Here is a 144179-nt window from a genome sequence, read left to right as displayed (position 1 = left end):
TATGATTGACTAAGAAGGACGTTCCTCATGTGTATTATTTTTTGTTTTATAGTCTAATCTTTGTCTGAAGAGGGGGCTTCAGGAATGGTTTCAGTTCTGGGTTAACAGAGTATGGGGGGGGGCATAGTTTTAGAGGTTCCTCCAGTCTTGGTCAGATCAAGTCTGGTCTGTGTGAATTTGAATTCTGTCCTACATTTTTCTCCTACCCTGTCCGGGACTCTCTGTTGTGCTCCCTGTCAGGGTGACCATTGGTGGTAGCTGGGCACCATCTAGTTCTTCTGGTCTCCGGCTGGTGGAGTCTCTGGTTCATTTGGTCCTTTAGTCCTTTAGGCTAACATTTTCCTTGTGTCTTTGGTTTTCTTCATTCTCCTTTGCTCCAAATGGGATGGGACCAATAGATGTATTTTAGATGGCTGTTCACAAGCTTTTAAGACCCCAGACTCTAATCACCAAAGTGGGATGTAGAACATTTTATTTATAAACTATGTTATGCCAGTTGACCTAGATATCCCCTGAAACTATGGTCTCCAACCCCCAGTTCCAGCTACTCAGTCCCTCAAAGTGTTTGGATGTGTCTAGGAAACTTCTTTGCTTTTGCTTTGGTCTCTCCTCATTTTTAAATAATGTATATGTTTCGAATATCATATATTCAAATCTTTGCCATTAGTAATTGGTGCACAAATTTGAATAATAATCATGTTAATTGGTCTTCCTTGTAGGTGTATGGATATTATCCTATCACTGACAGGGTTATACTTCAGGATAGATCTTGAAGTGTTCTTTCTGACAACGAGAATACAATGCTGTTCTTCAATTTGTCATTACCAGCATAGTAGACCATAATGTTGTCTGATTCAAAATAGCCAATACCTGTCCCTTTCAGGTGAACTTATGCAGTCTGAAATTGATCAAATATGCAATTAAGATGCATTGATAATTACTGGTGATTGGAATGCAAAAGTCGGAAACCAAGTAGGATCAGAAGTTGGAAAATAAGGCCTCGATGATAGAAAAGATGTAGGGATTGCATGATAAAATTTTCCAAGACCTACAACTTATTCTTTTGACTATGAATGCGACACCATTCATCTTCAATTTGTCATTCTTGGCATAGTACACCATACGATTGTCTGATTCAAAATGGTCAATACCAGTACATTTCAGTTCACTAATGCCTAGGATATTGATGTTTGTGCATTCCATTTCATTTTTGACGACTTCCAGTTTCCCTAGATTCATACTTCATACATTCCACATTCCAATTATTAATGGATATTTGCAGCTGATTCTTCTCATTTTGAGTTGAGACACATCAGCAAAAGAAGGTCTCAAACATCTAGGCCAATTAGCATAACAAAGGTAATAAGAAAACATTCTATATCCCACTTTGGTGAGAGGCGTCTGGGGTCTTAAATGCTAGCAAGGGGCCATCTAACATGCATCAATTGGTGTCAGCCCACTTGGAGCAAAGGAGAATGATGAACACCAAAGACATATGGTAAAGATGACCCCAAGAGACAGAAAGGGCCACATAAAACAGAGACTACATTAGCCTGAGACTGGAAGAACTAGGTGGTGCCTGGCTACCACCAATCACTGCCCTGACAGGGAACGCAACAGAGAATCCCTGATTGAGCAGGATAACAATGGGATACAGATCTCAAATTCTTGTAAAAAAGACCAGGCTTAATGGTCTGACTGAGACTAGAGGGACCCCAGAGGTCCCCGGACCCTTTGTTAGCCCAAGACTGGAACCATTCCCAAAGCCAACTCTTCAGACAGGGATTTGACTGGACTGTAAGATAGACAATGATACTGGTGAGGAGTGATCTTCTTGGCTTATGTAGACACATAAGACTATGTGGGCAATTCCTGTCTGGAGGCGAGATGAGAAGGAAGAGGGGGACAGAAGCTGGTTGAATAGACACGGGGAATACAGGGAGGAGAGGAGGAATGTGATGCCTCATTAGGGGGAGAGCAGCTAGGGTTACATAGCAAGGTTTGTATAACTTTTTGTATGAGAGACTGACTTGATTTGTAAACTTTCACTTAAAGGACAATAAATAAATAAATAAATAAATAGAAAAAATGTAAAATGCTTGGAATTGTGCCTGGCAGAATGCCTCTGGTAGTAATTATATTTCATTAAACATTTAGTTTCACCAAAAAAAATAAAAAAGATCCTGAAAGCTTGACTACATCTGCATCATTAAGGATGACTCTACTTTGAGGGGGAAGCTGTTTCCTAGTCATATTTTGAATGCCTTCCAACTTGAGGGGCTCATCTTCCAGCACTAAGAAAAAAAGAACGTTTCAAGATCTATCCTGAAGTACAATGCTCTCAGTGATAGGATTATATCCATAAGCCTACAAGGAAGACCAGTTAAAATGACTATTATTAAAATTTACAGACCAACCACTCAGGCCAAAGATGAAGAAACTGAAGATTATTACCAACTTCTGCAGCCTGAAATTGATCAAACATACAATCAAGATGCACTGATAATAATTGATAGTTGGAATGCAGAAGTTGGAAACAAAGAAGGATTGGTAGTTAGAAAATATGGCTTGGTGATAGAAATGAAGCTAGAGACCACATGATAGACTTTTGCAAGACCAAAGACCTCTTCATTTCAAATACCTTTACTCACTAACATAAACAGTGACTATATACGTGGACCTTGCCAGATGGAATACACAGGAATCAAATTTATTACATCTGTGGAAAGAGACGATGGAAAAGCTCAATATCATCAGTCAGAACAATGCCAGGGGCCAATTGTGGAATAGACCATCTATTGCTTTTCTGTAAGTTCACGCTGAAGTAGAAGAAAATTAGAATAAGTCCACAAGAGCCAAAGTATGACATTGAATATATCCCACCTGAATTTAGAGACTTTCTCAACAACAGATTTGATGAATTGAACACTAATGACTGAAAACCAGATGAATTGTGGAATGACATCAAGGACATCATATATGCAGAAAGCAAGAAGGTCATTAAAAAGAGAGGAAAGAAAGAAAAGACCAAAATGGATATCAGAAGAGACTCTGAAAGTTGCTCTTGAACATTGAGTCTCTAAAGCAAACAAAAGAAATGATGAAGTAAAACAGCTGAACAGAAGATTTTAAACGTTGGCTCAAAAAGACAAAAGAAAGTATTATAATGAAATGTGCAAAGACCTGGAGTTAGAAACCCAAAAGGGGGGAATACACTTGGCATTTCTCAAGCTGAAAGAACTGAAGAGAAAATCCAAGCCTCAAGTTACAATATTGAAGGATTCTACAGGGAAAATATTAAACAACGTAGGAAGCATCAAAAGGAGATGGAAGGAATACACATAGTTACTGTCCCAGAAATAATTGGTGAACATTCAACCATTTCAGGAGGTAGCACATGATCGAGAACCAATGGTATTGAAGAAGGAAGTTCAAGCTGTACTGAAGGTATTGGTGAAAAACAAGGCCCAGGAATTGACAGACTACTGACTGAGATGGTTCAACAAATGGATGCAGAGCTGGAAGCACTCACTAGTCTATGCCAAGAAATTTTGAAGACAGCTACCTGACCAACCGCCTGGAAGAGATCCATATTTGTATCCATTCCAAAGAAAGGTGACCCAACAGAATGTGGAAATTATTGAACAATATCATTAATGTCACATACAAATAAAATTTTGCTGAAGATAATTCAAAAGTGGTTGCAGCAGTACATCAACAGGGAACTGTCAGAAATTCAAGCTCAACTCAGAAGAGGACGTGGAACAAGGGATACCACTTCTGATACCAAATGGATCATGGCTGAAAGCAAAGAATGCTAGAAAGTGTTTACCTATGTTTTATTGACTATACAAAGGCATTTGACTGTGTGGATCATAAGAAATTATGAATAACATTGTGAAGAATGGGTATTCCAGAACACCTAATTGTACAGGTTAACATAGATCAAGAGGCAGTCGTTCAAACAGAACAAGAGGATACTGCATGGTTTAAAGTCAAGAAAGGTGTGCGTCAGGATTGAATCCTTTCACCATACTTATTCAATCTGTATGCTGAGCAAATAATCCAAGAAGCTGAACTACATGAAGAAGAACAAGGCATCAGGTTTGGAGGAAGACTCATTAACAACCTATATTTTGCAGATGACACAATCTTGCTTGCTGAAAGTGAAGAGGATTTGAAGCACTTACGGATGAAGATGAAAGACCACAGCTTTTAGTATGGATTACACCTCAACATAAAGAAAACAAAAATTCTCACAACTGACCAATAAGCAACATCGTGATAAATGGAGAAAATATCCAAGTTGTCAAGGATTTTATTTTACTTGGATAAAGAATCAATGCCCCTGGAAACAGCAGTCAAGAAATCAAAGGATGCATTGCGTTGGGCAAATCTGCTGCAAAAGACCTCTTTAAAGATAAAGTGTTCAAAAGCAAAGCTGTCTGTCACTTTGAGGACTAAGGTGCGCCTGACCCAAGCCATGGTGTTTTCAATCACCTCATAAGTGTGTGAAAGCTGGATGATGAATAAGGAAGACCGAAGAAGAATTGATGCCTTTGAATTATAGTGTTGGTGAAGAATATTGAATATGTTATGGACCGCCAAAGAATGAACAAATCTGTCTTGGAAGAAGTATAGTCAGAATGTTCATTAGAAGCAAGGATGCCAAGAGTTCATCTCACATATTTTAGACATGTTATCAGGAGGGACCAGTCCCTGGAGAAGGACCTCATGCTTGGTAGAGCAGATGGTCAGGGAAAAAGAGGAGGACTCTCAGTGAAATGGATTGACACAGTGGCTGCAACAATAGGCTCAAGAATAACAATGATTGTGAGTATGGCACAGGACCAGGCAGTGTTTCATTCTTTGTACATAAGGTTGCTATGAGTTAGAACCAACTTCACAGCACCTAACAACAACAACATGACCTATTCATTGGAAATACTTTTTTTTTAACACCCTAAAAGGCAACTATACAAGAGGACCTTACCAGATCATGTGTGGAAAGAGACAATGGAGAAGCTCAATATCATCAGTTGGAAAAAAGTCAGGGGCCAACTGCAGAACAGACCATTAATTGCTCATATGGAGCCCAAGCTGAAGCTGAAGAAAATTAAGACAAGTTCATGAGAGCCAAAATACAACCTTGAGTATATCCCATCTGAATTTGCAGACCATCTCAAGAATAGATTTCATACATTGAACACTAATTACCAAAGACCAGACAAGTTGTGGGATGACATCCAGGACATCATACATGAAGAAAGCAAAAAGGTCATTAGAAAGACAGGGAAGAAAGAAAAGACAAAAATGGATGTCAGAAGAGACTCTGAAAGTTGCTCTTGAATGTAGAGTAGCTAAAGTGAATAGAAGAAATGAAGAAGTAAAAGAGCTGAACAGAAGATTTCAAAGGGTGGCTTGAGAAGGCATTGTAAAATATTATAATGAAATGTACAAAGACCCAGAGTTAGAAAACCAAAAGGGAAGAACACGCTTGACGTTCCTCACGCTGAAAAAACTGAATAAAAAATTCAAACCTTGAGTTGCAATATTGAAGGATTCTTTGAGAAAAATATTGAACGACGTAGGAAGCATCAAAAGAAGATGGAAGTAATACACAGTCATTAGACCAAAAAGAATATGTTCAACGTTCAACCATTTCAGGAGGTAGTTTACGATCAAGAACTGATAGTATTGAAGGAAGAAGTCCAAGCTGCACTGAAGGCATTGGCGAAAAACAAGGCTCCAGGAACTGGCGGACTACAAATTGAGATGTTTCAACAAATGATGCAATGCTGGAAGTCCCCACTTATCTATGGAATTTGGAAGGCAGCTACCTGGCCAACCGAAGGGAAGAGATCCATATTTTTACCCATTCCAAACAAAGGTGATCCAACAGAATACAGAAATTATCGAACAATATCATCGATATCACAGGCAAATAAAACTTTGCTGAAGATAATTAAAAAATGGTTGTAGCAGTACAGCGACAGGGAACTGTCAGAAATTCAAGCCCGATTCAGAAGAGGACATGGAATTAGGGATATCGTTTCTAATGTCAGATGGATCTTGGCTGAAAGCAGAGAATACAGAAAAGATGTTTACGTGTGTTTTATTGACTATGCAAAGGCATCTGGCTATGTGGATCATAGGAAATTATGGATAACATTGTGAAGAATCGGCATTCCAGAACACTTAATTTTGTTTGTGTGGAACCTGTACATAGACTAAGAGGCAGTTGTTCAAACAGAACAAGGGGATACTGCATGGTTTAAAATCAGGTGTGCATCAGGGTTGTATCCTTTCACCGTACTTACTCAATCTGTATGCTGAGCAAATAATCTAAGAAGCTGGACTATATGAGGAAGAACACAGCATCAGGATTGGAGAAAAACTCATTAAAAATCTGTGATATCCATATAAATAAAATGAAAGACAAAAACCACATGATCTTATCAATTGATGCAGAAAAGGCATTTGACAAAGTCCAACACCCATTTATGATAAAAACTCTCGGCAAAATAGGAGTTGAAGGAAAATTCCTCAACATAATAAAGGGCATCTATACAAAGCCAACAGCCAACATCACTCTAAATGGAGAGAGCCTGAAAGCATTTCCCTTGAGAACGGGAACCAGACAAAGATGTCCTTTATCACCGCTCTTATTCAACATTGTGCTAGAGGTCCTAGCCAGAGCAATTAGGCTAGACAAAGAAATAAAGGGCATCCGGATTGGCAAGGAGGAAGTAAAATTATCTCTATTTGCAGATGACATGATCTTATACACAGAAAACCCTAAGGAATCCTCCAGAAAACTACTGAAACTAATAGAAGAGTTTGCCAGAGTCTCAGGTTATAAGATAAACATACAAAAATCACTTGGATTCCTCTACATCAACAAAAAGAACATCGAAGAGGAAATCACCAAATCAATACCATTCACAGTAGCCTCCAAGAAGATAAAATACTTAGGAATAAATCTTACCAAAGATGTAAAAGACCTCTACAAAGAAAACTACAAAGTACTAGTGCAAGAAACTAAAAGGGACCTACATAAGTGGAAAAACATACCTTGCTCATGGATAGGAAGACTTAACATAGTAAAAATGTCTATTCTACCAAAAGTCATCTATAGATACAATGCACTTCTGATCCAAATTCCAATGACATTTTTTAATGTGATGGAGAAACAAATCACCAACTTCATTTGGAAGGGAAAGAAGCCCCGGATAAGTAAAGCATTACTGAAAAAGAAGAAGAAAGTGGGAGGCCTCACTCTACCTGATTTTAGAACATATTTTATAGCCACAGTAGTCAAAACAGCCTGGTACTGGTACAACAACAGGCACATAGACCAATGGAACAGAATTGAGAACCCAGATATAAATCCATCCACATATGAGCAGCTGATATTTGATAAAGGCCCAGTCTCAGTTAATTGGGGAAAAGATAGTATTTTTAACAAATGGTGCTGGCATAACTGGATATCCATTTGCAAAAAAATGAAACAGGACCCATACCTCACACCATGCACAAAAACTAACTCCAAGTGGATCAAAGACCTAAACATAAAGACTAAAACGATAAAGATCATGGAAGAAAAAATAGGGACAACCTTAGAAGCCCCAATAAAAGGCATAAACAGAATACAAAACATTACCAAAAATGACGAAGAGAAACCAGATAACTGGGAGCTCCTAAAAATCAAACACCTATGCTCATCTAAAGACTTCACCAAAAGAGTAAAAAGACCACCTACAGACTGGGAAAGAATTTTCAGCTATGCCATCTCCGACTGGCGCCTGATCTCTAAAATCTATATGATTCTGTTAAAGCTCAACCACAAAAAGACAAACAACCCAATCAAAAAGTGGGCAAAGGATATGAACACGCACTTCACTAAAGAAGATATTCAGGCAGCTAACAGATACATGAGAAAATGCCCTCGATCATTAGCCATTAGAGAAATGCAAATTAAAACTACGATGAGATTCCATCTCACTCCAACAAGGCTGGCATTAATCCAAAAAGTGCAAAATAATAAATGTTGGAGAGGCTGCAGAGAGATTGGAACTCTTATACACTGCTGGTGGGAATGTAAAATGGTACAACCACTTTGGAAATCTATCTGGCGTTTTCTTAAAAAGTTAGAAATAGAACTACCATACAACCCAGAAATCCCACTCCTTGGAATATATCCTAGAGAAATAAGAGCCTTTACATGAACAGATATATGCACACCCATGCTTATTGCAGCTCTGTTTACAATAGCAAAAAGCTGGAAGCAACCAAGGTGTCCATCAATGGATGAATGGTTAAATAAATTGTGGTATATTCACACAATGGAATACTACACATCGATAAAGAACAGTGACGAATCTGTGAAACATTTCATGACATGGAGGAACCTGGAAGACATTATGCTGAGTGAAATTAGTCAGAGGCAAAAGGACAAATATTGTATAAGACCACTATTATAAGATCTTGAGAAATAATATAAACTGAGAAGAACACATACTTTTGTGGTTACGAGTGGGTGGGGGGGTGGGAGAGGGTTATTTACTGATTAGTTAGTAGATAAGAACTACTTTAGGTGAAGGGAAGGACAATACTCAATACACGGAAGGTCAGCTCAACTGGACTGGACCAAAAGCAAAGAAGTTTCCGGGATAAACTGAATGCTTCAAAGGTCAGTGGAGCAAGGGCGGGGGTTTGGGGACTATGGCTTAATGGGACTTCTAAGTCAATTGGCAAAATAATTCTATTATGAAAACATTCTGCATCCCACTTTGAAATGTGGCGTCTGGGGTCTTAAATGCTAACAAGTGGCCATCTAAGATGCATCAGTTGGTCTCAACCCACCTGGATCAAAGGAGAATGAAGAACACCAAGGTCACACGATAACTATGAGCCCAAGAGACAGAAAGGGCCACATGAACCACAGACTTATATCATCCTGAGACCAGAAGAACTAGATGGTGCCCGGCCACAACTGATGACTGCCCTGACAGGGAGCACAACAGAGAACCCCTGAGGGAGCAGGAGATCAGTGGGACGCAGACCCCAAATTCTCGTAAAAAGACCAGACTTAATGGTCTGACTGAGACTAGAGGAATCCCGGTGCTCATGGTCCCCAAAGCTTCTATTGGCCCAGGACAGGAACCATTCCCGAAGACAACTCATCAGACATGGAAGGGACTGGACAATGGGTTGGAGAGAGATGCTGACGAAGAGTGAGCTACTTGTATCAGGTGGATACTTGAGACTGTGTTAGCATCTCCTGTCAGGAGGGGAGATAGGAGGGTAGAGGGTTAGAAACTGGCAAAATTGTCACGAAAAGAGAGACTGGAATATAAGCTTATATGTGACAGACTGACTTGATTTGTACACTTTCACTTAAAGCACGATAAAAATTATTATAAAAAAAAATCTGTGATATGCAGGTGACACAACCTTGCTTGGTGAAAGTGAAGAAGACTTGAAGCACTTACTGATGAAGATCAAAGACCACAGCCTTCAGTGTGGATTACACCTCAACATAAAGAAAAAAATCATCACAACCAGACCAATGAGCAACATCATGATAAACGGAGAAAATACTGAAGTTGTCAGGGATTTCATTTTACTTGGATCCACAATCAATGCCCATGGAAGCAGCAGTCAGGAAAACAAACGATGTATTGCATTGGGCAAATCTGCTGCAAAAGACCTCTTTAAAGTGTTCAAAAGCAAAGATGTCACTTTGAGGACTAAGGTGTGCCTGACCCAAGCCACGGTATTTTCAGTCACCTCATAGGCATGGGAAAACTGGGCAAAGAATGAGGAAGATTGGAGAAGAACTGATGTCTTTCAACTGTGATGTGTTGGGAAGAATAGTGAATGTACCATGGACTGCCAGAACGAACAAGTCTGTCTGGGAAGAAGTACAGCCAGAATGATCCTTAGAAGCAAGGATGGCGAGACTTCGTTTCATATACTTTGGATGTGTTATCAGGAGGGGACAATCCCTGGAGACGGACACCATGCTTGTTAAAGTGGAGGGTGAGTGAAAAATAGGAAGACCCTTGATGAGATGGATTGATACAGTGGCTGCCACAATGGGCTCAAACATAGCAAGGATTGTGAGGGTGGCACAGGGCTGAGCAGTCTTTCGTCCCATTGTACATAGGGTTGCTTTGAATTGGAACAGATCTCATGGCATCTAACAACAACATACATCATGTGTCCAATAACATAAATTTATACTTATTTTTATGCATTTGTAATTTTAAATCACATAGGACATGACATGGAAAACCCAGGTGTACAGAGTAGAACTGCTCCGTAGGGTTTTCAGAAGTAAATCACCAGGCTTGTCTTCCAAGGCATTTCTGGGTGGGACTGAACTACTAACCTTTCAGGTAGTAGTCAAGTGCTTCACCATTTGTGCCACCCACAGAGTCAGAATTGACTTGGCAGCAACTAACACCACCACCAACGTAACACATACCAAAAATACCATAAAACCAGACCTTATATTCGCTTATGAAATTACCTTTGCTGGAGACCTTTTTTTCTGTTTACAGCTTCCAGTTACTGTCCTTTCGCTTCTTTCCTGAACATGCTCATAGCCCTGGCCGTGCTCACAGCCCTATCTAGGTATGTGTGTGACCTTCTAGATTCCAGAATATCTCAGAGCTTTCCATTTCCTAATCCTTTTTAAGTTTTTGTTTAGCCTTCCCACAGTGAGGTGTTAAGCTCCATTCTCTGCACTTTCATTCCCTTCCCACTCTATGTCACTATCTGAATTTTTACAACAAGAACTGTTACTTCTGTAATTTATTTCTAAGACCTAGTAGTAATTGGATTTGGAAAACTGGGGAAGTGAGGAGTCCAGGATGACTATCAGGTATGTTATCTGGATGGTGAGGTATTAAGTAGTGCACTTCATCAGGATAGGGAATTCAGAAAGAAGACATCATGAGGGTATATGCAAATTTGAATTTGCCCGAAGGATGCTATGTAGAAGTGTGGTAAGCTATTGGCTCTTAAAATTTATTCTCAGGAAAGATGGCTAAGCTTTGGAGATAGACTTGGAAAGCATCCTATTTTTCTTCTTCATTTTTAAATTTCCCAACAGACAATAATTGATAGTACATTTTTTTTGCTCTACTCACTTCTCAACCCATCATGTCAATGCCTTTTAGATTCTCTGCTTCTGGACCTCGTGGTTTTATTTGCAGACTTCTAAAATAGTTTTCCTTTCTGCCATCTCTTTCCTCTCTTTAATCTTTGATTTCTTAAAGCAGAAAGATGATCATACTATTCCCTGGCTCAAAGACTTTTATGGATTTCCATTACCTTGTTAATAAAATGCAGAACTATGACATCTAATCCAACCTACCTAATACTTTCGTGTTTTATGGATGAGACTGAGGCCCAGAAAGTAAAGCGCCTGCTTGTTTAGCATCACACTCCTTAAGTCTTTTAACTCACTTCCATCTCCACTTTATTCTTACTCTTCTCAGTTTCAATCATTATTTTTATAACATGTTACGACTTTCTGTGAGCTTCTTGAGGACAGGGACACTCCCCCCCCCCTTTTTTTTTCCTTTAGTAGCATCTAGTACACGCCTGGCACCCCACATTATTTCTTGCACTTCTTTGCTTCTATGCCTTTGTCGACTATTCCCCCTCTGCCTTTATAACCCTGCTCCCATCCTTCAGAACTTAAATTTCAAGAGCTCTACAAACTTTACCCTTTTCCATCCAATCAGGATTGAACCCTGGCTCCTCTGTGCCTTTATTGCATCTCGTACTACCTTTATGATTACATCGAGCCATGTGTTTTCCATATACATCATCTCTGTTACTACACAGTACATGCTTTGCTGGAACACTATATTCTTTGTACATTCCACAAAACCTAAAAAAAAAAAAAAGCCTTATAGTAAATAAACATGTCTGTGAAATTTAAATATTAATTCAATAATCATAGGAGATATCAAAATTAGTTAATAGCAGACTTTTAACAGATGATTAATTACAAATGTGAATTTTTACTTATTTTTAAACCCATTTCTATTTTTGGTCAAAAAATTTACATATATGTAGCCTGTATCAATTACCAGAAATTAAAAAATAATAGTTCTCATGAATTTTGCCACTAGAAAAAAAATGAATAGGCCTTTCGTTTTCAGACAGCATACACTATACAAATTAATCATTTGCAGTACTTTAGTTACCATTTTTGTCATCATAGATGACAAGATAAACATAGTAATGGAGAAATCTTCACACTTTAATATAAGAAATTCTTTTTTTTTTTTTAATTATTTTGCGTATTTAGAAGCTGCCAACAATTGATTAAATGGTAGTATTGAAGAAGTAGCTTCAAACCACTGGAGTTCACGGGCGGCATTGACAGTGAAATAAATCATACTTGCTGTGAACATTCCAGGGACTTGTACAAACTCATGCTCATTAGGAAAACCAAAACTAGACAGAAAAAAAAAAAAAAGTAGGGGTGCGCTGGAATTATCTAGTTAATAAGTTCAATACCAGAATAGCACAGCATGTTTACACACAGGAAATTTAAAGACAGATAACTAGCATTAGCATAAGGTAGGACTTCCCAGTTGTTAGGGGATAAGTGTGATATCAGAATGAAAACCCATTAAGATATGGAGGAAATTTAAAATTTCTCTACATTTTCTAATATAACTTCTCTGATACACAATAATTAAGTTGGGTTCACTAAATTTTTGAGATTATAGCACTAACACAGTTCTTATTGAGTTCTGACTGAACACCTCCCACACTGATTTTTCCAATATCTGAAAAGGTTCTAATTAACACTGTTAACACATTTCTTACAGTGATAAAATTTTCCTACTGTGAATTTTGTTTGAATAAAAGACTAGAACTTTTCTTACATTATAGCAAAGATAGGAATGTTTTTCCATTGTTAAGTAAAATTTTGTTGACATGGAAGGCTTTCCCACAATTTGCAGCTCCCTCCTCAGAATTTTTCTTTAGTAATGTTTTCTGCCCTCTGAATTAGACTTCCATAATGAAAATTAATGTTTTCTCCCCAGCGTGTTTTTTAAATGTAATACAAGAGTTGAGCATTGATTAAAGTCTTTTTCATAATCATCAATATCATTCATAGTATTTTTTTCCCAGTATGGTGTCTGGTACTGAATAAAATTGGTGTATACATTAAAGGTGTTCCCATGCTTATCACATTTATACTGCCATACCCAGAATGGATTTTCTCATGATTAATAAAATCAGACAGTTGGCTAAAACTTCTGCTACAGTGAACACACTAGTAAAGTGTCTCTCCAGTGTGGATACTCTTGTGTTCAGTAAGATCCGTGCAAGCGCTGAAGCCTTTTTCACATATATCACATTTATATGGCTTCTGAGAGGTGTGGATTCTTCGATGGTTAAAAAGATCAGAGCGTGGACTAAAGCTTTTGCCACACTGATCACATGTATATAGTTTCTTACCAGTGTGGATTCTCTGATGTAGGATAAGAGCTGAGCACTGACTGAAAGCCTTCCCACACACATTGCTCTCTCTAAAGGCTTAGGAGAAGATCCTTTCTTGCCTTTTCCTAGCTTCTGGTGGTTCCTAGCAATCTTTGGCATTCCTTGGCTTGTATATGTATCACTCTATTCTCTGTCTCCATCTTCACATGGCCATCTTCCCTCTGTGTCTCCTCTTTTCACAAGGATACCACTCATTAGATTAGAAAATACCCTCCCCCAGTATGACCTCATGTTAACTTGACTGATAACATTTTCAAAGACCGTGTTTCTAACAAGGTCACTATCTTAGTTTCCTAGGGCTGTGATAACAAAATACCACAAGGGGAATGGCCTTAAAGAAGGAAAATCTATTTTTCACAGTTCTGGAGACTAAAATGTGGAATTGAAGGCATCGGTGGGGCTATGCTATCTCTGTATCAGCTCTAGGGGAAGCTCCTTCCTTGTCTCCTTCAGTTTCTGGTAGCCCTGGGCATTTCCTGGTGTTCCTTGCCTTATAGACAGATCCTCACATGCTCTCTTCCCCCTGTGTCTGTCCTCTTTTATAAGGTGCTACTCAGAAGAGATTGGGACTAGGACTCACCCTATTCCAGTATGACTGCATTAAGTGGTAACATCTGCAAAGAAAATTCCTATTTCCCCAAATAAGGTCACGTTTAGCAGTGCAGGGGTTAGGACTTCAACTTATCTTTTCTGGGGACACAATTCAGTCCATGACAGTCACATTCACAGGTACACCTGTCTATCTGCATTGCACATGCAGACAGACTGTAACCTCAATCTTTCAGGTAGCCATAGGACTGCTAGGAATGAGGCACATACACACACTGGCATCGACCATTCCATGGATGCTAGGTTCATCTGCGATACAGCTGGACGAAGGAGATACTTATACAGCGCTGGCAAAGTGAAAGCCACAATTATTATTTATAGAAAGCAAATAGTAAACAATAACACCAGACCCTTAAAGGGGAACCACTTACCCTTCACCCAAATTGCCCTCGTCCATTTTTATGTCACTGGGCCCGTGTGTCATGGTTCAAGTCAAAAGCTGTGTTCATATCATTGCTGCCTGTGGTTACCACTATGCTGCCCAGGGGACTGAACGGCTCCCAAGACTTCTGCTCTGCTGCTGGGCCTCACTGGCCCTTGCCTTCCTGACGGGAAGATCCCTGCACAGAATCTCCTGAGCCTCTGACCCTGTGTCCTTCAAGGTCTCTGCCACTGGCTCCCACCATGCTATCCAGGCCCATGTGGTTCCTCTCTTGCTGCTACCTACCTAGGCCTGTGCTGCCCAGGGAGGGAGGCATGTGACAGGGGGCACACTCAGGTCTTTGCCCTGCCTGGGCAAATGTTACAGCTCTTTAGCAGCAGGCAAACCTTCTACACGGAGGCTTTCCACCAGTGACCCGCACAGAGAAGTTCCCAGCTCTTTCTCTGTGGGCCAGCAAGCCTAGCACAGCTGTCCCTCTCTCAGTGGGTTGACCATCACACCGCCACTCTGTCTCTCCACTGACCAACCAGCCCACCATCTGTCTTCAGTGTTACAATCCTCACTTCTAGGTATAGGAGCTTCTAATCGCAGGGACCCCCGGGTCCAAAGGATGTGCTCTTCTTGTTGGTAGTGAGGTACCTGGAACCTCTGTGAGACTCTCCCTTACATAAACCTAACGGGATGGCAAAACTACCAATCCCCTAAGTGGACTGCAAGGAGATCATTCCTATTGGATGGATTTTCAAACCTCTATTTCTATAGTTGTTCAGCTGCTAACCAAAAGGTTGACAGTTTGAATCTATCAGCCACTCCTTGGAAATCATATGGGAAAGTTCTACTCTGTCCTATAGTGTTGCTATGAGTCAGAATCGACTCAACAGCAACGGGTTTTTTGTTGTTGTTATTTGCATAGTAAATTTGCCAGTCCCTTGCAAGATTGTGGCCCAGCTAACAATTTTGTGGGAGTTACAAGATCATGGCTAGAAAGGCCATATAAGAGATTCATTGCACTGCAGACACCAACATATCTTTTGGGGGGACACAATTCAATCCATAACATATCGGAATAAAGGGACAGGCAGGAGGCAAGGAGATCGATTAGGAAGATATTACAAGAGAGTCAATAAAGAAAGACCTGAGAGATGCTTTGATTTGTGACTCTGGTGAACAGAGGTTACACATCATTTAAAATCATGTTAGAATTTTGTTTCCAAACAAATCATTTTGTATTCCTTTGACAAAAAAAGGAAAGACCTGAATTGAGACAGTGGAAAGGAAAAGAAGACAAATCTGAGCTATAGCTGAAGATGATTCAATAGAACCAGAGTTAAACCATATGCTGGTCCTGAAATTTCTAGCGTAGTTACAACAATGTGAGGCCAAAAAGGCAAGTTTTGAGACCTGGTGGCACAGTGAGAAATTGAGAAATTCCAAGAGGTTAGAGGTTATTCTCCAGATGCCGGGACAAAGGTCAGACCTCATTTTGAGTAAAGATAATTCCTCACTGCACATCCTGCAAAAAGAACAACAAAACCTTTCTCAAACTTAATATGTCCTCTTATAAGAAGCCATCAACAAAATGAAAATATTCCAATGTTTGATCATACCTTCTTCCTAAGGGAGGAGAAAGCTGAAATCCATCACTATTCTCCCATAATTTCCTTTTCAGAATGCAGTTTTGAAGGGATTTTTCAAAACAAGCCACAGGCCTAGCAACTAGCCAATCAGTATGTAAAGACAAAAACTCAAGGATACAAAATCTAGTCATATTTGTTTATCTGTGTTCAAGTGACTCAATTTCCTATTTAAAGGTAAAACCCCTTGAACATCTTTGCCACCACCACACCACCAACCCCATCACTTTTTTTCTGTTCCCCATTCTAAATTCTTTCACTTAATATGAACATCAGCTCTCTGAACAGTGGAGTGTTTCCTTCTACTACAAGTGCTCACTGGGCTATGGCTGATACTTTCTGATTTTTTTTTTTTTCTTTAATGAACTCATAGTGCTTTTGTATGGGGGCATTTGTGATTCAGTGGTAGAATTTTTGCCTTCCATGTGGAAGAGCTGGGTTTCATTCTCGGCCAATACACCTCATGCGCAGCTACCACCCATCAGCTATGATGCTGAGCAGGATTCAATGAGTTTCCAGACTAAGATAGACCAGGAAGAAAGGCCTGGTGACCTACTTCCAAAAATTAGCCTTTGAAAACCCTATGGATCACAATGGTCTGATCTGTCCCTGATCATGTCTATAGTGCATGGGGATGCCATAATTCAGAGGCCAACTCGACAGCAATTTCTGTTATAGCAGCATTAGATAAGTAAAACAGAGTGGCACTCCCAGTAGAGTATAAGGTCCAGAAGGACATTAACAAGTGTTTTTCTGGCAAGAAAAAAAAAATTTATTGTTTAACTAGTTCATTCAAGTCACTCGGCTAGGTCCTGGTTGGTGTCTCAGAGTGTGTTATGGATTAAATTGTGTCCCCCCAAAATGTGTATCAACTTGCCTAGGCCATGATTCCCAGTATTGTATGTTTGTCCACCATTTTGCGATCTGATGTGATTTTCCTATGTGTTGTAAACCCTAATCTCTGCCTGTGGTTAACGAGGCAAGATTAGGTTAAATTAAAGAGGATTGGGGTGGGATACCACACCCTTACTCAAGTCACAGCCCTGATTTGATGTAAGGGGCAGTTTCCCTGGAGTGTGGCCCAAATCACCTTTTATCTTAAAAGAGATAAAAGGAGCAAGGAGGGAGCAGAGAGGGACCTCATATCACAAAGCAACTGTAGCACCTGGAGCAGAGCCTGTCCTTTGGACCCAGGTCCCTGCACTGAGATACTCCTAAACCAGGGGAAGATTGATGCCAAGACCTTTCCCAGAGCCAACAGAGAGAGAAAGCCTTCTCTTGGAGCTGGAACCCTGAATTTGGACTTCTAGCCTCCTAGACTGTGAGAGAATAAATTGCTCTTTGTTAAAGCCATCCACTTGTGGTATTTCTGTTATAGCAGCACTAGATAACTAAAGCAGATTGGGACTCTAAGCAGAGTATAAGATCCAGAAGGACAAAAAAGAGCGGGATTTTAATCAATTTTAGCCTCTGCTATATCCCCAGCACCTAAAACAGTTCCAGTACATGTAGACATTCTGGACATAAGTGCTTAATAAACGGATCAGAATCCACATCTCTCTGACTCTGAAGCGTACACTCTTACCTACCACATTACAGTCTCCCAAACTAGTTTGATAATAAGAATCATCTGGATTATTTGTCAAAAATATAAATTCCTAGAATCCTCCCAAGGTATTCTGATTCAAGGCTTAGAAATGTGTGTTTTTAACAAGGACTCTAAATAATTCTTCTTGTTGTTATAGTTGCCATAGACTTGGTTCTGACTCATGGCAAACCCATGTGTGTCAAAGTAGCACTGTGTTTCATAGGATTTTGGGGGGTCAGTGAATCATTTTATATGACCTTTCTAGCCATGACCTTTCAACTCCCCCAAAATTGTGGCTGGGCCACAATTTTGCAATAGATGGGTAGATTGTTATGCAACTAGTGGTTTGAAAATCCACCCAATAGTAGTGACTGACTTGTGGTCAACTGAGGGGATTGGTTGCTTCATGGTCCTACTGGGAGGGCCATGTCTTAAAATTGACAAGGATTTTTCTGATATAAGGGCCAGTCCCACAGAGGTTCAGGGGAGACCTCACTACCATCAAAAAGAGTCTGGAGCAGAGCATATCCTTTGGACCTAGGGTCTCTGCACTGAGAAGCTCCTAGACCTAGAAGGTCTAGGAGACAGTGAGAAACGGCAGCAAGCATGGCAGAGCTGAGCTACAGAGAAATGGTGGCAGCAGGAGGAGCAGTGGAAACCATGAGACCAGCAGATGCTGCAGCGGGCTCGCGGGCCCACGGTGAGAAAATTGCATGCCTTTGGGCTGGAGGCTTGCTGGTGGAGCCAGGTGTCACTGGGCACTTTTGGTGAAGCTAAAAGAGCTGTAACACTTGCCCATGCAGACAGAGGCTTGAGTTGCCCTGCAGGGGTTACATGCCGCTCCTCACCTTGGGCAGCGTGACGGCAGCCACACGAGGTAGTATTGCAGCCTGGGTAGTATGGTGGAAGCTGATGGCACAGGCCTGGAAGGGCCCAGCAGCAGAGCAGAAGCCTTGGGAACCATGCAGGCCCCCGGGCAGCATGGTGGCAGCCAGAGGCATCAGTAACATGAACATAGCATCTGACCTAAACCAAAGAGCACCTGCCCAGAAACATAAAAATAGATACGGGTATCTTGGGGAGCCCTGGTGGTGCAGTGGTTAAGTACTTAGCTGCTAACTGAAATGTCAGCCATTCAAACCAAGGCAGCTCGAACCTACTGGCCACTCCGCAAGAGAAGGATGTGGCAGGCAGCTTCTCTAAAGATTTACAGCCTTGGCTGTGGGGACCATGGTCTCAGGGAACATCTAGCTCAACTGGCATAACAGAGTTTATAAAGAAAATGTTCTACATTCCACTTTGCTGAGTAGCATCTGGGATCTTAAAAGCCTGTGAGTGGACATCTAGGACACTCCACTGGTCTCGCCCCTTTGGGAACAAGGAAGAATGAAGAAATGTAAAGACACAAGGGAAAGGTTAGTCCAAAGGACTAATGTACCACATTTACCACGGCCTCCACCAGACTGAGCCCAGTACAATGAGATGGTGCCCGGCAACTGCCACTGACTGCTCTGACAAGGATCACAGTAGAGGGTCCCAGACAGAGCTGGAGAAAAATGTAGAACAAAATTCTGACTCAAAAAGAAAGACCAGACTTTCTGGCCTGACAGAGACTGGAGAAATCCTGAGAGTATGGACCCCAGACACACTTTCAGCTCAATAATGAGGCCACTCCTGAGGTTCACCCTTCAGCGAAAGATTGAGCAGACCCCGGGAACAAAACTAGACTAAAGGGGCGCACCAGCCCTGGGGCAGGGACTGGACAGTAGGAGGGAACAGGAAAGCTGGTAATAAGGAACCCAGGGTTGAGAAGGGTGCTGAAGTGTCATGGGGTTGTTAACCAAAGTCATAGAACAATGTGTGTACTAACTGTTTGATGAGAAACTAGTTTGTTCTGTAAACCTTCATCTAAAGTAAAAAAAGAAAAAAATTTACAGCCTTGGAAAACCTATGGGGCAGGTCTACTCTGTCCCATAGGGTCGCTGTGAGTTGGAATCCACTTGACAGCAATGACACTGGTTTTCTGGAAGCGTTCTCTCTTTGAGAATCTTTTCTTACTATTTACTGCTTGCTTCTATAAATAATAACAATGGCTTTCACTTTGCCAACACTGTGTAAGTGTCTCGTGTGTCCAGCTCTATCACAGATGAACCTAGCTCCCATGGAATGGTCAATGCCAATGTGTGTATGTGCCTCATTCCCAGCAGTCTTATGGCTGCCTGAAAGTTTGAGGCACAGCCTGTCTGTATGTGCAATGCAGAAAGACAGGAAGGCAGACAGTTTTATTCAGCTTCTTTAGCTGAGAATTTTTTTAAAAATAATTACTCTTACCCCATGCACTTAAAAGTCACTAATTAATCTTACATTGCATCTTTGTTCCAGTTACCCCTAAAGCACAACAGAATCCTAGTGAAGACCTTCATGCAGTGGCTGAGAGGATTAAAAGCTAGGGTGGGGACGCTGTCAAGTGATGTGTCATTGTAATTAACCTAGAAAAAGAGGAGAAAGGAAAAGCAATAGTAACAGCCTACTTGTAGCTTTCACTTTGCTCTATGCAACTTTCTATATGGATTACACCTCAATATAAACAAAAACCCACACAACTGGACCAATAAGCAACTTCATAAATGGAGAAAATACGAAGTTGCCAAGGGTTCATTTTACCTAGATCTACAATCAATGCCCATGGAAGCAGCAGACAAGAAATGAAATGACGTATGGCTTTGGGCACATCTACTGCAAAAGACTTCTTTAAAGTGACCAAAAGCAAAGATGTCACTTTGAAGATTAAGGTGTGCCTGACTCAGTTCATGGTATTTTCAATCACCTCATATAGATGTAAAAGCTGGACAATGAATAAGGAAGAAGACTGAAGAATAATTGACATATTTGAATTATGGTGTTGGTGAAGACTCCTGAATGTACCGTGGACCACCAGAAGAATGAACGAGTCTGTCTTGGAAGAAATACAGCCAGAGTGCTCCTTCGAAGAGAGGATGGTGAGACTTTGTCTCATGTACTTTGGACATGTTAGCAGGAGGGAGCAGTCCCTGGAGAAGGATGTCATGCTTGGTAAAGAAGAGGTTCAATGAAAAAGAGGAAGCCCCTCAAAGAGATGGATTGACACAGTGGCTGCAATAATGGGCTCAAGCATAGCAACGAGCTGACGATGGTGCAGGATGGAGCAGTGTTTCCTTCTGTTGTACACAGGGTCACCATGTGTCGGAACTGTCTCGATGGCACCTAACAACAACATCCATAATAAGTGCAAGAATGCACTTATGAGCAACCTCAAACATTTTCTTTGACATGGAAGAAAGATAAGCAACTTAGTAACTAAGGCCTTTTGTTTTCTGTCTTGGATGATACAAATAAGCATTGTCTTGTTCTCTTAATACATCTATTATCTATGTCTGAAAATACAACACTAAGTTGGTGACATCATGGTAACACTGAAAACCCCCATGGAGCACGGTTCTACTCTGACACACAAGCCGTCGCCATGAGTCAGGGTCCACTGCACAGCAACTGGCAGTGGTGGTAAAAATGGCCTCACCTCCACACATCTAGTTGTGTGAGATAACTAAAAGGCTTACACAATAAGGACAACAAGGAAGATTTTCCATTACTGCAGCTGAAAGTATTTTAGCTGATTTACCTTCTCTCTTTCAATTGTTCCAGTCCTAAACAGCAGGCCTCTCAATGTGACAAGGTTTTATAAGTTGGATGCAAAGATAATTTTGCAAATCCAAAATTTCCTCCTGTCTCTGTATGTTCAAGTTGCTCCTCCTATCAAAAACCCAGAAAAAAAACAAACCCAAATCCATTGCTGTTGAGTTGATTCTGACTCATGGTGATCCTATATTCAGAGTAGAACTGCCCCATAGGTTTCCAAGGAGCGCCTGGTGGATTCGAACTGGTGGACTTTTGGTTAGCAGCCACAGCTCTTAGCCACTATGCCACCAGGGTTTCCTCCCATCAAAAGGTGGGATCTATGTCCCCTTTCCTTGAATCTAATCCTTCTGCCAATAGAATGCAACAGAAGTGATACAATGCCAGTTCTGGTCCTAGGCCTTAGGAGAACTAGCATCTCTCTCCTTCGATATCTTGGAAGCCAGCCACCAGTTAACGAAGCCTGGACTAAGCAACAATCTTTATGGAAGCAGATCACCAGTTCTTTCTTCCATGGAGCCACTGCGTGGGTTTGATCCGCCAACCTTTCAGTTACCAGCCAAGCACTTAACCATTTCACCACCAGGTATCATTAATGAACTCTTAGAAATAATAAAAAATATATACTGTCTTAGTTTACTGCTGGTGCTGTAACAGAAATACCACAAGTGGATGACTTCAAAGAAATTTGTTTTCTCACAGTTGAGGAGGCTAGAAGTCTGAATTCAGGGCACTGGCTGTAGGGGAAGGCTCTCAGTCAGTTCTGAGGCAAGATCCTTGTTATTTCAGCTTCTGTAGCCCTGGAGTTCCTTGGTTCCTTGGTGGTCCCCATGTGGCATGTATCTTCACCCATTTGTGCTTCATTGTCTCCGTACCTATGCTGCCCCTTATAACTCAGAAGTGATTAGGTCTAGGACACACCCTACACTATAGGGCCTCATGAACATAACAAAGAAAAACTTATTTCCAAATGGGATTATATCCACAGGTATAGGGATTAGGATTCCAATATTTTAGGGGGACACAATTCAATCCATAACAAATACTAACACCCTGATAAAAAAAATGGCAAATGTTATTTCTCTGAAGAAATAAAAATGAGAGGGAAAACAATCTCAACTCCAAACTCATTAATTAAAAAAAAAAAGCAAATTAAAACAACATGATGCACGATTTTTTACTTTTTAAATGGTCTAAAGAAGACCTCAAATCTAAGACTTGATGCTAGCTAGGTTCCAATTAAAAAAAAAAAAAAAAAAGGAAAACTATTGAGAGTTCGAGTATGGAACTCATCTGCTTGAAAATATGCTCAAAATTTTGGTGTCCTTGGAGGTCCCTAGGAGTCGCAAGCAATAGGTTTGTTTTTGGTTTACTAATCTAAAGACTGGTGGTTTGAACCTGCCCAGCAGTGTCTCATAGAAGAGGCCTGGCAATCTGCTTCTGTAAAGATTACAGCCAAGAAAACCCTATAGAGCTTGGTTGTACTCTGTAACACAGGGGGTCACCATGAGATTGAATTGGCTCCACCACAAAGGGTTTGATTTTTGGTTTCAACAAAATTGTTTCGATTCTCCTGGAATCCCGATTTCTGGGTTCACGGAATTGGGGTGACCCACCCAGGCCATCCAACCCTAGTGTCATCTTGAATGTTGAAGGAACTGGTTCCCTGGAGTCACCTTCAGATCAAACAGTAGCCTAGTAAGCAGCTTCTTGGAGACCTTTTGGCCTTAGGCATTAGCTTCTTTTGGAAAATTACGTACAGCCAACTTCAAGAAGCAGGAACTCCAGGGTCTGAGTACACGCTGTTTTAGGATGTATGGCATGTCATTAGAAAAATAAAAACTCATTCAATCTGTATGCTGAGCAAATAATCCAAGAAGCTGGACTCTATGAAGAAGAATGGGGCATCAGTATTGAAGAAAGACTCATTAACAACCTGCGTTATGCAGATGACACAACCTTGCTTGCTGAAAGTGAAGAGGACTTGAAGCACTTACTGATGAAGATCGAAGACCTTCCTTTTGGACTGCACCTCAACATAAAGAAAACAAAAACCCTCACAACTGGACCAATGAGCAACATCATGATAAATGGAGAAAAGATTGAAGCTGTCAAGGATTTCATTGTACTTGGATCCACAACCAATGCCCATGGAAGCAGCGAGAAATCAAAAGACGCATTGCATTGGGCAAATCTGCTGCAAAAGACCTCTTTAAAATGTTAAAAAAGCAAAGGTGTCACCTTGAAGACTAAAGTTCACCTGACCCAAGTCATGGTGTTTTCAATTGCTTCATATGCATGTGAAAGCTGGACAGTGAATAAGGAAGACGGAAGAATTGACACCTTTGAATTATAGTGTTGGTGAAGAATACTGACTATACCACGGACTGCCGAAAGAAAGAACAAATCTGTCTTGGAAGAAGTACAATCAGAATACTCCTTGGAAGCAAGGACGGAGGGATTACATCTCATACACTTTGGACACGTTATCAGGAGGGATCAGACCCGTGAGAGGAACATCATGCTGGAGAAAGTCAGCAAAAAAGAGAATGAACTGACACAGTGGCTGCAACAATGGGCTCAAGCATAACAACCATTGTGAGGATGGTGCAAGATCGGGCAGTGTTTCCTTGTGTTGTACATAGGGTCCCTTTGAATCGGAACAGACTCAAGACACCTAACAACAACAAGGGCAGGCTCTTGGTGACTGTTTCTGTAACCTGCCCTGTGCTTTGATGCTATCTCTTCAGAAATTAACATAACAACCACTTATATAACCGGCTTTCATTGTCCCCTTTTCAGAGTGCCTTCCCTGTATGTTCAGATGATGCTGCCCAGTTCGAATTGTAACTGCTCACTTTATATTCTATTACACTAATTTTTGGTGTTTCTCTAAGCAATTTGGAAACCCTGGTGGCTTAGTGGTTAGGTGCTACGACTGCTAACGAAAGGGTCGGGAGTTCGAATCCGCCAGGCGCTCCCTTAAAACTCTATAGGGCAGTTCTACCTGTTCTGTAGGGTCACTATGAGTCGGAATCGACTCGACGGCATTGGGGTTGGTTTTTTGGTTTGGTCTAAGCATTTAGGTTTGTTTGTTCTTTTTTTTTTTTTTTTTTTTTACAGTTTTTGGCGTTCTCGGTTACAAGGTGCTTGATTTGGGGCAGTATCTACTGCAGTAAAATGGGGATAACATACCTACCGCATAGAGCTGTTGCAAGGCTCAACTGATAAGCATTGGAAAGCTCAATATAAATGATTAAATTTTTTTCAGCCCATTTCATCCACTTGTTAACTTTTGAGGAGATCCTGAAAAAGAATTGGAATTACAGGATATCTGAATACATTTGTGGAAATTGGGGGCAGAATAGTGGAAGAGTGACGTGGGGCCAAAAATGGAGAGCGGTGGTGGGCTGTAAGCCCGGGTAGGAAGCACACAAATCGGGGAGAGCGGCCCTCGCGACAGCCGCCTCTCACCTGAGAGAGAAGCCGGGCTCTCAGTTCAAGCCGCCACAGCCCGCGCTCTGCAAGAAAAGGGGAAGCCACGGCGTTGATCGGCCGACTGTGAGCAAGGGGCGGGCGGACCGGGGCTCGGGAGGGCGCCACAGCGTCGCGCGAGAGCGGAAGGTCGCGGCGCGCACTTCCGGTCTTTGTGGCTCCCTGCTCTGGGTCGGTGTCTCTCTCCCTGTCCACTCCAGGGCTTCGCGGTGAGGGCCCCGGGCCCCGAGGCGAGGGAGGACGGGGAGGTTGCGCTGCCGGGGCGGTGGGCGCAGGATGAAGGAGCCCCGCCCCTCGGTCTGCCGGCCCCAGGGTCGCGGCTCTTTGGGGACGCAGAGGACGCCGGCACTCAATTCCCTGGTTTTCTGCAGAAATCACAGTTATTCCCCACCCCCATGACTTTGCAAACGCGGTGGTGTAACCGGAGTTATAAAAATAGAAGGGTTAGTGTAGCGGAGCTGGTAAATTAGTCACACATTTGTGGCATAAATATTGTAGTCAGTCTCTCAGGTTAACCGTAACGTTAGGGTTTAATTTTACTAATCTGTCCTGCTGACAGGTTTAAGGGCACGCTCCAGTATTCCCCTATCCTCCAGTATTCCCCTATCCTAAAATCAGATCATGTTTGTTCTGTACCACAACATATCTACATAACTATTGCCATGTTTCACTTTTAAATTTTTGACTCGTGGTATCTTCTAGCTTTTTGAGGGCAAGGCTTCTTCTTTTTACTTGTTTTGGGTCTCTTTATGATACTTAATGTGTTTTGAATACGTGGTAAGCATTTAACAAATACTTGTTAATTCCTTCATACACTCATTTATTCCCTGGGCCGGAACTTTTGTATCCTAGGGCCTGGCAAAGGACAGAGCCCAGAGTTAAGTGCCTCAGTGCTGATTGAAGGAATTTACCGAATGCTAAATTTGATCAACTAGCAAATACTGGATAGTATTTTTATGTACATCACACGTTTTAATGTGAATTTTAAAAGTGTTTCATTACTACCTTAAATAAATGTCAACATCACTTGTCATAGAAAGTAGCTGAAAGTAAATGTTTAAAAAAAATCAGTATTATTAGTTTCTAGCTAGATACTGTTGCGTTCAGAAGTCTAGAGCCTATACTTTGTTTATTAAAAATAGAGTTCACGTGTTTACTACAGACTTTACACGCTAACACCCAAGATTTTTCCCCTTGATGAAATCAGGCTTGAAGGAGAATTGAAAAGAAAGTAGTTTTCTCACCGTGTGATTAATGTTAGCACTGTGTTCTTTTACTTCTAAAGTCATTTCTTATACCATTAGTGGTAGGAATTCCACAAAATGGGTGACGCTGAACAAGGCAACTGATTTTTATCAGTCAGAATTCAAATTTCTAATTTGATTATTGTTTATTTAGATACAGTCTGAAATCTGCTCCCTTTCAGTAAATTACTGGAGTGATTGATTTAATTTTTTATGAGTTCCTAGAAGTTTTTTTCACTGCTATAAATTAACAATGATTTTATATCCTCCAGGAAAGCCCTTGAAAGAAGAAATACTAAAGGAAACTCTGAAGCACAGAACCCAGTTGTAGCGAGCTTTTTGCTAACTGTTTCAGCCTAGAATGGCTGTGGAATCCAGAGCACTTGCAACCCTGGTAACTCAGGATCCTCAGGAACAAGAACTAATAGTAGTGAAAGTAGAAGAGGGCCTTTCCTGGGGTCAGAAATCTAAGCAGGATGGGAGTGCCCAGGCCTGCCAAGAAATGTTTCGCCAGCAATTCAGAAAGTTTTGCTACAAGGAGACCCCTGGGCCGCGGGAGGCTCTGGGGCGACTTCACGAGCTTTGCTATCGGTGGCTGATGCCAGAGTTGCACACAAAGGAGCAGATCCTGGAACTGCTGGTGTTGGAACAGTTCCTGAGCATCCTGCCTGAGGAGCTGCAGGTCTGGGTTCAGCAACAGAGTCCAAAAAGCGGCGAGGAAGCTGTGACCCTGTTGGAGGATTTGGAGAGAGAGTTCGATGATCCGAGGCAACAGGTGGGAACAGGGAGTTGTGATGTGTTATGGGAGAAAGAGTTTCCAGGCTGGAGCATGTGGTATCATCATAACAATAGGATTAAAATTTGTTGTTACTGAACCATAACCCTGAAGTGACTACTTAGGTTAGTATAAGTCTGTACCCTTAAATGGTTCTTTTTCCCCTGTCCCTCATCCCTGGAGGTGTCCTTATTGAACTCTTCTCTGAGATTTTTACTCAGCAGTTTACCAGGGATATTCTCACTAAGCTAACCATATCTTATTGACTTCAGGTTCCAGCTAGTCCACAGGGTGCAACAGTGCCGTGGAAGGATTTGACATGTCTTAGAGCATCCCAAGAGTCAACAGATGTCCAACTCCAGCCTTCAAAGACACAGCTGAAGTCCTGGGAACCTTGCCTGTCCCTCAGAAGTGGTGAGGAATAGAAACTCATCTGGGGATTTTCATTAATTAGGCCTCTGGTTTTGAGGTTGCAGGAGAAATTGCATTTCATAACCTTGCAGCATGTGAGTATCACCTTTATTATCCTGGACCAGAGGTGCTCACTTTATAGCTTTGTTTTCAGCAACCCTCATAAATTGCATTCAGCTTTCCTTTGTCAGTTTACCTTTCATTCTTTCACTTATTCATTCATTTCTTCATTTTACAGTTTACTAGAGTATTAATGTATGTTGGGACCTGTGCTAGGCACTGAATCCCTATCTTCAAGGAGCTTTCAGGTCTGGGTAGGGTAGCGGTTGAGCAGAAAAAGCATTGCAATGTAGTGTAGTAATTTAGAATAAAAGTAGGCACTAGGTAGTGGGGGCTCAGTGGTAGAATTCTTGCCTTCCGTTTGAGAGACCAGAGTTTGATTCATGGCCAGTGCACCTGAAGTGCAGCCACCACACACCCATCTGTCTGTGGAGGCTTGTGTATTGCAGTGATGCTGAAGAGAGTTCAGTAGAGCTTCCACACTGTAACATAGACTAGGAAGAAAGGCCTGGTGATCTTCTAACTAACCAGCGAAAACCATATGAATCACAGTGGTCTGATCCTGTTGTGCATGTGGTTGCCTTGAGTTACAGGGTGACTCGACAGCTGCTAACAACAGGTACTAAGGGAGCACATAAAAAGCACCAAACCCAACCTTAGATGTTCAAGGAACACTTCCTGCAGGGAGAGATAAGCACGCCAAGACCTATAGTATGAGTAGGAGAAAGCCAGGTAAATAGGGAGGAGGGCTGTCCCAAGCAGAGGCCACAAAACCCTGTGAGAGAATGCAGGCCATTCTGTGAACTGCAGGTAGTCCAGCTTGGCTTCAGTAGTGTATTAGTAAGGAAAGAGGGTGATAAATGAGCTAAAGAGGAAAACGGTATCCAGGTATTAAAAACTCAAATGTCATGCTAATTGGTTTGTGCGGTTTTCTGAGTGCTGTGCTGTGGGGCGCAATCAAAGAGTTTGAGGCAAGGGAGTGACATGATTAGATTTATGTTTTAGAACTTAGCTGCACAATAGAGAATGGATTTGAGGAAGGTAAGAGTAGAGTCCTGGAGTCCTGTTAGAGGCCTTTGCAATCCAGGAGGCCACAGTGAAGATCAAAGCTGACTCCTGTTCATCAGTATTACGTTTCTTAATTTTATTGAGTCTGATTATTAAAAGTAGAGGCTGAGGGAGAACAGTTTTTACTCTTGAGCCATCTGATTAATGGTGGTGCCATTCATGTACCTGGAGTCCCTGCATGGTGCAGACGGTTAAGCGCCGGACTACTAGCCAAAAGGTTGGTGGTTTGAACCCAACCAGAGGCACATTGGAAGACAAGCCTGGCTGGCAATCTGCTTCCAGAAAACCCTATGGAGCACAGTTCTCTGACATACATGGGGTCACCATGAGTCAGAATCAACTCTATGGCAATTAACAACAATTGATGTAAAAAGGAAAACATAAGAGGGAACAGATACATATGATGGTGTTGTTTAGTTTGGGACATTTTGATGCTTGTAAAATACAAATAAAATGCCCAGTTAGCAGTTGGATATGAGAGTCTAGAGTTCAGTAGAGAGGGCTGGGATAGAGTTGGGGACCTGGGGAGATAATAGCTTATAAGTAGCAATTGAAGTTTAGTGGGTAGTTTGTACAGTGAATTCGTGACAGCCCACAACAGAATCCTGAGGAACACTAATTGAGTGACTGGGCCTGGAGACTAAGAAGGTAACAGCCACAGAAATCAGGCCAGTATTGCTGGAAGAGAACATATTTAGCAGGAAGGTGAGGCTCTCCAAAAAATGCTACAGAGAGGCCAGCTAAATAAGATCTGGAAAGTAGCCATTGGATTAAGTAGCTGTGAAGCTAGTAACCTTGGTGAGAGCAGTATCAGTAGAAGTAAAGCAGAGTAAGGCAGAAACCAGATTGCAGAATGGGGATTAGTACAGACAACCCTTTGAAGAAGCTTTTCTATGAATGGGAGGGAGTATGGTTGTTTAAAGGAGATGTGTGGACAAGGAGCTTTACATGCCGATGAACAGGAGTCAGAGAAAGAGGTGAAAAATAGGAAAGAAGCAATTAGTAATTGATCAGCTGTCTCTCAGACTGGGAAAGGGTAAACGTCAAAGTGTAGATGGAGGCCTTAACATTAGAAAGGAGGAAGGACCCTAGTACAGCCAGTTAAAGAAAAGATATATGTAAACAATGACATCTTTGTTTTTCTCTGAAGTAGAGGCTGAATGCTGAGAGTGAGTAGAGAAATGTCAAATCTGTTTTTTGCTTTTTATCATTTCAGATTGTGAGAACAATGATTTGGCAACAAAGGAGGAAATTTCGGGACAAAAATCACAGAGACTTCCCCTGAAACCTTCATTTGGAGAAGTTAGTGAACATGAGAACCCTTTAGAGTGGCAGCAAGAAAGTACTACAGGGGAGAAATTAAGATCGCCTTCTCAAGCAGACAGTTTTAGTCAAGTGATCTTCACACAGGAATCTCTAGGAAAGAGAGACCATCATGATAATCCACAAAAAAGGTTAAGCCTAAGTACAAACTCTAAAACATATCAGAAAGTTCGTACAGAAGAGAGACCTTATAGATGTGATGTATGTGGGCACAGCTTCAAAAAGCATTCCTCTCTAACACAGCATCAGAGAATCCATACTGGAGAAAAGCCCTACAAGTGTAACCAGTGTGGGAAAGCCTTTAGTTTGAGGTCATATCTTATTATTCATCAGAGGATTCATAGTGGGGAGAAAGCATACGAATGCAGTGAATGTGGGAAAGCCTTCAATCAGAGTTCAGCCCTTATTAGACATCGGAAAATTCATACTGGTGAGAAAGCTTGTAAATGTAATGAATGTGGCAAAGCATTCAGTCAAAGTTCATATCTGATTATACATCAAAGAATTCACACTGGTGAGAAACCCTATGAATGTAATGAGTGTGGGAAAACCTTTAGCCAAAGCTCAAAGCTTATTAGACATCAGCGAATTCATACAGGAGAGAGACCTTATGAATGTAATGAATGTGGAAAAGCTTTCAGGCAGAGCTCAGAGCTGATTACCCATCAGAGGATACACAGTGGAGAGAAACCCTATGAATGTAATGAATGTGGAAAAGCCTTCAGTTTGAGCTCAAACCTCATCAGACATCAGAGAATTCATAGTGGAGAGGAACCTTATCAGTGCAATGAATGCGGCAAAGCCTTCAAAAGGCGCTCAGCCCTTACTCAGCATCAGAGAATCCACTCTGGGGATGAAGCTTATATATGTGGCGAGTGTGGAAAAGCTTTCAGGCACCGATCAGTCCTCATGCGCCATCAGAGAGTCCACATTGTAGAGTAACTTGTGAATACAATGACTGTTGTAAATATTTTTGTCAGATTCTTATCTTCGTTAGTCAAAAGTGTTTACTTTGGAGCAAAGTTCCATAAAGGTTGTAAACTAGTCTTCAATCAGTCTAACTTGATAATTGTAGCACTTCCCACTGCTAATGAAAGCTGACCCTTGAAAGCTTTTTCCGTGACGGATGAGAATGACAGATGGCAGAGCCATTTCAGCTTTTTTATTGCCATTAAGAATACTCAGAAAAAAAGAAAAAAGAATACTCAGGAAATAGGAATGTAACACTGAAACCTTGCTTTCCATGAGAACATCATGAAAAAGATCCAGTGACCCAGACGTTATCGTTGTATTGGATCATCCGTGTACCAAGGCTGAGATGATGTGGATAGTGTAAGGGACTTTTTATCACTGTCAGAATTGCAGAAAACATTTTACTACCCCAAATAAGGACAGTGACAGGGCAACAAGGAAGATGGGTTAACACGGTCTCATCAATTATTCGTTGAGTCCACAGCAGGTCAGAAATTAAGAGTGAGAAATAAAAATACAGGTTAATATAGTGTCTGTGCCAGGCACTAGGGATACAGTGGAAAATGAAATATACTGTACAGTCTAATGGAAGGGGCAGTCAAGCAGGCAAGAATGCTACAGTGTGATTAATGCTGTGACCTAAAGAAGTAGCAGCTGACCCAGCCTTGGATCAGGCAAGGTGTCTGGGTAAATGCCCTGATGGATGAGTAGGAGTTAGCCATGGAGTAGGCCAGGGAAGACTCTTCCCTACAAACAGAAGGAACAGCAAAGTCCAGGAAGAGAAAGTTTCACATCTGGAAAGTAAAAATATAAGGCCAGTTTGTGTGAAGTTCCCTTTGAAGTGGGGTTATATCTAAGAGAGAGAGGGATGGAGCCAGAATCTTTTAAGCAGTGCCTGTATCAAAATATGGGCCATTGGAGAAGTTTCTCTTAATTGACAAAACCCAGAACCCTTGGACTGTGACGTGGTGAGGAGCCTTGTCTTGGTCTTCTCTGACCTCAGGGAAGGGGTTAATACCTACATTCCTTGCCAAACCTGTAGGCTAGGCTAGAACTTAGATGGGGGGTGGGGAGGTGCTGACAGATCCAGGTAAAGAGGCTATTAAAGGTCTATGTCTCCCCTTCCCAGATATGACGGCTCCTTTGTTTCCTAAGACAGTATTAGAGTTGCTGTCAAGTTTCTCAGTTCCCAGGGCTCTGGGTCAGAAGCTGCTGTGGTTGTCATATCATTTGTTTATGGGGCTGTATCCCACAGTTCCTAATATACTCTTGGGCTCAGGTCCTCAAAATATGTTTGTCAGTTTCTCCTGGGGTTTATGAGTGATATTCTTCAGGCATTGCACATATGTTCAGTTTTGACTTAACATCACCAATACTTCATGTATCTCTTGTGAATTTTGTTAAAGACAGTGCTAAAGGAAAGTGACAGCAGAAGGTAATAGTCATGGTAATCCAGAGATTCTCCTCTGAGGGACCAGCAGGAAGGTGCTTCTCAGTGCAAGGCAAAATTATACGTTAGCCAACAGGAAGGCATGTTATTCAAAAGACCTAATACCTTGGAGGAATAGCGAAGACCTTACCAAAACCGAATCTGTATGGAAATCTTGAATCCTGATTATAGAGAAAGGAGAGCTGTCATGATGATAAAAAGGAACAGAGAAGTAATGCTCCTATTGGGAAACACGTAGATAGGCATCTGGGAAGCAGTGAGAATGGCAGGAGGGCTAAATGCCACTATTCGGAGAGAGAATGAAGAAAGAAAAGGACAGTAACATTTGGAAAAGATAGTAAAATGTAACAAAATATATGGTAGGAGCTACGCAACTCTTGATTTCCTCCTTTTCCAGAGCAAGACCCAAGGAAACTGGAAAGGGTAGGACAGACGTTAAGTAGGAATAACTTGTAGGTGCTGCCAAGTCATTTGTGACTCTTAACGCATACAACATAATGAAATACTGCCCAGTCCTGCATCATCTAAACAATCGTTGCTCAGTTTGAGCCCAGTGTTGCAGCCTCTGTTTCCATCTATCTCATTGAGGGTTTTCTTTTTTACTGACCCTGTATTTCACCAAGCATAATATCCTTTTCCAGTGACTGGTCCCTTCTAATAACATGTCCAAAGTACATGAGACGAAGTCTCCCCATCTATGTTTTTGAGGAGCATTCTGGCTGTACTTCCAAGACAGATTTGTTCATTCTAGCAGTCCGTGGTATATTCAATATTCTTTGTCAACGCCATAATTCAAAGCATCAATTCTTCAGTCTTCCTTATTCATTGCCCAGCTTTCCCATACATATGAGACAGTTGAAAATACCATGGCTTGAGTCAGGTGCACCTTAGTCCTCAAAATGACGTCTTTGCTTTTGAAGACTTTCAAGAGGTCTTATGCAGCAGATTTGCCCAGTGCAAAAAGAAATTTGATGATTCCGCTTCCAGGGGCATTAATTGTGGATCTAAGTAAAATGAAATCCTTGACAAATTTAATCTTTTCTCCATTTATTATGATGTTGCTTATCAGTCCAGTTGTGAGGATTTTTATGTTCTTTATGTTGAGTTGTAATCCATGCTGAAGGCTGTAGTCTTTGATCTTCATCAATAAGTGCTTCAAGCCCTCTTCATGTTCAGCAAGCAAGGTTGTGTCGTCTACATAATGCAGGTTGTTAATGAGTCTTCCTCCAATCCTGATGCTGCCTTCTTCTTCATACAGTCCAGCTTCTCGTAATATTTGCTCAGTTTACAGATTGAGTAATTATGGTGAAATGATACAACCCTGATGGCAGCCTTTTCTGATTTTAAACCATGTTGTTTTGTTCTGTTGGAACAATTGCCTCTTGGTCTACATTCAGATTCCACAGGAGCACAATTAAGTGTTAAGTATAGTTAAACTGAGAGATGAGTGGTGGAGTAAGAATAACAAAAGGGAAATAATCTTTATATAGAGAGTTCTGACATATATCAATAAGAAATGTAATAGGTACTGGCTAAGGGCTTTGTGTATATGTGTTAGTTGTTTCTACTTCAGCCCATATTTTGCAGATGAGAAAATGAAGGCTTGGGGTCATGACCTACTGGAGGTCAAACTTTGAACCCAGGCAGTAGGAATCCAGAGCCTTTCTGTGTAGTCACTTCTCCGTACTATCTCTCCATGAAGTCTGAACAGGAAAAAAATGGTGCTTAAATAGGGAAATCACAGAATAAATGCCAAAGGATGAGAAATAAATGTTCAGCCTCACTGGAATTAAACATTATACTAAAGTAACTGTTGAGATGGCACTTTTCCCCCTAAAACTGACAAAAGATTTAGGGAAACTGAAACTCTAATGCTACTGGTGAGAGGTGAATACATACTATCTCTGGCAATGAATACCAGAAGCCTTAAGCGTTGCCTTTTAACTTTGAAACTCTACCTGAAAATATATACTTCAGAAATCATCGTAAATGTACACAAAGTCTTAAAAGCTATTAAAAATGACATCATTTAATATTAAATGACAAAGTATTCATGATATATTGTTCAGTAAAAATATTACAAGATGGTATGTAAAATACAATCCCATGTCGAAATATATTTATGCATTAAAAGTACTGGAAATGCATAATCAAAATACGCTATAGTGGTTATCTCTGGGGGATAAGATCATAGGTGATTTAACTTTTGCTTTTCTGTATTTTCCAGTTTTTCTTTAATAAATATGTAATACTCAAGATTAGGGAAAAAAAAAAAGTTAAAAAGGGAATAAAGCCCAGGATAGTCAAGAAAATATAAGAAAGGTATTTGCTTTCCGTAAGATCTCTGTCCCATCAATGGACTCTGATCCTCAATTTCCTCATTGGTAAAGTGGCAGTGGCAGTCTCACCCATCTCACACGGTACACAAAAAAAGGCCTCTGCAAATTATAAATCCCTATATAAATATGTTGCATGAAAGAGATTTACGGTTGAGAAAAGCAGTAGTGTTGAAGTAGAGACGTTTGTTCTTGTTAGCCCTTTGCCATGAATTCTGCAGCCGTTAGCAAGGCATCTTACAACTTTGAACCATCAATTTGAAAGAGCTGAAGTAGATGATCTATTATGGTCAAAACTTCACCAGTCTATGCCATTATGAAATAGGGTATTGATATGAGATGGATGTCAAAGGTAATTGTTTTCTTCTTCACCAGCCTTGTGTGGAAGAAAAGCAATTCGTGGCTTTTCCTTCTGCTCAGGGCCCTCTTGTTTCTCTTGGTACAGAGGCAGTCCAGGGGATAAGAATGTTTGCCTTAAATGGATCTTGTACTGATTTAAAAAAGTAACGTGCAACTTAGTCAAGGTAGTTAATAAATAGCAGTTTCCTACATCTCCCCTTCTCCTTCCTCATTTCCATAGGCTGCAACTACCACTGTCCAACTGAGAGAACTGAATATTTAAAGCAAATCTGACATTTGGTCTCTCAAAACTCCGGTGCTTCTCTTGATTGAGCAACGGCATCCTCTGCACGTTGGCAGAGCAAGGGGAATTGCCAGTTAGACAAGCCTCCCATCCTGAGTTGGAGAGCATTTCTGTGATGTCAAGAGCAAGAATGAGCCCAATGGGCAGACCTTACTTAAACCCATCCAGCCCTTTGCTTTCTGATGGGCAGAACCACACAGTGCTGTTCAGTCACTTTATCATTCACACCTGCCTTGTTGGATATCACAGTGATCATCAAGCGGTCCAAAGATCCAAAGGGTCATGGGTTTTTTTCTTTAAATACATGTTTCTGTTGCAAACCTGCTGAGAGAAAAGGGAAAGGTTGTGGCAGTCTCCTAGGCTCTTGTCCACAGGGTCTTGAACTGGTTCAAACCAGTTCAGCCACGGCTGATGACGTGAAAGTGGAATAGACCCAAATTGTTGAAATTTCAGTGATCTAGATCATTAACCAGATTGGGAGAAATTAAAAGTTGAAGCCCTGAAATGGGAGACTCGGAAGAGGCATAGTTTATCCTTTCAAGAGCCTGATTTGTGAGACCGGGGTATTGCTAGGACTTTGGAGAGCGACACACATTCAAAGCAATGTGGTTGGCTGTCATCTTTGAGCAGGAAACCATTGTTACTGACTCTGCTCAAAATCTCAGGGGCAAGAGATTTGGTTGCTATACAATGCATATGAAGCCCTTGTTTTCTAAGAGGTAGATTCAGTTTCTAGCAGGACTTCAACCTGTAATTTTTCCCGTTCTGGATCACCCAAATTGTACCAATTCAGGTGTCTTCTGGTGTCACTTTGTCGGCCATGAGTAAATCGAGAAGAACCAGACCAAAGCCCTGCTTGCCCAGTCCAGGCCTAAGCTTGGTCCTTAGCAGTTAGTGCTGAGGATATCCATCTGGTGAGATATGGACCACTCCCAAATGGAAGGAAGAGTCCTAATTCTGGCAGATACATGATGCAGATGTGCTTAAAGAGGCTACTTCTTGTTCTCATTCCTATGATCTTTCAACCACAAAGCAGCCCCACATGCCCCCTCAATTTTGTGAGTTCAGCTGGTGCTACAACTCCAGAGACAGGCTGTCACAGTTTCCTGACCCTTTTTGGCCCAGAGAATAAAAGCTGAGAATACTAATTTCCTGATGTCTTCCCACAAATTCTTCACCATTCCCCTAGCACATCTCCAGTCATGTTACTACTGTGCACCCTTTTCCTGAATGAATAATTTCCAAGCAGAACTTTAAAACTCCAATTTTATTACAGTACATCTTGCATTACATTCTAATGCTAAACCAGCTGAAGTATATACTGAGTATAAATGTTAAAAGTCAGTTACCAATAATTATTTACCAAACAAGATTTCTACCAAAAATATTAGGATTGGAAAAAATATATTACTCAAAAAATGTTAAGAATATTTCTATGGATAGCATTGTGGGTGACTTATACTTTCTCATTTTCTATTTTATCAACATTTACAATAAATTTACAATTATGGAAAAAGTAATTATTAAATGATACTGTTTTTGTTGTCATTGAGTTGATTCTTATGATGACTCCAACTGTGCAAGGCAGAACTGCTTTGTAGGGTTTTCAAGGCTGTGACCTTTTGGAAGCAGATCGCCAGGACTGTCTTCTGAAGCACCTCTGAATGGATTTGAACCGACAAACTTTAGGTTAGTAGTCCAGTGCTTAACCGTTGGCACCCCCCAGGAACTCCACCTAACCCAAAACCATCTGATGGTCAGCTATAGGAAAAAGCAACTCACGATCCATTTGGAAGATGGTTTTAGGCTTCTGATTATCTGAGCTCAATGACAATCTCACAACCTCTGGACACAAAGACTGCCCCCCTCCCAATTTCCACCTCCCCTAATACCCATAACAGTTGTGATTACCAACTCTTTTTCAGTAGCGGCACTACTGGAAGGGAAATCAGGACATCTTAGAAAAGGAAACAGTTTTTTCTCCTAGGTATTAGTTGCTCTCCACAATTAATTTGAGGTTAATTAAAATTGCCAAGATAAAAATTAGGGAATTACAGTTTCAGGAATCTATGGGGGGTAATTTGATAAATATTTATTGTCCTCAAGTAACTTGGAGTCTATGAGCCTGATAATCTCATAGAAGGGAGTGGGGCAAGGGAATGTGGAATGGAAGCGCCTGGGAAGGCAGACCTCATCCTTGTATTCACTTGGCCTTCCCGTTCCCTGAGCTCCCAGGTCATGGGTCCCAAACACCTCCCAGCCCCCACTGTCCCTTTAGCCTCCAATATGTAGTCTTTCCTTGGTGTACACGTGCCTATTTCCATACGACACACCAGAGTCTTTCATCACACTAATTCTGAGTACACTAATTCTATGAGAACCAATTCCTGCCAGAGAGACGAACATTGAGAAAAGGACATCTCCAGATTCTCTTATCTTGATGACACTGTATGTACAATAACTTCTGCCTATAATGTTGTTCTCTTTCCTTCTCCCCTTGACCTGGCTAAACTCTACCCACCTTTTAGGTCTCAACTGAGATGTCATCGCATCGAGGAAGCCTGTAGTGGCCAACAGACCAGGTGTAAAAATGGTGGCGTGGGGCGTCTGACCTCCTCGTCTGACTTCACAAGAAGAATCATTATCAGCATCAGCAGTCCAAAGCTAATTCCTATGAGGTGGAGGTCTGACATACCTCCAACCTTTTTGCCAGTTCTGACACTACCTGTCCCTCTCATGGCACTCTACTTTTCTGCTGGTTTCAATAATTCATTGCAATGCCCACACAGAATTCAAAGACCATACTCACAGTTATGGGGTTTATTAGGGAAGTAATAGTACACAATTCAGGATCAGGAATGACTCAGAATACAGTTCTTCGATTAGGACAGCCTCTTAGCCATGTCCACAGGCGGGTCTCTCTCTGGCCTTCAGCCTCTCAGCTCTTTGGCCCCTAGGCCTGGCCTCTGCCCTGCTTAGGCAATTGTTACAAAGCACTTTAGCTCTGCCAGTAGGTGTCCAGGGGCACCATACTCTGCCAGCAAGCTTAGTCTGAAACTGAAACTGCCTTACTCCATGGCAAGGAAGCTCACTGTGCCATTTTGCACTCGTCTCCTGATTCTGCTGCTGCCACTTCCCTGCAGCTGCTTCTTGCTATCTTGTGCCATCTCTGGTGTTATAGCTCTCTCTGTCTCATGGGTCTAGGAGGTTCTCAGCACAGGGACCCCGGGTCCAAGAATGACACACTCCACTCACATTTCTTTTTCTTGGTGTAATGAGGTCCCCCATTTCTGACTCTGCAATGGCTCATTTTAAGCCTAGTGGAATGGCAAAACCGACCAATCCCCTTGTTAGTGTTCCATATACCTTATTTGCATGGTTCCACCCCACAAGTGTGCCATGCACCTTATTTGCATTATTAGGGAGCTGTACAATCCCCTTGGTGGGCCACACACCTTATTTGCATAAGCCTGTTGTCAAGTTGATTCTAACTCATAGCAACCCTATAGGACAGAGTAGAACTGCCCCATAGGGTTTCCAAGGAATGGCTGGTAGATTCGAACTGCTGACCTTTTGGTTAGCAGCCTAGAGCTTAACCATTCTGCCACTAGGGCTCCCTTATTTGCATAATCCCACCCATTCATTTGGTGGCAGTTACAAGATCATGGCAAGATAGGCCATATAAAAGTGATCCATCCCACTGCACTAGGTTAGGTACATCTACCATGTAATTCCATAGTATACTGGTTTTATCCTACCAAAGCATTTATCGCACTTTATTATAATTACATCTTTAATAAATGTATATCCCACTAGGCCTTAAGTCTGGGAAGACAATGACGAAGTCTATCCCCAATGCCTGCTACCCAGCAGGTACTCAAAAAATAAGCAGATTTCAATTAACCTCAACAGAAAACTCAGGGCTAAGGAGAGCACTGGTAAGGGGGAAGAATGAGCTACGATTTCTCAGATATTGTTAAACTGATTGAGAGCACAGTTCAACGTTTTACAACCTCAGTTCAGATAATTTAATAACTCTCAGCATGTACCTCTACCTGCCAAATGAACAAATGCTTCTGCCAGGCAGCAGTCCTTGCCATTAGAGGGATCACTTCTTGGTCCATCTTATATGGAGCTCTTTCATCATCTCTGCCCCAATCCTGGACTTGCTGCAAAACTGCCTGTCTTAGGCTGGGCTCTCTAGAGAAGCAAAACCAGTGAAGTATATATATAGAGAGAGGGAGAGAGACAGAGAGGGAGACACACAGAGAGAAATTGATTTACATCAAGGAAATGGCTCACACAGTTGTAGAGGCTGGAAAGTCCCAAGTCCATGAGTCAGACTGGAGGCTTCTTCTGACTCACATAGCTGCAGGGGCTGATGAACCCAAGATTGGCAGGTCAGATGACACGCTGCTGGCTCATAGGATGCAGAGGATGATGAATTCCAAGATCAGCATGTAAGCTGCCAGCTCAAGTCTCAAGAACCGGAGGTCCGATGACAAGCCAGATGAAGAATCCAGAGAGAGAAAAAGCCAGTGAACTTTTCCAGAAAGTCTACATATATGGGATGCAGGTCACACCCCCAAGGAAACGCCGTTTCAACCGATAGGCTGCTCATAGCAGATCTCATCATGGAGGTGGGTACATTATGTCAGATCTCATTATGGAGGTAATTAAATCATTGCATAGCTGCCAAAAAAAAAAAAAAAAAGCTGCCGAAGTACATCATAATTGCCAAACCACTGAGAATCATGGCCCAGCCACGTTGACATACAACCTTAACCATCACACTGCCCATCTCTCCTCCAGAAATTAGTTAGGCATCTAACCAACACCTACCATCCACTTCTGAAGAAGATCTGGTTGAAAATGCTATTCCATTTGTCACTTTGAGCAATTTCAACAAAGCATCTTTGTGTGAATAGCTTCTTACAATACTGAACGGGGCTGGAGGGACAAAAACCTTACTTCCAAAAAACTTTATTTTCTGTGGCATCTCAACACCAAAGTGAATTACTAGTGTTTAACAATAGTTAAACTCTGGTGTGAGTTCTATGATGTTGCATAAGGCCTGACTAATGCCTAAATGTTTTCCTACATTTGCTGCATTCATAAGGCTTCTCCCCAGTGTGGATCCTCTGGTGCTGAGTGAGGGCTGAGCTCTGATTGAAGGATTTTCCACATTCATAAGGTTTCTCTCCAGTGTGAATCCTTTGATGGTCAATAAGGATAGAGTTTCTACCAAAAGCCTTCCCACACTCATTACATTCATAGCCTTTATCTCCAGTATGAATTTTATTATGCTGAATAAGGGCTGATCTCCAGCTGAAGGCTTTCCCACATTCATAAGGTTTCTCTCCAATGTGAAATCTCCGATGCCTAATGAGCTCTGAGCTGCCCCTGAAAGCTTTTCCACATTCACAACATTCATACGCTTTTTCACCACTATGAATTCTCTTATGTCTAACAAGGTCTGAGCTCAAACTAAAGGCTTTGCCATATTCTTTACATGCATATGGTCTCTCACCAGTATGACTTCTCTGATGTCTAATCAGCTTTGGGTTCTGGAAGAAGGCTTTCCCACAATCAAAGCACTCACAGAGGTTTTCCTGTGAATTCTTTGTTGTGTAATAACATTTGAGTTTAGATTGAGATTTCTTTCACTTTGATTACATTCAAGAACAGTCTGTTCTGTGCAGATTTTCTTGTTGAAAGTTGCCAGACTAAATGTGCTTCCTGGGAAGGGAGCTGACTCAGTTTGTTGCTTGCAGCATTTCCTATTTGTTTCTCGAGGTTGTCTGGACTTCCCAAAGCTTCTTCAACTATCTGTCCCAAAAAAGTTTTCCCAGGTAGTCTTCCTGGGGATATCAAGGTCGGTAACGTAACACATTCAATAATTTCCTGATTTGCAGTCAACTTTCTGTCAGCCACCAACATGTATTCTAAAAATGTGAATAGAAAATGCAAGTGTTATTGCTCCTCATGTTGGAAGAAGGGAGAATGTTATAGCAGGAACAGAAAACAAATCAAAAGAAACAAGTACTTATTAGGAAGAAAACTTTTAAAACTAGCTTCAGTGAGAGACCAGAAAACTAGGAGAAGATGCATTTTTTTGGAAATAATGGAAAGGAAAAGAGGTGATGAGGAGTGATCATGGTACAGAAAGATGCCTAACAATCTTGAATCAGCGGTGCTTCTAGCAAAGTAGGAGAGCAGAAGCTATGATTAGGAAATGCTTTGGGGGTTAGTGTTGGAAAGAGGTAGGTGGGAGGGAACTAGAAAGCATTAAGGCAATTGCAGAGTCAGGCAGGTTCCAAATAGATCAAATGATTATAGGCAGAGTAAGACACTCAGAGGTTGAGAAAAGGAATATTGTGGGTTACTGCTCATTCTGGAATCATGTGGGAGTCTTATATGTTCACTTTTTATGTGTAAATGGTCAAAGGTGGCTGGAAACAATTTGCAGATGTGACTGCTTATAGTCAAACATTTTGGTTCACACATACCATGCCTCTCACTTCTAAATGTCTAGTAACTGACAAACCCACTGCCGGCAAGTCGATTCCGACTCAGAGCAACCCTGTAGGACAGAGTAGAACTGCCCTGTAGAGTTTTCAAGAAGCACTTGGCGGATTTGAACTGCCGACCTTTTGGTTAGTAGCCGTAGCACTTAACCACTACACAACAGGAGATTATTAGATGACAGTTGATATAACTTGAATTATTTTAAGGGGAGGTTACTCTAATCCTCCAAAAATCCCTCTCAACTTATTGTATGCAATTTACAGATCAGGAAACTGAGGCTCATCCTATACCGCCTATCTACGGCCACAGAATTAATAACAGGTAGAGTCAGGATTCAAAGATGTTTAACATCAAAGCTTGTACTCTTTCCACTATGTTATTGTCTTCTGTATTGGAAGAAGCAGGAGCCCTGGTGGTACAATGGTTAAGCACTAGACTGCTAACTGAATTTTCTCATAGTTAAGCTTCATGGGAAGTTAATAAGATTGCTTGGTGAAGATGAAATCAGAGAACGAATTAATAAGCCTGATGTGTCTGCTGCCCATAGGGATGATTTTGCCAATAACATAATCAAAGTCGTTTCGGTCATACAGCAACATCTTCGAAAGCCAGAACCTGCGTAAAGCATAAACCTGTCAGAGAAAGAAAACTGAAATATTTTTCCACTAAAATGAATGATAGAAAAGTGGTAAGACTGCACCCTGTCAGAGGTGGAAAACTTGCGAGACCTAGAAAACAAGGCAGTCCCGTTGCGTTTCGGTTCTCACAGGTTTCACTGTACTCGTTGGCATCTGTGACAACTATCAATTTACTGTCTCTCAGTTTCAGATCCACCCTTCATTGCCCCACCAGTGATCCTGGAACATTTCTCCCCTGCTGGCTGCCATGATGTAAGCTTTGTCAGTAGAGGAGGCTGGAAGACACAGGAGGAGGAAGGGGCTTCTCTTCCTGCTCTTAGCGTGCTCTGTTTGCTCTTGCAGAACCGGGAACACCCAGCAGTGTCACCCCAGTGCATTTCAGTGGCATCATCCCTGTGGAAGGCTCCCCAGAAAGTTTTATGCCATGAACCCCCCATAGGCAGCTTCTCAGTGAATTCTGCAGCACAGCTACCCACCCCTTGCTCCAGGTGAATAGCTCCCCCTGACACCCTAGAGAAAATCTTCCTAGCAAGTTCTACCAACATGGCCCCCCATCAAATATCTTCATCCCATGGGCCACGGCTGCACCCACTCCAACAAGATCTGGATTTTAGCCCTGGGTGTGGTGGGGTTGGGGGGAGGGTAGTGGCACACTCTTCCACATTTGTTCCTTCCTTGGGTGCTCTGCCTCAGCCCTAGAGACTCCCTGTACCTGTTATTCTTGTATCCGTTAGAGTTCTGTTTACACCTTAGTAGATAATTCTGTTACAGTTAATAATTCTTAAAATTAAACTTTCCCTGTTCAAGTAACTATGTGGCTTCCATCAACTGATCTCTACTGATACAGTATTCTTCTCCATCTTAGGGACTGCATTGCTAAAGGAACCATAATATTAAAAAACCTAAATATTGGTCATTGAATATTATGGATATAATTAGAGAATTCTATCAAAGGTCTTAATTCTTAATCTAAAGTTAGAAATTATTCTGGAATTTCAGATTCCAGGGAAAGCAAATGGAAGAACATGTCTAGGCAAGGGCCTTTCCACAGTTCTTAATGACAGCCATAAGAGACCACCCCTGCCTCTTCAAAGAAACAAAAAAGACCTAGAAAATGAACAATGCCACAGGTGATAGCCTTCATCTCCATCCTGCGTCCCAAATGGATTCTGCCTCCTTACCTCTCTCATGGAAAGCCTGGGACTCATGAGTTTCACCCTTGCACTGGTTTTCCAAGGGCTGGAGTTGGCTACTCAGAGACTTTAATGCTCCCATGGATGTCATTTCCTTCCAGATCATTTCCTGGCTATGAGCTGTATCCTAGGAGTAATCAAGTACCAGCACTATGATCCTAAGGATGTACAAGAGGAAAACCTCTAGAGAAACAGTGTAGGACAGGAGGAGTCAGAAACTTAGATGATTAGATAGAAAACACTAAGACTAAAAACTTTAGTGACTTGATCGCAATGAACGAATAATTCAAAAATTATAAACTTCATAGTAATTCTCCTCTGATAACCAAATTGATGCCCATTTATGATGGCTTCTCCATTAACCCACAATAAGTTAAAAATAAAAAACAAAATTACTTCTTACCTGTTGCCTTGGTTTGAGTTCTTTCTCCAGCTCCTCCAGCATAGTCATGGCTTTCTCTCCACTTGCCTGGTCATACGCTACCTCCTGAAATGGATGAAGGTCAACCAATTCTTTTTGGTATAGTGACTCTGTCTATTCCTTCCATCTTCTTTTGATGCTTCCTGCATCTTTTAATATTTTCCCCATATAATCCTTCAATTTTGAAACTCGAGGCTTGAATTTTTTCTTCAGTTCTTTCAGCTTCAGAAATGGTGAGTGTGTTCTTCCCTTTTGATTTCCTATCTCCAGCTCTTTGCACATGCCATTATAATACTTTACTTTGTCTCCTCAAGATGCCCTTTGAAATCTTCTGTTCAGCTCTTTTTCTTCATCATTTCTTTCTTTTGCTTTCACTACTCGACGTTCAACAGCAAGTTTCAGAGTCTCTTCTGACATCCGTTTTGGTCTTTTCTTTCTTTCCTGTCTTTTTAATGACTTCTTGCTTTCTTCATGTGTGATGTCCTTGATGTCATTCCACAACTCGTCTGGTCTTGGGTCTTTAGTGTTCAATGTGTCAAATCTTTTCTTCAGATGGTCTCTAAATTTAGGTGGGGTATACTCAAGGTCGTACTTTGGCTTTTGCGGACTTGTTCTAATTTTCTTCCGTTTCAACTTGAACTTGCATATGTGCAATTGATGGTCTGTTTCACAGTCAGCCCAAGATTTTGTTCTGACTGATGATATTGTTTTTCCATTCTCTTTCCACAGATGTAGTTGATTTGATTCCTGTGTATTCCATCTGGCGAGGTCCATGTGTAGAGTCGCCGTTTATGTTGGCAGAAAAAGGTATTTGCAATGAAGTTGTTGATCTTACAAAACTCTATCATGTGATCTCCAGCATCGTCTCTACCACCAAGGCCATATTTTCCAACCACCAATCCTTGTTTCCAACTTTCACATTCTAATCACCAGTAATTATCAATGCATCCTGACTGCATGTTTGATCAATTTCAGACTGCAGAAGTTGGTAATAGTCTTCAGTTTCTTCATCTTTGGCCTTAGGTGGTTGGTCTGTAAATTTTAATAATAGTCATTTTAACTTGTCTTCCTTGTAGGCATATGGATATTATCTTATCACTGACCACATTGTACTTCAGGATAGATCTTGAAATGTTCATTCCTCTTCATGTTGTCATTCCCAGCATAGTAGACCATAAGATTATTTGATTCAAGATAGCCAATACCAGTCCATTTCAGTTCATTAATGCTTAGGATATCAATGTTTTATGTTCCATTTCATTTTTGACAATTTCTTAGTTTTCCTAGATTCATACTTCATACATTCTACGTTATGATTATTAACGGATGTTTGCAGCTGTTTCTTCTCATTTTGAGTCATGTCACATCTGCAAATAAAGGTCCCAAAAGCTTGACTCCATCCAGGTCATTAAGGTCACCTCTACTTTGAGGCAGCTGCTCTTCCCTAGTTGTATTCTGAGTGCCTTCCAACCTGGGGGGCTCATCTTCCAGCACTATATTGGCCAATGTTCCGCTGCTATTCATAAGGTTTTCACTGGCTAATTCTTTGCAGAAGTACACTGTTGGGCCTTTCTTCCTTGTCTTAGTCTGGAAGCTCAGGTGAAATCTGTCCACCATGGGTGACCCTGCTGGTATTTGAATACTGCTGACATAGCTTCCAGCATGTCACAGCAACACATGTCCCCACAGTACAACAAACTGACAGATGTGTGGGGGATCTCCACTGTAATATTTATTATTTCCTTGCTTTAGGTTTAATTCACCCTTCTATTTCTGGTGTCTGAAGGTAAAAGGTTACCTCGCTTCCTTCTGAGCTTTCACTGGTAGCATCCTTAAAGTTCAGACTTTTAGTAACAGTCTGTTCAAGGTGATTTAGGCTTTCTTGATCATGCTTCTCAAAATTTTTCCAGCTTCTGCCCATTGCCCATTTCCAAAGCCACTCCCACATCTTTAGGTATTTAATACAGCAGCACTCTATTCTTGATACCAAAATCTCTATTAGTTTCTTGTGCTGCATAGTAAATTAGCACAAATATAGTGGTTTAAACCAACAGACATATATTATCTTACAGTTTCTGTAGGTCAGGAGTCTGGTCACAGAGTAGTTGGGTCCTCTTCTCAGGTCTCACAAGGCTACAACCAGGTCGGAGCTTGAAGCTCTCTTCCCTGCTTACATGGTTGCTGGTAGAACTAAGTAATTGTCAGAAACAAGTCATACTCAAGGGGAGAGAATTATAAAAGGGTGTGACTCATTAGGAGTGTCTGCCACAACTTACTTCTTGTATGTGCCCACTGATCTCCATCTTCATTGTCACTACTCCAATCCAAGCTACAATTACATGCTTAGACTATGGCCAAAGCCTCTTCACTGGCCTTCTCACATCTACATGGAGTTGGGATAATTAAAAAAAAAAAGCACGTCTGATTACCTCACTTTGTTGGTAAAAACGTTTTAATGGTTCCTCATTGCTCTTATGATTAAGTACAATGTCTTTAAAATTGCCTCCTTCTGGTAACTGCCTACCTCTCTAATTGCATTTCCAGCCAACCCCTCATTTGCTATGCTTCAGCCTTCTTCCTTTACCTTGACTTTGTCAACTCATTTTCTCTTTAGGACCTCATCATATGATAACCCCACTACTAAAACCATGTTTTCTCTACCCAACTCTTCACTTTTTAAGCCTCAATAAACACACCACTTCCTTCGGAATCTTTCCTTGATATCCACTCTGGAATAATTTAGATTCCCCACATATGTTTTTATGATACTCTGTATTCTTCCTCCCTGCACTTGCCATTGTTGCAATTAATTAATTAATTTTTTGATTTACTGTTTACCGTCTGACTTCCCATTAGAATGTAAGTCCCATGAGGGCATCTCTGTATCCATGGCATCTAGTACAGTTCCTGGTTTTCAGTGGACACTGTAAATATTTGATGAATGAATTAATCAGTGCATGTATTCCATGTGCTGTGAAGACCCATGGTGTACATGAGGACTTTCCATGGGGAATATATTCATGGGTTATTTTAAGGAAATAAATTTTCATATTCCTTAACTTTCATCTGTACTCTCTCCTAAAATTGATCTGTCTATAAATGAGCTCATGTTCACATTGGCCCTTCTTCCTCTTTATGAAGGGTCTTATTATTGTCCTGATATATCCCTGGAGTGTCAAACAAATGAAGAATTCAAAATATTGATTTGAGAGGGAATATCCTATAATGAAAATTCAAGTCACCTGTCTTGTCCTGTCTTATACATATTTCTGTTAAGGATGAAGCATTGTAATAAAAAATGGTGTGTTTTGCCCTATGTCAAGATGTTTTGAATTCAGAATAGCCAAATAGTATGGGTTGTTGTTAGGTGCCATTGAGTCATTTATGACTCATAGCAACACTGTGTGACAGAGTAGGACTGCCTCATAGGGTTTTCTTGGCTGTAACCTTTACAGAAGCACATTACCATGTCTTTCTCCCACCAAGCCACTGGATGGGTTTTAACCGCCAACTTTTCATTTAGCAGATAACCATTGTGCCACGAATTTTCATAAACTGAACATTCCTGTTACTAACGTTCAGATGAAAAAATAGTACATTAACAGTCCTCAGAAGTCCCCCTTGTGCTCTTTTCATGTCATTACCCTTCCACAGTCCTGAAAAGTAGCCACAACACTGAACTTCGATCATCATAAACAAGTTTAGACTGTTCTTGTATTTTATACTAACAGAAATTAGGATGTACTCTTTTGACTCCAGCTTCCTTTGTTTGACATCGTGAAATCCATCCACACTGTTGTGTATAGGCTGTTCATTCTCATTTATGGTAGTATTATATTGTGATTATACCAATATTTATTCATTCTAAGATGGACATATTGAGAGTGATAAATTCCACTGAGTCATGGTGTATAATCTTTTATAGATCTTGCCGAATAGGATTTGCTAGTATTTTATTGAGAATTATTGTGTCTATATTCATTAGAGATATTGGTTTAGCTTCCTTTTCCTGTGATGTCCCGTGATCTGTGATGTCTTTGTCTGGCATTGGTATCAGAGCAATACTGGCCTCCTCTATTTCCTGGAAGAGGCTATGAAGAATTGGTGCTATTTTTTAACTGAAAGAATTCACTACTGAAGCCATCAAGGCCTGTGCATTTCTGTGCTAAAAGATTAATTACTTATACATTTTCTTTGTTATACTTGCTGTTTATTCAGATTTTCTGTTCTTCAGTCTATTTTGGTATTTTGTATCTTTGTATGATTTATCCATATTGTCTAAGTTGTGACCATTACATGCTTTTAAATTTCTGTAGTGTTAGTAGTGATGTCTGTTCTTTCATTCCTGCTCTTGGTAACGTGTATCTACTCTTTCTTTTTCTTCTTGGTTGGTCTAGTAAAGGTTTGTCAATTTTGTTGTTCTTTTCAAAGAACGATATTTGGTTTCATTGATATTTCCTATTTTTTTTTTCCTTTTCTATTTCATTGATCACTACTGTAACGTTATCACTTATTTCCTACTGCTTGGGAGGGGGCTTAGTTTTCTTTCAAAAGTTTCTTAAGGTGGAAGCTTAGGTCATTATTTTGAAATTTTCTTCTTTTCTAATGTAGACATTCAAAAGCTATAAATTTTCCTCTAAGCCCTGCTTTAGCTACATCTCACCAATTTTTATGTTGCATTGGCATTTTCATTCAGTTTAAACTATTTTCTTATTTCCCTTGTGATTTCTTTTTGACCCACAGATTATTTAGATGTGTTGTTTGATTTCTAAATATTTGTAGATTTCCCAAACTTCTGTTGTTGATTTCTAATTTAATTCCATATCATCAGAGGATATACTTAGTATGATGTCAATCTTTTTAAATTTATTGAGGCTTGTTTTATGGCCTGGCTTATACTGTATCCTAGAGAATGTTTCATGTGCACTTGAATAGAATGTGCATTTTGATATTGTTTGGCGGCGTACACTACAAATGTCAATAAGGTCAAGTTGATTGATGGTATCGAGTTTTCTATATCCTTTCTAAATTTTCTATTTGGTTTTTCTAACCATTATGGAAAATGAGTTATTGAAATCTTCAGTTATTATTATTTCTACTTCAATTTTGTTTTTGTTTTCTGTATATCAGGGCTCTGTTGTTAGGTGTATATATGATTATAGTTGTTACATCTTAGTGATAAATTGATCCTTTATCATTATAAAATGTCCCTCTTTATCTATAGAAATACTTTTTGTCTTAAAGTCTACTTCGTCTGATATCAGTATAGCCATTCCAGCCTTCTTATGGTTATTGTTTACATGGTACATCTTTTTCTATGCTTTTGGTCTCAAACTATTTGTGTCTTTGAATCTTAAATGTGTATTTTAACAATAACACACAGTTGAATCATTTTATAAACCCAGTCTGATCATGTTTGCCTTTTGATTGGAGTATTTAATCCAATTATATAGTTAATATAATTATTGATGTGATTGGATTTATGTCTGCCATTTTTGTTCCTTGTTCTTTATATAGCTTATGTTCTTTTTCTTACTCTCTTTCTCCTTTATTGCTTTCTTTTGTAATAGATTTTTCAGAAGTAGATCACCAGGCCTTTCTTCCAAGGTACCTCTGGGTGGACTCAAACATCCAACCTTTGGGTTAGCAGCTGAGTGCATTAACCATTTCCACCACCCAGGGACTTCTCATTGATTGAAGACAAAGGAAATTACCTGATCTGAATTCAACCCCAACGGTCTTGGGGAATTCTGGCATTTCTTGGCACAAGGCTACTTACTTCTGCCAATGTGAACCTTGGGAATTCTGATTGCATTTGCTACTATTTAGCTTGTGAATCTGAATTTTCAGCACTGGCTCTGACTTAAAAAAAAAGTCAAAGTGACACACACTAACATGTCACAGATCATTCCATAATTTAGGTGCCCTATTAAAAAATAATAATAATAATAATAATTTTTTTATTTTTTTTTATTAAAATAAGGAGCCCTGCTGGTGCAGTGATTAAGAGGTCAGGCTATCAACCAAAATGTTGGCAGTCTGAATCCACCAGCTGCTCCTTGGAAACCCAATGGGGCAGTTCTACCTTGTCCTATGGGGTCACTATGATTTGGAATCAACTTGATGGCAGTCGGTTTGGTTTTGGTTTATTCAAAATAAAGAGCAGCAGTTTCCTTGTTAACAATTATTTTATCAAAAGGAAAGTTAAACTTTTTATATGGCTTCACAATTTGGATCTATTTTCCCTTTTCACCCAAAATTCAAGATTAATTTTTAGACTGAAATTCATTCTTTGTGCAGATCGCTTCAATAATCAAAGAACCAAAAGAAACTAACTTCCAATACAATAAAATACATAGCAAGCAAAAGCTCACATATAGGTCTTTATGTTCCTCTTTCTGTGGAAAAGGTCCATGTTTTCATCATATGCTCAAAGGGGTCTAATACCTCAAAAAGATTAAGAACCATGGCTCTAGAATCTATGCCTAAATCAGACATGTGTTAGTTTCCTGCAAGAGGAATGGAAATACAAAGCAGGTAGAATATTTGTAGGTAAAGGAATAATCTCTTTTGTAAGGATCAGCACAAAGCTGTTTCCTATGAGGTAGAGGTTAAAGATGTTCCAGATATCCAACTTTCTCAAACTGCTGTAACACTCCATCATCTCTAACATCAACTACTCCCCCTCCTCTTAGTACTCTCCCTCCGGTGTTTGGGTTCAGTAATTTCCTGCAATGTCTCACAGAGCTCACAAACCATACTTAGAGTTAAATGGTTTATTATGGAAGTCACAGGGAACAACTCGGGATTAGGAATGGCTCAGAAGTAACAGTTAACTCAGGGTACAGTCTTGATCCATACAGCTTCTCACCTTCTGCTGCTGGGCCCTGCTCAGGGCCTTGCTGCTGCCAGCCCTGCCTGTGGGCCTTTTTGGGCAAGCTTCACAGCTCTTAGTTCTGTGGGTCAGCAAGCCCTGTGTTGATTGTCAAGTAGATGAACATCCAGCTTTCCATCCACCCAGGGAATTAATTATTGAGCATTACTTATTTATAGAGCAGTGATTCTCAAAGTGTGGCCTCCATTAGGATTACCTGAGAACCTTTCAGAAAGGGAAATTCTCAGGCCCCTCTTAGAGACCTACTGAATCAGAATCTGAAGGTAAACCAAACCAAACCCTTTGCTCTTGAGTTGATTCCGACTCATAGGACAGAGTACAACTGCCCATAGAGTTTCCATGATCCTATAGGACAGAGTAGAACTGTCCCATAGAGTTTCCAAGGAGTGCCTGGTGGATTTGAACTGCCAACCTTTTGATTAGCAGCTGTAGCACTTAACCACTACACCAGCAAGGTTTCCACTCCAAAGGTAGGGCCCCACAAATCAGTATGTTAACAAGGCCTTCAGGTGATTCTGATGCACACCACTGTTCTAGGCGGAAAACAGGACACGAAAAAGGTTAGAATGAAAGTACGTCTGCGACTCGGATTTTTTTTTCTTTTTTAATGGGGGGTTGGGTTTAAAAAGATGATAAGTAATGAGAGATTCATGACAGTAGTCAGAAAAACTATCCTGCCCCACAGAGCTTCACCTCAGGACCCGGCAGATAAAGTAGCAAGGGCTCTATCACTGGCCAAGTTGCCACTTGCTAAGGAAATCCTGGTGGCCTAGTGGTTAAGAGGTATGGCTGCTAACCAAAAGGTCAGCAGTTTGAATCCACCAGGCGATGGTTGGAAACTCTGTGGGGGCAGTTCTACTGTGTCCTATAGGGTCGGTAAGAGTCGGAACCGACTCGACTGCAGCGAGGTTTTTTTTTTCTAAGGCTCTGGCGAGACCAACTACGCGGATTCTTAAGGGTTAATTCCTGGAGCCTTCACCTCCCTCACCACCATCCCCGAGCGTGCGCACTTGTAGAAGCCAAACCAGAAAACGAGCCCTAGAGCTCAGCAAACCTTCTAGGTCCTAGATAGAACAGGCAGGTGATGGCTGGCTCTCCAGCTGTGGTGCTTGACCTGGAGCCGGAGAACTCGTCGAGATGCAGGTATGTCGGCTCACCGAAGGCGGGGTACAGGGGTCGCTTCCCGGGCGGCTGCGCAGCGCAGCCGGGAGGCAGTTTGCGAATTCCTGAGTTTATGGAGAGTCGAGGCCGCCGGGGTCCCTCCTGAGCCGGGCTCCTGGACACGGCGGTCTGGCCGGTGGTTCTGTTGGTGCCTGGTCAGCCCTTGCTAGGCCTTGGGCACAACTGAACTAACACCAAAAGCCATGGGGGCGGGTGGACTCAGGGGGCGTGGAGGAATGCCCGCAGATCTGCCGACCATACCCGCGACGAGCAACCTGAGTTTGTAAGTGTCGGAGGTACGGAAGGAAGAAAAGAAAGAGGTCACGATGGTGGATCAGTTAGTGTCGTTTCTGTATGGGGAGGGCAGCGGTATTAACGGTAGGACAAAATTCTTAACGTTCCCTTCCCTGCCGTAACGTTCCATTTATGTGCTTATTTTGGTAGCATTTGTTGCAGTTATGTTTGAAGATCTCTAGACTTGGGATGGAGAATGTGTGTCCAGCAGGGATAATGCCTGACTCCTCGATGATGGGGGAGGAAACATACATTTTGAGAGAAAGGCACTTGGAGATTCAGTGAGGTTTTGTTTTCTCCTTCCCTTCTTTTATATGTGGAGAATGTTTCTGGTGGTCTAGTCTCAGAAATTGCATCTCCAGTCTCCTCCAGGTCTCAGACTCCTACGTGGATAAGAGCGATTTACTGAGGAAATGGTAATTCTACAGTTGATCCCTGAGGTGTCAAGTGTCCAGTTGCAGCCCATGGAGAGCCAGTTCAATTATGAATCTCGAGACCACCACCTTCTGTCAGGTGAGAAACAATGTATTATATCTTTCATAGTGGCTTCAGGTGAGGAGGTTCACTACCTTTGCTTATTCCTGTGTCCAAGTGCTAGTCATACTCATTGCCCACATTCACACTCTTCAGCAATACCATCTCTTTAATGATCCAAGATGAGTCATTCTGCTGTGAATTCTGGCAATCAGATCCTGACAGAGCCACCCCTCCTCTTTTAAGACCCCAGAGTCATCCATTTTTTCCCTTTAGTTGCCTTAGTCCCACTCTGTCAGTGTTTGGTATTTCCCTTTTAAGTCATCTTTAATTCTTCAAGTCATCTTTCTCATCTCTTATAGTGGTGTAGTTAAAAGTGTTGAAGTCTGACAACCTGGATTCAAATACTACCTTTATCACTTACTAGCTAGCTGCATGACCTAGGTTTCTTGAATTTTTTACTGTTCTGTTTCCCAACCCATAAACTCTATATAATAATTCATACCTTAGAGTTTATTTTGAGGATTGTGCCAATTACCTATTACTCCATAACAATGTACCCCAAACGTAGTAACCAAAAACAACAGGAATTTTAAAACCATTTTGTGTTCTCATGATTCTGTAGTTCATCAACTTGGGCAGGGTTCAGTTGGGCAGGTTTTTTCTCCTGGTCTTGTCTGGAATCACTCAGTCAGTCCAGCGGCTCAACTGGGGCTATAGTCTAACATGGTCTCAACCACATGTCTGGCTGTCTGCTGGCTATGTGTTTTTAGAATCTAGCTGAAATTTTTAACAGGGCAGCCAGGTTTCAAAAGTAGAGAGGTTGTAAGCCTTTCAGTACACAAGAACTTTTTCAAATCTATGTTAGTGTTCCATTTGCTCATGTTCCATTGAGCAAAGCAGGTCACATGACGAGCCCCAGAGTTATTATGGGAGATTACACAAGCATATGGATATCGGGAGGCAGGATTTACTGGAGATCATTACTACTGTAACATTTACTACATAACAAGCACTAAATGCAATCCTGTATGTAAAGCTCTGAGTACAGACATACCCAAACCCACTGCTGTCGAGTCAATTCTGACCCATAGCGACCCTATAGGACAGAGTAGAACTGCCCAGTAGTTTCCAAGGAGTGCCTGGTGGATTCGAACTGCCGACCTCTTGGTAAGCAGCCGTAGCACTTAACCACTGTGCCACCAGGGTGTCCGAGTACAGACATAAAAAAAAAAAAACAGACATAGCTTGTATAAATTCTTTATAGTCTCTGGGTGGGTTCTAGCCATCAACCTTGCTTAACCATTTTCACCACCCAAGGACTCCTTTACAAATAGTAGCCAATGTTATTTTTACTCTGGTAATTTTGATCCCGACTTTGTTAAGATGTTCTGTGGGGTCTCATATCCACATCATATTTTAATTATTGTTGGTTATTGTCTTCCCATTGCTGTTGTTTTGTTTGTGAAATTCACCTTTCTTTTTTCCTTTCTTTCACTCTAGATCTTCTGCTTCTTCTAGCTTTGGAGTGTCTTTATTTTCTTTAGTTCTCTCTTCTGCATTTGGAAGAGATGATTCAGTTCCCTCCTGCACTTAGAATTTAGCCTTCCTTAAGAGTCTGTTCGGAGGCATCTACTTCTCATTGTCCCTGAGAATGTTTGCAGTATTGGGCCTCCTCCTTGTAGTTTTGCATAAGTTAATACACAGACTGCATTCATTTGTCTCTGGGATTGTATGTAAAATAACACTTTTTGTTATAGAATAATTACAAATATACAATAGGCCATTTATAAAATACAGAAAAGCATGAAAAAAAAAAAATAACCTACAGTCCAACATCTAGAGATAGATGTGGGCATACGTTTTCATTCCTCTTGGGTGAATACTTAGAATTGCTGGGTCATATGCTAAGCGTGCGTTAACGTTGTGAAAAGCTACCAGAATTTTAAAAAATGGCTGTACCATTTTGCATTTCTATCAGCAGTGTATGAGAGTTTCACATCTACATCCTTGTCAACACCTGGTATTGTCAGCCTTTGTAATTTTAGCCATTCTGATGGGTATTTGGAGCTGTGGTTGTGCAGTGGTTAAGAGCTCGGCTGCTAACCAAAAGTTGGCAGTTCGAATCCACCAGCTGCTCCTTGGAAATCCTGTGGGGCAGTTCTACTCTGTCCTATAGGGTTGCTATGAGTAATGGGTATTTACCAGTATCCTCTTGTGGTTTAATTTGCATTTCCCTGATTACTAGTGATGTTGAACATTTTGTCATGTGCTTACTGACCGTTCATATAACTTTTTTGTGAACTGTCTCTCAGAGTTTTGTTCTTTTTATTGATTTTTGTCTTATTTTTGAGTTGTACAAATTCTTTATAAATTCTGGTTTCAAGCCCATTGTCATCCATATATGTTTTGTACATATTTTCTCCCGTAATTTGGCTTGACTCTTTTTTTCTTAGTAATATTTTTTGAGGAGCAGAAGTTTGTAATTTTGACAAGGTTTATTAGTTTATATGATTCAGGCTTTTGGTGTTCTATCTAAAATCCTTGCCTCCCTCCACACCATGAAGATGATCATCTATGCTTTCTTCTACAAGTTTTATCTGTAGGTTTATGTTACATTTCTAGTTAATTTTTGTGTATAGTATGAATGAAGAGTCATGGTTGGTTTTTGTCATTATCAATATCCAGTTTCAATACTTTTTGTTGAAAAGTCTGTCCTTTCCTTTCATCACTGAATTATATGGGCACCCTTGTCGAAGATCAGTTGTCCATATATCTTTGAATGTCTTTCTGGAGTCTGTTCTGTGCTATAAATGAATATATTTGTCCTTATGCCAATACCACACTGCTTTGATTGCTATAGTTTTATAATAAAACTTGAAATTAGATAGCGTAACTTCTCTAATTTTGTTCTTCTTTTTCAAAATTTAGGCTCAAGGTATAGACTCAAGGTTTAGAATCAATTGATGATTTCTACAAAAAAAGCCTGCTGGGATTTTGATTGGGTTTGCATTGAATCTATAGGTCAATTTGGGGGAGAATTACCATCTTAACAATTTTAAAACTTATTTATAAATGTGGTATATATTTCTTATTAGGTCTTTAATTTCTCAGCAACATTTTGTAGTTTTCATTATATAAATTATACACATATTTTGTTGAATTTATTTTTAAGTATTCTGTTTTTTTGGTTCAATTGAAAAAAATTTCAATTTCTGATTGTTCATTGGTAATACATAGAAATAGTTGGTTTTAGTATATTACTCTCATAAATTCACTTACAAGTATTAATAGCTTTTTTGAGATACCTTAGGATTTTCTATGTACATGATTGTGTAGTTTATAGTTTTACTTTTTTCTCTTTAATTTGTATGTCTCTGTTATTTTTTGTGCTTTATTATATTTACTGGAAATGTCAGTACAATGTTGAATAAACGTGGTTAGACTAGACATCCTTTCCTTGTTCCCATAGTTCTAGGGGAAAAGCATTCGGTACTTGACCATTAAGTGTGATGTTAGTCTAGATTTTTCTTAGCTTTTAATTGGAGTAGTTAGGTCAATTTACATGTAGCATAATAATTGATACATTTGGATGTAAATCTACCATCTTCTTATTTATATTAGTGTCTCTCCTATACATCTAGTGGGACCCTGGTTGAGAAAGGCTGCATTAGAGATTACAGTATACACATTTGACTTATTACAATTTATCTTAATTTAGTATTTCTTGAACAATGCAAGGGCTTTATGATATTTTAATTCTGTTTACCTCCCCCTCTTTTACTATTTTTCCGTGTATTTTAATTCCACATATATTTTAAACTCTACAACATATTTGTATTGCCTTAATCAGCTAGTACACTTTTAGATTTACCCACATACAGGTTGTCTCCAACTTATGACATATTTGAGTTATGATGAACTGCACTTACAATCGTCCTTTTTTTTGTACATCTGATCATTGGTAATATGTACTACATACAATGTTGCAGTGCAAGTATTTTGCTGATGTTATCATTCTCATGCCAACCCCCAAAGACAAAAATCGGATTTATAAATTTATAAAGGCAATAATCAAGAAAACTAAAAAAAAAAAAGTATTCGACATAAGTCAGTACTGACTTACAATGGAGTCTGGGAAGAGAACCCCATTGTAAGCTGGAGACTACCTCTACTTTTACTTTTTCCAGTGCTCTTCATTCCTACTTTACCTTGCTTCCATCTGGGATTTTTTTTTCTTCTTTTTAAATTCCCCTTAGTATTTTTTTTTTTTTCAGTGCTGGTAAGAACCTTTCTCTGTTTTTGTTTATCTGGAAATATCTTTATTTTGACTTTTCTAGAGGTATTTTCTCTTATTGTGGAATTCTAGGCTGACACATTTTTTTTCAGCATTTAAGGATGGCATTCTGTTCTTCTGGTTTCCATTGTTTCTATTGAAGTTAGTGGGTGAGAGATAAGACACTTTTGTGTTTCTGTACATCTTGCAAACAGAGGCACTGATTGTCTTTCTTCTGGACTATTTTTTCAAGAACAGTATATGGCCAGCAACCTTTGAATACATTGATAGTGTCTCCATTGAAGCAGAGAATAGGCATGTGTCATGGATTGAATTGTGTATGTCCCCCCAAAATACATGTCAACTTGGCTAGGTCATGATTCCCAGTATTGTATGATTGGCTACCATTTTGTCATCTGATATGATTTCCCTATTTGTTGTAAATCCTGTCACTATGATATAATGATTAGTGGCAGTTATATTGATGAGATCTACAAGATTAAATAGTATCTTAAGCCAGTCTCTTTTTTTTTTTATTAACTTTTATTGAGCTTCAAGTGAACGTTTACAAATCAAGTCAGATTGTCACATATAAGTTTATATACACTTTACTCCGTACTCCCACTTGCTCTCCCCCTAATGAGTCAGCGCTTCCAGTCTCTCCTTTCGTGACAATTTTGCCAGCTTCCAACTCACTCTATCCTCCCATCCCCCCTCCAGACAGGAGATGCCAACACAGTCTCAAGTGTCCACCTGATATAATTAGCTCACTCTTCATCAGCATCTCTCTCCTACCCACTGTCCAGTCCCTTTCATGTCTGATGAGTTGTCTTCGGGGATGGTTCCTGTCCTGTGCCAGCAGAAGGTTTGGGGACCATGACCGCCGGAATTCCTCTAGTCTCAGTCAGACCATTAAGTCTGGTCTTTTTATGAGAATTTGGGGTCTGCATCCCACTGATCTCCAACTCCTTCAGGGGTTCTCTGTTGTGCTCCCTGTCAGGGCAGTCATCGATTGTGGCCGGGCACCAACTAGTTCTTCTGGTCTCAGGATGATGTAGGTCTCTGGTTCATGTGGCCCTTTCTGTCTCTTGGGCTCTTAGTTATCGTGTGACCTTGGTGTTCTTCATTCTCCTTTGATCCAGGTGGGTTGAGACCAATTGGTGCATCTTAGATGGCCGCTTGTTAGCATTTAAGACCCCAGACGCCACATTTCAAAGTGGGATGCAGAATGTTTTCATAATAGAATTATTTTGCCAATTGACTTAGAAGTCCCCTTAAACCATGGTCCCCAAACCCCCGCCCTTGCTCCGCTGACCTTTGAAGCATTCAGTTTATCCTGGAAACTTCTTTGCTTTTGGTCCAGTCCAGTTGAGCTGACCTTCCATGTATTGAGTATTGTCCTTCCCTTCACTTAAATCAGTTCTTATCTACTAATTAATCAGTAAAAAACCCTCTCCCACCCTCCCTCCCTCCCCCCGCTCGTAACCACAAAAGTATGTGTTCTTCTCAGCTTATACTATTTCTCAAGATCTTGTAATAGTGGTCTTATACAATATTTGTCCTTTTGCCTCTGACTAATTTCACTCAGCATAATGCCTTCCAGGTTCCTCCATGTTATGAAATGTTTCACAGATTCGTCACTGTTCTTTATCGATGCGTAGTATTACATTGTGTGGATATACCACAATTTATTTAACCATTCATCCGTTGATGGACACCTTGGTTGCTTCCAGCTTTTTGCTATTGTAAACAGAGCTGCAATAAACATGGGTGTGCATATATCTGTTTGTGTGAAGGCTCTTGTTTCTCTAGGGTATATTCCGAGGAGTGGGATTTCTGGATTGTATGGTAGTTCTATTTCTAACTGTTTAAGATAACGCCAGATAGATTTCCAAAGTGGTTGTACCATTTTACATTCCCACCAGCAGTGTATAAGAGTTCCAATCTCTCCACAGCCTCTCCAACATTTATTATTTTGTGTTTTTTGGATTAATGCCAGCCTTGTTGGAGTGAGATGGAATCTCATCGTAGTTTTAATTTGCATTTCTCTAATGGCTAATGATCGAGAGCATTTTCTCATGTATCTGTTAGCTGCCTGAATATCTTCTTTAGTGAAGTGTGTGTTCATATCCTTTGCCCACTTCTTGATTGGGTTGTTTGTCTTTTTGTAGTTGAGTTTTGACAGAATCATATAGATTTTAGAGATCAGGCGCTGGTCAGAAATGTCATAGCTGAAAATTCTTTCCCAGTCTGTAGGTGGTCTTTTTACTCTTTTGGTGAAGTCTTTAGATGAGCATAGGTGTTTGATTTTTAGGAGCTCCCAGTTATCTGGTTTCTCTTCGTCGTTTTTGATAATGTTTTGTATTCTGTTTATGCCTTTTATTAGGGCTCCTAAGGTTGTCCCTGTTTTTTCTTCCATGATCTTTATCGTTTTAGTCTTTATGTTTAGGTCTTTGATCCACTTGGAGTTAGTTTTTGTGCATGGTGTGAGGTATGGGTCCTGTTTCATTTTTTTGCAAATGGATATCCAGTTATGCCAGCACCATTTGTTTAAAAGACTATCTTTTCCCCAATTATCTGACACTGGGCCTTTGTCAAATATCAGCTGCTCATATGTGGATGGATTTATGTCTGGGTTCTCAATTCTGTTCCATTGGTCTATGTGCCTGTTGTTGTACCAGTACCAGGCTGTTTTGACTACTGTGGCTGTATAATAGGTTCTGAAATCAGGTAGAGTGAGGCCTCCCACTTTCTTCTTCTTTTTCAGTAATGCTTTGCTTATCAGAGGCTTCTTTCCTTTCCATATGAAGTTGGTGATTTGTTTCTCTATCACCTTAAAAAATGACATTGGAATTTGGATCGGAAGTGCATTGTATGTATAGATGGCTTTTGGTAGAATAGACATTTTTACTATGTTAAGTCTTCCTATCCATGAGCAAGGTATGTTTTTCCACTTAAGTATGTCCTTTTTAATTTCTTGTAGTAGAGCTTTGTAGTTTTCTTTGTATAGGTCTTTTACATCCTTGGTAAGATTTATTCCTAAGTATTTTATCTTCTTGGGGGCTACTGTGAATGGTATTGATTTGGTGATTTCCTCTTCGATGTTCTTTTTGTTGATGTAGAGGAATCCAAGTGATTTTTGTATGTTTATCTTATAACCTGAGACTCTTCCAAACTCTTCTATTAGTTTCAGTAGTTTTCTGGAGGATTCCTTGGGGTTTTCTGCATATAAGATCATGTCATCTGCAAATAGAGATAATTTTACTTCCTCTTTGCCAGTCTGGATGCCCTTTATTTCTTTGTCTAGCCTAATTGCTCTGGCTAGGACTTCTAGCACAATGTTGAATAAGAGCGGTGATAAAGGACATCCTTGAAGCCAGTCTCTTTTGAGATATGAAAGAAGCCAGCAGAGAGACAGGGGGACCTCTTACCACCAAGAAAAGAGCACCAGGAGCAGGGTGCATCTTTTGGACCCGAGGTTCCTTTGCAGAGAAGCTCCTAATCCAGGGGAAGATTGATGACAAGGACCTTCCTCCAGAGTTGACAGAGAGAGAAAGTCTTCCCCTGGAGCTGATGCCCTGAATTTGGACTTGTAGCCTAGAAGACTGTAGGAGAATAAATTTGTCTTTGTTAAAGCCATCCACTTGTGGTATTTCTGTTAAAGCAGTACTAGATGACTAAGACAGCATGCTTAGTGCCCATAATAAAGATTTGGATCTACCAGGCTCAGGTTCCACTCCTGTAATCCAGCCCACTGTTATATGTGACCCTGTGGGAACTGGGGCACAGGAACCAGTACAAATGCTGATGTTCTGTCTACTGCTATTGCCGTGAATAACAAACTCTTCTTTGTCTCTCACCTAGGAGACTCTAGTCTTCTAGCAGCCATGAATTCATAGTAGGTTTTTTTTTTTTAACTTGTTAGTTTATAAGCAGGATAAAATCTCAGATTTTTCATAGTTCTTGACAGTTTTGGTGACAAAGATATGATGCTGAGAGAGATATGGCTTTCTGGAAGAGCAAGTATGAGGGCCTCAGAGACTGAATAATAGAATTTGAGGGGGAAATCCAAGGGAATTGGTAGTAAACATGTTGACCAAATTGTATGGTTAACTGGGCAGTAAATGTTTCTCTGTTGTCTGTTAATGAGGAGGAATTGGGGAAGTGGCTGCATGCCAAGTTCAAAAAGACAGCTGCCCAGATTGTTCCCTGGTTGTTGATAACATTCCTCCAAGGGACCTTCCTCGCCAATTCAGTGGTCAGCCTCAGGTTGACCTCATTGTAACCACTAGTATTAAGATTCATCCTGTGTGGACAGAAGGTTTCACTGCCTTTCAGACAATAGTTACAGAGACATGTGTCTACACTTAGCATGAAAAGGGGGAAATTTGTGATCACTATGGACAGAAACCAGGCGAATTGCTAGAATTTTGGCTGGCTTGCTTGGGGTGGGGTGCCTAATGCTTATTAAAGAACAATAGAAACAGCTAAGCTCTCTTAACTCCTCAGTGCCTCCTGCAGTCTATGATGCCAACCTTCGATCACTTGGAAATAACAATGAAAGGCCTGAGAGTTTTGCAGTGGGTTCAAGCTCTTTGTGATCTAGTGTTTGACACTATGAATTGTCATATAGAAATATATATCTCTTATTCCTTAATTCCCTGGTGGCATAGTAGTTAATAGCTACAGCTGCTAACCAAAAGGTCGGTAGTTCAAATCCACCAGGTGCTCCTTGGAAACCATATGGGACAGTTCTACCCTGTCCTGTAGGGTCGCTGTGAGTTGGAATCGACAGTAATGGGTTTGGTTTTTTTTTTTTTAATTCCTTAATTCAACAATATTATTTACTTTGGTATATTTATTTTTTAATGGATAATATATACAGATGATATGCAGTAAAAAGTTTATTCCTCATACCTCTGTCTGACTCCTGATTCTCTTCATATTTAATCACTGTTACCGTTTTTTGGGTATTCTTCCTAAAGGCATTCCTGTAACCCATTTCTGGGCAGAGCTAGGATGGCCCTTCATCTGGATGAGAACATAAGCCATAATTTTCATAGTAAAATTTCAGGTGTGCAACTTGATTATCTCTTTGGAAGCCTATGGATTTTTCCACTCAATAAAATCAGACAGTTATATGAAAGCTCAGTATTGAAGTGATTGCTATCTTTATGGACCAGGATCATTAATCTTTGTGTGTTTATTGTATAATATGTTTGGAACCCAGTAATGCTCTCTACTAGGTGTTAATAATCAATTTTTCTACCATTTCTAAAAACCGAGAGAAGATACATAGTAGTTGAAGAGTTTTGTTTTTCTTTTGGTCATTCATTCATTCATGCCTTTGGCCCAGCTAGTTGCGTATTGCTAGATAAAGCCCAGTCAATTTTTCTGTTTTCTAGATTCTTTCACACTTAACATTTTTATCGTATATATGTTAGTAAATTGCCTATGTATTAGCTTCTAACTGAGTCAGAGTTTCCTAATCACTGGTTAGTATGATCCATTACATGTTGATTCTTTCTAGTTTACCTCTCAGTGGGTAATTTTCACTGTTTTGGAGCACTCCCATATGGTGATAATATTTTATTGGAATAGCAGTATGTACTGATCTGTTTCACCTGAAACTTTCTCACAGTAGGAAGAACACATTTTATTTGGATTTTGTTTATTGTTCCAGATAGTGAGACTAAAACCAGGATTGGAGAGTCAACTTCAAAGGAGGAAATTTCAGCAAAAAGTGAACTATTGACTGAAGGTTCTGGCAACCCCAGAGAGGATATCCCCCAGGATTCTGAGTGCAGAGAATTCTATGAATTTGGGGTTAAATTAAATGAAAAAAATCAGAACCTTTTAAAAAGAAGACAACATAACTGTGATGAATGTGGGCAAAGGTTTGCTTGGAGTACAGGCCTTATTAGGCATCGAAGAACTCATTGGAAGAAACCCTATGAATGTGATAAGTGTGGAAAGACCTTTAGTGTAAGCTCAGCCTTGGTTCTGCATCAGAGAATTCATACTGGGGAGAAACTCTATCCTTGTAATTGGTGTATTAAAAGTTTCAGTCGGAGCTCAGATCTTATTAAACATCAAAGAGTCCACACTGGTGAAAAACCTTATAAATGCCATGAATGTGGTAAAGCCTTCAGTCAGAGCTCAGATCTTATTATACATCAGAGGATCCATACAGGAGAAAAACCCTATCAATGTAACCATTGTCGTAAAAGTTTTAGCCAGCGCTCAGACCTAGCTAAACACCAGAGGGTCCATACCGGAGAGAAGCCTTATACATGTAATCAGTGTAATAAACATTTTAGTCTGAATTCTGATGTTATAAAACATCAAAGAATTCACACTGGTGAAAAACCATATAAATGTCATGTTTGTGGAAAAGCCTTCAGTCAGAGCTCAGATCTTATTTTACATCAGAGAATCCACACTGGAGAGAAACCATATCCATGTAATCAGTGTAGTAAAAGTTTTAGTCAGAACTCAGACCTTATTAAACATCGAAGAATCCACACTGGAGAGAAACCCTATAAATGTAGTGAATGTGGAAAAGCTTTTAATCAGAGCTCAGTTCTTATTCTCCATCAAAGAATTCATACTGGAGAGAAACCCTATCGGTGTAATCAATGTAGCAAAACCTTCAGTAGGCTTTCGGATCTTATTAATCATCAACGAATTCACACTGGAGAGAAACCTTACCCATGTAGTCAGTGCAGTAAAATGTTTAGTCGAAGATCAGATCTTGTTAAACATCACAGGATTCATACAGGTGAGAAACCCTATGAATGTGATGAATGTGGGAAAACCTTTAGTCAGAGCTCAAACCTTATTCTACACCAGAGAATCCACACTGGAGAGAAACCCTATTCGTGTAGTGATTGTACTAAAAGTTTTAGTCGTCGTTCAGACCTTGTTAAACATCAAAGAATACACACTGGAGAGAAACCTTATACATGTAATCAGTGCAATAAAAGTTTTAGTCAAAGCTCAGACCTCACTAAACATCAGAGAGTACACTCTGGGGAAAAGCCCTATCCTTGTGATAGTTGTGAGAAAGCCTTCAGTCAGAGTTCTGACCTTATTCTTCATCAGAGAATTCACACTGGAGAAAAACCGTATCCATGCGCACAATGCAGCAAAAGCTTCAGTCAGAACTCAGACCTTACCAAACATCAGAGAATTCACACTGGTGAAAAACCGTATAAATGTACTGAGTGTGGGAAGGCTTTCAGTCAGTGCTCAGCTCTTTTCCTACATGAGAGAATCCACACTGGTGAGAAACCATAAACATGTGATCAGTGTGGCAAAAACGTTAGTCGACGCTCTGATCTTGTTAACCATCAAAGAATCCACACCACTGAGAAGCCACATAAATGTGATATGTGTGAAAAAGCCTTCAGCACTTGCATGGATCTTAATGAACACCAGAGAATCCATACTGGAGAGGCACTTTACCAATGTGTTCATTGCAGCAGAAGTTTTAGCCAGCTCTCTGATTTTATTAATCATGAAAAAGTCCATTCTGGGGTTGACAGTATAAATGTGATAAGCATGGGAAAACCTTTAATGTATACACCAATTTTGTTTAGTACCAGAGACACCTTTACTGGGAAAAAATTACTATGAATGATATTGATGATTATGAAAAAGACTTTAATCAATGCTCAACTCTTGTATTACACTAAAAAACAAAAAACACACTGGGGAGAAAACAGTAATTTTCATGATGAAAGTCTAATTCAGAAGGCAGACAACATTAACTGAAAATTGTGGGGAAACCTTCTATGTAAATAAACATCTTACACAATGTCAATAACAATGGAAAAAATTCCTATATTTGCTGTAATTATTATGTAAGAAAAGCTCTAGTCTTTCACTGAAACAAATTCACAATAGGAAAATTTTTATCATTGTAAGAAATGTGTAATAGTATTAATGCAGAACCTTAGATACTGGAAAAATCAGTGTGGGGAGGTATTCAGTCAGAACTCAATAGGAACTGTATTAGTGCTGTATAACCTCAAACCTTTAGTGAACCCAACTTAATTATTGTGTATCAGAGATGTTATATTAGAAAGTTTTATGGAAAACTTAAATTCCCTCCATATCTTAACTGGTTTTCATTCTGATACCACAGTCATCCCCTCACAGTTGAGGAGTCCTACCTTACGCTAATGCTACTTATCTGTCTTTAAATTTCCTGTGTGTAAACATGCTGTGCTATTCTGGTATTGAACTGGGAGTCAGATGACTAGAAGTGTGAGGAATAGAAACTTTTTACTGCATATACTCTCATAAGGTTTGAATTATTTTTATCATCTGTCTATATATTATCCATTAAAATATATATATATATACCAAAGTAAATAAAATTGTTGAGGAATAAAAACCCCAAACCAAACCCACTGCTGTTGAGTCGATTCTGACTCATAGTGACTCTATAGGACAGAGTAGAGCTAGCTGCCCCATAGGGCTTCCAAAGCTGTAAATATTTGCAGCAGCAGACTGCTCATCTTTCTCCCACAGAGCAGCTGGTGAGTTCGAACCACTGACTTCTTGGTTAGCACTGAGCACTTAACCACTGCATCACCAGGGCTCCTTGAATTAATAAAAGTATATATTTGTATATGACAACTTGTAGTGTCAAAAACTAGACCACAGAGCTTGGACCCAATACAAAAAAACTTTCAGGTCTTTTACTGTTATTTCCAAGTAATCGAAGATTGGCATCATAGACTGCAGAAGGGGCTGAGTAGTAAGACAGCTTAGCTGTTTCCATTCTTTATTAAGCATTAGGCACCTCACCCAAGAAAAAAAGCCAGCCAGAATTCTAACAATTTTCTTGGCCTCTGCCCATGGCGATCACAGATTTCCCTCTTTTCATGCTCAGTGTGGATACATGTCTCTATCGTCTGAAAGGCCGTGAAACCTGTCCACACAAGATTTATCTTAATACTAGTTACAATGAGGTTAACCTGAGGCTGACCACTGAATTGGTGAGGAAGGCCCCTTGGAGGAAAGTTATCCATGATCAGGGAACAATTTGGGCAGCTGTCTTTTTGAACTTACTTCCTGGACTTGGCCTAGAACCACTTCCCCAATTCCTCCTCGTTAACAGGCAATAAAATAGAGAAACATTTATTGCCCAGTTGACCATACAGTTTTTTTTTTTTTTAAATTGTACTTTAGATGAAGATTTACAGAACAAATTACTTTCTCATTAATTAGTACAATACTGTTTTGTGACATTGATTGCCAACCCCATGACATGTCTACACTTTCCCCCTCTTGACCTTGGGTTCCCTGTTACAGACTTTCCTGTCTTGCACCCTTGTCTTTGCCCCCGAGCTGGTGTGTCCATTTAGTCTCGTTTGTTTTATGGTGCTGTCTAATCTTCGCCTGAAGGGTGAACCTCAGGAGTGACTTCAATATTGAGTTAAAAAAATGTCTGGAGGCCATACTCTTTGGGCTTTTCCAGTCTCAGTGAGACCAGTAACTCTGGTCTTTTTTTGTGAGTTTGAATTTTGTTCCACATTTTTCTCCAGCTCTGCCCAGGACCCTCTGTTGTGATCCCTGTCGGAGCAATTGGTGATGGTAGCCGGGCACCATCTAGTTGTGCTAGACTCAGTCTGGTGGAGGCTGTGGTAGTTGTGGTCCATTAGTCCTTTGGACTAATCTTTCTCTTATGTCTTTGGTTTTCTTCATTCTCCATTGCTCTAGACGGAGTGGGACCAGTGGATTATCATAGATGGCTGCTCACAAGCCTTTAAGACCCCAGACGCTGCTCAACAAAGTAGGACGTAGAACATTTTCTTTATAAACTATGTCAGGCCAATTGAGCTAGATGTACCCTGAGACCATGGTCCCCAGCCCTCAGCCCAGTAATTCGGTCCTGAGGGAGTTTGGATGTGTCTGTGAAGTTTCCATGACCTTGTCTTTGACCACACAATTTGGTCAACATGTTCACTACAAATTCCCATGGACTTCCTCCTCAAATCCTATTATTCAGGCTGTGAGGCCCTCATACTTCCTTTTCCAGAAAGCCATGTCTCTGTCAGTATCTCATCCTTGTCACATAAACTGTGAAGAACTATGAAAAATCTGAGATTTTATCCTACTTGCAAGCTGACATGTCAGCCTACTATGATTCATGGCTGCTGGAAGAAGACTAGACACTCCTAGGTGAGAGACAAAGAAGAGCTTGTTAACAGCAATTGCAGTAGACAGAATATCAGCATTTGCACTGGTTCCCGTGTGCCAGTTCCCACAGGGTGACACATTCAGTGGGTTGAATTACAGGAGTGGATCCCTGAGCTTAGTAGATCAAAGTCTTTTATAACGGGCAGTAAGCATACCTGTTCTCCACTTCAGCCGAGACACTATCACTATATTCAAAGGCCATTGGCCATATAATGTCCAACAGTCCAGAAGAAAGGCAATTAGTTTCTCTGTTTGCAAGATGTACAGAAACACAAAAGAGTCATGGAGAATTATCTCTCATCCACTAACTTCAATAGAAACAGTGGAAACCAGAAGACAAAACAGAATGCCACCTTTAAATTGCTGAATGAAAATATGTCAACCTAGAATTCCGTAACAAGAGAAAATGCGTCTAAGAAAAGTCAAAGATATTTCCAGATGAAAACACTGAGAAAGGTTCTTACCAACAGGCCTGCACTGAAAAAAATACTAAGGGGAATTCAAGAAGAAAGAGGAGGAGGAGGAGGAGGGAAAGAAGAAGAAGAAAAAAATTTCCAGATGGAAGCAAAATGTAGGAATGAAGAGCATTGGAAAATGTAAAGTACAGGCAGTCCACAGCTTACAACGGGGCTCTGTTCTGGTGATTCCTTGTAAGTTGGTTCTGAATACCTCATTTTTTTTGGTTTTCATTATTACTGCCTTTTGTTATCAGTATCTTTTTTTTTTTTTAATAATTTTTATTGTGCTTTAAGTGAAAGTTTACAAATTAAGTCAGTCTCTCACCCAAAAACCCATATACACCTTGCTACACACTCCCAATTACTCTCCCCCCAATGAGACAGCCTGCTCTCTCCCCACTCTCTCTTTTCGTGTCCTTTTTGCCAGCTTCTAACTCCCAGTTATCAGTATCTTTATAAATTTGATTTTTATTTGTCTTTGGGGGTTGGCATGAGAATGATAACATCAGCAAACGACACACTGTAACGCTGTATGTAGTACATATTACTAATGATAAGATGTACAAAAAAAAAGGGGCTATTGTAAGTGCAGTTCGTTGTAACTCAGATATGTCATAACTCGAGGACTACCCGTAGGTGGGTAAATCTAAATGTGTACTAACTGATTAAGGCAATAAAAATACCTTGTGGAGTTTTAAATACATGTGGAATAAAGTACATGGAAAAATTGCACAAGAGGAGGAGGTAAATAGAATTCAGTATCATAAAGGCTTTGGATTGTCCAAGAAATGCTATATTAAGATAAATTGTAGTAAATCAAATGTGTATATTGTAATCTCTAAGTAGCCTTTCTCAACCAGGGTCCCGCTAGATGTATAGGAGAGACTTAATAGAAACAAGAAGATGGTAGATTTACATCCAAACATATCGGTTATTATGCTGCATATAAATTGACCTAACTACTCCAATAAAAAGCTAAGAAAAACCTACACCTAACATCGTACTTAATGGTTCAAATACTGAATGCTTTTCCCATAGAAATAAGGGAGCAAGGCAAGAATGTCTACTCTTACCACTTTTATTCAACACTGTACTGACATTTCTAATCAATGTAATAAAACATTAAAAATAACAGAGAAATACAAATTAGAAAGAAGTAAAGCTATTTATAGATTACACACTCATGTACATAGAAAATCCGAAGGTATCTCAACAAAGTTATTAATAGTTGTAAATGAGTTTATTAGAGTGTCTTCATTATCTAATGCTTCTATAATAGAAATGCCACAAGTGGATGGCTTTAATAAAGAGAAATTTATTCTCTCACAGTCTAGGAGGCTAGGAGTCCAAATTCAGGGCATCTGCCCTAGGACAAAACTTTCTACAGATTTTGGGGCAAGGTCCTTGTCATCAGTCTTTCCCTGGTCTAAGATCTTCTCAATGCAGGAACCCCAGGTTTAAAGGACGCGCTTCACTCCTGGTGCAGCTTTCTTGGTGGTGTGAACTCCTCCTGTCTCTCTGCTTGCTTCTCTCTTTTGTATATCAAAAGAGATTGATTGAATATAGACCCTAATCTTGTAGATTGAGTCCTGCCTCATTAAGATAAAAAAAAAAACTGCCTCTAATCGTGCCTCATTAACATCATGGAGGTAGGATTCACAACGCATAGGAAAATCATATCAGATGTCAAAACTGTGGATAATCACACACTCCTGGGAATCATGGCGTAGCCAAGTTAACACACATTTGGGGGGACACAATTCAATCCATAACATAAAGTAATACGCTAAAGCCAACTATTTATATTATCAAAAACCAAACCAAACTCTTTGCTACCGAGTTGATTCCAACTCATTGAGACCCTATAGGACAGAGTAGAACTGCCCCATGGGGTTTCCAGGGAGCAGCTGGTGGATTTGAACATGCTGACTGTCTTAGTTATCTAGTGCTGCTGTAACAGAAATACCACAAGTGGATGCCTTTAACAAAGAAATTTATTCTCTTTGTTTAGGAGGCTAGAAGTCCAAAAAAGGTTTTTTTCTCTCTGTTGGCTCTGGAGGAAGGCCCTTGTCATCAGTCTTCCCTGGTCAAGGAGCTTCTCATTGCAGGGACCCCAGGCCCAAAGGACATGCTATTTTCCTGGCTCTTGTTTGTTGGAGGTATAAGGTCTCCATGTCTCTCTGTTTGCTTTTCTCTTATATCTCAAAAGAGATTGACTTAAGACACAACCTAATCTTGAAGATTGAATCCTGCCTCATCAACATAACTGAGAGTAATCTCTCCTCATTAACATCATAGAGGTAGGATTTACAACACAGGAAAATCACATCGGATGTCAACAGTTACACAGTACTGGGAATCATGGCCTAGCCAAGTTGACATACATTTTTGGGGGACATAATCCAATCCATAACATTCCATCCTTTAAAAAAAAAAAAAAAAAATTCCATCCTTTGGCCCCCCAAAATTCATGTCCTTGCCACGATGGCAGGCCTGAGCCAGAGTCCTGAGACCCTCATTCCAGTTCCAGGATCACCAAGGACCCTCCACATTACACCTTCCCGTAGGAACGATTATGCAGGAGCCCTAATTAAACCCCGAAGCTCTTGTTCACAAAGCAGCCTTGACTCCAAGGCTCCTTTAAACCTAGCTGTCAGAGGGTCATCCTGTCCTCCGCCCTGCTGCCTGCACAGAAGGACCACAGAGCTGAACAGGCCATTCAGAACCCGGACAATCTTCCCATTATACGCCACTCAGGACAAGGCCTCGGAAGCTCAGCCAAGGGCCACCTCGTCCCATGCCTCAGCACTGCGTCTGGGAGGCTCCCAGGCCCTCAAGTCCCAGCACCCAGCAGTACTTACTCTTTGCTCCTATTTCCTTCTAGTCCCCTCTGGCATAGAGCCTACTATAGGTAAATACTAGGCTGGGATTCCTGCTCCTGCTCATCCTGTGCCTCTTTTCCTAGTTTCTGAACCTTAGTTCCTGGGCCTCAGTCTTCCTTTTCAGTACAATGTAGATACCACCTACCCTGACCAACTCACTAAGTGGTGCAGGAGAATGAGAGAGGGCTTAGAGATCAGCTTCTAGGTACCTGGGGCCATCCCTAATTGTCTGGGCTAGTGGCTGGGAGTTGATGGTCAGCTCACCAATGGGCGAGGACAGTGATGACGATGTTTATAGTTAATCTTTATGGCATACACAGCATTCACACTTAGATGTGTGTGTATGTGCATGTGTGTGTGTGTATGTGTGTGTGAATTAACCCACTGATATTTTCTCTCAACTATGGGGGCGAGGAGACAGGCCCAGAGGCCTTGAGGAACATGGCTTCAAGTCTGTGCTTGTTCTTGAGTTGTCCCCTTTCCCAGTTTCCAGAATATGGTGTTGGCTTCCGGGACTTCCAGGGGGATCAAGGAGATTTCTGGTTCTGGTATGCTGGACACATGGGTCCTAAAGTGTGATGGCTCAGTTCCAGCAGTCCCCAGTTTCCAGAGGCACCTGATTCCCATTTTGATATGAGGGCTTCCCCCACATCCAGCTGAGCCTAGGTTCAGACCCCATTATCACATTGCCCCAGCAGAAAAGCCCTCCCTCTTGGCCCCCTCGATGAAACTACCTCTAAGCCTGGTGCCCACTCTTAGCTAAGCCTGGAGATGGCACACGTGGGTGGTCAGTGGCCACTGAGGGCATGAGGAAATGCTGCCTCCAGGGCTATCTGGGCAGGTTAGGATCACGGGGCACGAGTTCAGGGACAGAGGGCTGACAGCATGCAGCTGAGACCCACTGCCTACTCATGGCCCTTGTCCTTCTTGCCCTTCATCACTTCTAGCCTCTGAGGTCACCTGCACCAGCTCCTGGTCCTCAGGCTCACCTCTTCTACACTGTCCCTTCCCTGGCCTTGCAGAGCCTTGTCCTGGCTGGTCACCTGGGTGGGGGGTGGAGGGTGGGAGCAAGAGAACCTGCCTACCTTCTCACTCCCCACACCTGGGCATCTCCTGGCTCCTTCCACCTTTTAACCCCACCCCTGGGCATGCTCAGGGCCCTACACCTCCTACTGGGCCAGCTCCTGACCCGTCCAACCTCCTAATCACCTGCTACTGCGTGTTCTCCTGCTGGTCTCCCCTCCTCACTTCCCTCGATGGGCTGCTTCCACCCTTTCACCTGCTGCAGTACCCACACCTGATCGGACTCCTGACACTTTGGACCTCCTCATTCTCCACACCTTTGCTACCTCCTGGTCTTTACCATCTGTTTTTTGGCCTCACCTGTGCCTTCTCCTTAGCCCTCTTACCTCATTAACCCTAAGGCTCTGCCTTCACCTAGCCCTTCTCACCTCTGTAACACAAATGAATGACCCTGCCCAATTCCTTAGTACCCACATCCAGGCTATCTCCTGACTCCTCCCACCTCCTCATTCCTGAGACCTGGGCATTCTCTTGGCCACTGCAACCTCCTCCCAATAACTGGGCTGCCACCTGGCCCCTCCCACATCCTCAGTTCCCGTTCTTGAGGGACATTTTGACCCTTCAGACCTGCTCTCTTCACATACCTGGACTTCTGACCCCTGCCAAGTCCTCATTTTCCAAAACTGAGCTGCTTCCTAAGCCCTCCTACCCCTCATTACTAGCAGCTCTGTGACATCCTGTCCCTGCCCACATGCTTACCCTTCACACCTGTGCCTTCTCCTCACCCAGACCACCTCCTGAGTACCATCACCTAGCTGTCTCCTGACCCCTTTTTCCTTCTTAAAACCTAAGGTTGGGTGGCCCATCAAGCCTCCTAACTACTCAGTCCTAGGCCTTCTCCTAGCCCTGCCCACCTTCTCCATGCTGATACCTAAACCTTCCTACCTCCTCACTTCCCAAGTTGCTTTACCTCCTGACTCCCCCCACCTTCTCATTTGACACACCTGTCTTTTACCTGTCCTCCACCCCACACCCCTCCCTCACCTCCCCTACATGGATTGCCGCGGGTCTCCACCACCTACTCACTGACCACACCTGTGCCTTCTCCTCACACTTTCCACCTCTGCAGACTTTTGCTGTCTCATGACCCCTCCACCTTCTCACTTCCCATATGTGGGCTGCCTTCTGACCCCTCCTCCCTCCTCAACAACCATATCTTGACTTCCACTCACCCAGCCCACCTCATCACTCCCTACACCTGTGCCTTCTACTGATCCTCCTTTTGCCTTATTCCTGACACCTGTGTGGTTTCCTCATTGGCCACACCTGTGCACTCACTGACACACTGCTCCCTTCCATTTCCTCCCACAACTGTGCCTTCTTGTGGGCTGTCCCTCCTCCTCACTCCTACACCCTCTTCCCTTACCATTACTGGGCCACCACCTGACCCCTCCTACCTCTCCATTACCACACCTGATGGTGGTGTCCTGGCCCATTCAACCCTCTCATTTCCCATCAGGGCTTTGAACCAGGCCCATCACGTTTGAACCCCTGATGAGAATTTGCATTTTTAACAAGTTCACAGGTGATGCTAATGCTGCTGGTTAGGGCCCAGTTCTGGGAACCATCCATAGTGCATGGGTTCTCAAATTTATTATACATAAAAATCACCTGGGAATCTTGTGCAAATGTAGATTCTGATTCAGTATATCTGGGGGGGAAAGCAAATTGTCAGCAGGGGTTGGAACTAGAAAGAACTTGTTGGAAGTCCTGCTTCCCATAGTGGGTCTAACCCCTCTCCTACCTACTCACTCACCACACCAATGTTGCCTCCAGACCCCTACTGTCTCCTTGTCACCTACATTTAGGAGTTCTCCAGGGCTCTCCCACCTCCTCACATCCAACGGTTTTTCTGCCTCTTGATCCCTCCCAACTCCACTCCCCACACTTGGACTGTGTCCTCACCTTTCCCTCCTCCCTACCCAACCCTGGGATTTATCATGAAGACAGGCACTCGCGTAAATAACTGCCCAAGAACAGTCACAGAAGTACTACTCTCATCATTCAAAAGGTGGACACAACTCAAATGTCCACCAAGAGATGAATGGATGAGCAAAGTCTGGTCCATCCATACAATGGAATACCAATAAGTGTTAAAAGGAATTAGATACTGATGTGGGCTAAAGCATGGATGAACCTGCAAGACATTAAGGTAAGTGAAAGAAGCTAGGTATTTGCATTTAGGTAAGAAATCCTGAATAGATAAACCCATAGAAGCCAAAAGCCCATCACTGGTTGCCCTAGGCTAGGGAGGGGCATCTGGAGGACTGCTTCTTGGGGACAGGGCTTCTGTTTGTGTGATGACAATGTTCTGGAAGTAGATACTGGTGGTAGTTAAATAGGAACGTGAAAGTACTTAAAGTCAGTATATTACACACTTTAGAACTATTGGGTTAAGCCCTCGATTACTAACCTAAATGTCCACTCTTGAACCCACCAGCTGTTTCTTGGGAGAAAGGTGTGGCAGTCTGTTTCAGTAAAGATTTACAGCTTTGGAAACCCTATGAGGCAGTTATACTCTGTCCTGTGGGGTTGCTATGATACAGTATTGACTTGATGGCAACAGGTTTTAAAACTATTAAAACAAAACTTCATTTTGTGAGAAATCTAGCAGTTAAAATAGTGTAAACTAGAGAGTATAAAGTGACCTAGAAAAATACTACATACAACAAAACCAAAAAAATACCGTCTTAAGTAAAGGGCAGAAAAGATCTGATTCTGTAGCTAATGCTCCCTGGCTCTGCCTGAGGAGCTGCTGTGGAGGAGGTGTGGCAACTGGCTCAGCCTCTGGTGTCTGGGCCAGAGCAGGAGATGGTGGACCTGGTGCTACATTGAGCCCCGGTGTTGGTGCAGGTGCAGAATGGACATTAGCACATGGTACGGGAGCTGATTCTGGAGGTGGCCCAGGATGCGAATCCAGTCCTACAGCAGGCTCCTGTTCTGGTGCTAGTGAGGGAGCTGATATTGGAATAACTGATGCTTTCTGGAGCGCCAATGTTGGTGCAGGAACAGGGTTGACATCAGCAGGTGGTATAGGAGCCAACCCAGGTTTAAAATCTGGCCCTCCAGCAGACTCTTCATGTGGTACCAGTGGTGGAGCTGGTCTACTATGGAGCTCTGGTATCTCTGCAGGAGCTGGTTCTACCCCAGGAAGTAGTTCTAGAGACAATTCTGGAGGTGAAGCCAGATCTTGAGCTACTTTTAAAATTGGTGCTGGCCCTTGCTCTGGAATTGCAAGAAGAGAAAAACTCACCAACATGTCTGCCTTTTCTTGGGCATTTCCAGTGATGGAAAACATCCCACTGCCATGAAGAGAAGCCCATCCCCAAGATTTCCACCCTAGGAAGGCTTCCCAGAGGTTACTCTGAGCTCTGGATGAACCCAAGCCACTGGAGACTCCTCCCTGTGTGGCTCCCCCAAACCCCCTCGTATGCTCCCATGGAGGCATGCCCAGTCCTCCTCACCCACTGGCTCTGCCTCCATGACATCCAGGTGACCCATCTGGACAAGAAGAAGGTGAGCCCAGTGCTCCAGCTCTGATCTGGGCATGTTCACCTGCACATACTCCACCAGGAGTTTGAGGCAGGGGAAGTATGGGGGCTGATCAAAATCCTTGGAGTATTCATTGAGCCACGTGCTCAGACTGAAAGAGATGGTGCTGGGTGTGGGTGGTGAAGAGCAGTGTCAAAGGCCTGGCCCTTCCCACCACACTGCCCCCCCAGTGCACCCCTACAACAGGCTGGCTCCGTGTGTCTGCTCCTGCCCTTCTGCAGGCCAGTCACATGCCCATCCCCCAACTCTGGCTGTCCTGGCAGTGGCAGGCTTGGTTGCTGAGGAGAAGGCTAGCACAGAGCTTCGGTTTCCCATCAATGATCTCACAAGCTCTCTTTCCTTAGGAAGCCTGACTCGTGTCCAGCTTATCCCATGGCTCTTCCCCACCAAAGAGTAAACGCCTGGTGGGCAAGGAGGGGTGTGTTTGCGTGTTCTCCTCAGAGCCTGGCATACAGTAATGTTCCATGGATATCTGACTGCCGAGGGACACACAGAGTCAGTCCCCTGCCCCAGCCTGCCCAAGACCTCGGGCTCCTCCATCTGCAGTGTGTGCATCAGCATGCAGCCTGGATTTCTGTGGGCATATGAGGGTCACTTCTCCCACTGACTCTGTTCCTACAAATGACAGGGATCCTATGTGCAGCTGAACACCCCCAGCATTAGAGATTATGATTTAGGAGTAGTTTTCTCCCCCCCCTTTTTTTTTTCTCCCCATACTTCCTGTTTTTGCTCCCCAGTAGGGGAGGGGGCAAGAAAAGCTGCGAGGGCGTTGTTGTGGATGAATTCTCTCAGGCTGAGAGTCTCTAGTCTCCACTCAGCTCCCCAGGACACCTGAGCTTCACTCCCAGATCTGTGACTGCTTTCTTCCTGCAGGAGGTGCCCCTCAACTCATTCCTCCAGGAGAATCTGTGTTGTGGGACCCAGGGTCTGCTCAGCCCCAATCCAGACACAGGCCTCTACAACCCCCAACCTTTCTGTGGAGACAGGAGCCCCTCCTTGTCCACCCAAAGTCCACTTACTTTTTCAGTTGGTCTTGGGGTCGGCTGTCTCCAGCAGAATGGGAGTGGTTGGATCCATACTTAGAGGAGGCATATAAGGGTGTCACATCTAATGCACTGTGGACGTTACCCACTTGTGATGTCTGCTGTTCCTTTCTGACTCTCCAACTACAGTTGAGGCCCAGAGGGTCTGGCTTCCTGTCTGCTTTACTCACTGAATGATACTAAGTGCATAGAACTCTGTCTGCAACAGTAGGGGCTTCACAGATAATTGTTGAATGAGTGAACTCAAGTGAACCTTCCCCCAGTATCTCAGTGGACTTGGGCCTCATCTGTCAGCCCCCAGCGTTTCCTCTTCTGGCCTCACCAAAGACAGGGACCTACTAGATGGAATGTCAAAACTCCTTTACAAATGCGATATAGGTTTGCCCAGGGGCAGATGATCAGTGAATGGTGAGGCAAAGAGCTTCTTCATGAGAGAGCAGAATATAATAAATGTGAATATCCCATCTTCTCTAGCAGCCTTTTGCAGAGCCAGACTTCTAGAACATACATTCCATGGCTTGTCTCTTGGTGTCTTGACAGTAATTCTAGCAGGTTGATCCATTACCACTTCACTTATCAGAGGAGCAAATTGAGGCTCAGAGTGGTGAAGTGATATTCCTAAGACTCAGAGCTAGTAGGTGTCAGAGTTCCTACTGTGCTGTGCAGGGCAGGGCACTGACCTTCAGAACAGCAGGTCCAGGACATGCTGGGTGGTGGTGTAGGTTCTGTAGGTGCATAAGAAGATGTCTATGTAGGACAAGTCACCCTCCAGGAAGTCAGGCACCAGGTGCTCTGCCGGCTTCTCCAGTGAGCCTGCATTGACAGTCCGCACCACACGGGTTTCATCCAGGTCCTGGTCCGACCCACAGACATACTGGTTTGGGACAGAGGAGAGACATACACTTAAAGGCAGCCCCATGAAACAACAGGAGGGCTGGGGTCCCAGGACTCAGTATCCTGTGGAAGGAGTTGGAACTCTAGTGCCTCTGGCAGAAAACGGAGTTCAGCTTTCAAAATAGAATTTGAGGTGGGGAATGATTAAAAATATTATGAATCTCAAGTCATTTTGTTAACTAAGTAATCATGGTATCTGCCTGTAATAAGTGCAGTATGTCAGTGAGTCCTCAGGAAATACTTCATTCTAGAGATGAGAAAACAGAGGTTTAGTGATGTCTAGTGTCTTCTCAAAATGACACGGTCAGAGCCCAGAACCGTTCAACACTCCTTGATTTTCTCTCTGGGCTACGTGAAGCCTGGTCTACTCCTGACGCAGAGGGGATGGTCTGGTGCAAACTCACTCTCTTCCTGTCAGGAGACAGTGCACAGAGCAGACATATCCCATTAAAAAAAAAAAAAAATTTTTTTTTTTAGATCCCCTTAAATGGCAAAGCAAGACGTGGATTTTTCTTTGTGTACATTATTTGAGAAGTTTTGGTGGTCCCAAAATGCCTGGAGCTCTTGGAGGGGGAGAAAGATCCCCCACAGGAGTGGAGATCTGAGCAGATTACTCAGGCATGGCAAATCTAAATGGCTGTATTGGTCCCACTCCATCTGGAGCAAGGGAGAATGAAGAAAAGCAAAGAAATAAAGGAAAGATTAGTCCAAAGGACTAATGACCAGAAGTACCACAACCTCCACCAAAGTGAGTCCAGCCCAGTCACAACCAGGCTACCACCACTGACGGACCGTGGTCACCATAGAGGGTTCCAGAGAGCTGGAGAGAAATGTGGAACAAAATTCAAATTTCACCTCTCTGCCCCCCACCCCCCCAAGAAAAAAAAAAAAAGACCAGACTGACAGAGACTGAAGAAACCCTGAGAGTAGGGCCTACAAACACCCTTCTAACTCAGCACTTAAGTTACTCCTGAGGTTTACCCTTCAGCCAAAGATTAGACACACCCACGAAACAAACAATAATACGCACAGTTCAATTATGTATACTAGATTTAATGGGCACACGAGTCTAGGGGCAAGTATGAGAAGGCAGGAGAGGACAGGAAAGCTGGATGAATGGAAATGGGAAACTCAAGGTTGAGAAGGGTAGAGTGTTGACACACGGTGGGGCTGGGAACCAATGTCACAAAACAATATGTGTATTAATTGTTTAATGAGAAACAATTTTGCTCCGTAAACTTTCACCTAAAGAGAATTAAAAAAAAAGTGTAGTAAAGGACTGAGAGGTGGCTCAGCTTCTCAGGGCCAACAGTACCTCAAAGCCACCCTGCGTTTCCACTGGCCATCCTCACAGCTAATTGGAAAAAATGGAAAAGAACCCTAACACTCAGAACAGGCTGGATGCAGGGATGCACCCTCCATCAGAGATGCTGGTGCCAAGTGACTGCTATGGCCGTTTTGGGAAGGAGTCTGGCTCTAGTGATCCTAATCATAAATGTGCACATCCTTTACCCCAGCGATCTGACCCCTGGGTGTCTGTCCTGAGTGGGTCAGTGTATGAGGATATACTTAAGCGCTCCTTTAGCCCTGCTGAAAGAACAGCAGAAAAGAATCAGTCCAGGGCCAGCAGCAGGGAATGGCTGGATCACTGTGGGAACCAGCCCCCCCTTCTGGAATATTCTGCAGCTGAGTCAAGACACAACTCCTGACCTGGAGGGGTCATGGTAACGGGTTGCCCTAGATTGCAAGTTGCAGAAAATGTATATCATAACATAAGCCCCATGCTTTCGGGTAAATAAAGCCTACGAAGCCTGAGGATGTGTGAGGATGTGAGTCTGGAAGAAGATATGGAAGGACAGTCCTGCTGACTGCTCCCTGTGTACCAGGTGTTGGGAGTTAAATAGTTAATGAGGAGCAGCATGCAAAAATACACTGTTATGGATTGAATTGTGTCCCCTCAAAATGTGAAACTTGGCTAGGCCATGGTTCCCAGTATTGTGTAGTTTTCCACAATTTTGTGACCTGACAAAATTATCTTCTGTGTTGTAAATCCAAACTTCTAAGATGTTAATGAGGCAGGACTAGTGGCAGTTATGTTAAGAGGCAGGGCTCAATCTACAGGACTAGGTTGTATCTTGAGTCAATGTCTTTAGAGATACGAAAGAGAGAATTAAACAGAGAAGAAAGGGACCTCATACCATCAAGAAAGAAGTGCCAGGAGCCGAGTAGGTCCTTTGGACCCAGGGTCCCTGCACTGAGAAGTTTCTAGACCAGGGGAAGACTGATGACAAGGACCTTACCCCAGAGCTGACAGAGAGAGAAAGCCTTCCCCTGGAGCTGGACCCTAAATTTGGAGTTCTAGCCTCCTAGATCGTGAGAGAATGAATTTCTGTTGTTAAAGCCATCCAATTGTACTATTTCTTTTATAACAGTATTAGATAAATAAGAGAGAATTTGGTACCAGAAGTAGTTGCTGCTCTGAGAGATCCCTACAATGTGGAAACAGTTTTTGAAGTGAGTAATGGGTAAAGGCCAGAAGAGTTTTAAAGCGCCTGAAAATAAAAGCCTAGATTGCCTTGAAGAGACTTTTATTGAAATTATGGACATCAAAAACAATTCTGGTGAGGGTTCAGAAGGAGGTGAGGGGAGCTGAACACTGGAGACTGTGCAGATGGTGAGAAGCAGCAGCAGAGAAACGGCAGCAGCAGAACCAGAAGACCAGCACAAGATGGCATGGAAGCCTACCCAGGAAGTGAAAGAGTTGAATGCCTTTGTGCAGGAGGCTTCCTGGCAGAGTGGGTGCCTCTGAGGACTTATCGGTGGACCTGGGCTTCCCAACACATACAGTAAGATAGCTGAGTGCCTTCCAGCTGAGTTTTAGTGGTGGAACGGGTATGCCTCCAGGCACTTATATATATATATATATATAAAAAAACAAAAACAAAAACAAATGCATTTCCGTCGAATCGATTCCTACTCAAAGTGATCCTGTAGGACAGAGCAGAACTGCCCCATATGGTTTCCAAGGAGCACCTGCTGGATTTGAACTGCCAACCTTCTGATTAGCAGTCATAGCTCTAAACCACTATGCATCTGGGATTTCCAAGCACTTATAGAAAGAGCTAAAGCCCTTTGAAACACTTGCCCGAGCAGGGCAGATGCCAGGCCATGAGGCCAAGGAACCAGGGAGCAGAAGCTGAAATGACAAGGAACACAGGAAGCAGAGCTGCCTCAGTCTCAAAGAGTAGGACCAACTCTGGGGTCTCAAAGGGCAGAGCCATTGCCTATAGGGTCTCAAAGGGTACGGGCACAGCCTCCTAAGTTTCAAAGAAGCAGATCCTTGCCAACTTGGTTCTGGAGTGTGGGGCTGCCTTTCACGAGTGACAGCGGGATGGGGTCAGATCCACTGCCCAAAGCTGAGGGCTCAGGGCTGCCATGCCCTGCTGCTACCTCCTGCCAGGGCTGAAGGGATGGAGTTGCCACTCAGGTGGATTAGGAGAATGAGGCTGCCCAAATATGAGGGAGCACAGTTGCCATTCCAGTGGGCTTGGAAGGGGCAGTTGAAACCAAGGACTGAGGGGCCCTCACTCAAAATCCTGAGAGCGTGGCTGACACCCAGAGCCTAGAGGGCAGGACAATTGCCTAAACGGTCTCAGAGAACAGAGGATTATTCTCAAGGCTTGAGAGCTAATGTGATGTGTTCTGCTGACTTGCTTGGTGCCTGTTATGCCTTCTTTTGTTCCAGTTTCTCCCATTTGTAATATAAATGCATACCTTGTGCCTGGTTCACCATGGCATTTTGGAAGCAGATAACTTGTAGATTTCACACATGAAGACAAATTTTGTCCCAGGATAGAATTTGGATTTGGAGTTGTTTGAAGACCTCTGGGATGATATGATGGGGTGAATGCATTTTACTTGTGACAAGGACATGAATTTTTGGAGCCAAAGGGTGCAATGTTATAGATTGAATTGTGTCTGCCCAAAATGTGTATCAACTTAGCTGGGGCATAATTCCCATTACTGTGTGATTGTCCACTATTTTGTGATCTGATGTGATTATCCTATGTGTTGTAAAACCTAACCTCTATGTAGTTAATGAGGCAGGATTATAGAGGGTTATGTTAATGAGGCAGGACTCAATCTACAGGACTAGGGTGTATCTTGAGTCAACCTTTTTTAAGATGTAAAAGATAGAATCTAGCAGAGAGGAAAGAGACCTCATACCACCAAGAGGAAGTGTTAGGAATAGAATGAGTCTTTGGACCTGGGTCTCTGCACCGAGAAGCTTCCAAACCAGGGGAAGATTATGACAAGGACCTTCCCCCAGAGCTGACAGAGAGAGAAAGCCTTCCCCTGTAGCGGATACCCTGTATTTGACTTTTAGCCTCCTAGATTGTGAGAGAATAAATTTCTGTTTGTTAAAGTCATCCACTAGTGATATTTCTGTTATAACAGTACTAGACAACGAAGACATATGCGTAGGCTGATGTGAAGTGAAAACAGTAGAAAAGACTTGTTTGTGATATCCCTACAACTATGGGAAAAGTGACTTTGCATCTGGCCTGGGAGGAGAGGGCAGTGGGGAGAGGATGGAAGGATGGTAGCTGGTTGCTTTGGGAGTGGACTGAGCTTCCTCTAGAGGGAAAGCCCTTGGAGGAAGCTGATGGGTCTCCAGGGTGGTGTCTGCTTTACAGGCCCCTCCTGCCATCTTGTGGCCCTGGGTGGGGCCCTTATTCCCTTACCCCACACTCACCCAGAGCTTGTGCCAGCCCTTCTTGGCCCCTTTCTTGGGATAGATGGAGTAGATGATGCCATCTTCCTTCTTCTCACAGATCTCCTTCGGGAAGTTCTGCAAAGACAGTGTCAGGCAGCAGCACGGAAGGCATCAAGGGCCCCTCTGAGCTGCCTCCTTCACTCTTTGCTCCTTCTGTGCCCCCTGGGCCTCAGAGGAGCTACCAGTTTACTGGCTGTGCACATGTGCTGGGTGGGCTGGCCTGGGGGTTGCACCATCTCCCCCAGCCACGTCCACTGACCACGGATAGAAATATGAACCTGAGTCACAGTAGAATCTGGGAGGAGCAGGGCCAGCATAGGGTCAGCATTGTCCCAGGCAATGCCAGCGGCTAGGTCCCCAGGGTGACTGCTGCAATCAGGGCTAGGTGGAGCTCAGAGAAGGCCCAGGTGAGAGTTCTGACTCGCACTGTGACCCCTCAACAGTCCCTCCTTAAAGGCATGATCTAAACTGGAACCCCTGGGTAGAGACTTAGGTCCCAGCATCCTTTGTGATGAGGAGGGTTGGTGCAGGGACTTGAAGCTGTCTCCACTTTGCCACCCTAGCCCCAAGTCTCCATGGCATCCAACCTGATGGACTAGGCCCACATACCACTGCCTTCAGGGTCGGAATCAGCCCCATCAACCCAGTGATTGGGAGAGGCCATGAGGATGGAGTCTGGGGGAGCCCTCAATGAGTGCTAGTCATGAAGCAGCAGCAGCAGCACCATTTTCATCATCTTCATCATCACCTCTCCCCTCCCAAATCTCCTCAGACAACATGACCACTCCTTCCTTGACCTCCACTGACCTCTATCCCAAATGGACCCTGCCTCATCCCAACAACTTTCTGCCTCATGAGTTCTGAGCTTATTTTCCTGTACCCCCATTACTGGGGACCCCATGAGGTCAAGGGTTAACATGCCCCGGGGAGGGATGTGAGCCTGCCTGAGTAGAATCACAGTGGTGGTCTGGCCTGGATTGGCAGCCCTGGGCCACTCTGTGTTACCTTCGGATTCTTTTTGGAAAATGGCCAGAGCCTTCGTGCATGGGAGCTGAGACCATGTCTTTTCCTTCTTAAAAGTGTCCAACTCTTAGATTTTTCAAGGTTTGATACAAGAGAAGACGAACGACAAGAAGAAAACATGTTCTCAGCTCGAGCGTCTCTACTCAGGTAAGCTGGGTTTGGGGCTGTCTCTAGACAGTGGGTGCCTGGTTACCAGGATTCCAAGTTCTATGTGCTGCATCACCAGGGAAGTGAGGTCATTTCCTGGGTCTTCTGACCTGGGCCCGATCTTAAATAAAACCTCCCCAAAGGATCCTCTGGGCCGTTGAATGCTCACCTCTCTCCATGCCATCTCCATAATTGTACACATAGACACCAACACAGGACTCCCCCTGCACATACTCACACAGAACCTGAGGAAGGCCTGGGTGCAGCCCGGACCCCAACTTTGAGTAGACAGAGCTGGGTTCAGCCCTCTAAACTAGTTTGCGACCCTGGACAAGGCTTTGTGCTTCTCATGGCCTCCTCAGTCTCCCCACCCAAAACAATGGGGATCATTCTAGCATCTACTTCCTGGGGACGCCATCAGGTACAGGTGAGATAACACCTATAAAACTCATGGGCTGGTGTCACATGTAATTAATGCATGAACTCAGAGATGGAAGAATTTCAAGCAGGGGTGGGAAGCACTGTGGAGTACACCTTAAAACAGGGCTGAGTTCTGGCTGTGTGATCTTAGGAAAGTCAATTCCGCTCCTGGCCTCATTTCCCTGTCTGCAATAAGAGGTGACTGGAATTCAATGAGAATCAGATATTGGCACCTTCTGCTTTAAAATTCCCCATTAACTTCCATTATATTTACCGTCTGACCCAAGTGCCTCATCTCAGACTAGGGGGTGGGTAGCCTGCACAGGGGCTCCCAACTATCCCATCTCTTAGTCTACACATCCTGTATGACCCCCTCCCCTGAGTGTGGGCTGGACTCAGAGACTAGCTTCTAAAGAATAGGAGAGGACAACCTTATCTTAGCTGTCTCTTATGTCTACCCTCTCTCTGTCATCTCTCTCTCCCTTGGAAAGCAGCTGTGATGTATGACCTGCACTATGGAGAGCCCCAAGTGACAAATCCCTGAGGGAGGGCCCTGCCCATAGACAGAGAGGAAATAAGGCTTATAACATGGGAGTGAGCAGGAAGTGTATCTTCCCCTGTCGAGCCTCAGTTGAGACCACAGACCAGGCTTGTGAGAGAATTTGGGGCACATTCACCATCTAAGACATTCACAGATGTGTGCTGTTGTGAGTAGTTAGTTTTGGGGTGATGTCACAGAGCAGGAGACAACTTCTCAGCCCATCAGGCCCTGGGTCTGTCCTTCTCTCTGCCTCCTCTACTCCCCATCTCACTCCAGACACATTGGCCACTTTCTAACCTCCTCTCTGGACAAACTCATGTCTGCCTCTCAGTTTCTGCACCAGCTGTGGCTTCTCCCTGGCACACTGTCCAAAGACTCATGCAACGCTGTGGGATGGCTTTAAAACTAACATTTATAACAGTGCTTTAAAAAAGGACCAACTGCCTTCCTCCTGGGCCTCAGTATATAATGAACTCCTGATTATAGGACACCACATGTTTAGGAGGTCAGGGCTGCCCAGCTTGACATGCGAATTGTCATAAAGTAGGTGGCCTAGAAGTAATCCATTGTCTGATGGAAGTCGTCCACCAGAATCAGGCCCAGCAGGCCCAAGCAAGTTAACCCAATGGGATGTCTGGACCCTACATCCTCCCCTTTTGCATCAGTGTCTCTCCTTCAGTCCACACCTCTGGCCTTATGGGGACCTGGCTACAACCAGCTGACAGTGGAGGAAAAGCTGCTGGCCCATTCATGGCTTGTCAGTTTGATGTGTGGGTGCATCCAGAAAGTGGGAGCTACTCAATACACCCATACTCAGGGTGTCCCCAAAAGAGAATAGAGGAGGGATTTCCCAGGGGGCAAATATATGAAACAGGAACAGACAAATGTATACAGACCAAACTTTATCAGTGGCTGCCTGGTGTGGAAGGAAGGGGGAGAAGGGCAATCATTGTTTAGGAAGCATCTTTATGGTGATGGGACTTTTGGCAACTCTGGGTGATGTTTGCGTGGAATGATTAAAGTAACTGATATCACAAAACCATATACCTGAATAATGTCGAGTTGGTAGATGTGGTGGTATATATTTTATAATTAAAACATTTATGTATATATAAACCAAATCCATTGCCCTCGACTCAATTCCGACTCATAGCGACCGTATAAGAACAGAGGTAGAGCTACCCCATGGGGTTTCCAAGGAACAGCTGGTGGTTTCGAACTGTCGACCTTTTGGTTAGTAGCCAAAAGCTTAACCACTGTATGGCCAGTGCTCCAGTATACATATGTTTTCTCCTCTACATCTCTATAATTTCTTGGTTTTCTGTGGAGTTTCTGTTCATTGCTTCAGCATGTGTTTTGGTTGGGGATTAAGGTTTCCTGAGTTATCTGTAACAGCTCCTCTCAAATATTTTGGATATTTGGATGTAGAGGAGGGTCCTGTGGTTAACAGCCATGGAAATGAGCTCTGTCTGACTCAAGCAAATGGAGAATTGATGGGTCTGGGACTGGGTGGTATAAAGAGGGAAGGAGAAGCTGGACAAGGGTCACCCAGGAAGGCCCCATGTGGGCAGCTCCAGTGAGCTAGGGAGCAGGGACTAGCGGACAGTGAAGAGAAACCAGCGCCTGAGCCAGTGCAGAGCCTCCTGTGTCTCAGCTCCAGGGTTAAACTCCAGGGACCAGAAGGCGGCTGCCTGGCTCCCATCCTGAGACCACCCATTGCTAGAGGGGATCAGGGCAGCTGGACTGATGGCCCACCAGGAAGGAATGCAGTCAGGGAGGCAGCACCCCTTTGGATGGTGATGTGAAGACCTGCAGATGTCCACCGCAGGCTGTTCCTTACGGGCCTGAAGGCACAATGGATACTGAAGCTAAATCAGTCATAACAACGGATACTGAAGGCAAATCTGTCATTTGTCTTCAGTATCCATTGTGAAAATTCTCTACGTGTACATTTTATGCAGTCAAATCTCTATCTTTTCACCTGAGATTGACTTCCATTGCTTTTTAGGTTCCTCGATGGTGCAAATGATACTTACCTACTGTCATGGATTGAATTGTGTCCCCCCAAAATATCGGTCAACTTGGCTAGGTCATGATTCCCAGTATTGTGTGACTATCCACCATTTTGTCATCTGATGTGATTTTCCTGTGTTGTAAATCGTGTCTCTATGATGTTAATGAAATGGGATTAGCAGCAGTTATGTTGATGAAGCAGGACTCTATAAGATTTGGTTGTGTCTTAAACCAATCTCTTTTGAGATATAAAAGAGAGAAGTGAGCAGAGAGACTGGGGGACTTCACACCACCAACAAACAAGAGCTAGGGGAAGAGCATGTCCTTTGGACCCAGGGTCATGCACTGAGAAGCTCCTAGATCAGGGGAAGATTGATGAAAAGGACCTTTCTCCAGAGTCAACAGAGAACCTTCTGCTGGGGCTAGCACCTGGAACTGGAACTCCTAGCCTCCTAGACTGTGAAAGAATTTCTCTTTGTTAAAGCCTTCCACTTGAGCTTTTTCTGCTATAGCAGCACTAGATGACTAAGACAACTACTAAAGGTTGGCGGTTTGAACCCACTCAGCAATGCCTCAGAAGAAAGGCCTGGTGATCTGCTTCCATAAAGATTAAAAAAAAAATAAAGATTAGAGCCTAGAATACCCAGGAAGCTCAGTTTTACTCTGTAACACATGGGAAGGCCAAGTTGGAATTGAGTTGATGGCAATGAGTTTTATGCTTCAAACACTTTTCCACTCCAAAACCTGTTAAATATTTATACCTGTTTTTGTATTTTTACATGGAAGTCACTAACACTTCTGTCATGTATTTGGTGTGTGAAGTGAGGGCAAGACACACCAGTCCTTGTCCTACCTTCTGTAAGACTGGGGACTGCTCCCTGCTTCTCATAGACACAAAGGCCTGTGTTTGCCTGGATGGCACCTACTACCTGTCTGGCTGGCTTTACTTCATGATCATGGCTGCCCTCTGCCCCAGGACTGCCTGTGTGGAGAGAGGAGTAGGAGTTGGGCAGAGTCGTTTAGATGGACAATGAATGCCTCACTGAGAAAAGCCAATTCCTTTGTGTTTTGAGCATCCTCCGAGAAGCCCAGGCTATTGGTGTCGGACTTGCCTTACCTGAGATTGCCCTTATTGGCCAATGGCATCCTTTCCTATTTCCCTTGTGGCCGTCTCCGAGGACACTGGGCCCCTCCAGGTCTCCACAGGGTCCACGCTGCCCTGGAGCCCAGGGTCCAGCATGGTTCTGGCACCTGAGGTGGCCTGGGAAGGCTGTAATCGGGAACAAGGGTGTGGATTTTTCATTTGGGGCAGAGCCCGACTTGAAGGCAACCCCCTTCTGCATCCCAGACACTGACGCCCCCTCCCTGCCATGGGTGCACAAACCTGCATGTCACAGCCCCAGTGTAGGCCTCACTCTATCCCAAAATGTGCTGAGCTACTGGAGGCAGTGGCCATGCAGGGGAGTCAGATGCAGAGCCCCCCCAGTGGAGCTTCAAGGCTTCTACACTGCCCTGGACCTGACTGCTGCAGTCCCAATGTCCCCAGCATCCACATGATTCTCCTCTCCCTGGGGCACCCCCAGCAGATTGCCAAGGGAGCCAGCACCATGCCCCTTCACAGACAGGCTGAGCCAAGAGTGTCTGCTGAAGTTCTTTATTTGGAATCAGGAGTAGCCTGCTGGGGGAGGGGACAGAGGAGGGGATGGTTCAGGCCCCTGTTCTGCTCTGGGGTCAGCAGCAAGGCAGGGCTCTCTGGACATGCTGAGGCTGCTGTACAGGGTCAGGAAAGAAGGGGGGATGTCAGTGGAGCCCCCTGGGGTACAGGGCAGCAGGGCAGATGCCAGGCTCAGAGAGGTCCCCTCAGTGGCTGACCTTTTGGAGCAAACAGGGGCCTAGAAGGAGACTCAGTCTACGTTGTTCCAATCCCACCCCTTGAACAACTGGGCAGCTGTCACGGATTGAATTTTGTCCCCCAAGAAGACACAGCAAAGCCCTCACCCCCGTCCTTTGTTTGGGGAAACGGGGCTTTTTCTTTGCAGTTGTAATCAGTTAATGGGCATCTGCCTGAGTAGAGTGGTTCCTAATCCTTCTAAGTGGTGTCGTGTAAAAGGGAAGAGTGGACAGCGAGTCACACAGGGGGAAGATGCATGTGAGGATACATCTACCAGCCAGCAAATGACAAGGATTGCCGGCAGACACCAGAGCTGGGAGGGAGGCCTGCAGCAGTTCCTCCAAAGCCTCAGACGGAATTGACACGGCCAACACCCTGATTTGGACTCTCAGCCCCAGACTTGTGAGACCATAAATATCCTCTGGAAACCCTGGTGGCGTAGTGGTTAAGTGCTATGGCCACTAGCGAAAGGCTCTGCAGGTCGAATCCGCCAGGTGCTCCCTGGAAACTCTATGGGGCAGTTCTACTCTGTCCTATAGGGTCGCTATGACTACTGGATAGCACTGGGTTTTTTTTTTTAATTTAAGGCCACCTGTTTTTTTTTACAGGTGGTATTTTGTCACTGCAGCCCTAGGCCACTGAGACAGCCAGTTACTGACTCTTACATGTGTGTGTCTGGGTGTGTGTGTGGGGTGAGATAAACTGTGGGAAGACCCTGCCTCTTCCAATGCCACAGGGTAGTCGCGGAGGAAGGTGTGCTCACGGGCCTGGGGAGCAGGGACTCTGAGAAGGAGCCTCACACAACCAGTGAGGACAAGGGATGGCAGGTTTGATTAGGTAAACGAGAGGATCCAGAGTGTCCAGGGAATTACAATGCTGACTGACTTCCGAGGGTAATGACCAGAGATCTGAGCTGACAGAAAGGGCAGCAGTGGTCCCTGCCTGGTCCAGGCAGGCCCTCTCCTGCCAGCAAGGGGTGGGTGTAACATTAGGGTACACAGCTCCTGAAACCCATGGACCCCAAGACTCTGGTTATTTCCAGTGTGTTCCAGAAGTGTCCACCCACCATATTCATTGTCAGCAGTGCAGCTCTGTAGAGCAAAGAAAATGCAGGTGAGGAAACGAGAGACAAGGCAGGGCCTGGTCCCCTCACTGCCCCCAGGGCAGAGCCACCCATGACTAAACTTAGCCCAGGCTCGTCCCTGTAGCACAGTCATTCAATAGCACTTCCTCCCCACAAATGTGGAGACGTGGGGACACAGAGACCTGGGGACATGCGGATGTGGGGACACATCAGAGCCCCCTTTACCTGCCTGGGCTGGTGTGAAACCCCCCCACATGAATGCTTTGCTCTGCATGAATTTCTCAAATTCAATCAGGGCTTCATGTTCACATCGGGTTCGGGTTCCTGGCTGCAGATGAGTTAAGGAGGAGTCTGGATCTGGGGGTCAGTGAGAAGCCTCACGAGGGGCAGATACCAGGAGACGCTAACCCCAGCATGGGGCAATTAACGGGATGTGGAGATAAAGCCCAAATCTCTCGGTGGGACTGACTAGGACTAGCTTGCAATCACAACCATCGGAGAAGCCCTGAGGATGGGGTACGGGGTTAGGACCCCAACCACAGAGCGGCCCCTCTGGGGGTCCACACAGCCCCCAAAGTGACACTCAGTATCCTGGCCCTGACCTGAGGCCTCATTCTGAGCACCATGGGAACTAGCTGCACTGGGGTCCCTCCTTCACCAAGGTCTAGCAGCAGAGCTTACCCCTGCCCCAGGAGATCCCTGGGAACATGCTTTGTAGCTATGGCAGCAGTAGGAGTCCCCTTCATGACCTGTCCATCCCTCCATAGTCTTGTCCACTGGCAGTGTCCCCCCCCCACTCATGTCCCGCTGCAGGGAGCTTGAACAGAGAGCCCTTGGCCCACTGCACCGCAGGCAGAGGCTGGTGCAGGACCACATTTCCCAGAACTAGCACGTGGCTGTTGTTGGGCCCTGTGTCCCTGGGATGGAGATGGAGGGGAGGAACACGAGCTCCTTACTGAGGAGCTTTGCCATGTGGAAGCATTTCCTGTGGTGGCTGCCTTTTCAGTAAAGGAAGTAGTGGTTCTTCAATGGGCAGGTCCTAGAGGTATGTGTGCTCCCTGAGTCCATGTATAGGCAGAGAGGAAACAGACCTTTAGCATCATCATTCCTACAGAAAACATTTGGAGCAATTAAGTAATAGCCTAGAAGGTTCTGGGTTCTAGGCCGCCCTTGCTGTACAGAGCTCCCAGCCCCCAAAGCCCCCCAGCCTGGCAGGAGCCCAGGGTCTTGCTGTTCCCCACAACCATGGACCCCAATCACCGGAAGAAAGCTGCCTTCTGGGATAAGGGTCCCACCCATTCCTAGTGACTTGATGGGGGTGGGTCAGGGCAGAGGACCTCAGAGGTTGGAGCTTGGCCATCTCAGCTCAGGGCAGCTGGATACCTGTCCCCACCCTTTGGCTATGCTTTCATCCCTCCCTAATCCCTAACCCCCACGTTCCTGCCAGGTAAACAGCTAGGATCACCCAAGGGGACGAAGTGGTCAGCCAGTCCCTGCTGCGGATGAATCTGGGGTCTGGTCACTGTACCCAGGGGCAGCAAGAGCCTGGAAACTGAAGATCAGTATGCCCTGGGGTTTGAACAGGGTGGGGACACTCAGCCAGGAAGGCCACCCTGGGGACTCTTCAGGGGTGGATGGGGCTGGTGGTGGCATGGGAAGGTGGGGGAGCAGAATCTGACTCAGAGGTGCTGTATTTGCCAGGCACCCCCTTCTCTCCATCACGACTCTTTTTTTGTGGCACTGATCAGAGGAAGACTCTGAGCCAGCGGAGGGGGGGACCTAGACTTACAGGAAAGTGAAAGCAGCCTCCAGGTCCCCACCCTTCAGTCATGACACCTTCTTGGGCTTCTTCTCCGTAGGCAGTTCCTTGTCAGCCACCATGGCCTTCATGTACCAGGTTCCTGGGAGCTGGAGGTGGATGGAGTGTGATCTCTCAGCCTGTCTTGCCTACCCCACCCTGCCCTGCACCCCTTGGGCTCCACCAGCACCCCAGATGCACACAGCCTAGCTACCCTAACTGGACCTCCAGCACCGGCTGCAGCTCCCAAGGGCTGGCCGCTCTCCATACCTGGATGCCCTGGCTTAGTCAGTGCAAACCCGGCACACAGACTGGCACCAAATGGAGGTGGAGGGTGTCTGTGGCCCTACAAATCTGTTCTCTGCCAGGACAAGGAGGGCCCCATTCCAGACGACCCCAAAATGCCTTGGGAAGGGGGTGCAAGGGCATTGGTTGAGCAGTGTCACTGAGGATAGCCTGCTCCCTCCTCTAGCCCCCGTGTCTGGAGAGGGGCAAGTCTGGGGACAGAAGAACAGAATCTTCCTGCTCCTTCTGACCACCCTCTGCCAGAGCGCAGAGTCAGGGTCCTTAACTTGATCTAACTCCCATCTTAAAATGACAGCTCCTACAGTCTGGCCATTCCTTAAAAAGCTAAACATAGAATCACCATATGACCCCGCAGTTCCACTCCTAGACATATACTCAAGAGAACTGAAAGTGCAGACTCCAAACAGAACTTGCACACCGATGTGCACTGTGCATTACTCACCAGAGCCAAAAGGTGGTAGCCAGGTGTCCAGCAACAGGCGGATTAATTAAAAAATGTGGTATATGCATACAATGGAATATTCAACTGTAAAGGGAAATGAAGTCCTGATTCATGCCACAACAAGGATAAACGTTAAAAACATGATGCTGAGTGAAAAAGTCAGACATGAAAGGACAAATATTGCATGGTCCCATTTATATGAGGTATCTAGAACAGGCAAATGCGTAAAAAGAAATTAAAATAGTGGTTGCCAGGAGGTGGAGGTAAGTTATTGCTTAAAGTATACTGGGTTTCTTTTTGGGATAAAAAAAAAAAGTATGTGTTTGTATATGTGTGTGTGTATACATATATGCATTTACATATATATATATACATATATACACACATACACATACACACTCACACACACACGCCCTGGTGGCACAGTGGTTAAGAGCTTGGCTGCTAACCAAAAGGTCAGGAATTCAAATCTAACAGCTGCTCCTTGGAAACCCTATAGGGCAGTTCTACTCTGTCCTATAAGGTTGCTATGAGTTGGAAGTGACTAGGCAGCAATGGGTTTTGAGTTTTTTTTATATACACACACATCTATACACATACATGCTTATTCAATCTGTATACTGAGGTAATAATCCAAGAAGCTGGAAAATACCAAGAAGAACCTGGCATGAAGACTGGAGGAAGACTCATTAATTACTGCGATATGCAGATGACACCATCTTGTTTGCTGGAAGCAAAGAAGACTTGAAACACTTACTGATGAAGATCAAAAACTACGGCCTTCAGTATGGATTATACCTCAACTTAAAGAAAACAAAAATCCTCTCAATTAGACCAATAAGAAACATCATGTTAAACAAAGAGTGAAGTTGTCAAGGATTTCATTTTACTTGGATCCACAATTAATGCCTATGGAAGCAGCAGTCAAGAAATCAAATGAAATATTGCACTGGGCAAATCTGCTATAAAAGACCTCTTTAAAGTCTTAAAAAGCAAAGGTCTCACTCTGAGGACTAAAGAGTGCCTGACCCAATCCATGGTATTTTCAAATGACTCATATACATGTGAAAGTTGGACAATGAATAAGGAAGACCAAAGAAGAATTGATGCCTTTGAATTGTGGTGCTGGCAAAGAATATTGACTACACCATGCCAAAAGAACGAACAAACCTGTCTTGAAGAAGTACAGCCAGAATGTTCCTTAGAGGCGAGAATGGCAAGACTTTGTCTCATGTACTTTTTTTTTCCTCTCATCAGGAGGAACCAGTCCCTGGAGAAGGACATCATGCTTGGTAAAGTAGAGGATCAGCAAAAAAGAGGAAGACTCTCAATGAGATAGACTGTCACAGCGGCTCTAACAACGGACTCAAACGTAGCAGCAATTGTGAGGATGACACAGGACCAGGGCAGTGTTTCATTCTATTGTATATAAGGTCACCACGAGTCAGAATCAATCTGACAGCAGCTAACAACCAACAACACGCGCACACACACAGGTACATATATACACTATATATATATAATTTTATACACACATACATATAACACATAGTGGACATGTGCAGGTGTACAGGGCCTCATTCTGCTTCCCCAGGGTTGGCAGTTTGTATGCAAAGGAAACAGAAATCAGGCAGACAAGCTATGGATAGTACTGGTGTGGCTGAAACAGTGGGACACGGAATCTTCACAGAGGCAGGGTGTAGGGGAATCCTCAGGCTCCAGGGTGGGAGCCGGAGCACACTACTCCAAAGGATGCCTGACTACACGCAGTGGTGTCACTAGGGCTGGTATCATCCCCCCTCCATGGACCTCCTCCTGTGCCAGAACATACAGAATCCTTAGTAAAGTTTTTGTACTGTTACTCGTAAGTGGTAATTCCCATATATCACTCCATCTTTTTTTTAATTACTACTTCTTCATTCTCCAAGTTATTGATATAGGTTCACAAATATTAATTACCACAAGCTGTAGCTAAAACAGCAACAAATTTGACAAAATCGGCAGTATAAACACACCAGCCGCAATGAAAACAAGGGCATGTGCAGATGAAACCACGTGATTCGAAACCTCATTGTAATTGGGTAATAATGACAGCTCTGACTGGAGTGCATTAAAACATTCAAAAAGTAATTAGTATGGCGCATTAGCCTTATAGGTATTAATACAGGTAAGCTGAGCTTATGAAAAATGTTTTTGTTGTTGTAACTAACTACAGGGATATTTTTACAGTCATTTTGGTGTCATCTTTTGCAGTTGTCACCTGGTGTGGTCCCCACACCCTGCACTCCCTGATGCGACTGATTCCAGACAAGATCAGGATAAAAAATGTGCCTAGATGAACTCAGCCCAAGTTGATGAACTACAGAATCTTGAAAATAAAATGGTTTTAAAATTCCTGTTATTTTAGGTCACTAAGTTTTGAAGTACCTTGTTATGGAGTAATAGATAATTGGCACAATCTTCAAAATAACCTTCAAGGTATGAATTATTATATACAGTCTATCAGTGAGGAAAAAGATGGTAAAAATGTAAATAACTTACCCAAGGTCACACAACTACCTAGTAAGTGATAAAGCTAGTATTTGAATCCAGCTTGTCAGACTCCAACACTTTTAACTACACTACTATAAGCAATGAGAAAGATGACTTAAGGGAACTTAAGGGGGAAATACCAGACACTGACAGAGTGGGATTAAGGTGATTCAATGGGAAAAATGGATGACTCTGGGGTCTTAAAAGTGGAGAGGGGTGGCTCTATCAGAATCTGATTGCCAGAATTCACAGCAGAATGACTCATCTTGGATCATTAAAGAGATGGTATTGCTGAACAATGTGAATGTGGCCAATGAGTATGACTAGCACTTGAAGACACTGGCATAGCAAAGGTAGTGAACCTCCTCACCTGAAACCACTATGAAAGATATAATACATTGTTTCTCACCTGACAGAAGGTGGTGGTCTCGAGATTCATAATTGAACTGGCTCTCCATGGGCTGCAACTGGACACTTGACACCTCAGGGATCAACTGTAGAATTACCATTTCCTCAGTAAATCGCTCTTATCCACGTAGGAGTCTGAGACCTGGAGGAGACTGGAGATGCAATTTCTGAGACTAGACCACCAGAAACATTCTCCACATATAAAAGAAGGGAAGGAGAAAACAAAACCTCACTGAATCTCCAAGTGCCTTTCTCTCAAAATGTATGTTTCCTCCCCCATTATCGAGGAGTCAGGCATTATCCCTGCTGGACACACATTCTCCATCCCAAGTCTAGAGATCTTCAAACATAACTGCAACAAATGCTACCAAAATAAGCACATAAATGGAACGTTACGGCAGGGAAGGGAACGTTAAGAATTTTGTCCTACCGTTAATACCGCTGCCCTCCCCATACAGAAACGACACTAACTGATCCACCATCGTGACCTCTTTCTTTTCTTCCTTCCGTACCTCCGACACTTACAAACTCAGGTTGCTCGTCGCGGGTATGGTCGGCAGATCTGCGGGCATTCCTCCACGCCCCCTGAGTCCACCCGCCCCCCATGGCTTTTGGTGTTAGTTCAGTTGTGCCCAAGGCCTAGCAAGGGCTGACCAGGCACCAACAGAACCACCGGCCAGACCGCCGTGTCCAGGAGCCCCGCTCAGGAGGGACCCCGGCGAGCCCTGTTACCCAGCCTTCGGCGAGGAGGCAGACGGGCACCTTACGTGCTCACCAACTCCGCATCAAGCACCACAGCTGGTGAGTCAGCCAGGGCCTCGTCCGCTCTAGGACGTAGGAGGTTTACTCAGCTCTATGGCACATTACTTGGCAGGCGGTCACGCACTTACGCACGTGTGCAAGTGCGCACGCGCGGGGGGGCCCGAGGGGAAGTCGCCAGGAGTTAACCCTTGAGAATCCACACCTCAGCAGAGCCGTAGCGAGGGGCAGCTTGGCCGACGACAGAGCTCTTGCTACTTAATCTACCGGTTCCTGAGGTTAATGTCGGAATCTATTATCTGTCGGGAAAGCTCTTTGGGGCAGGGTAGGTTTTCTCACTACGTAACGAATCCTTCATTATTTATCCTTTTTTTTGTTTTTAATCTACCCCTCCTCCCCACCACCTAATAGAAAAAAAAAAAAAATCTGAGTCGCAGGTGTTCTTCCATTCTAACTTTTTTTTTTTCATGTCCTCTCGGTTTTTCCCCCAGAGTAGTGGTGTGAATGAGAATCATCTGGAGGCCTTGTTAAAATACTGACTTGCAGGGCCCTGGTGGCACAGTGGTTAAGAGCTCAGGCTGCTAACCAAAAGGTCTACAGTTCGAATCCACCACCCGCTCCGTAGAAACCGTGTGGGACAGATCTCTATTCTGTAGGGTCGCTACGAGTCGGAATCCACGGCAACGGGTTTTTTTTAAGTCCATAGTTTCAGACTCAGTAAGTCTGGGGTGTGAACAGGGCTTGGAACCGGTTCGTTCCAGTTGAAACTCTTGCTGAGAATTTGAATTTCTAACAAGTTACCCAGGTGATGCTAATGGTACTGGGTAGGGACCAATTTTGAGAAGGACTAATAGAGCAGTGGTTCTCAAAATTTATCGTACATAAGAATCACCTGAGGATCTTGTAAAATGTAGATTGTGATTCAGTATATCTGGGGCGGAAATGCAAATTATCAGCCTTACCCAAGGGGTTCAAAGCCCTGGGTGGAAGCCTGAGAATTCCCCTTTCTAAAAGGTTCTCAGGTGATCCTAATGGAGACCACACTTTGAGAACCCCTGCTCTACAAGTAAGTGATGCTCAATAATTAATTGTCTGTTTTGCTTGGAAGCTGGATTTTCATCTACTTGGCAATCAACAGAGTCTCTTTCTCAACGGTTTGCTTGCCAGTACAACCCTTCTTCCTGTGCCTAAAGGATCTGAGTGAGAAGGACCTGAAATGGGGGAATGGGTGGGGGGGCATCAGGGTAGGGAAGAATATTGCTGTGCCCATGGAAATATCTTGGAATATAAGGGTGAAGTCAGGAAAAGGATTGGGACCAGTGAAACATGATTGTCAGCGGGTTTTGGTTAAGACAGAAGGCAAAAAGGATACAGGTGTGCTGTCCAGGAGTCATTTACCATAGACGATGTTGTCAGGTAACGTAATGAACGTGTGCTTTTAACAGGTTTTCAGGGGAAGAGAATGAAAAGTTAACCAAAGGTTAATTCTCACATGCAAAGGTAAAGGGTTTTGTTAATTCTTTACTCAGAAGTGATGACGTGGACATTGCTTTTTTGAGTATTTGACCAAGGAAACCAAATTGTACTTTCAGATTATGCTAGATGTGTTGCTATGTGTAATATTGCCAGAGATATTCTTTGCATAATTTTGTGAAGGCAGCTTGGAGTCTTAACAGTTTGCTGGTTTGGCCAAAATAAACCTATATCCAACTTTGGTCCATACCAGCTGATACTGAAGTTCTTCTAAGTGAGGTAAAAGGAATCAAAGTTTCCAGAGAGATCAGGAATGATAATACAGGTATGGGAAGTGATAGGAGATTCTGAAGAATGAAACTGATAGGCTGCCCACTGTGGTCTGGTGAATTACTTAATATGCCCTTCTAGCCATAGTCTTTGTGACTCCCACACAAAGGTTGGTTGGGCCATGCAAATAAGGTGCTTGTGGCCTACCAAGGGGATTGGACAGCTTGCTGCTAACGCAGATAAGGTGCAAGGAACCTTTGTGGGGGTGGGGCCATGCAAATAAGGTGTATGGAACAAGGGAATTGGTCAGTTTTGCCATCCTGTTAGGCTTAAAGGGAGACACAGAGAGAAGAAGGAGCTGTAACATGGAAGACAGTGAGAGATGGTGGCACAGCTGTGGCAAGAGCTATAGCGGTACAAGAGCAGGAACCAGGAGACTGGCATAAGATGTTGAGCAGTGGGGCTTCCCGCACACAGAGCCAAGAGCTGTAACACTTACCCAGTGGGATTAAGGTTGTGTGTTAACTTGGCTGGGTCATGATCCTTAGCGGTTTGGCAGTTATGTAATGATGTAGTTTGGCAGTTATGTAAAATGTAGTTTGGCAATTATGTAATAATGCAGTTTGGCAGTTATGTAGTGATGTAGTCATTCTCCATGATGTGATCTGATGTGATCAGCCAATCAGTTGTAAGGGGTGTTCCCTTTGGGGTGTGGCCTGCATCTGATACCTATGTGGACGTTCTGGCAAAGCTCACTTCCTTGCTCTGGATCCTACATCCAGCTCGTCATCATCTGACCTCTGGTTCTTGGGACTTGAGCTAGTGGTCTGCTGTATTGCCTGCTGATCTAGGGATTTGTCAGCCTCCACATCCTGTGAGCAAGCAGCCTGACATCTTACGTGCCGATCTTGGATTCATCAGCCTCCATGGCCCGTGAACCAGCAGCCTTCTGTCTGACTTGCCGATCTTGGATTCATCAGCCCTGCAGCTGTGTGAGTCAGGAGAAGCCTCCAGCCTGACACCTGAGCCACGGACTTGGGACTTGCCAGCCTCTACAACCAAGTGAGCCATTTCCTTGAGATAAATCAATCTCTTTCTCTCTCTCTTTCTATATATATCCTTCATTTGTTTTGCTTCTCTAGAGAACCCAGCCTAAGTGTGGTTTTAGAGAAACAAAATGATTAAGATGAGTTTTCTACATTGGTTCTCAAGTCTGACTAGTCTTAAAGGCACTGATGACTCTGCCTCCAGTAGTAAAAAGGGTGCTGCTAATCCATGGCATGAGGTGGTAGTATTAATACACAAAATATCACCACCAAAAGGTCAGGTATTGGTGATGAGTAAGGCTCTGGGTAATTGTGTGTTTGATACTTTTCTACAATTTTTTCAGAATGAGAAGTATAGGGAAGCTTGTTGGTTGGTCCTACTTTCTCTAGACAAAGTGGTGAAAGAAAGATGAGCTCAGGGCTTCAGAGTCACGGTTCAAGCACCACATAAAAGACTTCAAAGTTGCCATTTGTGCCCTGAAAGAAAACCTTATTTTTTGTAAGAACAGGGCTGATATTGCAGAAAACCAAACCCAGCATCTTATTGTAAGAGTGGATAAATTACAATGCCAGTTGAATTTCCAACCTCCAATGGTGCCTGAAGTTAAAGTGAAGGCATCGATTAGGAAGAAATGTGGTCCTGAAACTTGGGATGAGGTTATATGGGCAGATAATCAGGAAGCTGGTACACTAAGTCCCTAAATTTCATTGAATAACTCCTGCGAACAGAACTAGCCCTCTTACTCCCATCTGAAGAGATCACTAAATCTCTGCTAAGTCACCCTCCCCAGTAAAACCATTGTCCCCTTCACCCCAATCTGAAGAGATTAACTGAGCTGCACCTGAAGGGTCTTTTTCTGAGATACCACCTGGAATGGTACTTGCGGCATTACCTGGGGTATCACCTGAGGCAGATGCCTTACAAGCCATTGCTGAATGTTCCCAGGACCCACTCCCACCACCCATTTTTGCATCTAGACCTATAACTAGACTTAAGTCTCAGTGAGCCCCAAAAGGTGAAGTACAAAGTGTGACCCAGGAGGATGCATACTTAACTCCAAAAGAACTGCTTGATTTTTCTAATATGTACAAACAGAAACCTGGGGAATGTGTGGGAATGGCTATTAAGGGTGTTGGATAATGGTACAAGGAACATAAAGTTGAATCAGCCTGATTTTATTGATACGGGCCCACTAAATACAGATTCTTCATTCAGTGTTTTAGCTCGATAGGTTAGAAAAGGATCTAATGGTGTATTTGGTTGGTTCTCTGAAGCACGGATTACACAGTGGCCTATACTAAATCAAACTGAAGTACCAGACCTGTGTTGGTATACCGTAGAAGGTATCCAGAGGCTTAGGGAAATTGGCATGTTAGAGTGAATTTATTGGGGTAGACCCACAGACCCACACATGGAGTGCCCAGAGGACACACCATTTACCACAACTGTGAGAAACAAATATGTGAAGGGAGCCTCAGCATTCTTGAAGACTGCCATGCTTGCTTTTTCATGTAAGTCATATTTCACAGTTGGAACTGCCCTAACTGAATTTAAACACTGTCTCAGTTGTCTAGTGGTGCTATAACAGAAATACCATAAGTGGATGGAATTAACAAAGAGAAATTTATTCTCTCACAGTCTAGGAGGCTAGAAGTTCAAATTCAGGGTGCCAGCTCCACAGGAGGGCTTTCTCTCTCTGTCAGCTCTGGGGGAAGTCCCTCGTCATCACTCTTCTCGGTTGATGAGCTTCTCAGCATGAGGACCTCAGGTCCAAAGGATGAGCTATTCTGGTGCTTTTTTTCTTGTTGGTATGAGGTCCTCTCCTCCCCGCCCATCCTGCGAGCAAGCAGCCTGATTTCTTACCTGCTGATCTTGGATCCATCAGCCTCCATGACCCATCTTTCTGCTTGCCTCTCTCATTTATATCTCAGAAGAGATTGACTTAAGACACACCCTAATCTTGTAGATTGAGTCCTGCCTCATTAATATAACTGTCAATAATCCCACCTCATTAACATCATAGTGGTAAGATTTGCAACACATAGGAAAATCACATCAGATGACAAAATGGTGGACAATCACACAATACTGGGAATCATGGAGTAGCCAAGTTGACACACATTTTGGGGGGGACACAGTTCAATCCATTATATTCCATCTGTTGGCCCCCCAAAATTCATGTCCTTGCCGCATGTAGGACACATTCATGCCATCATATCATAGCAAAAGCCTTAAATCAACTCCAGGAGCAAAATCCAAAAATTCCTCTTCATCTGTGAAATCTAGAATGGAAGTTATCTGCTTCCAAAGTACAATGGTGGAACAGGCACAAGGTAGACATTTCCATTACAAATGGGAGAAATTGGAAGGAAAGAAGGCATCGCAGGCAAGTCAGCAGCACACATTACATTAGCCTTCAAGGCTTGAAAATAATCCTCTGTTCTCTGAGACTATTTAGACAATGGCCCTGCCCTCCAGACTCTGGGTTTTGGCCACACTCTCTGGATTCTGAGTGAAGAGCCCTCAGCCTTTGGCTTCAGCTCTGCCTTCCAGGCCCACTGGGATGGGAACTCTGCTCCCTTGGTTTTGGGTGGCCCCATTCTCCTAGTTCATCTGAGTGGCTGGTCCACACTTTGAGACCCCAGAAGTCATAGCCATACCCTTTGAAACTGATGCAGTTCTTCCTGTGTTCCTTGTCTCCTCAGCTTCTGATCCCTGGTTCCTTGGCCTCTGGGTCCTGCAGGCCTCTCTGCCCACATCTGCCCTGCTGGGGCAAGTATTCTAAAGCTCTGTAGCTCCACTGATAAGTGCACAGAGGCACCCCACTCCACCAGTAAACTTCAGCCAGAAGGCACTCAGCTTTCTTGCTCAGTGGGTAGGCAAGCCTAGCTCCATCAATGAGTGCATGGAGGCATCCGACTCTGCCAGCTGTGCCAAGGCACTCAGCCCTCTGGCTCCGTGGGTCGGCTCCAGTGCTGTCTCATTCTGGTCTCCTGGTTCTGCTTCTGCCATTTCTTTGCTGCTGCTGTTTCCCTGTTGCTGCTTTTCTCCATCTGAGCCATCTCCAGTGTCAGAGCTCTCCTCACTTCCGAGTCCTGACTAAAATTGTCTTTGACATCCATAATTCCACCAACAGTCTCTTCAAGGCAATCTAGGCTTTTACTGTTTGGCATTTTAAAACTCTTCCAGCCTCTATCCACTCACAGTTTCAAAACTGCCTCCACATTGTAGGTGTCTGTTAGAACAGAACCCCACTCCTGGTACCAAATTCTTTCTTAGTCATCTAGTGCTGCTATAACAGAAATACCACAAGTGGATGGCTTTAACAAACAGAAATTTATTCACTCACAGTCTAGGTGGCTAGAAGTCCGAATCAAGGGTGCCAGCTCTAGGGTAAGGCTTTCTCTCTCAGTTCTGGGGGAAGGTCCTTGTCATCAGTCTTCCCTGGCCTTAGTCATCTAATTTTGCTATAGAGAAATGCCACAAGTTTATGGCTTTAACAAAGAGAAATTTATTCTTTCATAGTCTAGTAGGCTAGACATCCAAATTCAGGGTGCCAGCTCCAAGGGAGGGCTTTCTCTCCCTGTTGGCTCTGGGGGAAGGTCCATGTCATCAGTCTTCCCTGGTTGAGGAGCTTCTCAGTGCAGGGACCCTGGGTCCAAAGGGCGTGCTGTTCTCCTGGCACTTCTTTCTTGGTGGTATGACATCTCCCTCACCCCATCTCTCTGCTCCCTTCTCTCATTTGTATCTCAAAAAAGATTGACTTAAGATAAAACCTAATCTTGTAGATTGAGTCCTGCCTCATTAACGCCTAACTTCCACTAATTTCACCTCGTTAACATCATAGAGGTAGGATTCACAACACATAGGAAAATTATATTAGATGACAAACGATGGACGATCACACAATACTGGGAATCATGGACCAGCCAAATTGACACACATGGTTGGGGGAGACACAATTCAATACAATAACAAACACCTAACTACAATAGGGCTGATTGGACTCTGTGGTGGTAGGGGCCAAGTGGTGGCACTCATTTGACAATGACAGGCAGTAATTAGAATAGTCTGACACATGTGAACTTATGGCACTGGCTACTTAGTTTTGGTGTCCCTAGGAGTGAAATAGATGAGAAATCTACTATTTACTTGATCTATGCAAGTGAAAGAATTCTTGGTCAAGTGAAGAGCAGTCTAACTTGAATCGCCAGAATAGAAAGAGTCATGGCCCCTCAATCAGTTCCCAGACTTGAGGCAGTTTACAGACCCACAATCCCTTGAAAGAAGGGAAGGCTGAGTCACGTTGAGGAAGGACCCCACTGCACTGACAAAAATTTGTACTGTTATCCTTTCTTCCAACCTTTCCCAAAGGGATCTACGGCCTTTTACTAGAGTGACTATTCATTGGTGAAAAGGATATAATCAGACTTTTGGGGATTATTGGATACTGGCTCTGAATTGACAGTAATTCTAGGAGAACTAAAATGTCACTGTGACCCACCAGTCAGAGTGGGGGCATATGGAGGTCAGGTTATTAATGGAATCTTAGCATAGGCTCATCTCAAAGTAAATCCAGTGGATCCCTGAACCTATCCTGTAGTGATTTCCCTCGTTTCAGAGTGCATAATAGATATACTCAGCAACTGGCAGAACCCGCATATTGGATCTCTGACAAGTGGAGTAGGGCTATTATGGTAGGAAAAGCCAAGTGGAAGCCATTAAGATAGCCCCCTTCATAGGAAAAGAGTAAACCCAAAGCAATACCACATTCCTGGAGGGATTGGAGAGATTACTGCCACCATGAAGGACTTGAAGGATGCAGGGAGGCTGATTCCCACCACATTCCCATTCAACTTGCCTATTTGGCCTGTGCAAAAAACAGATGGATCTTGGAGAACGACAGTGGATTATCAAAAACTTAACCAGGTGGTGACTCCAGTTGCTGCTGCTGTTCCAGATCTGGTTTCTTTGCTTGAGCAAATTAATAAATCTCCTGGCACCTGGTGTGCAGCTGTTTATCTGGGTAATGCCTTTTCCTTCATTCCAGTTTCAAAAGAACAGCAGAAGGAGTTTGCCTTCAGCTGGCAAAGCCAGCAAGACACCTTCCCTCCCCTTGAGTATGACTTGCTTCTGACAATTAGAATAAATCAAAGGTAATAGGATGTTACTCCCTTCATTAGGTTTCCTAATATGGCAAACGTGATGGAATGTCATGCCTATGATTACATGTATATATAAGATTCTATCTTAGAAGACCAAAGAGAAAAAATCTCCTAGCCATGAAAAAGTAAGCTGCCATGTTGTGAGAGAATTTGTGATGGAGCTATATGACAAAGAACTGCATGTGACCTATAGGATTTCAGGGCCTCAGACCTAGAATTGCAAGAAACTTAATTCTGCCCAGCAACCGTGTAAGCATGGAAGAGGACTTCAAGCTCCAACCCTGATTGTAGCCTTGTGAGACCCTGAGCAGAGGGCCCAACTAATATGTGACTAGATTCCTGACCTACAGAAACTGGGAGATAACAGGTATCTGTTGGTTTAAGCCACTATGTTTGTGGTAATTTATTATGCAGCACAGGAAACTAACAGAGATTTTAGTACCAAGAGTACAGTCCTGTTGTATTAAATATCTAAAGATGTGGAATTGGCTTTGGAAAGAGGCAACAGGCAGAAGCTGGAAGGATATCGAGGAGCATGATCATGAAAGCCTAAGTCACCTTGAACAAATTGTTACTAAGAGTCTGGACTTTAAGGATGCTACCAGTGGGGGCTCAGAAGGAAGTAACCTTAACACATGAGAAAAAGAAGATCAAACTAAACCCAAAGCAAAGAAAAACAAGGAAATAATAAATATTAGAGTGGAAATTAATGAAATAGAGACTAGAAAAACAATAGAGAAAATCAACAAACTCAAAGTTGGCTCTTTGAAAACATTAAGTGAAATTGACAAATAAGCTAGAGAGAAAGAGAAAATTCAAATTAATTAAATCAGGTATGAAGGAGAAGACATTACTACTAGGAACAATTTGTATACCTAGATGAAACAAATTTCTAGAAGGACACAAACTACCAAAACTGACTCAAGAGGAAATAAGAAATCTGAATAGACCTATAATAGATAAAGAGATTTAGTTAGTAATCAAAAAACTACCCACAAAGAAAAGTCCAGACCCATAAGACTTTCCTGGTGAACTCTACCAAAAATGTAAAGAAGTAACACAATTCCTCACAAATCCTTCCAAGAAATAAAAGGGGGAGGGAACACTTCCCAACTCGTTCTAGGAGGCCAGCATTGTGCGGATACCAAAACCAGGCAAAGACATCACAACAAAAGAAAACTATAGCCCTTATCTTCAGTAAAATACTAGAAAACAAAATCTAGCAACGTATAAGAAGAATTATACATCATGACCAAGTAAGGCTTATCCCAAGAATATAAAATTGGTTTAACATCAGAAATTGAAGTTAAAAAATCAGTCAAGTCCATACCAAGAGAATAAAGATCAAAAACCACTGGATCACTTCAATACATGTAGAAAAAGCATTTGACAAAATGCAACACCGCTTCATGATAAAAACACTTAACAAACTAAGGAGTAGAAAGGCATTTCTTCAACATGGTAAGGGGCATCTCTATGAGGAACCCACAACTAACACGTATTTAATAATGAAAGACTCATGCTTTTCCAATAAGATCAGGGAGAGGAAAGGCTGTCTCCTCTCACTGATTCTATTCATTATTGTACTAGAGGTTCTAGACAGGGCAGTTAGGAAAGGGGGAAAAAAGCATCCAGATTAGAAAGGAAAACATATCTTAATTTGCAGAAAACATGATCCTGTATATTAAATCCTAAGGAATACACTAAGAACTATTAGAATTAATAAAGTACTTCATCAAGATTGCAAGATAGATCAATGTACAAAATTAGCTGTATTTTTATATACTAGTAATGAACAATCTGAAAGTGAAATTAATTTCATTTATCATAGCATCAAAAAGAATAAAATATTTAGGAATAAATTTAACAAAATAAGTATAAGATTTGTACATGGAAACTAGAAAACAATGTTGTAAGAAATATAAAAAAGATATAAATAAATGGAAGGACATCCCACATTCACAGATTGGAATACTTAATATTGTTAAGATGGTAATACTGTCCAAAGTGGTCTACAGATTCATCTCAGTCCCTATCAAAATCTCAGCTGATGTCTTTGCAGAATTGACAAGCAGATCCTAAAATTCATATGGAAATGCAGGAGACTTAGAATAGTTACAACAATCTTGATAAAAAATAATAAAGTTAGAGAACTCACACTTCTCAATTTCAAAACTTGTTATAAAGGAACAGTAACCAGTCTGGTAATGACATAAGCGTAGGCATATACATCAATGAAATCGAATTGAGAATCCAAAATAAACCCTTACATTTACAGTCAATTAATTTTTGACAAAGAATTCAAAGGAGGAGAACATAGTCTTTTCAAATGATGCTGGGACAATTGAATATTCACATGCAAAGTAATGAAATTGGACTCCATTCTCACCATAAAAAAAAATTAACTCAAAATAGGTCATAAATTGAAATCTAAGAGCTAAAAATATGAAACTTTTAGAAGAAAATATGGAAGTCTTAGAAATGATACCAAAAGCATGAACAATAACAAAAAAATTGATATATTGGACTTCATCAAAATTAAAAACGTTTGCGCATCAAAGGATATTATCAAGAAAGTGAAAAGACAACGGACAGTCCTGGCTTACATCGGAATCACCGTGGATTTATTGGGGCCCCACCCAAGGAGATTCTCAGTCAGTCCTGCGATCTGTGCCCCATGGCTGATTCTGAGGTGTAGCCAGGGGCGATAACTGCCACTTTGGCTGCCATAAACCACCTGCAGCCTCCTCAGTGGGCCACGTCCTCTCATGCCCACTGTTCCTTTTGCCAGAATGACCTTCGTTTGCTTGACTCCTATCAAACTCTGCTGAGATGTCGTCTTCTCCAGGCAGCTGTCCCTGGCATTCCTTCCCACCCGCTTTCCAAGGTCTTGGTCAGTCATCTTTCCTGTGTGCTGCCTGGGGCTCTTCTGCTTACCTCCCTCTTTCAATTTATACACTGTGTTTGTCAGTTTACTTGTCACTTTCCCATACTAAGCTAAGTCTTTGAGGACAAACCTTTCAATCCTGAGAGTACTGGTTATCATACTCTCTTAAAAAAAAAAAAAACCCGTTGACATCGAGTTGATTCTTACTCATAGCAACCCTACAGTATACATAGCAAGTGCTTAAGCGTTTATTGAAAGAATGGATGTAGGAATCCATTCCTGTTTTCTTTATGCTGTCTCAGATCCTTATGACTTAAGAGGCAGGAATAATTTTTCCTTATTTTTATGTTTACCCTGACCATTCTTCATGACCTTTCCTAACATTTTCACCATAATCCCTAATATAGAGTATCAGCCAACACTGTCCTGGACATTAACCCATTGTAACCCTTGGTTCAGTTCTTGACTTTGCTATTTACCAGTTTGAGGCCTTGGGAAAATTACTTAACTTTCAAGAACCTCAGTTTCCTCATCTGTAAAATGGGAATGATAATAATAGTTACCTCATAACGTTATTGTCAGGCCCAATAAAATAGTATTTGTAAAGTGATTGGCCCATATAGGAAACGCTGGTGGCACAGTGGTTAAGAGCTGTGACTGCTAACCAAAAGGTCAGCAGTTCGAATCCACCGGGCACTCCTTGGAAACCCTATGTGGCAGTTCTACCCTGTCCTGTAGGGTTGCCATGAATTGGAATTGACTCAAGGCAATGGGTCAATGGGTTTTGGCCCATATTGTTGTTTATTGAGTGCTAGTTCCCTTCTTTTGGGAGGCCCCATGACATAATCAAAACGAAAGCCAAACCCATTGCTGTTGAGTCTATTCCGACTCCTAGTGACCCTATAGGACAGAGTAGAATTGCCCCAGAGGGTTTCCAAGGAGCAGCTGGTGGATTCAAACCACTGACCTTTTGGTTAGCAACCAAGCTCTTAACCACTGCACCACCAGGGGTCTGTCTCATGGTGTAGTAGAAAGAGCTAAATCCTATGGTTGCAAAGCCCACTTCCGCTGCTTTGTTGTTGTTGTTAGGTGCCGTCAAGTTGGTTCCGACTCATAGTGACACTATAGGACAGAGTGGAACTGCACCATAGGATTTCCAGTGAGTGGCTGGTGGATTTGAACTGCCGACCTTCTGGTTAGCAGCCAAGCTCATAACCACTATGCCACTGGCTGTGTGTTTGGTCAGCTTATGAATCTTAGCAGCCTCATTTAGAAAATAAGCATAATATTGATTGTCCTTATAGAGTCGTTGGGAAAATTAGATAAAATTTATGTTAAGTATCCAGCTAATGCTTGGCATCTAGTAGGTGCGCAATAAAATGGTAGTTGTTATTACTCTGAGGAGTAATATTATACTACAGTGTTTTTCCTGTTTTCCATGATCCACAGACACTACTTAATTGTCCCTAATATTATTACTGAAGGTCAAATGATTTTGGCTATTCTTAAATTTTCTATTTTACTTTCTGAAAAAATCCTGAGTCACTTGTAAATATACCCATTATATGGAAGCTCTCTTTTGATCGGATTTCTTACCAGTGCTACCCTCTCTGGCACCTGGCTTTCAGAAACCTGGGTTTATATTCTGAGCACATTTTTTTTCCTGTGTAACATTAGTACTGTACAACTCAGAAGCTCCCTGAAGAATTGAAGTTCAAAGGAATCTTTGAGACACAGACCTCCTTCCCTTCCCTGCCTCAACCACGGAGCCTTTTCAGACTGCCTCTTCCCAGAATGTCAGGAGAGTTCACCGCCTTGGCCTGCCATGTTCCAAAAGAACAAGAAGGACTTATAATTGTGAAGGTTGAAGAAGAAAATTATGTTTGGGGGCAGGAGTTTGGTCTTCAGGGAAGCCCCCATAGCCAGGAAATCTTCCGTCAGCAGTTTAGGCAGTTTGGGTACTCTGACTCCTCTGGGCCCCGGGAGGCTCTGAGCCGACTCCGGGAACTTTGCCACCAGTGGCTGAGGCCAGAGACACACTCCAAGGAGCAGATTCTGGAGCTGCTGGTGCTGGAGCAGTTCCTGGCCATCCTGCCTGAGGAGCTGAAGGCCTGGGTGCGAGACCATCGACCGGAAAGTGGAGAGGAAGCCGTGACTATGCTAGAGGAGCTGGAGAAAGAACTTGATGAACCAAGGCTACAGGTAAGAAGTAGTTTTGTTCTGGTTTTTAACCTACTGTGGATTAGTGGAGAAATCATTATAAGTGGGCATTGATTTGGTTATCAGAGAATTACTATGAGTTATTCTTCTTCTACTGGGTTCAAGTCACTAGGGCTGTTAGTCCTAGTGTTTTCTATCTAATCATCTGAGTGAGTTTCTGACTCCTCCTGTCCTGCAGTGTTACTCTAGGGGTTTTCCTCTTGTATGTTCTCGGAATCATAGTGCTGGTACTTGATTACTCCTAGGATACAGCTCATAGCCAGGAAATGATCTGGAAGGAAATGACATCTGCGGGAGCACTGAAGTCTCTGAGTAGCCAACTCCAGCCCTTGGAAAACCAGTGCAAGAATGAAACTCATGAGTCACAGACTTTCCATGAGAGAGGTGAGGAGGCAGAATCCATTTGGGGTGCAAGATGGAGATGAGGGCTATTATCTGTGGCATTGTTCATTCTAGGTCTTTTTGTTTATTTGAGGAGGCAGGGGTGGTTCCTTGTGGCTGTCATTAAGAATTGTGGAAAGGGCCTTGCCTAGACATAGTCTTCCATTTGCTCTCTCTGGAATCTGAAATTCCAGTATACTTTCTGACTTTAGATTCAGAATTAAGATTTCTATTAAAATTCTCTATATCCATAATATTCAAAGACCAATATTCAGGTTTTTAATATTATGGCCCTTTTAGCAAGGCAGTCCCTAAGATGGCGATGAATACTGTATTAGTAGAGATCCAAACAGTTGATGAAACCACATAGTAACTTGAACAGGGAAAGTTTAATTTTAAGAATTATTAACTGTAGCAGGGAATTACCTACTAAGGTGTAAACAGAACGCTAAAGGATACAGAAATAACAGATACAGGGAGTCTCCAGGGCTGAGGCAGAGCACCCAAGGAAGAAATAATTGTGTAAGAGGGTATGCCACTACCCCTGCCCCAAAACCAGAGCTAAAATCCAGACCTTGTTGGAATGGGTATAGCCGTGGCCCACACGGTGGAGATATTTGATGAGGGGCCATGTTGACAGAACTTGCTAGGAAGCTTCTCTCTGGGTTGACTTGGGGAGCCATTTACCTGGGGCAAGGGGTGGGGTGCTGTGCTGCAGAATTCACTGAGAAGCTGCCATCTTGGCGCCAAAAGCTGCCTGTGGGGAGGTTCATGCCATAGAACTTTCTGAGGAGGCACCCACAGGGATGGTGCCACTGAAACTCAGTGGGGGTGACACTGCTGGGTATTCCCAGTTCTGCAGGAGCAAACAGAGCACACCAAAAGCAGGAACAGAAGCCCCTTCCTCCTCCTGTGTCCTCTAGCCCCCTCTACTGACAAAGCTTACATCATGGCAGCCAAAAAAGAAAAAAAAAAACCAAACCCAGTGCGGTCGAGTCGATTCTGACTCTTAGTGACCCTATAGAACAGAGTAGAACTGCCCTATAGACTTTCCAAGGAGCACCTGGCGGATTAGAACTGCCGACCCTTTGGTTAGCAGCCGTAGCACTTAACCATTACGCCACCAGGGTTTCTTCATGGCAGCCAGCAGGGGAGAAATGTTGCAGGATCACAGGCAGGGCAATGAAGGGTGGATCTGAAACTGGGAGGCAATAAATTGGTAACTGTCACAGATGCCAACGATTACAATGAAACCTGTGAGAACTGAAACTCAACAGGACTGCCTTGTTTTCTGGGTCTCGCAAGTTTTCCGCCTCTGACAGGGTGCAGTCTTAACACTTTTCTATAGTTTTCATGGAAAAATATTTGAATTTTCCTTTTTTGACAGGTTTCTGCCTTACACGGGTTTCTGCTTTAGTAACTTTTACTGTATGAGCAAAAGGACTTTGATTATGTCATTGGCAAAACCATCCCTATGAATAGCAGATATATGAGGCTTATCAATTTGTTTTCATTAAAACTTCTCATTTCATCTTTACCAAGCAATCTTATTAACTTCCCACGAAGGTGAGCTATAATGAGACAATACATTCATTCACTCTGGTCTATGTGACAGTTACATTATTCCTTAATTCTCATTTTGACTTTTATCACTCGGTTCCATGAGCTTGGTTAATGAGAGTCTATCACAAGAGGTAAATCTGTTTATTATATACTGATAAAATTAGGTTTGTGAGGCCACAAACCTGAGGGCCAGACCCTGGATCATAGCGGTTCACCAAGGGAACCCATAGCATCCATTCACTGAGGCTCCTGGGAACCTCCCTCCCAGCCTTTCTTCATGAGTCATACCCTCATACTGCCCTTAGCCAAGTGAGCCCTCTTAAATATCTTTACACCAAGCAGGATCTACATTAAAACACATTTTGAAAACTCATCTCAGCAAGTCCTCTGCTTTAAAGCAGATAAATATCTAGGTCATTTATGGAAGATTATTTTAGTTTTTTCTTTCTTAAGTCCTTTCTTGGGCCTTTTCATGTTAGTACAGTGAAACCCGTGAGAGACTGCCTTGTTTTTCTGGGTCCCATAAATTTTCTCTTGATCTCTGTTAATGGAAAATATTTGAAGTTTTCTTCTCTGTAAGGTTTCTGCCTTACACAGGTTCCAGCTTTTGCAAGTTCTGCTGTATTAAAATTCTTCCCTGTGTAAGAATTTTATGAAAAACTTCCAGCTTTAATTTAATGCCATTTCCCTTTGTTTACTCAACAGAGTCCTCAGAAAGCACCACCCGCATTTGAAGATAATGAATAAATGCTCTTTGCCCTTCTTTTGACTAAGCCTGTCACTGCCTCTGATTTCCATCTGTTCCATCTCCCTGGTCATCTTGGCACGCTTCTCAAGACACTGTCCAGTCTCTCCACATTCATGTGAAGTTCTAGGATCAAAATAAAATAAAATTCTCTAATAAGAATCTGATTACTTTAAAATACAAGGTTAATTCACTTTCCAACTCTTATCTGTTATACTCCATATCTTTTCATTTGTTTCGTCACAGTGGTATTATGGTGTTGACTCAGGTACCTTACAGGCAAAGTGATTCCACCTTTTTCTGCCGTCTTTGGTCTTAACACAATTTCCTTATCCTCCACTTATACCTGGTTCCTAAGTGTACAGCCTTGAATGGGTTCCTATTGAATCTCATTACGCTAGTCTCTTTTTAGTCCCCCTACCTCTGTAGAATAAATGTGGATCTTGTCAAGTCTCTTACCCAGGTCATAGGTTTAAAATCACCAGAGAGACCTACCTTGATTGTAAGAGTTACCATGCCATTTTTACAACCTTGGGTTATGATTTTCCAGTAGATGGTTCACCAGCCTAACAGTATGTCTTGCTAGAAGAGCCTGAGATGGAGGGTTGGATGCAGATGATTTATTGAGGGTCTACACTTCGGAGAAATCTGTAATAGAGTGAGGGAAGCAGGATTAGGAAGAGAAAAGAGCAAGCAATGATGTGGTCTCAGGTAAAATCTAGCTTTGGACTAATCTATGGGAGGTATGGTGGGGGGTGGGGGCAACCTGGAGCATAATTACACTACAGGTCTAGCAGTGAGGGGGATGGGGGTGGAAGTAATTTCCTTGGTCAAGTGGATCTCATTAAAAAAAAAAGTTTTTTTTTTTTTTTTTTTTAGCTGAGGACAATTTTCCAGAGAAAGGGGCATCGGTGGGCAATAAGGAGCCAACACTCATAGCAGCTGGGGGAAAGGAATCTGAGTGGGGCAGTGCAGCAGTGTCTACATAGTACTTAGGCTAAAAGCATATTTGTCAATGTGAAATTAAAGGCCATGTCCCCAGTTAAAAGGTTTTAGACCAGACAGGTCACTGAATAGGTAGGGAAATAGCAGGGGGTGTGTTGTAAAGAAGAGCTCCATTATAGAGAAACTTATGGCTTTTTTTTCTTTCAGTGCGCTTATAATCTGTGTTCCACCCTCCAGCCTGCAAAGTTTGAGCTTGACTGTGAATTAGCTTTCATTCATGGGAAGGTATTAATTGGGTTATTTGGATTATCTCTGTATCGGTATTCTAAATATTCAAGTAACCATTCCCCATTTTATTCATATTTATCATTCCTAAGAACTACTCTAGTGAGCGGTTTATCCTAATCTTTCTTTTTTTGTATAATATTAATATATAGTTGGAAAAAAAAAAACACCCCGATTTTTCCTGATCTGTATATCTATTTAAGGTCAAGGTCTTTCTCTGGTCTCATAATTTGACTTCACATATTGAATTCTAAGAGGTATATTAAATCCCATAAGTTACATTTCTATGCTAATTTTCACATCCCTAATTTTGACCCTGCACAATTATATTGCCAATTTATACCCTTTATAGTTTACACTCTTTAAAATTTGATCTATCTGCTACTTCAGAAAATTTCTCATTAGTTCATCAGGCTTCTGACTAACCAAGTTGGTGGTTATTTTTCTGCCTTTATTACATACTAATATATTTTTCTGTAAACATTCCCTTTTTGATTAAGCACAGCCTTGAATAATTTTAATTTCTACCTAAGATCTATAGGAAGTGTGAATTGTAGTGTTCAGCCCTAATCTAAGATGCAGTGCTGTCCATCTCTACTTTCTGGTAAGGAATGGGGAAAAGGGAAGCCGGGCACTTCTCTTCTCTTGTCAGGTACTCACTATGAGGCTTTATTATCATGCTTGAAGTATTGTGAAATCAAAGAATATCAGAAAGAAGTATTTTCATATAAAAACATAATCCAAAGCTAAACTAAAATTATTTTTTGTTTTAGTGCTGCTATGGCCCTGTTTTCTACCAATATTGTCATTACTAGGTGCTTTAGAGTCGATTTTGACTTTTAGCAACCCCATGTGACATAGCAGAACTGCCCCATAGGATTTTCTTGGCTGTAATCTTTACAGAAGAAGATCTCCAGGTCTTCTCCTGTGGAGATTTTGGGTGGGTTGGAACCGCCAACCTTTCAGTTAGCAGCTGCACTTAACTGTTGTGCTACTAGGACTCCTTCTTCCGAGAGGGAAAGTACATAACATAGCAGAAAGAGTATAGGCTTTGATGTTAAACACCTGTGTTTGAATCCTGACTCTACCCATTATTAATTCTGTGACCTTTGATAGGTGGTATTTTATAGGCTCTCTCAGCCTCAGTTTTCTGATCTATAAAATACATGAAATAAGCTGAGAGAGATTTTTGGGAGGATTGGAGTAACTTAACAGTGTTTTAGATTCCTCCCTTAAAATTATTCAAGTTATATCAGCCATCATCTAATAATTTCCTCTTATCAGTTAGTAGACATTTAGAATTGAGAGGCATGTGATGTAAAAGCAAAAGGTTTGGCGATGGGCAGTCACATTTGCAAATTGTTTCCAGCCACCTTTGACCATTTACACATAAAAAAGTGAACATACAAGACTCCCACCTAATTCCAGAAGGAGTCACTAACCCACAATATTCCTTTTCTCAACCTCTGAGTGTCTTACTCTGCCTATAATCATTTGATCTATTTGGAACCTGCCAGATTCTGCAACTGCCTTAATGCTTCCTAGTTCCCACCCACCTACCTCTTTCCAATACTAACCCCTAAAGCATTTCCTAATCATATCCTCTGTTCTCCTACTTTGCTAGAAGCACCACTGATTCAAGACTCTTAGGCATCGTTCTTTATCCTGATCACTCTTCATTACCTCTTTTCCTTTCTGTTATTCCCTAAAAATACATCTTCTTCTCTAACCCAGCATTTTTCTGGCTTACTGGTCTGTCCTGATACTCCTGCTTATAACCATCTTCCCTAATTAATGTCTTCCCCTGGTAATGATCCCTCTTCTCCATTCTCTCATTCTCTGTTAACTTACTGTCAGAGATGGCCATCTCTCAGTGCTTACTCTTCCCAGGCCATTTCTCCAAATTCTTTGAGATTTGGAAGCTAGTTTTAAAAGTTTTTCTCCTAATAGGTATTTCTTTCATTTGGTTTATTTTCTGTTCTATGAAAATTTTCTTCCTTCCAACATGAGAAGCAAGTAACACTTGTATTTTCTATGCACATTTTTAGATGACAAGATGGTGGCTGACAGAATGTTAACTGCAAAGCAGGAAATTATTGAATATGTTACATCAGCAGCCTTGATATCCCCAGGAGGACTACCTGGGAAAACTCCTTCGGGACAGATAGTTGAAGATACTTTAGGAGGTCCAGACAACTTCGAGAAACAAACAGGAAATGCTACAAGGAACAAACTGGGTCAGCTCCCTTCCCAGGAAACACATTTCAGTCTGGCAACTTTCAACAAGAAAATCCCCACAAAAGAGACTGTTCTTGAATGTAATCAAAGTGAAGGAAATATCAATCTGAACTCAAATGTTATTACACAACAAAGAATTCACACTGGGAAAAAGCTCTATAAGTGCTTTGATTGTGGGAAAGCCTTCTTCCAGAACTCAAAGCTGATTAGGCATCAGAGAAGTCATACTGGTGAGAGACCATATGCATGTAAAGAATGTGGCAAAGCCTTTAGTTTGAGCTCAGACCTTGTTAGACATAAGAGAATTCATAGTGGTGAAAAACCATATGAATGTTGTGAATGTGGAAAAGCTTTCAGGGGCAGCTCAGAGCTCATTAGGCATCGGAGAATTCACACTGGAGAGAAACCTTACAAATGTGAATGTGGGAAAGCCTTCAGCCGGAGATCAGCCCTTATTCAGCATAACAAAATTCATACTGGAGATAAAGGCTATGAATGTAATGAGTGTGGGAAGGCTTTTGGTAGAAACTCTATCCTTATTGATCATCAAAGGATTCACACTGGAGAGAAACCTTATGAATGTAATGAATGTGGTAAATCCTTCAATCAGAGCTCAGCCCTCACTCAGCACCAGAGGATCCACACTGGGGAGAAGCCTTATGAATGCAGTGAATGTAGGAAAACATTTAGGCATAGGTCAGGCCTTATGCAACATCATAGAACTCACACCAGAGTTTGAAGATGCTTTGGGAGGTCCAGACAACTTTGAGAAGGAGTTTCCTATTGTGAAACACTAGTAATTCACTTTGGGGATGCCACAGAAGATAGAAGTTTCCTGAGAGCAAGGTTTTTGTCCCTCTAGCCCTGTTCAGTACTGTAAGAGGCTATCCACACAAATATGCTTTATTGTGATTGATTGAAGTGATGAATGAACATTTTCAGCGAGGTCTTCTCCAAGAGGATGGTAGGTATTGGTTAGAAGCCTAACTAATTTCTGGATGAGAGAGCCCATCAACCCACATATAACTGCTGTTGGGCACTTCTGCAGTAAGTTCAGGACTGGGGCAGAGATGTTGAAAGTAATCCATGTAAGATAGGCCAAGAGATGATCCCTCCAATGGCAAGGATCTCTTCCTGGCAGGGTCATTTGTGCATTTGACAGGCGGAGGTACATGCTGAGAGTTATTAAACGATCTGAACTGAGGTTGTAAAATGTTGAACTGTGCCTTGGAACAGTTTAATAGCATCTGAGAAAAGGTAGCTTATTCTTCACCCTTACCTGTTCTCAGCCCTGAATTTCCTGTTGAGGTTAATTGAGATCTGCTTATTTTTTGAGTACCAGCTCTGTAGCTGGCATTGGGGGCAGACTTGGTCATTGACCTCCCAGACTTAAAGGCTAGTGGGAAATACACTTATGAAACAGGTAATTACAGTAAAGTGGGATAAGTGGCTTTGGTAGGATAAATCCAGGGTTCTGTTGAAGTACATTGCAGAAGTACCTAATCTGATGTGGTGTGATGGATTGTTTTTATATGACCTTTCTTGCCATGGTCTTGTAACTCCCACCAAATGATTGGGTGGGACTATGCAAATAAGGTGCCTGAAGTCCACTAAGGGAATTGGACAGCTTGCTAATAATGGAAATAATTTGCATGGCACCATTTGGGATGGGACTGTACAAATAAGGTGTTAGGGAACACTAATGAGGGGATTGGTCAGCTTTGACATCCTTTTAGGCTTAAAATGAGCCATTCCACAGGCGGAGAGGGGGGACCTCACTACCACCAAGAAGAAGACATGGAAGCTGAGTGCATCCTTCTGGGCTGGGGACCCTGTGCTGAGAACCTCCTAGACCCAGGAGACAGGGAGAGAGAGAACTGTAACACTGGAGACAGCACAAGATGGCAAGAAGCAGTTGCAGAGAACTGTACAGAAAATTGGCAGCAACAGGACCAGGAAACTGGCAAGACACAACACAGCTTCCCGGCCCATGGAGTAAGGCAGTTACAGTGGGTGTGCTGACTCACAGAGCAAGAGCTCCTTTGGAAAGGGGGCTTCTTGGCAGAGTGGGATGGCTCCAAGCACTTGTCTATGGAACAAGGCTTGTTGACCCACTGAGTGAGAGAGCTGAGACCTTCAGGTCAAGGCTAGCTACTGGAGTATGGTGCCCCCAGGCACGTATTGGTGTAGCTAAAGAGCTTTGTAACACTTGTCCAAGCAGGGCAGAGGCTGGGCCAGAGGCCAAAGGACCAAGAGGCCAAAGGCCAGAGAGAGGCCTGACTGTGGGCATGGCTGAGAACAGGCTGTCCTGATTGAAGAATTGTATCCTGAGTCATCCCTGATCCTGAATTGTAACCTCTGCTTCCCTAATAAACCTCGTAACTGTGAGTATGGTCTTTGAGTCCTGTGTGGCCATTGCAACGAATTATTGAAATGAACAGAGAACTAGAGAGTGCTATAGGAGGGACAGCTGGTGTCAGAACTGGCAAAAAGGTTGGAGGTATGTCTGACCTCCACCTCACAGAAATTAGTTTTGGACTGCTGATACTGATAACGATTCTCTCTCCCTCCCCTTGTGAAGTCAGACGAGGAGGTCAGACGCCCCACGCCACCATTTTTACACCTGGTCTCTTGGCCACTACAGGCTTCCTCGATGTGATGACATCTCAGTTGAGACCTAAAAGGTGGGTAGTTAGGCAAGTCAAGGGGAGAAGGAAAGAGAACAATATTATAGGCAGAAGTTATTGCACATACAATGTCATGAAGATAAAGAGAATCTGGAGATGTCCTTTCGTCAGTGCTCTTTTCTGTGGCAGGAATTGGTTCTCATAGAATTAGTGTACTCAGAATTAGTGTGATGGAAGACTCTGGTGTGTCATATGGAAATAGGCACGTGTACACCACAGAAAGACTACATATTGGAGGTGAAAGGGACAGTGGGGGCTGGGAGTGTTTGGGTCCCATGACCCTGGGGCTCAGGGAATCAGAGGCTCACAAGAATACAAGGATGGGAGGTCTGCCTTCCCAGACTCCTCCATTCTGCATTCCCATATCCCCTTCCCCCCGGCCATGAGGCTATCAGGCTCATAGACTCTAAGTTACTTGAGGTTAATAAATATTTGTCAAATTACCCCCACAGATTCCTCAAAACTATAATTGCTAATTTTTATTTTAGCAATTTAAATTAACCCACAATTAACTGCTGAGGACAATTAACACCTAGGAGAAAAGTTTGTTTCCTCTTCTGAGATGTCCTCATTTCCCTTCCAGATAGTGTCACTTCTGAACAAGGGTTGGCAACCACAGCTGTTTTGGGTAACAGGGGAGGTGGAAATTGGGGTGTGGGGGGGCAGTCCTTTGTGTCCAAAGGTTGTGAGACTCTCATTGAGTTCAGATAATCAGAAGTCTAAAGTGATCCTTCAAAAGGATGGTGAGTTGCCTTTCCCTATAGCTGATAATCGGATGATTTCATGTTGTTAAATGGAGTCCCTGGGTGGCACCAATGGTTAAGTGCTGGACTATTAACCTAAAGGTTAGCGGTTCAAACCCATTCAGAGGTGCATCGGAAGACAGGCCTGGCAAGCTGCTTCCAAAAGGTCACAGCCTTGAAAACTCCATGGAGCAATTCTGCTCTGCATGCCTGGAGTTGTCATGAGTCAGAAGGACTCAACAGCAAGTAACAAAAACAATGATCATTTATAACTAGTTTTTTCCATGATTGTAAATTGATTATAAATATTGATAATATAGAAAAGAAGGAAAGTATAAGTCACCCACAATGCTGCTACCCACAGAAACATTGTTAACAATTTTGCAGTATGTTTTTTTTTTCCCAACCCTAAAATTTTTGGTAAAAATCTTGTTTGCTAAATCCTTATTGGTAACTGATTTTTACCATTTATACTGAGTATATACTTAAACTGGTTTAGTATTAGAATGTAATGCAAGATATACTGTAATAAGATCTGAGTTTTCAAGTTTTGCTTTGAAATTATTTATTCAGATAGGGAATACAATAACATGAGTGGAGACATGGTAAGGGAAGAGGGAAGGATTTATGGGAAGAAGTCAGGAAATTAGTGCCCTCAGCTTTTACTCCCTGGGCCAAAATCTCAGGAAACTATGACAGCCTGCCTCTGGGGTTGTAGCACCAGCTGAAGTCACAAAATTGAGGGGACTGCTTTGTGGCTGAAAGACTATGGGAATGAGGGCAGGAAGTAGCCTCTTTAAACACATACGCCATCATGTGTCTGCCAGAATCAGGACTCTTTCTTCCGTTTGGGAGGGGTCCATATCGCACCAGATGGATATCCTCAGCACTAACTGCCAAGGACCAAGCTTAGGCCTGTGGGCTGGGCAAGAGCCTGGAAGACTGCCATGGGCTTTCCCTTCTCAGCAGGTTCTCAACAGAAGCATGTGTAAAAATGCCCCATTACCCTTTCGATCTTTGGACTGCTTGATGATCATTTGTGCTAGCCAACAAGGCAGCTGTGAATGATAAAGCTACTGAACAGCGTTGTCTTGTTCTGGCCCATCAGAAAGCAAGGGGTGTGTGGGTACAAGCAGGGCCTGTCCACCGGGCTCACCCTTCCTCTTGACATCACAAAAACGCTCTCCAAGTCAGGACGGGAAGCTTGTCTAATTGGCAGTTCCCCTCTGCCAACACAGAGAGGATGCACTTGCTGAGGCAAGAGGGGCATAGGTGTTCACAGGGGAGCTTTGAGACCAAATGCCAGATTTCTTTAAATATCCAGTTTTCCCAGCTGGACAGGATTAGGTGCAGCCTATGGAAATGAAAGGGGAGAAGGGGAGATGTAGGAAACTGATAATTTCTAAGCATCTTGCCTAAATTGCATATATCATTTTTAAAAAATCCATTCAAGATCCACTTAAGGCAAGAATTTTTACTCCCTGGACTGCCTTTGTACTAATAGAAACAAGGGGGCCCTGGGCAGAAGGGAAAGGCATGAATTACTCTTCTTCCACACAAGGTTGGTGAAGGAGGAAACAATTACCTTTGACATCCACCTCCAATCGATACCCCAGTTCACAGTAGCACGGACTGGTGATGCTCTGACCACTGCAGATAATCTACTTCAGCTCCTTTAAACTGAATGCCTTCCTAATAGCTGCAGAATTCATGGCAAAGCACTAACAAGAACAAAGATCTCCACTTCAACACTATTGCTTCTCTATACCATAAATCTCCTTTATGGAGATAACATATTTAGAGATTTATAATTTGCAAAGGACTTTTTTGTGTACCATATATGAGATGGGTGAGTCTGCCGTTGTCATTTTACCAATGAGGATTAAGGATCAGAGTCCATTGATGGGACAGATGTTACGGAAAGCGTCATCACCCAGAGATAACCACAATAGCGTTTTGAGACTACGTATTTCCAGTATTTTTAATGCTTAAATGTATTTCTCCAACATGGGGTATTATACATACCATTGTGTAATATTTTTACTTAACGATGTATCAGGAATGCTGTTATTTAATATTGGTGTACATTCATGATTTCTGAAGTATACGTTTCCAGGTAGTTTCAAAGTTAAAAGGCAATGCTTAAGGCTTCTGGTATTCATTGCCAGAGACAGTATGTATTCACCTCTCACCAGTGGCATTATGTTCCAGTCTCCCTAAATCTTTGTCAGTTTTAGGAAAAAAGTGCCATTTCAACTGTTAAGAATAATTTTTGATTCTATTGAGGTTGAACATTTATTTCTTGTCCATTGCCATTTATTTTTTTGTGATTTGGCTATTTAAGCATCATTCCCTCCCCCCCACCACACACAGTCGGGCTTTTTCTTTGAGTCACTATAGAGAAGTGGCTCCACAGAAAGGTTCTGGGTTCCTAATGCCTGGGCTCAAAGTCTGACCTCTAGTAGGTCATGACCCCAAGCAAAATATGGGCTGAAGGGAGAAACAGCTAACACATATATACAAAGCCCTTTCCCAGTACCTGTTATATTTGTTGATATGTCAGAACTCTCTAAAGAATATATCCCTTTTGTTATTCCTGCTCCACCACTCGTCAGTTTAATTGTGCTTAATTAACACTTAATTGCGTTAACGTGGAACCTGTATAGAGCAAGAGGAAGTTGTTCATATAGGACAAGGGGATACTGCAGGGTTTTAAATCAGGAAAGGTGTGCATCTGGGTTGTATTCTTTCACCATACTTATTCAATCTGTATGCTGAGCAAAGTATCAGGAAAGCTGGACTATATGAAGAATGTGGCATTAGGATTGGACAAAGACTCATTAACAACCCATGACATGCAGCCGACAAAACCTTGCTTGCTGAAAGTAAAGAGGACTTGAAGCACTTACTGATGAAGATCAAAGACTACAGCCTCCAAAATGGAATCCACCTTGACACAAAGAACACAAAAATCCTCACTACTGGACCAATAAGCAACATGATGATAAGTGGAGAAAATACTGAACATATCAAGAATTTCATTTCATTTGGATCCACAATCAACACTCATGGAAGCAGCAGTCAAAAAAGCCAACGACGTACTGCATTGGGCAAATCTGCTGCAAAACACCTCTTTATAGAGTTAAAAAGCAGAGGTGTTACCTTGAGGACTAAGGTACACCTGACCCAAGCCATGGTATTCTGAATTGCCTCTTACGGATGGGAAAGCTGCGCAATGAATAATAAAGACAGAAGAACTGATGCCTTTGAATTATGGTGTTGGCAAAGAATACTGAATATTCTATGGACTGCCAGAAGAATTAACAAATCTGTCATCAAGAAGTACAACCAGAATTCTCCTTAGAAGCATGCTTTGGATATGTTATCAGGCGGGACCAGTCCCTGGAGAATGACATCATGCTTGGTAAGACAGAAGTCAGTGAAAAAGAGGAAGACCTGCAATGAGATAGACTGACACAGTTGACTGACATAGCAAGAACTGTGAGGATGGCACAGGACGGGGCAGTGTTTCATTCTGTCCTACACTGGGTTGCTGAGTGGGAACAAACTCAACAGCATCTAACAAGTTATGGCTGCTTAATGTCTGTCCTACCCTTTTCAGTTTCCTTGGGTCTTTCTGAGGAAAAAGAGTTCAGTGGCTCCTACCATGAATTTCACCATCTTTTCCAAGTGATACCGTCCCTTTTTCCACTCTCCCCAAATGTGCATTTAGCCCTCCCGCCACTCTCACAGGTTTGCAGATGCCGATCTACGTATGTCCCAATAGAAGCATGACTTCTGTTTCTTTTTATCATGACAACCATCTTTTCTCTACAACCAGAATTCTAGATTTCAGCACAGATTCGGTTCTTTGTTAGTCCTCCAACCTGTCAGGTCTTTTGAATGACGTCTTCCTGGTGATGATTAAACTGTGTAATTTTGCCACGCACTGAGAAGCACCTCCCTGATGGTCCCTCAGACAAGGACAATCTCTGGATCCCTATGACTATTATTTTCTGTTGTCACTTCCCTTTAGTGTTGTCTTTAACAAAATTCACAAGATATGTGAAATACTGTTGATGTTAAGTCAAAACTGAACATGTGTGCAGTGTCTGGGAAATATCATAGACCCCAAGGTTTTATTGTTGTTAGGTACAGTCGAGTTGTTTCTGACTCACAGCGACCCTGTGTACTACAGAATGAAATGCTGCCCTGTCCTGCGCCATCCTCACAATCATTGTGTTGTTTGAGCCCATCGTTGCAGCCATCGTGTCAATCTATCTCTTTGAGGGTCTTCCTTTTTCGCTGAACCTCTACCAACCATGATGTCCTTCTCCAGGTACTGGTTCCTCTGGATAACATGTCCAAAGTATGTGAGACAAAGTCTCACCATCCTTGCTTCTAATGAGCATTCAGACTCCAAGAGAAACTGACAAATGTATTTTGAGAACCTGGACCCAAGCGTGTACTAGGTACTATGGGATACAGCCCCAGAAAGAAATGATGACAACCATAGCAGGTTCTGACAGACCCTTGGGAGTTAGGAGGAAATGTGACAGCTGCTTGGATACTCTCTTAGAATACAAAAAACCAAACCCGTTGCTGTCAATTATGACTCATAGTGACCCTGTAGGATAGAGTAGAACTGCCCCATACCGTTTCCAAGGAGCAAGTTGTGGATTTGAACTGCTGAACTCTTTCTTGGTGAGCAGACCAGCTCTTCACCAAAGGAACCCTCATGTTTGGAAGACTTAGAACTCATAACCTCTAGGCTCTTTCTCACCCCTCCGCTGCCGTAAGTTCTAGCCTAGCCTACAGGTCTGGCAAGGAAAGTGGATATTAGCTCTTTCCCTGGGGTCATACCAGACCAAAACAAAGCTCCTCACCACCTCATGATCCAAGGGCTCTGGGTTTTGTTAATAGAAACTTTTCCATTGGTCCATACTTTTGATTTTTTTAAAAAAAAAAACACTGCTTAAAAGATTCTGGTTCCATCACTTCAGAAGGAACTTCATACAAAGTGGCCTTATATTTTTATTTCACAGATGTGCCACTTTCTTCCTGGAATTTGTGTTCCTTCTGTTTGTTGGGAACGGTCTTCCCTGGCCTACCCCCTGGCTAACTTCTACTCATCCTCAGGTCATTTTTCTAAGAAGCATACCCTGATCCGAGGCTGGGTCAGGAGCTTCTCCTTTGGATCACAGCACTGAACACACTGCAGTGTCCCTGCCTGCTTGAATGCCCTTTCCATTAGACTGTAGAATATGGTTCATTTCCATTGTATCCCTAGTGCTTGGAACAGACACTAAATTAATTTGTATTTTTTCTTCTCACTCCTAATTTCTGGCCTGCCCTGGGCTCGACAAATAATTGATGAGACCCTATTTTCCCATCTTTCTTGCTGCCCTGTCACTGTCCTTATTTAGGGTAGTAAAATGTTTTCTGAGCTCCTGATAGAGACAAAAGTCTCTCATACAGTCCACATCATCCCAGCCCAGGCACAATGACAATTAGATGTAGCAATAAAGTCTGGGTCACTATATCCTTTTCATGATGTTCTCATGGAAAGTGAGGTTTCAATGTTACATTCCTATTTCCTGAGTATTCTTAATGGTAAAAGAGAAGCTAAAAGCAATAGTTTTTCCATCTATGATTCTCGTTAGTCACAGAAAAAGCTTTTAGGAGTCAACTTTCTTTAGCACTGGTAAGTGCAACACATAGCAAGTTAGACTGAAGACCTAATAGTTTACAACCTTTATGGAACTTTGCTCCAAAGTAAACGCCTTTGACTAACAAAGACAAGAATCTGACTGGAATATTTACAATAGTCACTGTATTCACAAGTTACTCTACAGTGCAGACTTTCTGATGGAGCCTAAGGACTGATCCCTGCCTGAAAGCTTTCTCACATTCACTACATGTAAGTATAAGCTTCATCCCCAGAGTGGATTCTCTGATGCTGAGTAAGGGCTGAGCTCCTTTTGAAGGCTTTGCCACATTGATTACACTGGTAAGGCTCCTCTCCACTGTGAATTCTCTGATGCCTGATGAGGTTTGAGCTGAAACTGAAGGCTTTTCCACATTCATTACATTCATAGGGTTTCTCTCCACTGTGTATCCTCTGATGGGTAATCAAGTCTGAGCTCTGCCTGAAAGCTTTTCCACATTCGTTACATTCATAAGGTCTCTCTCCTGTATGAATTCGCTGATGCATAATCAGGTATGAACTTTGACTGAATGCTTTGCCACATTCATTACATTTACAAGGTTTCTCACCAGTATGGATTTTCTGATGTCTAATAAGGGCTGATCTCTGATTGAAGGCTTTCCCACATTCACTGCATTTGTATGCTCTCTCCCCACTATGAATCCTCTGATGAATAATAAGGTATGACTTCAAACTAAAGGCTTTCCCACACTGGTTACACTTGTAGGGCTTTTCTCCAGTATGGATTCTTCGATGCTGTGTTAGAGAGGAATGCTGCGTGAAGCCATGCCCACACACATCACATCTGTAAGGTCTCTCTTCTGTATGAACTTTCTGATATGTTACAGAGTTTGTACTTAGAATCAAACTACTTTGAGGATTACCACGATGGTTTTTCTTTCCTAGAGATTCATGTGTGAAGATCACTTGACTAAAACTGTCTCCTTGAGAAGGGAATCTCCTTAATTTCTCCTCAGCAGCACTTCTTTGCTGCCACTCTAAATGATTTTCATGTTCACTAACTTCTTGGAATGAAGGTTCCGGGGTGAGTCCTTGTGATTTTTCTCCCAAAGCTCCCTCCTTTGTTGCTGATTTATTGTTTTCACAATCTGAAATGATAAACAGCAACAAACAGATTTTACATTTCTCTGGTAACTCTCAATACTTCCCCTCTACTTGAGAGGAAACATAAGCTTCTACCTAAAAAGATGTCATTGTTCACGTGTATTTTTTCTTTTACTGGCTGTACTATGGTCCCTCCTCCTTTCTAATGTTAAGGCCTCCATCTACACTTTGAATTTCACCCTTTCCTGTTCCTCCAAGAGGTCAGTTAATCATTACCAACTATTTCTTTCCCATTAGTCTAAACCTCTTTCTCTGACTCCTTTTCATCAGCACGTAAAGCTCCTTGTGCACACATCTCCTTCAAGCAACCTCACTCATTCCCATTCACAGTAAAGCTTCTTCAAAAGGGTTGTCTGTACTCATCCCCATTCTGCAATCTTTCTGCCTTCCTCTGCTTTACTTCCACTGATACTGCTCTCACCAACATCATAGATGCTTAATCCAGTGCATACTTTCCAGATCTTATTTAGTTGGCCTCTCTGCAAAATTTGACTTTCAGGAACCTAGAGCTGTTCTCTTCCTGCAATATTGGCCTGATTTCTATGGCTGTTCCTTCTTAGTCTCCAGGCCTAGTCACTCAAACATTAGTGTTCCTCAGGACTGTGTTCTGGGCTCTCATGAATCCACTCTACAAACTACCCACTGAGCTTCAAGTATTACTTGTAAGCTAGTATCTCCCCAGATCCCTAACTCTATCCTAGCTTTCTCTATTGGGTTCTAGAATCTTATACCCAGCTGCTAACTGGGCCTTATATTTATGAATATTTCACAAGCACCAAAATGTGTCAAACTAAACACATCATCAGATAAATTTGTTTTCCTATTTACATCAATTGTTTTTGTTGTTAGTTGTTGTTGATTCTGACTCATGGTGACCCCATGTGTGTCAGACAACTGTGCTCCATAGGGTTTTCTGAAAGCAGACTGCTGGCAAAGGCTTGTCTTCCAAGGTGCCTCTTGGTGGGTTCAAACTGCCAACCTTTTGGCTAGTAGTTGAACACTGAACCTTTTGCTCCATACAGGGACACCATTTACATGAATAGCACCTCCCTTAACCAGGTGGCTCAAGACTGAAAACTGAGTATCAGTCTCAAACTCCTCTCCCTCAGCCTCCACTTTTAACAATGATACTGCACTAAAATTTAAAACCTGTAATACCCCATGTATCTGTCAGTTTGTCGTACTGTGGGGGCTTGTGTGTTGCTGTGATGCTGGAAGCTATGCCACCAGTATTCAGATACCAGCAGGGTCACCCACGGAGGACAGGTTTCAGCTGAGCTTCCAGACTAAGACAGACTAGGAAGAAGGACCCGGCAGTCTACTTCTGAAAAGCATTAGCTAGTGAAAACCTTATGAATAGCAGCGGAACATTGCCTGATATAGTGCTGGAAGATGAGCCCCCCAGGTTGGAAGGCACTCAAGAGATGACTGGGGAAGAGCTACCTCCTCAAAGTAGAGTCGACCTTAATGACATGGATGGAGTAAAGCTTTCGGGACCTTCATTTGCTGATGTGGCATGACTCAAAATGAGAAGAAACAGCTGCAAACATCCATTAAAAATCGGAACCTGGAATGTACGAAGCATGAATCTAGGAAAATCGGAAATGGTCAAAAACGAAATGGAACGCATAAACACCGATATCCTAGGCATTAGTGAGCTGAAATGGACTGGTACTGGCCATTCTGAATCAGACAATCATACAGACTACTATGCTGGGAATGACAACTCAAAGAGGAATGGTGTTGCATTCATCGTCAAAAAGAATGTTTCAAGATCTACCCTGAAGTACAACGCTGTCAGTGATAGAATAATATCCATACGCCTACAAGGAAGACCAGTTAATACAACTATTATTCAAATTTACGAACCAACCACTAGGGCCAAAGATGAAGAAATAGAAGATTTTTATCAGCTGCTGCAGTCTGAAATTGATCGAACATGCAATCAAGATGCATTGATAATTGCTGGTGATTGGAATGCGAAAGTTGGAAACAAAGAAGAAGGATCAGTAGTTGGAAAATATGGCCTTGGTGACAGAAACAATGCCAGAGATCGAATGATAGAATTTTGCAAGACCAACGACTTCTTCATTGCAAATACTGTCTTTCACCAACATAAACAGTGACTATACACATGGACCTCGCCACCCAGAACACACAGAAATCAAACTGACTACATCTGTGGAAAGAGATGATGGAAAAGCTTGATATCATCAGTCAGAACAAGGCCAGGGGCTGACTGTGGAACAGACCATCAATTGCTCATATGCAAGTTCAAGGTGAAACTGAAGAAAATCAGAGCAAGGCCACAAGGGCCAAAATATGACCTTGAGTATATCCCACCTGAATTTAAGAGACCATCTCAAGAATAGATTTGACGCATTGAACACTAGTGACCGAAGACCAGATGAGTTGTGCAAGGACATCATACAGGAAGAAAGAGGTCACTGAAAAGACAGGAAAGAAAGAAAAGACCAATATGGATGTCAGAGGAGACTCTAAAACTTGCTCTTGAGCGTCGAGCAGCTAAAGCAAAAGGAAGAATTGATGAAGTAAAAGAACTGAATGGAAGATTTCAATGGGCCTCTCGAGAAGACAAAGTAAACTATTGTAATGACACACACAAAGAGCTGGAGATGGAAAACCAAAAGGGAAGAACATGCTTGGCGTTTCTCAAGCTGAAAGAACTGAAGAAAAAATTCAAGCCTCGAGTTGCAATAGTGAAGGATTCCATGGGGAAAATATTAAACAACACAGGATGCATCAAAAGAAGATGGAAGGAATACACAGAGTCATTATACCAAAAAGAGTTAGTCGATATTCAACCATTTCAAGAGGTGGCATATGATCAGGAACTGATGGTACTGAAGGAAGCTGCTGTGAAGGCGTTGGTGAAAAACAAGGCTCCAGGAATTGATGGAATATCAACTGAGATGTTTCAACAAACAGATGCAGCACTGGAGGTGCTCACTCATCTATGCCAAGAAATATGGAAGACAGCTTCCTGGCCAACTGACTGGAAGAGATCCATATTTATACTTATTCCCAAGATGGGTGATCCAACCGAATGTGGAAATTATAGAACAATATCATTAATATCACACGCAAGCAAAATCTTGCTGAAGATCATTCAAAACAGAGCTGCAGCAGTATATCGACAGGGAACTGCCAGAAATTCAGGCCAGTTTCAGAAGAGGACGTGGAACCAGGGATATCATTGCTGATGCCAGATGGATCCTGGCTGAAAGCAGAGAATACCAGGATGTTTACCTGTGTTTTATTGATTATGCAAAGGCATTTGACTGTGTGGATCATTAACACGCTATGGATAACACTGCGAAGAATGGGAATTCCAGAACACTTAACTGTGCTCATAAGAAAACTTTACATAGATCAAGAGGCAGTTGTTTGGACAGAACAAGGGGATACTGATTGGTTTAATGTCAGGTAAGGTGTGCGTCAGGGATGTATTCTTTCACCATACCTATTCAATCTGTATGCTGAACAGCTAATACGAGAAGCTGGACTATATGAAGAAAAAGCGGGCAACAGGATTGGAGGAAGACTCGTTAACAACCTGCGTTATGCAGATGACACAACCTTGCTTGCTGAAAGTGAAGAGGACTTGAAGCACTTACTAATGAAGATCAAAGACCACAGCCTTCAGTATGGATTACACCTCAACATAAAGAAAACAAAAATCCTCACAACTGGAGCAACGCGCAACATCATGATAAACGGAGAAAAGATTGAAGTTGTCAGAGATTTCATTTTACTTGGATGCACCATCAACAGCCATGGAAGCAGCAGTCAAGAAATCAAAAAATGCATTGCATTGGGCAAATCTGCTGCAAAGGACCTCTTCAAAGTGTTAAAGAGCAAAGATGTCACCCTGAAGACTAAGGTGCACCTGACCCAGGCCATGGTATTTTCAATCGCATCATATGCATGTGAAAGCTGAACAATGAATAAGGAAGACTGAAGAAGAGTTGACGCCTTTGAATTGTGGTGTTGGCGAAGAGCATTGAATATACCATGGACTGCCAAAAGAACTAACAAATCTGTCTTAGAAGAAGTACAGCCAGAATGCTCCTTAGAGGCAGGGATGGTGAGACTGCATCTTACATACTTTGGACATGTTTTCAGGAGGGATCAGTCTCTGGAAAAGGACATCATGCTTGGCAGAGTACAGGGTCAGTGGAAAAGAGGAAGACCCTCAACGAGGTGGACTGATACAGTGGCTGCAACAATGAGCTCAAGCATAACAACGACTGTAAGGATGGTGCAGGACTGGGCGGTGTTTCGTTCTGTTGTGCACAGGGTCGCTACGAGTCGGAACCGACTCGACAGCACCTAACAACAACAACAATACTGATGAACAGGAGTCACCTTTGATCTTCTTGGGGTGAGGGTATTATACATTTTGATTCATTCACTGTGGCCTCCTTGATTGCAAAGGCCTCTAACAGGACTCCAGGACTCTACTCTTCCCTTTCTCAAATCCATTCTCCATTGTGCAGCTAAGTTTCAAAACATACATCAAATCATGTCACTCCCTTGCCCCCAAATCTTTCAACTGAACCCCTCAGCACCCAGGAACATGTACAAACTAATTAGCACAACATTTACATTTTTATAACCTGGATCCCATTTTCCTCTTTAGTTCACTTCTCACTCTCCTTCCCTATCAATACACCATTCAAGAAAACATGGATTACTGCAGTTCCCAGAATGGTCTGTATTCTCTCACAGGACTTTATGGCCTCTGCTTGGGATAGTCCTCCTCCCTATTTACCTGGCTTTCTCCTACTCATACTATGGGTTCTATCACTTCCTCCAGGAAGTGTTCCTTGAACTTCTAATATTGGGTTAACCCAAAAAACAAAATCTGTTGCCATCGAGTTGATTCTGACTAATCATGACCCTACAAGACAGAGCAGAATTGCCCCACAGGACTCACGAGGAGCAGCTGGTGGAGTCAAACTGCTGAACTTTTGGTTAGCAGCTGAGCTCTTTACCACTGTGCCACCAGGGCTCCAAGACTGGCTTAGGTGCCGTTTTATGGGCTTCCTTAGGACCTGCTATTGGTAGCTGCTGTCGAGTCAGCCCTTAACTCATAGCAACCACATGTGTGACAGGATTAGACCACTGTGATACATAGGGTTGTCACTGGCTAATATTTGGAAGTAGCTCATCAGGCCTTTCTTCCTAGTCAGTTTTAGTGAGGAAGCTCTGCCGAAATCACTTCAGCATCATAGCAACACACAGCTTCCACTGAGAGATGGGCAGTGTATGTGCTTGAAGTGCACTGGCCAGGAATCAAACTCTGGTCATCCCCGTGGAAGGTGAGAATTCTACCACTGAACCACCACTACCTAGTGCCTACTTTTATTCTATAACTTACTATACTATGTTGCAATGCTTTTTCGCTCATCCGCCACCTACCTAGACCTGAAAGCTCTTTGACGATAGAGATCCAGTGCCTAGCACAGAACCCGAAATGTATTAGCACTCTAGTAAATTGTAAAATGAAGAAATGAATGAATACGTGAACAAATGACAGGTAAACTGACAAAAGAGTGCTGAATGCAGTTTATGAGGGTTGCTGGAAACAAAGCTGTAAAGTAAGCACCTCTTGTCTAGCATAATTGTGGTGATGCTCACATGTCGCAAGGTTATGAAATGCAATTTCTCCTGCACCCTCAAAACCAGAGGCCTAATTAATCAAAGTCCCCAGATGACTTTCTATTCCTTACCACTTCTGAGGGACAGGCAAGGTTCCCAGGATTTCAGCTGTGTCTTTGAAGGCTGGAGTTGGATGTCTGTTGACTCTTGGGATGCTCCAAGAGATGTCAAATCCTTCCAGGGCACTGCTGGACCCTGAAGACTACCTGGAACCTGAAGTCAATAAGATGTGGTTAGCTTAGTAAGAATATCCCTGGGAAACTGCTGAGTAAAAATCTCAGAAAAGAGTTCAACAAAGACAACTCTAGGGAGGAGAAAAGGGGAAAAAGAACCATTTAAGGGCTGAGACTTATACTGGCCTAAGTAGTCACTTCAAGGTTATGGCTCAGTAACAATTTTCATTCTATTATTATGATGAGACCACATGCTCGAGCCTGGCAACTCCTTCTCCCATAACACATCACACCTCCCTGTTCCCACCTGCTGCCCTGGATCATCGAACTCTCTCTCCAAATCCTCCAACAGGGTTACAGCTTCCTCGCCGCTTTTTGGACTCTGTTGCTGAACCCAGACCTGCAGCTCCTCAGGCAGGATGCTCAGGAACTGTTCCAACACCAGCAGTTCCAGGATCTGCTCCTTTGTGTGCAGCTCTGGCATCAGCCACCGATAGCAAAGCTCGTGAAGTCGCCCCAGAGCCTCCCGCGGCCCAGGAGTCTCCTTGTAGCAAAACTTTCTGAACTGCTGGCGAAACATTTCTTGGCAGGCCTGGGCACTCCCATCCTGCTTAGATTTCTGACCCCAGGAAAGGCCCTCTTCTACTTTCACTACTATTAGTTCTTGTTCCTGAGGATCCTGAGTTACCAGGGTTGAAAATGCTCTGGATTCCACAGCCATTCTAGGCTGAGGCAGCTTAGCAAAAAGTTTGCTACACAACTGGGTTCTGTGCTTCAGAGTTTCCTTTAGTATTTCTTCTTTCAAGGGCTTTCCTGGAGAACACAAAAACATTGTTAAAAATTGAAAAAATCTCTAAGAACTCGTAAATAAGTCAGGTCACTCAAGCAATTTATTGAAAGGGAGCAAATTTGAGACTGTGACTAAATAAACAATAATCAGAAACTAAAAATCAGTCATGGCATTCAGTGTCCCCCATTTTGTAGAATTCCTATGACTAATGTTTTAAGAAATAACTTTAAAAGTAAAATGACACAATATTAATATTAATCACACAGTGAGAAAAATTTTTCAATTCTCTTTCAAGCCTGATTTCACCAAGGGGAAAACTCTTGGGTGCTAGTGTATCTTCAACAAGTGTGTAAACTTGCAAAATTCCATTTTTAATAGACGAAATACAGGCTTCAGACTTCTGAGGGCAACAGTATCTTGCTAGAAACTAATAATACTGATTTTTAAGCATTTATTTTTAGTTCCTTTGTATCTATGGCAAATGTTGATATTCATTTAAGGTAGTAAGAAAACATTTTTAGAAATTCACATTAAACATGAGTTGATGTAAACAAAAATATTATTCAATATTTGCTTGTTGTTCAAATTTGGGATTCACGGAATTCCTTCAATCAACACTGAGGCACTGTCTCTGGGCTCTGTCCTGCCGGGCACTAGGATACAAAAAAAGGTTCTTGTCCAGGGAATAAATGAGTCTATGGAGAAATTAACCAATAAGTATTTGTTAAATGCTTACCACATGTTCAGACATGTTAAATATCATAAAGAGACCCAAAAGAAGGAAAAGGAACCTCAGCCCTCAAAAAACACATAAGGTACTGGGAACAAAAGTTTTAAAAGTGAAGCATGGCAGCAATTAATTATGTAGATACGTTGTGGAACACAGCAAACATGATCTGATTTTAGGTTAGGGGAATATCGATAGGAGGGTATACCCTTGAATTAGCAAAACCGGTAAATAAAATTTAACCTAACATCACGATTAACTTTAGAGATGGACTAGAATATTTATGCCACAGATATGTGACTACACCAACCTTTCTATTTTTATATCCCCGGTTAAACCTCAGCGTTTGCAAAGTCACCGGGGTTGGGAATAAGTGTGATCTCTCCCGAAAGCAGGGGATTGAGTGCCGACGTCCTTTGCGTCCCCAAGACGCTCAGAGCAGCCTCCACGACAAAGAGCCGCGACTCCAGGGCAGGCTGAACGAGGGGCTGGGCTCCTCCGCCCAGCGCCCACCGCCGGTCAGCGCACCTTTCCTGTCCTCCCTCGCCTCGGAGCCCCCCTGCCTCCCTGCGAAGCCCTGGGCCGGACAGGCAGCGAGCCACAGACCCCCGGCGGAGAGCCACAAAGACCGGAAGTGCGCGCTTCGACCTTCCGCTCGCGCGCGTCGCTGGTGCGCCCTCCGCAGCCTTGGTCTGCCCCGCCCCTTGCTCGCCGGCAGCCAGTCATCGCCGTGGATTCTCCTTTTACCGCAGCCAGCCGGCTCTGGACGCTGGGTTGACAGACGTTTCCTCCGTTGAGAGGAAGTGGTTCAGGGAGGCTAAGGCTCTCCGCCCGTCCGCTTCCTATCCCGCCATGCGCCCACTGCCACCTACCGTTCTTGGTGTCATCTTTTTCCCCGACTAAACCCGCTCTCCGTTTTTAGAAGAGTATTCAGATTTGCCTGTAATTCCAGTTCTTTTCCAGGATCTTCACAAAAATAAACAGGTGGATGAACGGACTGATCAAAAAGTAAATCTTTTTATATTGCGCTTTCCCACGATTATGTCGTATGGAAAACTCACAGTCTATTTGAAATAAATTAAAGGAGGCTTGTTGAGGTTTGAAATCAGGTTAAGCCAGGCATCTAGGTGGCCCATGAAAATGAAACCACGAAGTCCAAGACACAGAAATTACAAATACAATTTTATATGGCTGAAACAAAGAATGGGTGTGGGGGGAGTGGGCGGTCTTCAAAATTATGACTGGTTTACAGCAATTAAGGTCAGTCAAAGGCGAGACATTGACAAGGGGAGCTTCAGATGTCATTGGTTACATTACTACAGTTGCCTTACATTGATTGGCTAAAGGACATAATTAAAAGGTGACGGGGTTCTCCTGTCCCTCACAAAACATTATCATGACAATGGCATGAAGGGCATTGTCGAGAACAAATTGTCAAACATTACCTTGCTCAGAGCACAAGATCTCCTGGGGAGATATGAAACAAAGAGTTTTGATAAGGTTTGGTTACAGACCCCAGGACAAGCAGTATTCACATTCTTAGCCTGACCACAAAGAGAATTGTTTCCTTAATAATAGGTTCCTAAGCAACAGGGTTGAATCTGGATGAAAGGTAAGCAACAGGGTTTGAATCTGTGTGAAAGGTGGACTGAGCCTTTATCATTAGTTCAGCCATTTTACTTTTAGGCCATATTCCTCTTTTGATTTTATATCCCACATCATTCCCTCCTTTTGAGCAAAGATTTCCAAGAACATACTTTGATGACACAGGCATACTCTCTTGTGCATGGGTTTGTTAATGTGCTACTGTCAGGTGGCGGCTTAACCTTTATGGTTTATTCCTTTCTTATTTTTCATATTAAGTGCATTTTTTTCCTCAGTTGGGGACCACTGGAACCTTGGTTGCTGGACAACACCAATAAGTCCATACTATGGCTTAGCAGCCATCTTCAGTGATATTGGTACAGGGAATAGACAGGGTATGGCCGCATTGGAGGAACAACCTAACCTATTTTCGGATTGCTAATCTAAGTCATGAGGCTTCTCTAGTTATGGGTTCCTGAATGCATTGCTGATATACATAATTCTTATAACACATTTTATAATTTCAATAACAAAGATTATTATTATCAATATAATTGACCAGGTTTGCAACAGAGACTGTGACCAAGAACTTACAATATTCCAAGCAATAGGAAAAGGAAAGAATAAAGAGATTAAAACAGTTACAGGAATAATACCACAAACATACAAAAACTATGATTACTCCTATTATCATTTGGGATCCCTGGTAGTGCAGTGGTTAAGAGATCGGCTGCTAACCAAAGAGTTGGCAGTTCTAATCCACCAGTCACTCCTTGGAAACCCTATGGGGCAGCTCTACTTTGTCCCGTAAGGTCGTTATGAGATGTACTCATCCCAATGGCAATGGGTTATTATTATTATCATTATTAGACAGTTAAAAAATGCCTAAAGATTGCACTGCTGCAATCCAAACTAATGAGACTAAAAGGATGATGACAATCAGAAACAAGAGTCTCAAGATCTTAACAGTCTGCTTGAGCCTTGGTTACAGGCCTGGTCCAGGGTCTTGGTAGCACAAGCAGTCTGCTTCTCTTCCAGAAGGTGTCTGAATTTTAGCTTATGTCCTTAACTGGTTGAACAGTCCATTCAGGAGTGATTGCCTTCTATAGCTGGGAGAAATGAATCCAAGTTTTAACTCCGTAATTTAGCGGCACAAGGATTAGTAAGGAGAACCACATATGATCCTTTCTAACGATGTGCCTGGGAATTTCTTAGCTGATGTTCTTTTAGTATATATGGTCCCTTGGAACAATACCAGGAAGATTTTGAAATTTAATTTTTCAGTTTTCAAAGTCTTCTTTAACCTGCAAAAATATTTCTTATAGTACGGGATTAAAGACTGACAACATTTAGCGTTATTAGAGTTAGTATAAGCAACATAAAACCAAACCAAGGTCAATTCTGACTCACAGCCATAATAGTCATTTCTCACTATAGTCATTTCAGCATTTACATCTTGGAGTCCATCAGCAGAATCATTTAAAACATGCTAAATGTACTTAGTCATAAATTTAACATCATTATATCTTTTAATCTATAGGATATTCTGTAGCCAACACAATGTTATTAGTTACTGAAATAACTGATTTTCATATAAAAAGAGGGACAGGAAAATAAAAATGGCTTCCTATATCTAGAAATTTGAACACTAGCAATCTTTTATAAAGATCTTATGGTAATTCCTTTAGTTCATTTGGTCACATGTAGCTAATCTTGGTTCCATGCCATTCTGGATCAGCAGCAACTCAAAAAACTTTATCAGTTCCTACAAAGAGTTCTAAAAATTTTGATTTAGTCTGACAGTATTCATGTCTGAAATATTATAGTTTAGTGTTTTCAGTGAATCTGTAAAGTAAAACTTATCTGTCAATGACTGTGGTGCAATGGATTGCTTTTGTGTGGCCTTTCTAGCCATGGTCTTGTAACTCCTACCCAAGTGATTGGGTGGGACTGTGAAAATAAGGCAATTGTGGCCCACCAAGAGGATTGCTCAATTTTGTCTTAAAAGAGAGCCAGTTCCAGAGAAGAGAGAGGACTCCACCACCACCAAAGAAGAACAGCCAAAAGCAGACAGCACATCCTTTGGACCTGGGATCCCTGTGCTAAAAAACTCCTGGAACTAGGAGAGGGAGAGAGAGCGAAGCGGTGGCAGAGAAATGACAGCAGGAGACAGGGTCGGGGGGAGGGAGGTGGGCTTCCTGTCTCACAGGGCAAGAAAGCTGATTGTCTTTGGGCAGGAGGCTTGCTGGTGGAATAGAGTGCCTCTGGACCCTTATTGGCAGAGCTAAAAGAACTTTGCAACACTTGCCCGAGCAGGGCAGAAGCTGAGGGCCAGAGAGGCATGCCTGAGAGCATGGATGGGAAGAGGCTGTTCTGCTGGAAGAACTGTATCCTGAGTGTTCCTGAACCTGAATTGTAACTTGTTGCTTCCCTATAAACCTCATAATCATGAGTATTGTCTGTCAGTTCTGTGTGGCCATTGCAATGAATTACTGAACCCAGTAGAGAAGTAGAGAGCATCATGGGAGGGACACTTAGTGTCAGAATTGGTAAAGATGGTGGAAATAGGAGGCATGTCTGACCTCTGCCTCACAGGAATCAGCCTTGGGCTGTTGATCTTGAGTCTCCTTCCCCCTTGTGAAGTTAGAGGAGGTCAGATACTGTCCCCATGCCATTTTTACAATGATAGACTTATAAAACTGCTATGGTTATTTTTGAGGACCGCTGGTTGCACAGTGGTTAAAGCGCTTGGCTGCTAGGTCAGCAGTTTGGACCCAAAAACTCCTCTGTGGAGAACAAAGTGGCTAACTGCCTCTGTAAAGATTACAGCCTTGGAAAACCCTATGGTGCAATTCTACTCTGTCCTACATACAGGGTCACTGTGAGTCAGCATTGACTCGACAGCAACAGGTTTGGTTTGGTTTTTTGGTATGGTTAACTTATAATAATTTTTTTAAATGAAAAGATTTGATGGGCATTAATTACAAAAGTAATGCTGCCTGACTAATTGGTTGCTAGGCCTAATGGTTTACTTTGAAATATCCCTTCAAAACTGCACTTTGAATAGGGAAATTATGGCAGAATTTAATCTTATTTTAATATTGTTAGGCAACATGGTGTTAACAAATAACTAACTTATATTCAGTCATGAGCTGAATACCATCCATTTGGGCAACATCTGACTGCAAATATGTCAATGGTTCCGTAAGGTTATAACAGAGTTCAGAAATTCCAACCAGAGAATGGGATGTAGCATATGTAACTGGACTTAACAAGTGCAACAGCTTCTCGTACACCACACAGGTATCTTGTATACGTGCAGTCCCTGGGTTACAAATGAGATATGTTCCTAAGTTTGTCTTTAGTTAAATTTGTAGGTAAGTTGAAACAAGTACATACAATTCTTATTCAGCATCAGTCAAATGTTTGTCTTAGTATATAGTATATATTTTACACACCAAGGACATCATGCTTGGTAAAGTAGAGGGCCAGTGAAAAAGAGGGAGACCCTCTATGTAATGGATCGACACAGTGGCTGCAACAATGAGCTCAAGCATAACGTTGTGACGGTGGCTCAGGACCGGGCAGTGTTTTGTTCTGTTGTACATGGGGTCACTATGAGTCGGAATTGACTCTACAGCACCTAACAACAACGACAGTGAATATCTTGGTATTTGCCCTGTGTTTTGTAGGTTCTGGGTTTATTTCACACTGGTTATGGTGGCTTGCGACTTGTGTACTTTTTGTGCTTATGCATTACATACAGTATACAAAACAAATACTGAAAAAATATGTTTTAGGCTTTGCTATTGGCAAAATGAGTTGTTGTTTTCAGTGACATTTTAGACAGCTGATGCTTACTTCTTTAACAGCCAAGTTGATACTATTTTTATGCATTCTAAATGTGCCACCCCCTACGCGTCTGTCAGCTTGTGTGTTGCTCTGACGCTGGAAGGTGTGCCACCGTTATTCAAAAACCGAATGGTTTCCCGCGGTGGACAAATTTCAGCTGAGCGTCCAGACTAAGACAGACTAGGACGAAGGACCTGGTGGTCTACTTCTGAAAAGAATTAGCCAGTGAAAACCTTATGGATAGCAGCGGAACATTGCCTGATATAGTGCCAGAAGATGAGCCCCTCAGGTTGGAAGGCACTCAAAAGACGACTGGGGAAGAGCTGTCTCCTCAAAATAGAGTTGACCTTAAGGATGGAGTCAAACTTTCGGGGCCTTCATTTGCTGATGTGGCACAACTCAAAATGAGAAGAAACAGCTGCAAACACCCATTAATAACCAGAAAGTTGAATGTATGCATGAAGTATGATTCTAGGAAAATTGGAAATCATTAAAAATGAAATGGAACGCATAATCCTAGGCATTAGTGAGCTGAAATGGACTGGTATTGGTCATTTTGAATTGGACAATCATATGGTCTACTACGCTGGGAATGACAACTTGAAGAGGAATGGTGTTGCACTCATCATCAAAAAGAACAATTAGAGATCTATCCTGAAGTACGATGCTGTCAGTGATAGGATAATACCCATACACCTACAAGGAAAACCAGTTAATATGATTATTATTCAAATTTATGCACCAATCACTAAGGCCAAAGATGAAGAAATTGAAGATTTTTACCAACTTCCGCAGCCTGAAATTGATCAAACATGCAATCAGGATGCACTGATAATTACTGGTGATTGGAATGTGAAAATTGGAAACAAAGAAGGATTGGTAGTTGGAAAATATGGCATTGGTTATAGGAATGATGCCAGAGATTGAATGATTGAATTTTGCAAGACCAATGACTTCTTTATTGCAAATACCTTTTTTCACCAATGTAAATGGTGGCTATACATATGGACCTCGCCAGATGGGTTACACAGGAATCAAATCGACTACATCTGTGGAAAGAGATGATGGAAAAGCTCAACATCATCAGTCAGAACAAGGCCAGGGGCCGACTGTGGATCAAACCATCAATTACTCATATGTAAGTTCAAGTTGAAACTGAAGAAAATCAGAGCAAGTCCACAACAGTCAAAGTAGGACCTTGAGTATATCCCACCTGAATTTACAGACCATCACAAGAGTAGATTTGACGCATTGAACACTATGACCAAAGACCAGATGAGTTGTGGAATGACATCATGCATGAAGAAAGCAAGAGGTCACTAAAATGATAGAAGAGGAAAAAAAAAAGACCTAAATGGATGTCAGAAGAGACTCTGAAACTTTCTCTTGAATGTTGACTGGCTAAAGGAAAAGGAAAAAAACGATGAAGTAAAGGAGCTGGACAGAAAATTTCAAAAGGGTGACTCGAGAAGGCAAAGTATTATGATGACATATGGAAAGACCTGGAGATAGAAAACCAAAAGGGAAGAACACACTCAGCATTTCTCAAGCTGAAAGAACTGAAGAAAAAAATTCAAGCCTTGAGTTGCAATACTAAAGGATTCTATGAGGAAAATACTAAACACACAGGAAGCATCAAAAGAAGATGGAAGGAATATACGGAGTCACTATACCAAAAAGAATTGGTCGACATTCAACCATTTCAGGAGGTAACATGATCAGGAACTGATGGTACTGAAGGAAGTCCAAGCTGCACTGAAAGCACTGGTGAAAAACAAAGATCCAGGAATTGACAGAATACCAATTGAGATGTTTCAGCAAACGGATGCGGTGTGCTGGAAGTGCTCACTCGTCTATATCAAGAAATTTGGAAGACAGCTACCTGGCCAACCAACTGGAAGAGATCCATATTTATGCCTATTCCCAAGAAAGATGATCCAACCGAATGCTGAAATTATAGAACAATATCATTGACGTCACATGCCAGCAAAGTTTTACTGAAGATCGTTCAAAAGTGGCTGCAGCAGTATATCAGCAGGGAACTGCCAGAAATTCAAGCCAGATTTAGAAAGGGATTTGGAACCAGAGATATCATAGCTGATGTCAGATGGATCCTGGCAGAAAGCAGAGTATACCAGAAAGATGTTTACGTGTGTTTTATTGACTATGCTAAGGCATTCGACTGTGTGGATCATAACAAATTATGGATAACATTGCAGAGAATGGAAAATCCAGACATCTAATTGTGCTTGTGAGGAATCTGTACATGGATCACAAGGCAGTCATTTGAATAGAACAAAGGGATACTGCATGGTTTAAAGGAAAGGTGTGTGTCAGGGTTGTATCCTTTTTACCATACCTATTCAACCTGTGTGCTCAGCAAATAATTCAAGAACCTGGACTATATGAAGAACGGGACATCAGGATTGGAGGAAGACTCATTAACAACCTGCTTTATGCAGATGACACAACCTCGCTTGCTGCAAGTGAAGAGGATTTGAAGATCAAAGACCACAACCTTCCATATGGATTACACCTCAACGTAAAGAAAACAAAGATCCTCACAACTTGACCAATAAGCAACATCATAGTAAACGGAGAAGAGATTGAAGTTGTCAAGGATTTCATTGTACTTGGATCCACAAATGACACCCATGAAAGCAGCAGTCAAGAAATCAAAAGATTCATTGCATTGGGCAAATCTGCTGCGAAAGATCTCTTTAAAGTGTTGAAAAGCAAAGATGTCACCTTGAAGACTAAAGTGTACCTGACTCATGCCAAGGTGTTTTCATTTGCCTCATATGCATGTGAAAGGTGGACAATGAATAAGGAAGACCAAAGAAGAACTGACGTCTTTGAATTATGGTATTGGTGAAGAATACTGAATATACCATGGACAGCCAAAAAAACAAACAAATCTGTCTTGGAAGAAGTACAGCCAGAATGCTCCTTAGAAGGAAGAATGGCGAGACTTCATCTCACATACTTTGGACATATCAGGAGGAATCAATCCCTGGAGAAGGACTTCATGCTTGGTAAAGTAGAGGTCAGTGAAAAAGGGGAAGACCCTCAAAGAGATGGATTGACACGGTGACTGCAACAGTGGGCTCAAGCAAAGCAAAGATTGTGAGGATGGTACAGGACTGGGCAGTGTTTTGTTCTGTTTTATATAGGGTCGCTGTGAGTCAGAACGTACTTGATGGCACCTAACAACGATAACAAAAATCTCACTAGTTTTTGTAGTTGTTTGATTGGACTATTACTGCTAATATATAAGTTAATAATATAGTTATATATAAAAGTTTACTACTGTGAACAATAAAAATACATATTACATTTTCATCATGTTTATTAGAAGGAAGAGTTATTAAATGTGCGTATGAGATCTGTCCCAGATTACTTAAGCATTTTTTCTATTCTCATTTTCCCAAACATCCGTTGGTTTTTGTTCTTTCCTCCCTCTTCTATGACTTGGCATGAATGTTGCTGTTTTGCATTGCATTATGCCTATTGTAAGGAGCCCTGATGGCTCAGTGGTTAAGCACTAGGCTACTAACTGAAATGTCGGTAGTTTGAACTCACCAGCCGCTCTGGGGAGAAAATTGTGGCAATCTGCTTTCGTGAAGATTGCACCCTAGAAAACCCTAAGGGGCAATTCTACTCTGTCATATAGAGTCAATATGAGTTGGAATTGAGTTGATGCCCACAACAACAGCAACACGTATTGTTGGTTAACAAGCAGATGATAATCAGGAATGGTGACAGTGGATCTAGCTGTAAAATGGTTGAAATCACTTTGACCTCTGCTAATTTGGAAATCACTATGAGTCAGAATCAACTTGATGGTAACGAGTAATTTTGAAAATACAGTTTGTCCAGGATCAGCAATGTAAGTGGATTTGTTTACCTTGCGTTTCATAGTCCAGCAGTTCTGTGGCAGCTCTGAATATTCAGAGGAAAAACAGGATCCTTCAGTTTTTGAGACATTTTCCTGGAACATGCTGCCACCTCTCGGCTATAGAAAGCAGGGCTGCTTCAGTAGGATCCCAGTGCAGAGAGACTGCACTAATAGTCAAAATTTTGTGAACATAGACAATTTGCACTTTCAATGTCTAAAGGATTCATTAGATATTTGAATTACTAAAAAAAACTATATAACACTCTAAGGAATAAAATAATCTTGAATATTTTCTACAGAGTTACTTGAATACAAAGATGTAAAAGAGTAAGGGTGATGCTTTTTATGCAGTGGGCAAGAACTTGTGTGAAATTCATAGAATCCAATGAGAACGAAAACATTTCCTATCAGAACCTTTGGGACACAGCGAAAGCAGTGCTCAGAGGTCAATTTATATCAATAAATGCACACATCCAAAAAGAAGAAAGGGCCAAAATCAAAGAATTATCCCTACAACTTGAACAAATAGAGAGCAGCAAAAGAAAACCTCAGGCACCAGAAGAAAACAAATAATAAAAATTACAGCGGAATTAAATGAAGCCAAAAGCTGGTTCTTTGAAAAGATTGATAAATTTGATAAACCACTGGCCAAACTGGCAAAAGAAAAACAGGAGAGGAAGCAAATAACCTGAATAAGAAATGAGATGGGCGATATTACAACAGATCCAACTGAAATTAAAAGAATCATATCAGATTACTACAAAAAATGGTACTCTAACAAATTTGAAAACCTAGAAGAAATAGATGAATTCCTAGAAACACGCTACCTACCTAAACTAACACAAACTGAGGTACAACAACTAAATAAACCCGTAACAAAAGAAGAGATTGAAAAGGTAATAAAAAAACTCCCAACAAAAAAAAGCCCTGGTCCGGACGGCTTCACTGCAGTGTTCTACCAAACTTTCAGAGAAGAGTTAATATCACTACTACTAAAGGTATTTCAGAGCATAGAAAAGGTTGGAATACTTCCAAACTCATTCTATGAAGCCACTATATTCCTGATACCAAACCAGATAAAGATACCACAAAAAAAGAAAATTATGGACCTAATATCTCTTGTGAACACAGACGCAAAAATCCTCAACAAAATTCTAGCCAATAGAATTCAACAACATATCAAAAAAATAATCCACCACGACCAAGTGGGATTCATACCAGGTATGCAGGGATGGTTCAACATTAGAAAAACAATTAATGTAATCCATCATATAAGTAAAACAAAAGAGAAGAACCACATGATCTTATCAATTGATGCTGAAAAGGCATTTGACAAAGTTCAACACCCATTCATGATAAAAACTCTCAGCAAAATAGGAATAGAAGGAAAATTCCTCAACATAATAAAGGGCATTTATACAAAGCCAACAGCCAACATCATTCTAAATGGAGAGAGTCTGAGAGTATTCCCCCTGAGATTGGGAACAAGACAAGGATGCCCTTTATCACCATTCTTATTCAACATTGTGCTGGAGGTCCTAGCCAGAGCAATTAGTCTAGATAAAGAAATAAAGGGCATCCAGATTGGTAAGGGAGAGGTAAAAGTATCTCTGTTTGCAGATGACATGATTTTATACACAGAAAACCCTAAAGAATCCTCAAGAAAAGTACTGAAACTAATAGAAGAGTTCAGCAGAGCGTCAGGATACAAGATAAACATACAAACCTTGGTTGGATTCCTCTACACCAACAAAAATAACATTGAGGAGGAAATCACCAAATGAATACCACTTACTGTAGCCCCCCAAAAGATAAAATACTTAGCAATAAATCTTATTGGAGATGTAAAAGACCTATATAAAGAAAACTACAAGACATTACGGCAAGAAACAAAAGGAGACCTACATAAGTGGAAAAATACCTTGTCATAGTAGGAAGACTTAGCATTGTAAAAATATCTATTCTACCAGAAGCCATCTATAGGTACAATGCAATTCCAATCCAAAGTCCAACGACATTTTTTAATGAGATGGAGCAACAAATCACCAACTTCATATGGAAGGGAAAGAGGTCCCGGATAAGTAAAGCATTACTGAAAAAGAAGAACAAAGTGGGAGCCCTCACTCTACCTGATTTTAGAACCTATTATACTGACACAGTAATCAAAACAGCCTGGTACTGGTACAACAACAAATACATGGACCAATGGAACAGAACTGAGAATCCAGACATAAGTCCATCCACATATGAACAGCTGATATTTGACAAAGGCCCAAAGTCAGTTAAATGGGGAAAAGAGTGTCTGTTTAACAAATGGTGCGGGCATAACTGGATATCCATCTGCAAAAAAATGAAACAAGACCCATACCTCCCACCGTACACAAAAACTAACTCAAAATGGATCAAAGACCTAAATATAAAATCTAAAACAATAAAGATCATGGAAGAAAAAATAGGGACAATTTCAGGAGCCCTAGTACATGGCATAAACAGTATACAAAACATTACTAACAATGCAGAAGAGAAACTAGATAACTGGAAGCTCTTAAAAATCAAACACCTATACTCATCCAGGAAACCCTAGTGGTGTAGTGGTTAAGCGCTATGGCTGTTAACCAAGAGGTCAGCAGTTCAAATCCACCA

The 144179-nt window shown here is 42.4% G+C and overlaps 5 protein-coding genes and 1 pseudogene across 49 annotated transcripts; 3 read left to right on the top strand and 3 right to left on the bottom strand.

The window, feature by feature from the left end:
• The first annotated feature begins 25061 nt into the window (after positions 1-25061).
• Positions 25062-30770, top strand: LOC126086346 (zinc finger protein 397). 2 transcript variants are annotated; one of them, XM_049902531.1, is made up of 4 exons: positions 25062-25090; positions 26436-26938; positions 27211-27352; positions 29694-30770. In XM_049902531.1, the coding sequence occupies exons 2-4, from the start codon at positions 26525-26527 to the stop codon at positions 30740-30742; spliced, it is 1605 nt and encodes a 534-aa protein (XP_049758488.1). In that variant the 5' UTR covers positions 25062-25090; positions 26436-26524; the 3' UTR covers positions 30743-30770. The 2 variants fall into 2 exon arrangements, with proteins under 2 accessions (XP_049758488.1, XP_049758487.1); XM_049902530.1 differs by having other exon boundaries at positions 25070-25128.
• Positions 30771-40237: 9467 nt separating this feature from the next.
• On the bottom strand, positions 40238-45902 carry LOC126085728 (zinc finger and SCAN domain-containing protein 30-like; annotated as a pseudogene).
• A 6005-nt stretch (positions 45903-51907) lies between these two features.
• LOC126086345 (zinc finger protein 271-like) lies at positions 51908-67513 on the top strand. 12 transcript variants are annotated; one of them, XM_049902525.1, is made up of 3 exons: positions 51908-52019; positions 52694-52844; positions 62765-67513. In XM_049902525.1, exons 2-3 carry the CDS (start codon positions 52745-52747, stop codon positions 64378-64380), a joined length of 1716 nt encoding a protein of 571 aa, XP_049758482.1. In that variant the 5' UTR covers positions 51908-52019; positions 52694-52744; the 3' UTR covers positions 64381-67513. The 12 variants fall into 12 exon arrangements, with proteins under 12 accessions (XP_049758482.1, XP_049758481.1, XP_049758483.1 ...); XM_049902524.1 differs by having other exon boundaries at positions 52654-52844; XM_049902526.1 differs by lacking the exon at positions 51908-52019 and adding an exon at positions 52073-52320 and having other exon boundaries at positions 52704-52844.
• Positions 67514-72759: 5246 nt separating this feature from the next.
• On the bottom strand, positions 72760-95439 carry LOC126086352 (ral guanine nucleotide dissociation stimulator-like). 25 transcript variants are annotated; one of them, XR_007519446.1, is made up of 6 exons: positions 95363-95428; positions 94589-94739; positions 91648-91731; positions 81962-91009; positions 76288-77185; positions 72760-74941 (listed from the first exon to the last, which is right to left on the bottom strand). XR_007519446.1 is itself a non-coding variant. In XM_049902547.1 (4 exons), the coding sequence occupies exons 1-3, from the start codon at positions 94616-94618 to the stop codon at positions 76994-76996; spliced, it is 318 nt and encodes a 105-aa protein (XP_049758504.1). In that variant the 5' UTR covers positions 94619-95012; the 3' UTR covers positions 72760-74941; positions 76288-76993. The 25 variants fall into 25 exon arrangements, 1 of the variants encoding a protein (XP_049758504.1); XR_007519447.1 differs by having other exon boundaries at positions 94589-94729; positions 95350-95426; XR_007519445.1 differs by having other exon boundaries at positions 95350-95402.
• Positions 95420-117127, top strand: LOC126086348 (zinc finger and SCAN domain-containing protein 30-like). Of its 9 annotated transcripts, XR_007519423.1 has the most exons (6): positions 95420-95671; positions 97941-98151; positions 107866-108390; positions 108654-108792; positions 114376-115529; positions 116325-117127. XR_007519423.1 is itself a non-coding variant. In XM_049902537.1 (5 exons), exons 3-5 carry the CDS (start codon positions 107983-107985, stop codon positions 115302-115304), a joined length of 1476 nt encoding a protein of 491 aa, XP_049758494.1. In that variant the 5' UTR covers positions 95420-95624; positions 95838-98151; positions 107866-107982; the 3' UTR covers positions 115305-117127. The 9 variants fall into 9 exon arrangements, 8 of the variants coding, with proteins under 8 accessions (XP_049758494.1, XP_049758490.1, XP_049758491.1 ...); XM_049902537.1 differs by having other exon boundaries at positions 95420-95624; positions 95838-98151; positions 114376-117127; XM_049902533.1 differs by having other exon boundaries at positions 114376-117127.
• A 1424-nt stretch (positions 117128-118551) lies between these two features.
• Positions 118552-132851, bottom strand: LOC126086349 (zinc finger protein 397-like). Its single transcript, XM_049902542.1, has 4 exons — positions 132513-132851; positions 130993-131498; positions 130584-130725; positions 118552-124811 (listed from the first exon to the last, which is right to left on the bottom strand). The coding sequence occupies exons 2-4, from the start codon at positions 131404-131406 to the stop codon at positions 123910-123912; spliced, it is 1458 nt and encodes a 485-aa protein (XP_049758499.1). The 5' UTR covers positions 131407-131498; positions 132513-132851; the 3' UTR covers positions 118552-123909.
• Between the last annotated feature and the right edge of the window lie 11328 nt (positions 132852-144179).

This window comes from Elephas maximus, chromosome 11 (assembly GCF_024166365.1).
Source record: "Elephas maximus indicus isolate mEleMax1 chromosome 11, mEleMax1 primary haplotype, whole genome shotgun sequence".
NCBI lineage: Eukaryota > Metazoa > Chordata > Mammalia > Proboscidea > Elephantidae > Elephas > Elephas maximus.
The sequence above is the reverse complement of the archived record's forward strand: the minus strand, read 5'-3'. Positions and strand labels throughout refer to the sequence as shown.

Bases quoted from the DNA above. Each gene is read 5' to 3' on its own strand.
- LOC126086346 (XM_049902531.1), top strand. From the start codon at position 26,525: ATGGCTGTGGAATCCAGAGCACTTGCAACCCTGGTAACTCAGGATCCT. The intron at 26,939-27,210 runs GTGGGAACAGGG...TATTGACTTCAG, and splicing joins TCGATGATCCGAGGCAACAG to GTTCCAGCTAGTCCACAGGG. The intron at 27,353-29,693 runs GTGAGGAATAGA...TTATCATTTCAG, and splicing joins TTGCCTGTCCCTCAGAAGTG to ATTGTGAGAACAATGATTTG.
- LOC126086345 (XM_049902525.1), top strand. From the start codon at position 52,745: ATGGTAATTCTACAGTTGATCCCTGAGGTGTCAAGTGTCCAGTTGCAG. The intron at 52,845-62,764 runs GTGAGAAACAAT...TTATTGTTCCAG, and splicing joins AGACCACCACCTTCTGTCAG to ATAGTGAGACTAAAACCAGG.
- LOC126086352 (XM_049902547.1), bottom strand. From the start codon at position 94,618: ATGAATCTCGAGACCACCACCTTCTGTCAG. The intron at 82,058-94,588 runs GTGAGAAACAAT...CTGTCTTTGCAG, and splicing joins AGACCACCACCTTCTGTCAG to AACTTCCCGAAGGAGATCTG. The intron at 77,186-81,961 runs GTGAGTGTGGGG...GTCCCAAACCAG, and splicing joins AGGGCTGGCACAAGCTCTGG to TATGTCTGTGGGTCGGACCA.
- LOC126086348 (XM_049902537.1), top strand. From the start codon at position 107,983: ATGTCAGGAGAGTTCACCGCCTTGGCCTGCCATGTTCCAAAAGAACAA. The intron at 108,391-108,653 runs GTAAGAAGTAGT...GATTACTCCTAG, and splicing joins TTGATGAACCAAGGCTACAG to GATACAGCTCATAGCCAGGA. The intron at 108,793-114,375 runs GTGAGGAGGCAG...GCACATTTTTAG, and splicing joins ACAGACTTTCCATGAGAGAG to ATGACAAGATGGTGGCTGAC.
- LOC126086349 (XM_049902542.1), bottom strand. From the start codon at position 131,406: ATGGCTGTGGAATCCAGAGCATTTTCAACCCTGGTAACTCAGGATCCT. The intron at 130,726-130,992 runs GTGGGAACAGGG...TATTGACTTCAG, and splicing joins TCGATGATCCAGGGCAGCAG to GTTCCAGGTAGTCTTCAGGG. The intron at 124,812-130,583 runs GTAAGGAATAGA...TTATCATTTCAG, and splicing joins TTGCCTGTCCCTCAGAAGTG to ATTGTGAAAACAATAAATCA.